Source organism: Tyto alba, unplaced genomic scaffold (genome assembly GCF_018691265.1).
Source record: "Tyto alba isolate M040663 unplaced genomic scaffold, T.alba_DEE_v4.0 Super-Scaffold_29, whole genome shotgun sequence".
Classification (NCBI taxonomy): Eukaryota; Metazoa; Chordata; class Aves; order Strigiformes; family Tytonidae; genus Tyto; species Tyto alba.
Genome location: NW_024881303.1, coordinates 4,113,050 through 4,257,228, shown reverse-complemented (window position 1 = coordinate 4,257,228; position 144,179 = coordinate 4,113,050). Strand labels below are relative to the sequence as shown.

Here is a 144,179-nt window from a genome sequence, read left to right as displayed (position 1 = left end):
ACAGATCCCTGCAGCAGCAGGAGAGGGGAAGCTGTGGGTCGAAAGGGGTTGAGCCCAGACTCTTTCCACAAGCCAGTCTTGGGCCGCCTCTGAGCCTCCCAGACCCGGCACAGCTCTGCAGATGGTCAAACAAATGCGAAACGCCCAGTGAGACACTGCCAGTGCGCTGCCGCGAGGAGCTGGGAGGGCTTTTTGTGAAACAGGAGTACGATGAGCAGACCTTTTACTGCCTATTGGAAACAGATTTTTTCTTGACACACAAGCGCAGAAGCCATTCCGCTGGAATGAGAGCCCTGACCAAGGCTGGGTGACAGAAAAGGGTTTCCAGCGAGTTGTGGAGAGGAAGGAAATCCGCCCGTGGGACAGATGATATTGTCCTTTGTTTTACTTTGTAGTGCTGATTGCTGAGTGCTTTTTGATTTCACAAGAATTTCTGGGTTTTGTAAACTTCCTTCAGAGATTTTTCTGGGATAAATGGAAACCGTGGTCAGGGTTCTCCTTTTCCAAAATGAGCCACTCAATATCTTCATTTAAATCAAAATTTTCCATGGATAGTAATGCATGTTTTTCAACTGGTGTCATAAACATGGTAGGCACTGCTTTGCCATTTAGATATATTTATATTCCAGCGGCAAGAACTCAGGTCAGAGCCCTCTTCTAATGGACCTTGTGCAGGAAAAGACAACCTTGATCTGAGGACTTCATAGTCAGAATAAAAAAGACAAAGGGAGAGAGAAAAGAGAAAAAATACTATAAATATGCTTTAACAGATGGGTCGATGAGGTGGCAGAAGATGAAGTGATTCGTTTGACGTCATGATCATAGGAAAGCTAAGCCAAAAAGAACTAAATCCATCCCTCTTGGAAGGCTCAGCACATATCTCTAACCACAGCCCATCCTTTCCCTCTGGTGCTACTGACTTTTGGTTGAGCCTTTGCTTCTCACTAGGGGATAGCACTTGGTACAGCACTATTTGCTGAGGATCAGCCACCTTATTGGGGCATTTCTTGGCTGATTCATTGAGTTAATCGTCTGGCACCTCATGGGCACAATGCATGATGCATCAGTCCCTCCCAGAGAGACCCAGAGCCCTGGTGAAGCTTTGCTGTATGGTGTTGGCCGTAGGCAAAGCTGATGTTGGAGATCTTAGGCTTTGCCACTGATTTGGTAAATAATACCAACAAAACCAGACCTGGATCACAGTGGCTTTCCCTGGCTGCCTGGCACCTGCAGCCATGACTGAAAGGATCCTGCAAGATGAGCAGAGCGCCCATGGCAGTGTCACCTCTACGGGGACAGCAGGAGAACAAGGAGTTTGTCCATCATCTGGTAACCGGGGAAGACGCCTGGGCTTCGTTCCATTCCACCTGGCATGCTGGTGGATCCCTGGAAGCACTCCTTTAACCATAATGGAAAGCATGCACAACACATGACCAGAATCTAGAGATTTACACCCACTTTCCTTCCTGGAACAACACAAATCACAGGGTGGCCAAGGCAGCTGACCCTGTTCTTTGTGCCCCTCCTGTGTTTCTTGCAGCTGATGGACAACTTTCACAAGCCAAATATGTGGTCTGGTGACGGGGACAAGTCACTTGCTGCTGACCCCGGGAGCAGTTGACTCTTTGGGGAGGGAAGGGCTGGGGGAGTGCGGTGGCGGCAGGTTGCCGAGCTCTGCTGGGGCTGGCGTGTGAAGCGGGCTGGGATTAGGGCTGGAACTCGCAGCATTTGGGCCATTGTGCAATGCTGGGCAGCTGGAGGGTTTCACTTTTCAGAGGGGAAGAGAAAATGTGAAAAACTAGAACCAGAAAACTCTTTTCTTCCCTCCTTTTTTTGGACCTATCCAGAGCTTTCCACAATGCTAGTGATTTAAACCAGGCCTGGAATATGAATGCAGCTCTAATATTTCTACCTTACTCAGTTACATTGATGAGTCAAGGAGCTGGCTGAGGCTGAAATGCAGCAACTTATATACACAGGCTACAGCTGAAATCTTCCCTTGCATAGACACCTTGTCAGCTAGGGCTGGATCCAGAAGGTTAATAATGTTCTGTCCTTTTGGCTAATTCTGAGAGCATGGGAAAGAGAATATGAATTTAATTTAAAATCTAGACATTCCTTCAGCTCTGGGACAGAGAAGACAAAGCTAATTTCACCGGCGGGTGGAGGGAGATGGAAGGGGGGGCACATCCTGAACTCTGCATCCAGGCTAAATCTGGTCTTGGAGCTGACTTCTAGGAGTATTCAGACCCATGGGTATAAGAGAGCAGTGCCATTTCTTGGGGAGGAACGAGGTTGCACCCCAGCACAGGGGCTGAGAGGGGGAGCAGATGCCTGGGGTGCAGGTCAATCACCTCGAGTGCAGGTATACCTCGTTGGCTGGGCTTGAAGGGAGTGGTGGGGAGAGCTGCTGTTGTCTCTTCACAGGGACCAGGGGATGGACGCAGTGTCAGGATCAGACCTAAGCATGGAGAGGAGGAGTCCCACAGCCAACCATCAGCCTGGTGCTGGGAGTGGGCACTTTGCTCTCTGCAATCCAGCCAGAAATCCTTAAAATGGCCTCTGGTCCCTTTTCATCCGTCATCCACATCTTCAGCCTTCTCACAGTCTCCCCCTCCTCCACCCCGTGCCAAATAAATCTCCTTAGAGTTTAAATAAATGCTGTAGTGTCCTGAAAGTCTTGCAGCCTTGGATAGGGAAAAAAAAAAAAAAAAAAAGGTATTAAACCTGAAAGAGAAATAGTAGATGTGCATCTTCTTCCCTTTGGTCTCTCTGAAGGCTATTAAGTGATGCAGGGTGACTGTGGACAGGTACATGCAAATAATAGGATCAAGGCAGCAGTACAAAGGTTTGTCTCCCAATCTTAATGCAGGTGTGGGAGACACAAACCAGGTGGCTAAAAGGCTCCTTTGTTTGAAGCTGTCAGGAGGAGAAGCTGATAATCTCATGCCTCATCCCTAAACTCTCTTTCAGCCGTGTCAAGGCATCTCCTCACATCAGGAAGTCTGCAATGACATGGCTATGTGCTAAGCTCAGTTAATGTGGTCCGAGGTTTAAACACTTCAGGTTGAAAGTGGATAATTGGTGGTAGTGGATTTTAAAAGCTCATGCAGGTGCCTTTGAAAAGAGGTCAGGAGTCAAGTGCATCTCTCCTATGAGAAATGGTGAGCCTTTCCTAAGGAGATCAAAATTCTTCCACAAAGAGCCCCAGGGCCTTGTAGGAACTGTTATTAATTTAGCTCTGTATGTTCCAAATAATGGAAAAATGATACCACATGTGTACACGCCTAGGAACCGGGGCACATTTGCTCTGAATAGATAGACTTTCACCTGGCACTCCTGGCTTGTTAATTAAGTAATCTGCTCTCAGCCCAAGCAGAAGCAGCACAGGAGCTGCCGTCAGCGGGGGTTCTCCAAGCTGGGGCACCCGAGGAAGAGGAGGCAGTGGGTGCCAAGCGAGGGTTGGGACTGCGTGACTTCAGCTCAAACGGCACCCTTGGGGGTGAGGGCAGACCCCCAGCAATCTCCCTGGGTGTGATGTCTCTCGCTCAGGCTTTCCAAGCAGCCAAGGGATTTGGCCACCCGGGGTGCATCCTTGCTCCCCTGGGGTGCTGCAGTCCCTGTGCGGACAGCCCAGCCCACGAGCTCGGTGTGCTCAGGGCCACGCTGCAGGCACTCCACATCGATACAGCCCACCGGCCGAGACCTCCCTGCCACGGTCACAGCCTTTTCGCAGCAAAGCAAACACTGCAGGTACCTGAGCAAAGCACCCCTTTAAAAGGCGACCGTTCTCCCGTGTCGCTGTGTTATTTTCTCAAATTGTGCTTAATTAAGGGGAAGCTGGAGGAAATTAATATCCAACTATTTTCTTACGGTGGATTTATTTTTTTTTTTTTTTTTTTTTTTTTGTGTCGGCCGCAAGACATAAACTTGCCCAAACACGCAGCACATGAAAGCGGCTTTTGCCCCCGCCGTATCGGGTTGCAAAGGCCCCGCGCTCGCACCGAGCTCTCCCCAGCGCAGCCCGGCACCTGCCTGGAGCTGCGGGGAATTTCACAGGGCTCGGCACAGAGCAAAGGCAGCTGGGTGGATCAGGGCCAGAAGAAGCTGGTTTTGTCCCGTGCTCACCATGTGTTTGAATTTGCAGTCTGAGCACCCGGGGTGACATGTGCCAATAAAGCTGAAAATAGCATCGTTATTACTCATATTTGCATTCAAAGTGCAATTTGGTCTGCTTTTGTAAGTGGTGGCTATTATTAGCTCCTAACACCACTGTCACGTATGCCTCTAGGTTTACCTATGCAAACATCTCCTTTGGTTTGAAGACCATATTATTTGCTGTTTTGATGTGTGCAGCCCAAATATGCACAGAGGCAAGGCATCACATGAGAACAAGCTTATTGCAATTATGAGAAAGAGCAAGGAATCTGATCCTTGAAAATGTTCCAATAACTTTGTTGATATTTTTTTCAATGGGATGATATAACATTTTTAGCAATAACACACTTACTGGTCCTGCTAGCTGGATGTTTAGTGAGCAGGTGCTCATTTTGCCCACAAAGATGATCAAAAAAAATAGCTGTTCCCGTCTACTGTCCTTAAATCTTTGTCTCCATTGGAGGCTGGGGACAATTTGGGAAAGATTCCCACTAGTGAAAAGATGTTATGTATTTGCTATTATTATTTGCTGTAAACTTATTTGTGTGACAGTAGCAAATCAGAGGCTCTGAACAGGCACAAAACAAAACATATGGTCCCTGCTCCAGAAGCTTCAAACTACCACAACACCCCATCCTCTAAACAGTGGCTCAGAGCTTATCCATTTAATTTCATTTTTATACAGCATAGTTTGAAACAGAAAATTGCTGGGAAGCAAAACCAAATGAAGCCTTCACCTTTGCAGCAAGGACCATGGGCATTATTGAAACCTTTCTTTTTGCTTTATTTTTTTACCTGAGAAGTGATGAAACCAATGCTTTCTTGCAGAAGGTTTCACTTTTGACAAAGTGATCTTTCCTGAAAGGACAAATATCTCATTCAAAGACATTTCCCAAGCTCTGGTTGTAAGGAACTTAAGAACAGCACTTTCCCTTTTTTTATTAATATTGTTTGTTGCAGCTTAATGGCTGCAGGGTCAGTTGACAGATAGGAGGTAACATTGTTCTTCTCCTCCAGCGAATGTAGTGTTTGGCATGACTTCAAAATAACCCTATTGTTTGTCATCTTCTCAAAATACACTATAAAACCCCTGTTAAAAGGAAAGATAACGTTTTCTAAGCATAAGTCAAGTGCTGGGTTGCCTTTTTTAAAGCTGCTTGATGAGAATTAATGGTGTTGGATCTCCTGTTTTAAACACATTTGGCCAGGTTTTCTGGAGGCACCTAATTTATCTTGAGGCTCTTTCATCTATTATCTAACTGTGAGCTTGTTCGTAGCTCATCAGCCATCCTCGTTTTGACAGGGGGCCTTGTGATGAGTAGCCAACAGCGTACAGTGTCGGGGCCATGCGTATCTCTGGCAGGAAGGTGATGGGAAAAGGCTAACCTTCTGCCACTCCTCCCAGAACTCACCAAAAGCAAAAATAGAGTCTTAGATTTATGCATCCCATGAAGCCCTTCGATGTAGTTCCTACATCCCTGCGTCAGAGCAGACAGACCCTCACCGGATCAGGTCCCTTTAATGGGCAAATGGTACCCTTGTCCCCTTGTGAGGGTTTGGTGTGGTGTTTGGGGAACTTCCTCCTGTCAAAGGGATGGTCTGTGATAGAGAATTTCTTTGGCCAAGACACAGACAGTGTCCATGGAGCCATCAGTAAAGAAGAGAAAGCAGCAGAAGTTTGGAAAAAAAAACAACCTTATCTAATAAAGGAGGGGGGAGGGGAGGGCGGGGAGGAGAGGAAATTAGGACCTTATGTAAAAGGTCTTGAAGTTAAGAGTAATTTTTCCACAGTTTGGACCCCAGCAAGAATTATCTGCTACATTACATGATTCAGCACCATCGCAGATGTGTAGATTTTGAGCATGAGCTCCAAAGCCATTCTGAAATCAGCCGAAGTTTTGCAAAATAAGGATGCTGCCTTCTTTTTTTCTGCTTTCAGCATCCATGTACGTGAGCGCTTGGAGTAGCAGCTATGAAGCTGCTGGAAAGTTTGTCACCATAACACTGGCTGTTTATACTTTGTGTGGATGAAAGAACAGCTTTCTTCAATTAGGCTTTGTACTTCAGCTGGCAGGCTGGTGCCGATTGTCTAAAACTCCCCCTCTCCGCGCAGCTTGTCTCGGGGAGCCGATGGACGCTGCGCCCGTCAGTGCGCCTGGCCGTGCTGCTGATCCATTCTGCTCACAGTGGGACAAAATGGGACACATCCAACCAGCAACAGCAACCACGTGGATCCAGGTGTATTGACTCCTCTGGTCTGGTGCAACTTTTAGAATCATCACAAAATGGTTCAGGTTGGAAGGGACCTTTGAAGGCCATCTAGTCCAACCCCCCTGCCATGGGCAGGGACATCTTCAACTAGACCAGGTTGCTCAGAGCCCCGTGTCCAACCTGGCCTGGAATGTTTCCAGGGGTGGGGGGCATCTACCACCTCTCTGGGCAACCTGCTCCAGTGTTTCACCATCCTCATCATAAAAAATTTCTTTCTTATATCTAGTCTGAATCTACCCTCTTTTAGTTTAAAACCACTACCCTTTGTCCTATCCTTTCTCGATGATTTTCCTCTTTAGTCCCTGCTCCATCCATGTGAAAGGAGTTGACATAGCAGGGAGAAGCCTGCTTGTTCCTAACAAAGAGTTCAAGCTCATTTTAAAGCCAGTGGTGTTGTAGGGACAGCAGACTCTTTCCATTGACTTCAGCAAGTTTTGAATAAGTTGCCTGGATACCTAGCTATGTAACACAGCACGTGTGACTGGCCGATAGATATCTATTTAATAAGAAACAGTGCATGGGAAGGGAGCTGCCCTGACACCAGTGTGGATTTATAAGACACTGATTGCACTTTGTCATGCAGTTTTGCAGACTGAGGAAATCGGGGTGGTTTATGGTTTACCGGAAGCGGATAGCAAAGCTATGGCAAAAAATCAAAAGGCAACACTCAGCAGCCTTTCACAGGGAAAGCTGGTATTAGGACCTAGAGAAATCTGTGATTTTGCCTTGGAATTCCTTTAGAGTGAAATGTGTTTCCTGGGTCGAGATGTGACGGAGAATAAATTATGCAGAGACTCCATGATGAATGAACGATGGCTTGTAACAATTTAAAAATAAATACAACTTCATGCCCAAGCAGGTACACATACCGTGCCAGTAGTTCTCTGTTGTCATCTCTCCTCTTCTGTTTGTATCTTTTACCATAATCGGCTTTACAGAAGAAGGGATTACAGGAGATGTGGTTACCTGTCCCACGTCCTGCCGCGTGTTCAGAGACCTGCAGAGATATGGTGCAACCTTGGGCACCCACACGGCTGATAATCCCCTGCTGAAGCCAGAGCTGGTTGTGCTCGGTGGTTGTTTGCCAAACAGACTCATCCATGGAGGATGGATGAATATCCTCAGGAAATGTCACCGCATGAGTGCTCTGGTCTTCCTGACCAGACTCCTACATGTCCCTGACCCATCCCTGCAGCGTGTGGTGTGTGGCACCGTGGAGCTGGCGTGGGGTGGCATCGTCTGTTGCACTCGCAGCCTCCAACATTAGGACTACAGTCCAGCCTAAAATACATCTTCACGGGGCATGGTGGGGACTGTGCCCAAACTCAGCCAGCTGCCCAGGGTGACATATCCTCACTGGGATGCATCATGACCTGCCAAGCCTGAGCTGAGTGCCCATGGGAAGACAGGTATGAGTAAAATCAAGGAGGAATAAGAGAAGAAGCCTCACATGGAGAAAATGTCTCCTTGCTCCTAATTAGAGAGGAAATGGCTGTTTTCTTTCAGGCACATTTTCTGTGCTGACCCCTTTAGCAGGACTCAACCCAGATCAGAGCACACATGAGAGGTCTGGGGTGGGTGAGTAGCGAATGGTGTTGGTGCATGGGGAGGCAGCAAAATCGTGACTCTGAAAGGAGCCCTTGGATGTTATTTGTAAATTGTTTCCCTGGGAATAAACACAAGCACCAATGCTGTGAGACCCCACTCAGGCTCAGGTAAAAGAACTGGTCTTCGTGCTCTGAATTCAGACTCTGATTTTTTTTTTTTTTTTCTTCAGGCTCTAAATATTTCTTAATAAGAATCATGGGAGAAACAATGGCCCATTCATAGGTACGTTCAGCTCTTCCTTGTCCTAGGTCCAAATGGGCATTGCTACTGAAAACTACACTAACCCAAGGCTTGGCAGACCCAGGTGCAACATCCTTCTCTCCTGGGGATTTCCAGTCTAACCTTGAGTCAGGTAATTGGGCAGCTAAATCCCTTTAAAAGTCTGGGCCTTTTCCTCAGTTCCCTCACTGTAATTCCTCCTCTCACAGGTGGGTTGTGAGATTAAACACATGAAAGACTCAGAGGCACCAAATGTCGCCGTGATGAGACCCATCTGACAGAGAGATCAGCTAACTGCCGCAAAGCGGAGGGCAGCCCTAGCTAGAAAATGCCTTAGATTTTTCTACCCGACAGCAGGATGGCCTTGTGGATAATTGATTTCCCACCTCACAAGGCCTGAAGTATATTTTTAGGGAATGCAAACATTTTTATTTTCACTACCTATTTTTCTTTCCTGTTCAGTAAATGGCTTTTCCTACACACAGGCTGGCCAGCTGCTCTGAAAATTCAAGAAAAAGACCTCATTAACTTTCCCAAAGCCTTAATTGTCCTGTTTATTTCAAGGCAGTAGGAAAGCCCATCTTTCAGTGGCTCCCTTACCCTGCTAACAACTCACCGTAATCCTTTTCATAATCCCCAGGAATGCCGATCACTCCGGCCGAGTTTGATTCTCCTTGCTGATGAATTGCAAGGTATTTTATATCCTCTTGTCACAAACCCCTTCTTCTGCCTTTACTCTTTCAGCAAGGAAAGCCACTTTTATGTTACCCATCAAGCCTTCCCCCACCATCAGGGACCTTTTTCTCTTAGGTACACAAAAGCAAATGTTCTGGAAGCTCTTTAAAATACCTGAGCAACTGGTAGTAAATGAGTAATTTCCTGTTGCTCTAACCTTTTTTTTTTTTTTTTTTTTTCATCTGAGTAGTTGTCTTAGCTCGGTATGTTAAGATAGTTGCATGGTCTTCTGTGTTTTGGGGGATAAACATGATCTCAACTCATTCCCGAGCTGATCAAATTGAATTTATAAACAACCTTTCACAGTAGGTGAAAATAGGTTTGGGGTTTTTTTCTTTCTTTCTTTCCACAAATCTTCCAGGCTGAAGTTTGGCGGATGGTGGCATGTGAGAGAACTACTGAATGTATGTTTGCATTGCAGTAACTGCAAATCTGTCCATTTCAATCTTTTTTGAGTTAGCACACTGGGCAAACTAGGTGGTTTTGAAATTACCTCATCCCAGGATCTCAGCAGAAAACAGCCCGCGTACAAAGCTGAGACTGGAATGCGAGCGGGACCTCATTCATAAACTTCCTTACCATTTCTTTACACTCAAAGGCAGGAATAAAAATGAGCCAAAACAAGCAGAAATGGTGTTCCAGAGTTAACCAAATGGGAAAATATATAGGTGCTCTTTTTTATTTTATTGTATTATTGAATCAGGATACTTTTAACCATCTGTAGCAGTCTTTCGGTAGTAATACATACATGCTCTCTCTTGGATTAGACTAGAAACTTCATTAAACCTTTTTCTTTACTTTACTTTGTGTTAAAGTAATTTTTGTGATAACACCTCAATTTTCTACCACCTGCCTTTTTTTTGCTGAAAATATAGAGCTTGAAATATTGTGTTATAAGCAGGGGGTGGTATGAAAAGACTATAGTTCAGAGAAGAGGCCTTAATACAATTACAGAAGGGTTTTAATTAAAGCTGTTAAATAGCAGAAGGGGGAAGAGCAATTAATTTTTTCACTTTTTCTGAACAGAAGTACCTAGAGTCTTCATCATCCTGAAATAGGGAGGCAAGTTATGTGCTAGCTGTGAACAGTAGGTATATGCACATGAGGTTATCCTGCTGTGCTGGACTGAGGGTGAAATCCAGCCTGCAAAATCTGGCTTGGAGTCTCCTGACCTCTCCACCTGGCTCCCTGATGGCATTGGTGAAGGTCACCAAACAAGGCACTGGGAAATCTGGGGTCCTCAGGCATTTCCCCAGTGGGATACAGTATTATCTGGGCACATTTAGAGCCTCAGCCAGATGTGAGCTCCACCATGCTAAGCAATGGTTTCACTGCTTTTAAGTCCCTCTTGTCAGCTCAGCAGTAAAAATGGGGCTGGATGATTATTGCAGTCACTGGAAGAATTTTCTGTGGTCTAATATAAGTGCAACCAAGGAGCTCTGGCATGTGCCTCCAGCAACTTGGATTTACAAGTGGTCTTACTTTTCAGTGCTGGACACTCCCAGGAGGAACTTAGTTTCCAAGAGAAGATGACAGTGGGTGTATTCAGTCCAACACAGCTGTAGGTATGGTACAAACACGCAATTAGAGACAGTTCCTGCCCTGGAGAGCTTGGAGTCTAAATAGACAAACAGATCATCTCCAGATGGTAGGGGCTTAGGTTGAGTTAGTGGGAGAGCAAGTGAGTGCGTGGCACTTCTGCTGCTGGATGCAGACAGATGGTCAAAAGGCAAGGGGAGAGATAAGTGCCTTAGTCGTTGCGCAAAAAGTGGGGGCTCAGATTTCCTGCAAACTGCCCACAGGGGTGGGGTGAATATGTGGCGATGGCTCTAGGGCTCGTTATTGCAAGTGATGGGAAGAGCTGGAGGAGGGAAGAGAGTGTAGAAGAAAGGAAATCCATTTATGGCAGCTTCCTCTGAAATGCAAGGGGGTTGCCAATGCGTGTCGATGCCTGGTGGTGAAGAATGGATGTGATTTAACTTTATTAAGCACTTGGGAATTTGCTGTAGAAAAGAGGATTTATGGAGAGGGCATGGAATTCAGCCAATCTGTAAATGAAGAGCACAATGGTAAAGAGCTTTTTCACCTTTCACCGTCACCAACAAGGAGAGTAGGACTCTTGCCTCAAAACCAGAGGATGGATGGAAGAGGGAGTACTGGGAGATCACACAGACATGTCCACAGAGCAGAAATCCACTGAGGGGAACTATAGGCAGTCATGTCTGGCTCAGAAAGTCCCTGATCTGCAAATATTTGGGAGCTGAATAGCTTCTTAGGGGAGGTTGCATGAACCTCATACTCTTCCCCAGGCCTGTTGAGGTTTTGGTCACTTCCAGAGACAGGATATTGGACGAGTGGGACCTATGGCCTGACCCGCTTGATGGCTCTTGCAGTCCTGCTCCCTCTCATTTGCTCTGCCTTGGGCATCTTAGCCACCATTTTGAGGGAATGCAACTGAAGTGAAGAGAAGAAACCACGGGTTGCCTGGGAAAACTTCTGAGTATTTATTTCAGACCACAAACACCGTAGGTGGCTCTAAGGTTTGGGAGGATGCAGATGAGAAGGATTTGTGGGAAAGTATTGAATTTCCAGTGGCCAGAACAATAAAGAATAATAAGCAAGAGGCACCTCTCCAAGTAGACGTAGGGCTTCACTCGAGTGGGACAACGAGTAAAGTATCTACCAGCAGTCAAATGCCACATGCCGCTGTGCTAATTGCAGGAGTTTACCACCAAACATGGAAAAGCTATAGTATTTAACTTGGCAAGAGGTGAGGTGATTTAACTGGTATAGCAGAGATGTGGTTGGGCAGTATAAATCAAGGGGCCACAAATTACACAGGAAGTTTGGGTCTAGCTTTCAGGGTTGAGGAAGGTGGGAAGATGAAGGAATTAAAACCTGATACCATTAAAATATTGCTTCAGGGTAGAGATGACTTCGCTGTAATGCTTCTTGGGTTTCAGATTCCATATAAAAGGGCAGGAGTACATGGCAAGTCACCCTTTTCCAACAGCTATCTGGTGACACAAAGAGCAAATTTGGAGCAGGCAAGATGCATACTGGAAAAAAAAGGGAGTAATCCTGGTTCTTTGAATGAAAATAAAATTATACTGAGGTCGGATGATTTGGATATGATGAACTCATCTAGCCCATCACTTGCTCTTTAGCTGGGCTAAATTTCTAACAGAAATTTTAATTGGATGAGGGTTATTATAAGCTGTAGATGGTGTGAGAGCCATCATCGTGGTGTGAGCACATTCACCTGACAAAGTAATTGGCTCAGCTCATGTGCCATGTCAAGGTACATGTAGAATCTTCTGTATGCATTTGGTCACTACCAGGAAAACTTTGGTCTATTAGAAATAGGATCTTTACCTATTTCTAGAACTGGACTCACTGTCTTCAGACTTCTGTAAGCTCATCATTCTAGGTAAAGAAGGAACTACTATGTTAAACTAAATATTTTGCAAAGCAGAGGTTGTAAATCCGGTAAGGTCAGCATGGAGGTGTAGAGCATCTCCTTTGAAAAGATATTCAGTTTCCTTTAAAGACTTTGCATAGCTGAAAATATTTCACTCTAGACAAATGGAAAAAATGCACACCTAGTTTCTGGTCAGAATTTGTCTAGCTGCATTTTCCAGCTAATGGATCTTCTTTCTTTTTTGTTTGTTGATTTGCTTATTTGTTTTTATTTTGGTATGTTTAGCTTCCCATCTAGTCAGTAAACCTATTCCGTCTACTCTAGATTGAATTTCCAACTGCCTTGTGATTTGATTAAATTGAGCTAATTCTCATCAGATGATTGAAACAATCTGATCCAACATCTTCAGATACCTTGGCAGTTGCAAACTGATCTCTACCTACTTGCAACCACCTAGGATCACTTCTGATAATTCAGATCATCTGTGATGCGTTTAGGGACTGATCCAAATTCTGCTAAGCCAGCATAAAGGTTCTCCTTGATCTAACAGGCTTTGGAACAGCCTCCAGTTTCTCCAAAACAGCAGGTCATATATCTGACTAAAGGTAAAATGTTTGGCTAAGTGCCTACAAAATGCATTATAATACAAGCTGGGGATAATCAGAAGACAAATTCTGTGTATGTGCAAAGTATTAGTGCCCTTAATGATAAAATGTTCATGCTTCACATAATTTTTGAATGAGGCTTGGAAACAGCAGGCCCGAGCTACTTTTCACATGGGAATACCTTGCGGGCAGTAAAGAGCAGATGGAAAAGATCAGCTTAAAGGGAATGAAGTGCTCTTCATGCTACAAACCCCTGTATCTGTGGATGTAAGCTACTGCCACTTTGTTATTAACTGTTTGCACCTGAACAGGTATCCTCACAACACAGGACGTACTTTTCCCATGGGGAAAGGCCATGCTGAGCAGAGCAGCTTGAGTTGTCGGCTGAACCCGTTCAGGGAGTGTCTCTGAGCAATCTGCTGGTGCTTCCTCAGGAGATGCTTTGTTCCATTTCGCCCCTGAAAACCATCACAATGTCAAGGACAGGAGTGTGGTGTGGCCTGTCTGCCTCTGCAGCAGGACGCAGTGAAGGCAACCTGGTACCTGGGTGATGTCTAAGGGAGATCATTCTCCCACCAACTTTGGCAAGATCACGGGCAGGCGCTTGGGCGCACGGGGAGGTGAATGGTTTTGGTCTCACCAGAGCCTGCCCAGCCATCCCACACCATGAGGACTCGTGCCTGGTGGTGCCACAACGCAGGCTGCACCTTCACAAGCTGCAGAACTGAAACCACAAAGTGATTCCATCGAGAGAGCATCAGGACAGAAGGAAATTCTGGTGGAATACAGAAAAAGTCTGTCTGCACCGCAGCACTGGGTTCATGTTTTTGGCAGGGCCTTTTGCATCAGCAGCAATGCCTAATCACTAAACAGATGGACTGAAAAAATCACTTTGTGATATAGATGGGCTGAGAAAAGAAGAGTATTTTTAAACCAAGGTATAGCATGTTCATTCATGGAGTTTTTCCAGAGGCCTGTCTTGTCTGGGGCCCAACTGGCTGAATGAGGCAAACAGGTCTGCATGTCCCCTGCAAAGCTTACCTGGCTGTCACAAAATGCACCCCAGCAGAAGGTAGCTGCCTTACCCATGGGGTAGCCTCATAGGGATGGGATGTTTTGAGAGTGAAAGTGGTTCTACACCAGGGGTTTTGCCCATTGTTGTTGGCTAGAGGTTTGTTTCTTTTTCACACTCCGAACCAGCACACACTGACCTGTTCAATGCAGTGTAAAACTAGAGTTTGCACTTGGTGGCACTGTAGGTTTCTATCCTGTCTGATTTTATGGCACATTCCAGCAGTCCCAGATAATTCAAGAATAAAAGAATTCATTACAAATCTGAGCATTTGCTACCATTACTGCTTCTGGTAGTGATGCCAGTTTGATAATTTTCAGTCCTGTACATTAAGTGCCCAAAATCATACTTGCTAAATTTGCCGTTCTTTCCCCTATTATCTCCTTGTTTCACTCTTTTATTTACTACGCTCCCAGCTATAATCAAGCTCTTCTTTGTGCAAAATGCAGAAAAAAAACCTCCAGATTTAGAGAAACCAAAGAAAGGCTATCTCTGCTCTACCAAAGAAAGGCAAGGTCCAGAAGGATGTGGTGACTCACCTTGGGTTGCTCCAGGGCTTGAGAACAAAACATCTCTGAAGTTCTGCATCCTTCTTCTACAAATCCATTTGTCTTGGACCAGTCCTGGATTGATCTCACCTCCCAGGAATACAGCATCCTTCTTAACAGCACAGTATGGATAAGCCACCAGGAACACACTGCTTGGGAGAACAAGGAGACCAGGGAGTTCTCAGCAAGGCTGGAACAGCCAGTGTTTCACAGAGATGTTATTCTCCCTTTTAGTCTATTTACTGATTTCTCAAAAAAAACCCAAGACTACTTTTTATCCTGGTCCTGCAACTTCTTACCCAACACTGCAGATTTTCAGCTTTGTGCTCTTTCTGATCATCCAGTCACCTCCACATGCTCCTGCAGGAACAGCCACGTGGGACTGTGTGCTTGTCCTTCACCAGCAGTGTCACATCTCTTAGTTGTGACTTGTAATCACAGTGCTCTGGAGGAAAATATGATAAAACACTTGAGGAATAACTAGTCTGACTGGTATTTTTTTGCCATTCCAACTCCCATTTAGTGTTGTGTAGGTGCCTAAATGCAGTATCATAGATGCTTCTTTTCAGCTGTGTAGTATGCAGGATCAGTTGATGTTTGACTTCATTAGATACATTTTTGATCCTTCTTTGAGCCCCACTGAGTACCTCTTACTGCATTGTGACAGTGAATATAGGAATTTAGACACACAAGACTGAAAAGTAGTGATGGGTTCCTTTGGATGTTATAGAAAATAAAAAATTGTGTTTGCTTTCCATTTCTTTACACGCCTACAGCCCCTGGCCCGATTCACAGACACCTGGGTGGCCTCCATGTGGGCACTGAGCTGAGATCTGGAGCAATAGCTGAGTTGCCTTGAGCACCCACTTTCATCAAAGCAGAGGTGCTAGAACCTGCCATGAGTGAAGATCCGAACTGCCCCTGGAGAAAGTACTCTTGTCTTGCAGTTCATCAGAGGCAGAGTTTAATTCAAATAATGTAGGCACCTCAGTTCAAGCAATTTTAGGCAGCTTTGGGCCAAAGTGCTTTTGTTTTTCAATGAGTGCAAGGAATCATGGAACTGAGACTTTCTGTGGTTTTATAATGGTCAGATTCCTAACATCTCTGCCCACCCAGGGAAGGTGTGATTTACATGTCAGTCTTCTACAAGGTGAAACATCCTTCCAGTAATGATGACTCCAATTGGTGGTGCAACCTAACCCTCCCACTTGTCTGGGAGCATAGAAGACCTATTAGTGGAGCCTTCACCCTCAAGATGTAATGCTAAATCATCTTCTATACAAGGAGATAGAGAATAGATACTGTTGACTTAAGAAGGGCATACATAAGATGCATTAGGTAGGCCAGCAATGCCTGAGCTCAGCCTGACCTTATTAGTAATCTAACCCACTGCTTGTGGACTCTGATCTCCACCTCACCTTCTGCTGTGGTATTTCACATGCAAAGCTTAGGAAAACCCAGTCTTGGAGAAGACACAAAAGAATACTCGAACCTTCAGGAGGTGATACTGTACCAGTACAGAGTGTGCCAAAGGCTAGTGAAGTCTGAAACACGGGAAAATTCTGTATGGCTGCCTGGGGACATGGAAGGAATGACACTGCAAAAGTCCAACATGAGAAGTGTGTGTATATTGATTCCCAATAAACAGTGCAGTTAATATGTGCTCAAATCAGCCAAGAGAGAAGATGGGCTGTGCCCCACTTGCAAAAGAAATGGAGATATATATATTATTTACAGATGTGTCTTATACTGCAGGTTCCCTAAGAAACATCCTCATTCCACCCAAGAAAAATCCCTTTTGTCTGAATTTCCTGAAATATCAAGTAGTCTGAAGTAATGGGACATGAATTTTAAACACGATAGCTATTACTATTGGTTCTGTTTGCTCAGAAAGACAATCTCACACATCAGCATCCAGAAGAACAGGGTATGCGTCAGTCAGTCATGGCGGGAAGAGCTAGGGCTTACCATTTAAGCATATGCTGAAAAGTATCTTCTTCCACCAGTGGCTCTTGTTGCAGCACTTCTTGTTTGCTGAAGATCTTTTGTATAGCAATACATTGACCCTCAGTGGCTGGCTGGCAGCTTTTCCTCTGTGACATCAAGCAAGCAAGTTTCTTATTTCTAGAAAAAGAGTACTAAAATTTGATGGAGCTGTTGTGAGATAGTTAATGTGTGTGAGGTATTCTCATTTTAGGATTGTGGGTCAAGGAAGCATCTTGACTTGGAAAGAGAAACATCCTTAGATTGTGAAGAATCGTAACTGTGAATGCACACAATAAGGCAAAGAGGTCAACTAAACCCACATGACAAACATTCAATAAATATTGGTGAATAGCAGGTACTTTTGCAGAAACGGAAACCAATTCAAAGGCGAGCAGACAGCTTAAATTCACAAGCCGAGATAAACCAAATATAGAAGTTGACCTGCCTTGATCATAACCCAAGGATGACTTTTATCAGTTGTATTTGAATAAATCCCTTTCACTATTTCTTACTTGTGTCAAGGGAAAAATATATTTTGCCTCTGAAAGAAGCAGCTTACGTTTTCTTCTAAGCTCACCAGTAAATCAAGAAGAGCCATCGACTTCAGCTTAATGGCTGCCAGCCTTCATTCCCTTTGCTAAGCTGAAAGGAGGTCTAACCTTTTGGGGGTCCTGTGCTTGTGCAAAGCAGCAGGACCAGTGCTGAACATGGGCCATGCAATGCAAGGGCACTTTGAGGAGGCAGGCTGGCAGTTACCGAGGTCCCAAAGTGGGTGGCATGCCCAGGATCCTCTCTCCTCGTGAAGGCTGAATGTGCATCATGGCACTGCGTGCATCCCACCACCATCGCTGCCTGTGCTCCCACTGACTCCAGCAGGGCAGCACCAGCACCCCCAAGCCAAGGACTAACCTTGCTCAGCAGCAGATTTCAAAATATCTTGATATAAAATCAGTCCCATGACAGACTGTGACACCCTTTTGGATGCTGGCATGGAGCTGGCAAGGGCCAGACCAGTTGCAGAGCTAGCTCCAGGCCAGAACACAAGTCCTCTCAATTCAAGGAGCCCAAAAGATCAGTCAAGACACAAAACCCAGACCCAAACCATCCTGTTACTTCTTGTCTTCCTCGGTGGAGACTTCCTCAGTGGAGTGCAGGGAAGGTGGAGAGGAAGGGAGTCACCTTTGCAGACGTAATGAATTTCTCCAGCAGAGCTGGTGGCTGCAAAGAGGTTTTCAGATAGTACTACCTGAAATAATCACCAATTAAATGCAGAAGAGGAAGAGCAACAGGACAACCCTGCCTTGTATTAGCATGAAGTCATAACCATGGTCACAATCATGTGCCCTGACCTCACGTAGGCGAGAGCCACAGCCATCCCACATTTGGAGGATGTGACCACTGACACTCATGCTCTACCCCTTAGGCAGGATTGCATCTTCCCAAGATTATCCCGAACTCCTGTTTTACCACCCCATGACTCTCATCCCCTGCTAGGTACATTCAGACTACAAAATGATCTTCTGCAGAGGGTGATTTTATATGAGCCAGCCACTAGTGACCCTTTTGCTCAAGCAAACTTTCGTTGCCTCTGTCTTAAGTTCACAGCTATAAATAGGGTCTTTCATAAGGTGGCTCCTGCAGAAGTTCTAGCACAAACAGTTTTTAACATTTTGAATGAGCGGGGTTTGATGGGAAGCCCGCTGCCCGCCTGGCTTGGCAAACTCCACAAACCTGTTTGGGTTTATACATACAGATATCCAACAGAATGAACTGTTAGCCTGGCTGAGACCATTTCAGCTTATTTCATAAGTGACTTAGACAGATGTTTAAAGGATTTATGTAAGGTTGGCTGAAGTCAAACACAGGTGTAAGAGATGAAAGGGGAATGGGAAAAATGCACTGTGATGATCATTTTTCCATTTCTGTATTTTTTTTCCCCTGGCTGTTGATTCTAGTGCCCTTTCCATGCAATGTCTGTGCTGTGAGTCACTGAGAAAAAAAAAAAAAAAAAACAAAAAAAAACAAAGCTATTTTTATTTACTACCAGTAAGGAATGAGGTTTTACACAAAGCTGTGCTGTAGCTGTGCTCTCTTCTCCTGTTTCAGCTATCCAGTTTATTTTTGCTCTATTTCAGCTGCCTTTTGCTCACAAGATGTGCTGAGCAGACATTGCCACTCTGAGGAAGGGGAGAAAATGAAAGATGTAGAAATTCACTGCCGCCCGCTCATTATTTGCCTTTCCCAGCACGTCGTACGTGAGTTTCATGCATTCCTGTGCCAGCCTGGCTTCTGGATATCTCCAGTGGTTATAGCATAAGCCTTCACATCTTGTCGTGTGGTTCTGGTGCTCAGACCAAGGTGGGTGAACCCAGAGCAGCCATGTTGCAGTCTTTTAGGAGCCTTCACGCATCCCTTGCAAACTTGTCCGGGGCACTGCACGTGAATCTTGTCCATGGAGAGAAAGTATCACCTTGCACCAGGTCTTCTGTCCCAACCCCAAACACTTGGCACCCACCGCCGGGAAGTTTTGGTGCAGAGGGATGGAAAGGAAAGAGCTTTTGGAGCCCTGGGGTAGAGCAAAGTGTTCCCCGGAGCACCCCCACGCCGCTGGAGCCTCTTCAAGCAGCGGTTGTAAGATAAACACAGCCCAGCCCACTGCTTTTCCAAACAACATGCCGTATCTCATCCTAGCCTGCTAATGGGCTCTCTGTTGACTCTAAAGTTGCCTTGGGATTAGGCCTTAAAATAGCACCCACAAATACCCTGTAAGCATCTGTGATCCCATCCGAAAAACAATTACTCCCTCCCGGCTTTCCTGGTGCATGAGTCAGTGCTCCTTGGCATGCTTCGGACACATCTTAGGCACAGTTCAGGTCTGTAGCCCTGAAGTGGTGATGGATATTTTGGTGTCGCTTCTGTCAAACTACACCAAGAAGGCAAAGGCAAACCCCGGGGGTACACCCTTCCCTGGGTGAGCCCTTGAAATGTGATAGTTGGGAGAGCTGAGAGGGTGTCTTTAGCCCTGGACGGCTGAGGGATGGTGTATGCCTTGTTGCAACCCACGTTCATGCATCTCCACTTTGCATTTTGCATTTTCACCTTTACAGGAAAACCCTTTCTGTAACGGTGCGAAGCACAAGGAGGGAGACGGAGAGGACATTGGCCCTGGAAATGCTTCCAGGAGAAGCGAAGGGGAAGAAAACATAGCTTGTGGGCAAATCCCCAGTAATCACTCTTCCTTGTTAATTATGGAGTCGTTACCTGCCCGAAACCCACAGGTAAAGGCAGAGCAACCCCATCGGCCGCAGCTGGATGGGCTGAGGCTCCGCAGCCCGCTGAAGGTCGGCAGCGGAGGCGGTGGCAGAGCCAGGAGCTGAGCTCACATCTCCCGGCTCCCCAGCCAGTCCCCGACCCACAGGGCCATTTTTTCCTCTCCGTTCTGCCTCATTAGCGCTAGTAAGCACTTCTGTCATCAGGGACACGCACACTCTGGTGGGGAGTGTAACATAAATGCCTATTAATAAATGATATAATACTTTCCAGTTTTCAAGGCTCTCTGTGGCGACCGCTCAGCAGCCCTGGCTGAGTCAGGCTCTTTTATTTACACCCTCAGCCCTGCCAAACCTGTTGTTTGCCATCGCCTGGGCTTGCCCTGAGACATACCCGGGTGCCGAAGGATTGCCTCAAGCTGGCCACGCACACAGCCCCGGCTGGGGACCAGTGAGCCGGTGATGCTGGTGGTGTGGTAGGCGTGGAAGGAGGAGGAACCGGTGGGGAAGGGTCCCTGGGCTGTGCTGTTTGGCGCTGGATGGGAGGAGAGGGGCAGCTTTGCAACAAATGTTTTGTATTATCCCTGAAAGCCTCTAGCCCCAGGCTGGGGATCCATCTGAAAGCACGGAGCTGGGGCGGGCACTCGCCTGGTGGGTATCAGAGTTATTGCTTCATTCTCCTCACAACAATGTCGCACAACGGGACGTGTTTTATGGGGACATTAATCCACACAGCAATGGCCTTAATGCATCTCACCACCCGAGGTGTGTATTAGCTGCCTCTATAACATATACCCCAGTGGGTTTTATTGCTATTGCAGCATAAATCCTGGGGTTTAGAGCCTTTTAAAACTCTCCTGTTAAGCTCTGCCCTTCCAGGTCCCAATCCAGAGGACAGTGGAAAAAAACCCAATCCCTCTCACCCTTACCCCATCTCTCATTTGACATGGGAGATAGCTGAGGCTTCGGAGATATTAGAGCTATTCTGTATTTCCCATTGGAAAGCAATGATAACAAAAGGAGTCAGTTACGTTCTTCCTTCTCCTCTATTCATGCTACAGCCATTCACTGCAATGTATTTATGTTGTCTGCCAGGACACCCAGCACTGCATCTAAGACCCCTCTGTCACCAAAACCTGAGTTTCTGTCACCTTTTGCAACCCTGAAAGTCATCTGGGAGCTGCTCCCCTCTGTCTCTCTAGAACTTGCTGAAACTGTTCCTAGCAGGAGAGGGTAAGCAGGGAGGGAAAGCGTGTTTTGCTCTTAGGAGGTATTTATACTGTCAAGCCAGAAAAAAAAAGACAAAACCCCCAAACCAAATGTTCTGGCTGTTGAAACAGTGATGAAAATCATCAGGGGCTCTCACCTGGCCTGTGTGGCATCTGTAGCATCACCAGGCTCAAGACCCTGCTGTAACACAGGGGTCCAAGCCACGACTGTGCTTTTGAGCTGCAACTGCGTAAGTCCACTTGAGAACTGCCTCCCCAGCCTGCTTCTAATCCTTTTGGTTTTCACCAAACTCCTCAGTCCACTGTGTGAGGACCAAATAGACCCCTGTGTTTGCCATAAAAGGGTCCCTGTATTTTTTTTCCCCCTGCCCAGTCGTCTCCTTTCAGGAAGGTGACACACTACAGCCACAGGAGAATACATTCCAGCTCCCTCGCACTCTTCTTGTGCTTGCCCCACACACCCAGGTCCATCCCCCCCTTGCTGAAGGAACAACCTAACACATTCCTCACACCAGAGACCTCCCTGCTGAACAGTAATTTCCTTGACGAGGACCAAATTGTATTAACTCATTAAGCCTGCACATCTTGACCCAGCTGCCACTCTTGAAAAGGTCCCCACTTAGCATTTGACAGGAATATCAGCAATTCAGACATTTAATGAAACCAAGGAAGGGTTTGTCACTCTAATCATGCTAATGGCTAGATGCCCTGTCCTTCTGCACCCCGGCCAATGCCACTGCACAGGGTGCTGCCCTCTCCCTACGGTGGAGCACAACAGTGGCACCAGCCACAGGCTGATTTGTAGATACGGATGAAAGACTCAGTGTTAAGAAGGTGGTTTTGGAGAATTTGACTCGTAGGATCCATTCTGCCCTGGACTCCACAGATGAGCGGGACAGCCTTTTGGGATCATGCCATAACATTAACACCTACAACAGTGGTAACAGAGATGATAACAATTTGCTTTGACTCATCTATAACACTGGCATTAGCTCTTTGCAATTCTTTGTCACACCAGAGGAAAGCTTTAAGAAACAAAAATGTTTACCCATTAAACAAATCACCTGGCAGCCCTGACAGCAGAGGCTTCTGCCTGGGACAGGCCTTAACTCTTATCCCAATATTTACCTTTAAGCTGGTGGCCACGTGGCTCAGAGAGGCCCACTGAAATTGTCAGAAATCCATAAACTTCAGGATGATCTGTTTTTCATGTTTATGAGAACACCATGGTCCCAGATTAAATCTCTCTTGGTCCACGGGGGGGATAAGATTTTCTTCCTAGGACTTCCCATCCTGGAAGGACTGGGACTCTATGACAACACTTGGGGTCATCAGTAGGCTGGCTTTTGGGGGAGATAGCTAGCAGCCCAGCTGGGGCGTTACATTTTGTATTACTATCCCAAATACTGGCAACCTCTGACAAAGTGGTGATAAGAGATCCCAAAGGATATTTTGGAGTAGGAGAAAGAGGCAAGACAAACTCAGCAGTTCCAGCTTGCATGGGTGACTAAGAAGAGCAGGAGAACTTCCACTGGCATTTTACTTGAGACATCTCCTACCTTAATACGAACACCTTTTCTCTGCATGAACACTTACTGGATTTGTAATAGTTCTTGAAGAGCTTTTGTGAGTAAGGAAACTGAATTCAACCAAATAACACCACTTAGCTGTCCCAATTGGTTTTAAGAATTGTTGTTTGAGGACCCCATCACCCAGAGAGAATGTGAAACACATCTGATGTCTGAAAACTATCATCGTAGTTTCCTCCAGATGCCAGTAAGCCTGGGTCTGTATTTAACTCTTATTTAACAGTACTCCCGTGGAGATGAGTAGCACAGATCTTTTCCCATCCATTCTTGAATGAGGTGTAATTGCCAGCGTCATGGAAAGATGTCCCACCAGCTTATGAGTACATGCTACAGAGGGAACGTCAGTACAGTAGTATTCAAGGAATGAGAACATTTCTCCCACTGCTGCCCCTTGGGATACAGAGGAGTCACCATACAAAATGCAATTCTTTTCTGGCTGGAAAAAAAATCCCGAACAACTGCAAGACAATAGATAGATGGGCCTCATTGTGTCTCCTTGTTTTCAGGAGACATGTGTGGTAGATATGTGAGGCTTTTCTTGCTCCACGCTGAACTGGTAATGTCACAGAGAGCTGATTTCTCCTCTGCTTTGTGCCCAAATATGAGTTTGGAGGCTGAAATCTCACTTTAGCCATGAACAAAAACAATTCATGAAGGCAAGCTTGCTGTACCGCTGGGTTAATGCCGATATGTGTGCTTATCTGTTTTGGTTATCGGAGTGACACACTTTATCTGTCATGGAAAACTCATTGACAAAGCAGGAAGGAAATAAAGCTGCAGTTGACCGATGAAGTGCTTTGTATGTCTCTACTTCCCACTGTTTCATTCTTGGTCATTGACCTTCCACAATGACTGGGAAGATGAAACTGTCCTGGCATTCAGATACAGCCTCACATGAGCCATTTCAGCTGGGTGCACATTTGCATCCCACTCTCAAATGGCCACATCATGCATGTTGCCCTTCAGTATTTTGCCAAGTTTTCTTAATACAGGCCAGAAAAACTGCAGAGAAAAATAGCTCCAAAAAGCCCAATCCTCCTCTTGTTTTCTCTTGTTTCTGATGTCAAAAAAACCTCCAAGAAGCAGGATAAAATGAGGAGAGAGTTGCTTCTGAAGACTGGTCCATCAGAAACTTTAGGTCTTGAGGTACAATAAAATCTGTTGCAGTACATTTAACAGGGAACAAGCTTGGGGAAGTTGACCACCAACACCAAAGGTGTAGGACAAAGAGACGTGCTTTGCAGAAACCTCTTCCAGCTGATCTCCTCATCATTACACCACCTACAGTGTCCACCTACAGTGAAGAAGACATCACAGTTCTATTGGTTGCCTTGGATAAATCCTTCTCCAGGCCTCAAACAGTGGAAAAATCAAGGCTGAATCTGAATTAAGGAAATTTCTAACCTTCTGCTGCAGGGGAAAGGTCCCATCTTCACTCTCACAGAGCAAATGGTGTCACAGCAGCGAACTCATCTGCTCATCCCACTAGGAAGTGGAGAATGGAAGATATGGTACCAGTGAGCATGCTCGGGTCTGGTAGTGGTGATGTGTAATGAGACACTAAAAAAAGCAGAACATAAGTCTTATTAAGAGAGAGAAGGCAAGTGGTTAAGTACAGAGATGTAAAGGCAGGCTTGAAGTCATGCTTGCTGTTGTGAAAGGCCAACCTATTAGCAGATTCCAAGACTTTCAGGGTTTTCCAGCATGGCCCAAACCCAAAGTCATCCCAACATGTCATCAAAGATCTTTGGTGCAGAAGTACCAAGAAGGGTGGAATTACCCTTGCTCCTTCATCGTCAGGTTTTTACCTCTCGCCAAAGCCTGGCTTGGTATCAGGTTGTGGAGACAAGACATGAGTTGCTTCAGGATTGCTTGTGACTGAAGCTCTAGCTCAAGCCATTGTGGTCAGAGTTGAGCATCGTTCAAAGCCCAGGTTTGGCTGGGTTGTGGTTCAAGAAAAAAAGTCACTGCTCCAAGAGGTTGTGTCTCCTGCGGGACGTGGCCGCTCGTGCAGTGCATGGCATTGCACGGGATGTAGGAGTGGATTTTTGGGGCACTTGTCTGTGAAGGAAGGACTGCATAGTTTTTGTTTAGTCTACTTATAAATGTCATACGTTATATATCCTTCAACATTTCCTCGTAAGACCACTTTGCTAATGGGTATCTGCACCAGGAAACTTTTGTGGCTAGACAGCCAAAATTTTACCTTCTTCACTTTCAGCCCTTCCTTATAACTGTAATTCCTCAGTATTTATGTCATTCCAATATTTGTTTCATTCTCCCCCTGTTGCTGCTAGCCAAGCCAGTGATATTTCATTTATTTTAATCTTTCTTCCAGAACTTCCATTTTTCCAAGCTGAATCTTGGTGCCTTTTTTTTCCCTCTGATGTTCACCTCATTTGCCAAGGAAAGGCTAAGACAATATTGCAATATATCCAAAGTGAAAATTATTTTATTAGTGTAGCCTAATGGGCTAAAAGAAGACCTTGTCTTAACCAGAGCTGATCATCTGCCTTGCCTTTTAACTTTGATAACAGTGACAATGAAAGTAACCTAAATCAGTAGCTTAAACTGCTGGCACTGTCTAGTTTCTAGAAAAAAAACCAAACAAACAAACAAACAAAAAAAAAACACCAAAAAAATCCCCAAAAATAATTAAATTGAGACATTTGGGGTTTTTGGTATTGCTGAAACTATTCATATATAAGCACCAGCAGTGTCATGTAACACAGACAAATTACTGTTTTGTGTGGAATAACTAGAAAGGGTTTTTTTCAGGAACACTTAGATCAGTTACATGTATTCTCTAATCATTACCATTTATAATTTTGTGTATAAGGAATTTAAACTTTGAGTTGTGTTGCCCTGTGTGGAGAGGAACACTTGGCTGAATAAATCTGAGAAACTGTTACATCAGACCTGCAGCAGGCAATTACTAAATATTGAGGAAAATTGCTTCATACATCAGTTGATACATCATGTTATAATTATTTTAATATTAAAGGGAAAAAAATCAGTTTGGATAGGTGTGCAGCCATGTTAATAAATTATTTTTGGGTGCTTCCTACTCCATTTGCCTTTTCTCAGGGGATAAGATTTCTTTTTGAATTTTGCTGAGATATTGGCCAGCAGACCTATACTTGCGAAGTATCTGGCGAAAGAGAAGTTAAGAGTCAAGTTATGGTTATGCTCTTTAGCTTGCATTTTAAAAAATGCACCAAGTTACTTACAGAATTTGAAGAAATAGAGTTTTCTATCCTCTTCATAAAATTGTGATTTTCTTTGTATAGCTAATTTTATTCACTGGAAGCTATGTTCTCCATAATATATATTCTTTTCTGTAAACAAAATATTCCAGCCTAATCTTAACATTGTTGGGGAAAAAAATCCACAGATAAAACAGCATAGTATAAGTGTCTTTTAAACCACACAAAAAAAATGTTTTTTAACGGTTCTTAAAAATACTTTTTATTTTTTCTGAGCAACACAACAGTACACGTTTTCATTTATTTTTTTCTGAGAAAGAGAGATCAATCAGGAAAGCTCATGTCTCATTTTTGAGAAATTGGCTCAGCTTGCTGGATAGACACTCCTCAGAGAACAGTACTGCCAAGAAAATACATCAATTACCTTTACATATTGATAACATTAATTAAATGCATTTATCCTTTCTTCTGTATATAAGATGTCATTATTCTAGGGCTCACACCTGGGTATAGTGTAACTACATCAAGACAAATGTACTTATTAAGGAGGAAGACCTAATATTTCCACAACAGGCAAAGGAGATGCCTTGCCAGAGAGGCTCTTGGTTTCTGGTGTCCTGGTGCAGCACAGCTGGGGTTGAGCTGTGACAAGGGACCACAGAATTTCTTCTGGTGGCAGCTCGGAGGGGGAGATGCGTGCACGGCTCCCGAGTGCTGGTTTCCGTGTCTGCCCAAAGCCGTGCGTGCGATTTTCCATCTCTTTCACCCTTGGGAATGGAGCCATTTATCCTTTCACTTCAGAAGGCTCAGCAGCCTTTCCATCCTGACGAAGGAGCCCTACGCAAACCCGCTGCCCGGACCTTGCAAACTTCCCCTGGCCCCTTACCCCGGACCAGAATTTCCCCCATCATCTTGCTCGCCAACCCAGCAGCCGCCTACCCTCCCCACAGCTCTGTTCCCTTTCATCTCCCGTTTCTCCTCCCTAACTCATGGGCTACCTTTGATTTTCAAATGCTCATATTCCAGTCCCTCCTTCTCTGGTGGAAACTTTAACAAATGCACCAACATCTGCTATAGTTAGTCATCACACTTAATGTACAGGATATTCCAGCTGGCTTCACTCTCCTTTTATTATGTATTGGAAAGAGGTTTCATCTGCGCTCCTCTGGCTTGGCCAGACACACGCCCAGACTCACCTCCGCGTGGTGTGGACGCAGCTGGGGTACCATGGGGTGCCCCTTGGCCACCCACCCGTGGCACCCCCCAGTCCAGCACCCTGCTACACCCCAGTTGTTCTCACGTTCATCCATACAGCCGCGGTGGGACACTCTTGGGCTGGAGGGTCCTTCTTTGAGGAGACGCGATGTCCCATGAAGGCAGACTGAGTTTGAGCAGCTGGTAGGTAGAAAGATGCCCACTGCCCAAGGATTTTCAGATGGCTGGAGAGATGATCCCTTGTCCTTGTTAACTACTGTGTAGCTGCAAATCGCCAGCCTGCATGGCAAGACCTCCTGGTTCGTGGTTGGGTGTGCCAGTGTGTGATGCCTGCAGGGTTTCCAGGCAAATCATTAAAAGCTCATGTTTTCAGGAAATCAGCCCCTTTCCAAATCTGAGGGCAGAGCAACACTCTCCATCCTTGACCCCAGGGAAGGTGCTCAGCTCCTTGGCAGAAGAAGGGAGTTGAAACGATAGGAACCCCAGCCCAAAGTCCTCATCTCATGGAAATCTTGAGCCAGAATAGCCTCAGACACCATCACGTGCTCTTCCTCCACAGCAGACTGGAAATGCAAAGGCTGCACCACTGCACGGTTTGGAACTGGGGTTGCCTGGAGCATTGGGTGGATGAGGCAGCTGGGAGGAGAGGGCAAAGCACTGAGCATAGTTCTGGGGGGGAAGGAGAGCCAGTCCCGAAGAATAAATAAATATCTTAAATTTAAAAAAGAAAAAAAAAAAAAAAAAAAAAAGAAAGAATTTATTAAAAATCTGATGTTCAGGTGCAAAAATATATGGTACCCTTTTTCTTCCAGCAAGCGTTTTTCAGTTTTCTTACAGCACCATGTTCTTCAGCTGATCGAGTGCACGTTAAGCATCGTCAGTCACTGAATGGTGCCAGAAAGCATGAATTTTATTCAGAAAGATGGGTTACAAAACAAAGTTGTCACAATCTTATTGCACAAAACAAAAGTTAAAATGTGGAAATTTAAATACTTCAAGGTGCACATATTGATGTGGGGGCCTGGTTAGAGAGCAAGCAACTGCAGAACATTTGAAGCACGTTAGTCACATCAGGTGTGCGGTGAAGAAAAACACAACAGAAACACACTGAGGCCATGAATACCCCGAAACAGGTCTTGTGGCTGACTTCACACATGATCTGTGTCCTCGGGAGTTTCCATTTAATTCCCTTTGCAAGGCAAGTGGTTTATTTGCTTTCCTAGATAAATACAGACCCACGTCATGCACTTGTTCCCCCGACAACACTTTACAAAGGAGCATTTTTCTCAAGTGTTTGATCGTCTTCAGAAAAGAAATAGCAGATGGTTAACACAGTTGTCGGTTTTCTCTAATTGTAGGTGAAACTCCCGGATCAGGAGGATTTCCAGCTGCTAATGTATTTTCCTCATTTTGGTGTGAAATCAGTAAATGTAGAGACTGTGCTTCTAAACTCTGAGACCTCTATGTGCTTCAGTTTGGGATCTTTTGGTAAATGTTATTCTGGGTAAAAAAAAAGCTGCTCTAGGACAGCTGTGTGTTTTTCAGTAGGTACGATGGCAAATATGTAAATCCCTGCTAAAAATCTTTTTCACTTATAGTTCGTTTCATTGCCCAAGAATTTCCCGTCTCCTTCAGAGACCAGCAAGTTTCATATGAAAAACCAAAGACTAAATGATCTAAGTGGCTAAGTGATCTAAACCCAGAGTGTTTAGTTACCAGATGCAGTGAAACCTGTTGCAAAACGAGCAGACAAGATGTGTTGTGGGGTCCGTGTGAGGGCTGGGCTCACGTCCTGGATCCGTGCTGGGCTTTGGGGTGCGATGGAGGGGGAGGCAGGAGGGGGTTTCTTGGCTGAGTTCAGGGTGAGCTGTGCAAAACGGACCTGGAGGAAAGCCGATTTCATCATTTCAGAAGACTGAGACTGCGGGATAACAAAAAGATGGAGCTTATCTATGTGATCGATGAGAAAGAATTCCAAGTGGAATCCATTTAAGGTTAAGTTTGGTACTTTCAGTGTGAAATATTGACAATAAGTGGAGGAGTCATTCCCTTTAAAGAGAGTGACATCATCACAAATGGAGCTATCGATGCGCTTCATAAATTTCCCTAAAGTTACCGCAGGTGACAGACAATGTCTTCTAGGAAATGGAGGATGTTCAAGGAAGCCATAAATAGCTCCTGCACTGCTATAACCACAAAGTTTGACACAACAAAACATAAAAGAATCCAGAGAAATTTGTTGGGAAATGGCTGATTTACCCATGAAGAATGCTAGATACTCTTTCCAAAGAATAGATCTTGAAAGTATTTGAGACACATAATGTCAGAGCAGATCTTCCAATACATTGCTGGAAATTCAAAAAAAGTGAGATTAATTTCCATGTGGCTAAAAGATATGGGAAAATAAAGAGAACTCCATCAGAGGGAAGAATCATCCTTTCCTGAACTCATCCGCTATTGTGAGCATTATCTGACACTTTAAATTCAGTAAACGTTCAACAATTATTCAATTGCTTTTTCAAAATTAAGGAAATTATTAATTCGGGTGCACTAATAATAGTGCCTCAGGTGTCTGGACATGTTTCACTTCAGACAGTTACTGCTTTATTTTAATGCTGGTATATGCAAGCAAATGCAAGGAGAGTTTTATTTTTATTTAATTGCATGCTCGAAAATAGGTTGCTGACTAAATGCCATGTAGCCAAAATGAATGTATTTTCAAAAAATAATCTCAATATGCTTAGTCTGAGTACAGTATCACTGCCTAAACTCTGGTATATGGTAGAGCAAATTCCAAATATATGAACATTTTCAATGGAGACTTCCTTTGAAAAATATGAAATAGATAAAATTCATTACAACTGTGATGTGAATCTGCCAAAACATACATTGATTTTAGCCTTGCTCGTCTCTAAAAAGAAACATTAAATTTTATATACAAGGAAGCCATGCTTATTTAAAAATAAAAAAGGCTGCAATACTTAGCACTATATCATAAAATTCTTCTTTTAGTAAAAACAACCCAGTGAGGCCTGAAATAGTGACAAACCCACACAGGTTCAGAGGGGCAGCAACAGACACGGGCTCAGTCTTTCGCTGGTGTAAATCAGTGTAGCATTGCTGATCTGCACCAGCTTCTTCCTCCTTCCTGCACTGCCATTGTTTGAATGGACACGCTGTAATTTAAGCCAGCATGTTACTGTAATTAAAAAAATACACAAATGACAGAATCTGACTCAAAACCCACCATCCTTCATGGTTTACATTTCCTACAGAGGGAGTTAACTGGTAAGATGTACATGTTTATTGGTTTCCTTCTTTGTGCTTTTACAAGTATTTTTCTCTTTGATGATCTAAACCATATGTTGAGGTACTTTGGAGGATTATTTTATCAGTTCCTCTGCAGTACGAGAGAAATACCAGGGCAGAGCCCATAGGTTTGCACACATACACGCCACTAAATCATCCCTTGTTCCTGAGCAGCCAAGCTGCCATGTTGATAAATAGTCCGTGTCACATTAATTTAATTCTGAATCACTCTGAGACATCGTTTTGTTACAAATATAAATTTTGTGGTGTAATGGAATGTGTTAAGCCTTTAACAAATGAACATTTAATGGCCGCTCATGAAAAAACATAAATAATCAGAAATAAAATTAGCAGGATTGGTAATGAGTGTATGAAGCAGCGTGGCGTGGCCCCGTTTTCCCGGGGCAGGGGACAGGTGGGAGCAGCATCCGCATTTTATCCTTCTCTTTGGTGGCTTCAGCTGGGATATAAATGCCTGAACCTGACCTACAAAGTATAAGCCCTTTTTGTAATAAACTGAAATTTTAAAAGTAATCTGTTGGACCGCTTTTAGTAATAACATTGAAAAACATCCGTCCTTCCCTCAATACCTCTCTATCTTCACTTTATTATTCTTATTTCCATGTTGCTTTTCATTTATTCCCTTCCACTACTAGCTGAATCCCATCAATGTCCCACGCTCAGAAAAAAACTCATTTTCTCATCACCAGCTCCTTACTAGCTCATGCCTCTGCTGTGTGTCAACATTTGCACCGTGCCGGGAACAGCCAGCATATATATATATATTTTTTTTTTCTCTTTTTTTTCACTGAGCCATCTATATCTATCTATATTTATTTTTTTAATTATTGAACTCCTACAGCCAGTACCTGTTAGAGGCAGCAGCTTTCCAGGCTTCTCCAGCCTCACTGGACTTATCCACGCACAATTTTTTGGGAAAGCCACAACCTCAGCTCACAGGAATGGGGATCCGTTAGTCCCTGGGTCAACTCGAGGGCAAGATGTTAAGCACAAAAGTGTTGCATGATTAGTGGCAGTCACTGGAAAGAAGTTTTAGTATCTGTGACTATAGGCAGTTTGTGGACTTCGGCCAAAATGCTCTCTTTAAATATCAGAAAGTATCCCTAAAATTGCAAGCCTGTGGAGACCACGGCACTCTGCAAACTGCCAAGAAAAACAACACGTAGTGCATAAATCTGAAACAATCACTTATTCCAGCTATGAAGGGACCAAACGACGAAACACTTACCTAAATGCTTTTTATTTGCATTAACATTTATTCAGAAATGATCTGAACGCCTTGGTCACTTTGCCTTTATGTATATGTAAGCTAAGGGCTCGTGCATGGCTCCTGTGTGGGAATTCCCATCTCTGGGGTGGTGGGGTTAATCAGACTCATCTTTTAGGGGGACATGAAAAAGGGGACATAGAAGGGGACATAAAACCATCTGGCGTGCCCCTCAGTTTCTCTCTGCTACTTCTCTTTCTTTTGCACCGGGGCTGGCAATTTGCATGTGGCTAAAGCGTTTCCCCGGCTTTAGCCTGAACATCTGAACGCAGAGGGGACCCCTCCTGGTTTTTAATTTATAATGGTTAAAATTCACGTCTGTGTTTTAGTTGGAAATCACCCGGGTCCTGCTTCCAGCCTCTGTGCGTATGATACCGTCCTCCTCTGCATCGACCTGGCCAGAGAGGTGGTCCTAGTCCTGGTAAATACCCCCCAGCTCCTGCTCTGTGTTTTCCTTACCTGAGGCATGGGATGGTGATATGTTCTCAAGACCCACTGTAAATCAGCGAATCTCTCTCCCTAGGATTTGCTCACGATTTGAAAATCTGACTTGAAACAATCGCCTTTCCCCTAGGGCACCATATGCAACTTCAATATATTAGTGGCGAAGGAAAATATGCTGTGCTTGGCGTTTACAATTCCCACTCTAATTTACCAGACAGGTGTTTCTGAGGAACAGCTCATCTGGCAAGAAGAAGGAGGGTCACTGGGTTGGGGCTTTTTTTTCTCCCTCTTATTTTCATTAAGGGGGCAGGCTTGCAAACAGCTGGTAGAAGGAATTGCTCAGGGGACCGTTGTCCCCCCACATTAACGGCTGCAGGGGAGAGGGTCAGGAGAAGATAGCCATGCTTGCTCAGAAAGGGTCCAGTCAAAGTTCCTGATGTTGTATGAAACAACTCCCTGACTATCAAAGGTGACTGGTGAGCCAGACTGCCAGGACCCTGGCTCTGGAGTACACCAGGATCTTGCCCTTCCCCTAAAAAATAGGCTTTTTCTGAGACTTTCTCCAAGATGAGTACCAACTTTACTGGTCCTGAAACTTGTGACTTGCATTCCTGCCAGCCAGCCAGCGATTTTTTCCTTAGAGAGAAAAAAAAAAAAAAAAAAAAAAAAAAAAAAGAAAAGAAAATAAAAGAAGAAAAAAAAAGCTAAACTAAATTAATCCTGTTCTGAGAACTAAATATGGTCAGGACATCTGTGACCTCCCTCGACTTCACCCTGGCTGAGCGGGGACAATAGCTGCCATGTGCCACCCTTTGTTGTTGAGCCTGGAAAAGATTTCTAATCCCAGAATAACGCACGCGTGCACCCATGCACGTAGGCACGCACAAACATACACGAGCGCTGCTAAACTTGCATTTCACATCCAGAAGGGAAGAGTTGGCAGCAGGGCTGCCCTCACAGTGTTGGAGGGATGAAAGAGCCCCCTCCTTGCTTCATAAAATCTGTGTGTACACAAGGGTTTTTCTTTCGTCTACAGATGTCCATTTCTAGTGTTACAAGGTGCAAATTCCGAGGTTCGGCAGACGCTGGAAGCTGTGTTCTCGTGTTGAAATGCCGGTATGTGGTCCGCGTGTCTCTGATCTCCAGAGTTTCCTAGCATGACATCTTTCATCATCATCATCAAGTCGGAGGACGTAGATACATGTGGCCACCAGATTCCCTTCCAGCGTGAAGACGGGCCGCATCCTTTAACTCCCCTCTTTCCCCTGTCATGGGCGATGCTTTAAAGTCGCTCTTGCCCGGCTTCACGGGATACCTGGCCTCGCAGCACTGAGCCAAAAAAGTCCTGTAAATAAGGGCACATGCCAAAAGGAGACAGTTGGGGCCCTCACTCCAGCCAGCAATACTCTAACCTCTCCCTGCCCCTCTTTGAAGGGGACTGGCGAGGGTCACCCCGTGAGCCCCCCGCTGCTCAGCTCATCTTGCCCAATGTCAGGAAACAGTGGCCTTTTGCTTTATTTTTTTGGAAGGAAGTGGTTAACTCTTCCTTCACCGCCCCACGATGGGATTCATTTGCAAGCGCACTCTTCAATCAAGAGCAAGCAGAGACCACAGAGATGGCTTGCGTGGGAGGGGAGCGGGGCTCGGCGGGAAGCCTGTGGAGAACAGCCATGACCGCCCGCAGCAGAGGACCCCCTACCCCGGGTACTCCCTGTTAAAGTCATCTCGGCCACCCCACCGCTCCTGCTCCCACAGGTGCAGGGTTCCCCGTGCAGGAGATCTCCCCTCAAGGGCTCTCACTTGCGTCCGGTGGATGTTTCTCATTCGCATCAAAGTGGAAGCTGCAGCAAGCGTGCGTCAAGCCAGCTTTGGCAAGTCTCATGGCCCTCCCTTTTTTTTTTTTTTTTTTTTTTTTTTTCCTTTTTTCCCTTCCTTTTTCTTGTTGCTGCTCAGCCCTGCAGAATGTAATTAGAAAATGAGCCATTTATAAAACAAATGTTTCCGGGAGAAACTCCCCTGAACACCCGTGTCATAAAATTATTGAACTCAGCGTCTGAGAGCGTTCAGGATCCAAAATTTCCTCGGGGCTCACCCCTATCCATTATTCCGTCGCTGCTTCAACTGGGCGGTGACATTTTACTGGCGGCACCCTGTTCCCCTCTGAAAGAAGTTGGCCTTCTGGCTGTTCTGCTAACAAACCAACACACTGCTCCCTTGGTGTCCTCCTCCATCTGTTAAAACCATGGTGGGGATGTAACGATCCTGGGTCTGCCCGGCTTATCTGTCACTCCCCTTGCCAGCACATCTGAAGGGGCAGAAAGAGGGTGACAGTCCCTCCCCACACACACACGCATACTGGTGGCATTTTCAGGGCTAAGCAAAGCAGCATAGTTTCCAGAGCAGGGATGTCCCCTCCTTCTAGAAACTCTCAAAGCTTTTGCTCAAGGTAAACACTTTGGTCTGGAACGTCCTGTATTTCACCCTCCGCTGGGACCGGTTTTGCCCAACAGCTCAGTTCCCACCAGAGCACCATATAACTCGCCAGACTTTCCAACACCCTCTACAAAGTGCTTTGAGATCCCTGCCAGCTCCCTCTCTGGTCTTCTGGCACAGTTCAGGAGACAGATATTAATCTTAACAGCTATATGCTGGCTGGGCCCTCGTTGCCTAAGAGATTCTCCCTGAATTTATTTATTTGGATTTATACAAAAGAGCATAAAAAGCAACACTCCTCCCAGACTCCAGGCTCACCAGCCATAAATTACAAAAACAACTACAATGAAACCACCCACAGTACCTCCCGCCCCTGACACGACTGTTTTCCTCCAACACCCAGCTCTGCAGCAGCAACGTCCAGCTTCTCTGCGTGCCCCGGCGTTCCCACATGGAGACATCGGCTGCAGGTGGCCCAAGATTGGTGCTTTGGGAAGCCTTGTCCTCGCTCCTTCTTCAGAACTGCTGGGGTAGCACTCCTGTGAGAAGGGGAAGAAGCAGTGGATGTGATTTCCAGCAGGCAGGATGATCCCCTAGCACTTTTAAAAGTCCACGTGGACAAATCTAGAGTAGCTCAGCTTGTGAATTCACAAGGGAGCGGGGTGTCTTTAGAGACCTCAAGAGGTCTTCTAATCCCTGCAGGTCTTCTCATCCACCTAGTCTGTGCTGGCACATAACTAAATAACTTGTTCTTGAAAGCCTCCGGCGATGGAGTTTCCACCACCTCCCACACAAGGAATCCCAGTTCTAGCTCTTGGAAAATGTTTCCTAAAGTCTGACCTCAGTCCCCCTTGCCCTTAGCCTAATCACTTTGTATACTAGCCCCAGCAGACACAGAGGACTGCTTCCTATCTCCTATCCAGTGGGGAAATTCAAAATATTTGAAGGCTGTTATCATGTTTTCCCTCAGTTTTCTCCTCTCTAGACTAAACAACCCCAATTTTTAAAGTGTCTCCTTGCAGGTCATGTTTTCTAGAGCTCTGTTCCTCTTTGTTCTTCTCCTCTGGACCCCCTCCAAGGAGTCCACATCTTTTCTCAAGTGTAGTGCCAAAAGCTGGATTCAATATCCAGCCGGGGTCTTCCTGGGGCTGTGCGGAGCAGATGGATAACTTTGCATGTCTTCCGTGTAGCGCTGCAAGTCTGATGTCTGTTTTGCTCACAAAAGGCAGAGCACTGCTGACTCTTCTTCAGCCTGTGATATACTATGCCCTCCTCAAATGCACCAGAGCCCCAGACAGGGTCTCTTCTTATCAGCAGGGTCCTCTCTGATTGACAGTTATTTGGCTTCGCTTTAGAGCCTTTTGCTGCTCATGCTGAGTTTTGGTGATTTTAGCAATGTAGAAGCAATCCCTTGAGGTTTGAGTGCCCCAGGGCCATGTTCCTGCTGAGGGAAGGAAGACAGCCTATAGCTCTTTAAACATATTGTCATGAATTCACACTCACACATTTTGCTTCAGAGCCCGGAAGGTTTTGTCACAAGAAGGAAGTATGTCCCCCAGGGCTTTTTTTCCTTCCCTGGTGTGGCTGTACCCTAATCCTAGAGAGATGCTATGGATATTATGCTGACTTGATTTTTGAGGTCGTGCTCATCCATACCACACCAACACATCTTAAGAGCCACCTTCTGCCCTGGGATGTGAAGACCCCTTGGATCCTGCCTTGTATTTCCTTGCAGGAGCATCCTTGTCTTAGACAGCAGTGAACGGTAGAAGAACAGAGAGAGAGGAAGCCGTGGGATGGCCACCAGTGGGTGGGCACCCTGATCTCCAGGCCCAGATGCCCAGGCATGTTCCCAGCACATGGCCAAGGTGGGACCAGGAGACAAGATGAGGTTCATGCCCTCGCTGTGCCAGACTGCACCACACCCAGGGGCTGAGCTGAAGGTGTGACAGAGTACGTCATCTGTCGGTGACTACGTGGTCTAGAAAATGATCTGATAGAAACGGGTGTTATAGGATCACTGGGCAACTCAGGCTGGAAGGAGAATCAGGAGGTGCTTAATCCAACCTCTGAGATCAGCCCAGGTTCTCAGAGCTTTAGGCAGTCAGCTTCAAAAGCTTCCAAGGATGGGGACTTCACAGCCTCTTTGAGCTACCTGCTCCAATGGTTGACTGTCCTCATAATGAAAAAGCTTTTTCTATATATCCAGAAATTATACTCATGGATCACGCTCAGTATATTCTCTGTGTGCAGTTGTCCCAATCCTAAAACCTAGACACAGACCTAAACCAATCCTAAGACCTTGGTTACAGCTTTACTGACCCTTCTTCTGACCCTTTTATCCGGAGCATAGTCACAGAGTGGGATTTAGCGACAGATGGGGATGCACAGGGTGCAGCAGGATCCAAGTCACCACGTTAGCAGGAGGATGAAGCAAAGAGAAGGCAGCAGGTGAATCTCAGGTGAAGCATGGGGCTGTCCCCTCAAACGCAGCCACATGCCTTTTGAGCTGAAACTACCTCGTTGGTAGGCGTTGGTGCACATTCTTGCACAATGGGGTCTGGTCCTGGAGGGGTTTCTTCAGATATTGCTGCAATTTCAAAAAATACGCAGTCTCAAACAGACATCCAGGCTGAAGTGGAGGCTGCAGGTGGAGTAACACCATTACAGAGATGTTGGACTCATCCCAAGCCCCAGGAGCTAGGGTCAGAAAAATCAGGATTAAATTGAAACGGGAAAGAAATCCAAACCAGTCCAGGGCATGTTCATTCAGGATTTTCTTTCTTTAACTCTGCCCTACAGTCAAGAAATAATGACGCAGTTATAATTCAAGCATGGTTATGTTTGTAGCCCTTGATTAGATTCAACTAATTAGATTCAGTAAAGATTTTTCTTTCTCTCTTCTGTTTTCTTTTATGCTCTTTAAAGTTATGGTGTCATTTTGGGTGGGTTAAGGCTGCCAAACAGTTAACAAACTAACTAGCGAATTCTCAGAAATATCATCTTATTCGGCCATGTGTTGTTCCCACTGCACCAGGGAGGTGTAGCAGGGGCAGAAGGAGCCTGTCAGCATTACCCAGTCCCCCACGACTGGATCTGGGCTTAATGATGGACCCAGGAAAACCATGGCTATGACAATGCAGGAGAGCTGGCGAATTGCTTGGGGTTGCTATGTGATGTTATGATCCAGTTTTTTGCACCAGAGTCCAAGGTGTGTAGGGCTGGAAATCCCAGTCCCGTTGGATCTAACAGTAGAAATCACCTGACTCTGGCCAGACTAAGGTTTCTCCCCCATGGAAATTAATAGAGAAAACGTTGTCCATAAGATAGGAAGAAAAGTGCTACTGTCACTAGAAAGCCTCTGAAGCAAGTGTGACTGCACTCTGTATTCAAGAGAAAAGCAAAGTTCAGAAGAAAATAAAAACACTTAAGTGTTTTGCCTTGGCTGATCAAAGACATCTGGGAGTGCAATGCATAGCTTTAGAAGAAAAACCAGCAAGTTGCTGCTGCACAAATAAAAAGCAACTGATGAAAAAAAAAAAAAAAAAAAAAAAAAGATTAATGCAGAGTAATTTTCTTGGAGATGGCCAGGAAACTACAGAAAACCAGAGAGCAGAGAAGGGAACCACCGTGAGGGGTCCGTACCTGTGACTGACTCCCACAAAGCCACGAATCTGACTGAAAACTGCACCAGCACAGAGCCTGGAGCAAAATTCTAACAAAAGTCAAGAGGCCTCACGGGAACTGGTGGGTTGCTTTATATACTGAACATCATAGCAATAGCTATCCGTGCTAGATCCGTAATTCAACACGGATGGTAGTCATCAATGTAAGATAAACTAATTATGGGAGGTAGCAACAAGTTGAAGCTTCATAAACTGAGCTTCTTGGTCTCACTGAAAGGTACAATGGCCACAGGGTTTCACCTGAGGACTCACAGGAAGAAATACTAGATTTGCTGAAAGGCCAGTTAAGGTTTTGGGGAATGGAGTTCACCAAGACCTCCGGAGGTAGGAGAGGGGCTGTAGGGATGCAGCCAGCAGGGAGCAGGAAGGGGAGAGAAACCAGCCTTGCCAAGGAAATTCCAGGAGCAGTGATGCCAAAAGCAGGACAGGCACCGGCTCTGGCTCCCTCAGCTACTGTTTTAAGATGGGAAAAGAGGGAAACGGAGGGAAGATGTCCTTAGAAGAAGTGAAGGGTTGGCACTGATGGGGCTGTGGACTCCCCAGGTTTTATGGCAGCAGGTGTAGCAATGAAGGTCTAGAAACTTGGCCCGATAATGTCTGAGGATACTTCTTAGATGGATGTGGGGCTGAAGTCTGTCCCACCTCTCAGAATTACACCTCTTGCAAATTGACTTGAATAGCTTTTTAACTTCCGCTAGCCACACTTGTGACATAATTTTGCAGTCATTCAATCCACCTTACAGGGTACCCTGACACCTGTAAGCAGCGTCCTGCCAGCCAGGGGGACCATGCTGTCACCTCTGTCAGGACAGGACAGCCACCTTTCCCACGCCTCTGACCTGAAACTGTGGTAGTCCTCACAGCCTCCCTTTCTAACCATTATGGAGAAATGGGCAAATCGAAGGTTCCCTTTTTTGCAGCAGAAGATGTTGGGTGGATGGGGCCCAGGGAGGACCTATTTCTGCCCACCAACTCCACAGGGAGCCTGAGAGCACCGAATCACCTGGGGGTACCTCAGGTGTGATGAGATGCAGCCAGATCTTCATGGATGCTGGTCCAGGAGCAGAGAAGAGGTGTGACACACAGGGCACCCAGATCTGTTGCAATACCACAGGTTTGGTGGCCCATATTGCCCTCTCCAGGGCTGCTCTTCTCCTACAGGTGAGAGGGACCCATGTTGAGTGGTAGGAGACAAGTTCGGTGCAGAAAAAGCCCAGAAGGGCCTCTCTTCCCAGGGATGGCCTTCTATGCTCTTGCTCCACCATGCCCCATATTGCCCTCTCCCCACAGATGTTACCTTGCTACTAAAATTACACTTTCTCAGCATAACCTGGCATATTTAAAATCAAGTCCAGCTCCCTGAAACTGTGACACTCACTCAAACCCCAATATTTTTTAAAAGCCCATTTTCTGTTCTTTATATTTTCTGAGTCTTGAAGGTGATCTCAGGTTTCACAACTTATTTGAGAAAACTTTTTAAACACTAAAATTCTCAATCACATGACTCCAAGAACTGGGACTTAAGAAATACCACAGAGCTTGCAATAAAATCCTGTGAGTTGGCAGCTCTGCCCATCTTTAGGCTTTGTTCAAAGCAATCAAATTCAGATCTGCTGTTCCTAAAAATACCAGAAAAATCAAAACACTCTGCAAATGCCCTGAGCCAATGCAGGAAAATGTTTCATCCCTCTGCAAAATATGGACAAGACAGCCCATGCTTCCTCTGGCCTGCACTCCTCCGCAGGAAAACATTCTCTGCCAAGGCAGCAGTCGGCACATCGGCATCAGCAAAACCTCCAGCAAGGACCTTGTGCCAACTTGTGCATCTTGCGCTGAGAAAATGGTCCTGAAAGGAATTTTGGCAGGGAGGTGAGTCCATCGTCCTGGGTCATGTCTGCCATGGGTAGAACTCCTTGTTCCCTCTGGATTGTTAGACATCTCATGATCAGATTAATTAAGCTGAAACTGATTTAGGTGTTGGCTGGAGGCCAGAATGCATGAACATATCCACACCTAGCCTTACTCCAAGCATGGCGTGTTGGGACAGGGGTTCTGTAGTCCCTAAACGACAGTGGGCAGGAAGAGATGAAGCTGGCATTGATTCACTGAGATGATTTTCCCAGAAAGAGCAGCGAGGGGGATCTCTCAGCCAGGACCAGCCGCAGGGGGACCCATGGGTGCTGGCTGGATAAGAGGGTAAACACAAGCAAGAGGCGTCACGCATTCTTCTGTGCATCCCTCACCTACAGCTGGGCTCGAGGAAGAGGTGGCCAGCTTGCCGCTGAAGGGAAGGGTGTGTTAGTGCAGCATCCCAGCTCCCATGTGAGCTGCCCCAGAGCCAAACTACCGTTTGATTAATCAATCGTTCGATCCAGCTCCCTGACTCCCTCCGTATGCAACGAGCATGAGCTGAACAGCACGCACTCACGGCCTTCAAGGGCTGGCTTAGGCAGCCCCTGATAGTGCTGTTTATACAGCTTCCCGATGGAAACAATGTGGATTTTATTAACCGATCCCATTAATGTTTCTCCATGTTGTCATTGCAGACTTCAAACGATGATTTATGTTGGCTCGTAGGTCTTTGTCCTCGCAGCCGCACCGCGAGCAGCATCCAAGGACAAAGTGTTCTGGGACGGGGCGGTGGGAGTCCTGCTGCTCCGGCTGTGCGGCCGCGCCGAGGTCTGCTCCTCCGGTGCCATGTGCCGGGGGAACAAAGGGGCCCGCCGGCCGGCCAAGGACAGCGACACGGGCCACACGGCCACCTGGGACCATCCTTCGTGCTGCAGCGCGGCGGCGGTCGCCCACACCGATGGCTTAAAGGGAGAGCTGCACCGCGCTGCGCTGCAAGGGCGCCCGCACAACCGCAGGCAATTTTTTTTTTTCACCCTCTTTGAAGTGGCACAGCTCCTTTCGCCCCAGAAAAATTGTACCTGCTTGTCACAGCCTGGTTCTTAGCCCTAAGGATTACATTTATGCTGCCAGGCTCCTTTTCCCTCTATTTTTCCCATTTTTCCACCTCATCATTTCCTGGCTGATTTTACCCCTAAAGGAAATTCGCCTCTTTGCTGCCCATTTTGTATTTATGCCAATTTTCACCTCAGGAGTGAAGCAAATAACCCACTCAGCAGAGAACACCCAGCTATGGGATTGAGGACTGTCCTTGTTGGTACCAACAAGCCACAGACAGTCATTCTTGGCCAAGGTAAGATGTAGAAATGCCTGATGTGACTGAGAAGTCAATATAGGTGGAACTAGGAGGGGTGGGGTATACACCCTGGGCAGTTCTCCATATATGTTTTGGTAGGTGTAAAAAAAGTCCATTCCCCTCAACATACTCCCCCACGTTGCTCTGCTGTGTGCCGGCTCTGATCTGGGTGCTGCGCTCAGGTTGTGGGAACGAGGCATTCCTGAGACACACCCTCCCATCCAAAAAATTCCAAGCTTTTTGCCATCAGGCACCAATTTTGCATGCGTGCATGAGGGCTTCGCTCTCAAAGATCACCCTGATCACCATCCAGATTATTTTGGTCACTCAGTCTTCCTGCTAGTGAGCAAAGAGCTCACAGCCCTCGTGCAAACTGCCTCAAAAGCATCGTTCAAGATGCTCTGGGTGGAGTGGTCACAAAAACACAACCAGCAACAGCGTGGCCAGGTGTAGCTGATGAAAAATCAGCCCAGGAGGTCTGTAGTGAAGCTGCTTTTCATGAGCCCGGGACAGCTGAGTGAATCTGTTCCTTACCTTCCTGTTTAAATACAACCACTGCCCTTGGCTGCAGTCTGGGAATATTTCACCCTGTGGGACTCTCTCAGGAAAGATCTTGCTCTTTGGAGAACCATAGCCACATTGGAGAGGATATTTTGAAGGGGTTCAAACCTCCTCTCTCACACACATGTAAGGTCACCATAACCACCATAAAACAGAGCTTTCAAGTTTTTGGAATATAGGCTGTGATTTCCCCACTGTTTTTGTCAGCACCTGAACACACCAAATGTTTCCGCGCCCAAAACTGTAATGTTGAGAACCACAGGGTGATGGTGTACAGAGGATTTGGGGGGAGCCTGTGCACAATAGCAAAAGTGCAGCTCAGTTTCTTGCATGTTTTTGCTTTAAAAATCAGCAGCAACAGAAAGCAAAGGGCAGAATTAGTCCAAATGAAAATGCCTCTAGTTGTCATCCACAGGTAAGTTTAAGATCCTGCAGCATCATTTCATTGCCCAGCTTTGGAAAGCTCACGACCTCGGGCTGTAGCCCTCCTTGTGCTTCTTATTTCTTCTTTGTCGGCCTGTTACTCTCCTCAAGCCTTCAGTTTACCAAGCACATCCTCTGGCCAGCCAGGACCTGACAGCCATAGCATTGAAACAAGCCCTGGACCAAACCCCAGGAGCCTGCAGCAACGGCCAGACCAGATCTCCAGGCACCAGCTTGCTGCAGTTGGAACATGACAGTCACCACGTGCACTAGGTCACCTTGCAGAGGACGGTCACAAGCACTCAGCTCCTCTCCTTGCCCTCCCTGCTGTCCCCTTCACCAGGGAATGTGTGTCTTCTTCTGGCTGCAAAGAAAGAGGATGAACACTTCTGCAGTAGTAACAATAAAACCAGAGTCTCGACTTTCCTTCCTCCTTGGGATGAAGACTGCTGTGTCTAGGACGCAGCCCCATTTAAAACGCCATCCAACCACCAGATTTCTTGCCACTCCAGGGGGAAATGGCAGTAGGAAAGCCCAAGTCTCAGACGCCCACCTGGACCTGCCTGAGCAGGGATGCACCAAGGGCTGTATCTGAACAGGCCACGGAGGTGCCTGCATGAGCTTTGCAGGTGAACTCTTCTTCTGGGCAAGGTGGCAGGAGGCGAGGGTTTTGCAGGCAAATGTTTCTCCTGAGTGCATCATACAGGCTGCCTATATTGCCACGGGCTAGTGAAAACCCTAAAAAAGTTAAATACAGCTGAAGGGAAGAATATATTGGGAAGGGAGTCATATGGCTGGCTGGAAAATGCAGGGCTTTGAAAGGGGATGGGGCGGGACAGGAAGAACATTCCTTTCTCACTACAAATGCCTCGAGCCGCTTGGGAAACATCCGACGAGGCCGCCCGCTCGCACCCTGGGGCCGGCAGCTCGGGTCCTGCAGATGCGGAGCCGCAGGCTCATCCGAGACCACCACCATAGAGGGAGAGGGATGAGGTGCCCGGAAAAAGGCAGCCTGAGCCCCAGATGCTCTGGCTGGAAATCTCCGCGTGTGCCGGGCGCAGGTGGCTGCACGCAGCAGGCTTCACCTCGCCTGCAGCCGCCGGGGCTGGCTCGGAGCTGCTCGGCTGCATGCGCGGAAAAGGAGGGAGAGGGGAGCACGTTGCTGCCAAGGATGTGTTTTGCAGCTCCATGTGGTGCTCACGCCCAGATGCCTTCCCTCCTTCCTGGGAAGATGGGGAAGAATGCGGTCGCTTTGTGCTTTCGCCTCAAATGGGGCTTTGCAGACCCTTCCCCACCTCGCTGTGGGGCACAGAGGATTAGGACTGACTCAGGGCAGGTCTCCTTTCCCCCACCTTGTTCTTCATCCCCCCGGCCCTGCCTTTTATCTACACCACTGTTCAAGAGGGTTGTCTATTCTTCGCCAAACTTTTGAATTATTGTCCAAAGCACAGTTTGGAGATAGGTGGAAGTGAAGAATTAAACTCTTCCTCTGCATCTCTATGCTGACAAAGCCATCACTCGGGACATCAAGGCCACCTCAAACAACCAGACAAGAATAACAACTTCTGAGCTAGCCCCAGTATCCCTCGGTTCCCACATAAGCAGCACAACTCCTTACATTGACTTTTGCAGACATCCAAGAGAGGGGACCCAGCCTTGCTCCCCCACTGCCGTATGCAATGCCACCAAAACTGGCGTCAGGATAAACCCCATCCTGCAGTGGGCTTTTTTTTTTTTTTTTTTTTTTTTCTTTACAAAGGGCTGGCTTTTCCTTTTGATAATTATCAACCACGCTGATGTGCTTTTGTTCCCTTTGAAGTCGTTTGTGTCTCCACACATGCTTGCTGCTGCTTTGAGACATGTTTTTGTCCCAAATTGCTGAGGACACCCATGAAGAGTCTCCTTCCTGGCACAAAACTCCTTTGGAAGGTCTCTGCTCCTTCCCACATAGGTACTAGTTTCCCTACAAGTGCCAACAGCGCTTGTCTCCTGCAGGTATTGAGTGAGATCTTCTTGTAGAGAAACCCGTAGCATTGGTCTTTCCCTCCTATCAGCTGGCTGATGGCATGGTGTTTGGCGTTATTAAATTTGATATCCTGGCTGTGTTTCGCTTTGCAAGACTGATGCAACGCAGAGGATGCAGCCAGCAAACTCATACGCAGCTGCGCTCGTTGCCACCCAGGTCCCCACACCACCCTGGTGACACCCAGCACCCAGCACGGGGCTGGCAGAGGGGCAGGGCACGGCGGGGGAGCACGAGGAGACCCCAAGGGGATCAAAGAGCCTGATTGAGGGGTTACTGTGATCAACACAACCCGGGACTGGGCAAGGTCCAGCATCCCCAGAGCTCAGCCTTTCCCACATCTGGAAAAATCCACTGCAGAATCTGCAATGGGGATGTAGGCAGAGCACATTTCACCCTTGGCAGGTAACATGTAGGGAGCAGAATTTCCCCCTTTATTTTCTCATCCTGACGAGAAAGAAATATTTGGAGCTGATGGGAGAGGCGTGATAGTTTAAATCAACAGTTTGCTGTAAGCACTGAAGAAGCCTGCTCTGCACGTTACCCAGTAAACAAACTGTGCTCTGAGAAAGAAAGGCCTGTTTATAAAAGCTCCTCTTGACATTCGCCTCCTCAAACATAGCAAAGCATGTGCTAGAAATAGATGCATGAATGATCGAGTCTGTTTTGAGTCTCCTCTCTTCAACAACCAAGGAAATCCCTATGTACAAACATTTAAACTGTAACATCTGGAGCGCAGTAATTTTATCTTGAAGATCCACATCAAACAAACCTGCAGCTCATCCCAAGAAGATATACAAATACTTCCCCAAGGAGACCCCAGTCTTATAACTTGGGTACCAGGAGAATTGTGATTTAAAAGAAAGATAATTCAGCATCTCTTTATCCACGCCTGACAAGTATGCCTTTGGAGGACATTAGCATGAAATTATCGCTCTTAATCAAACCCAAAGTAAAACAGATTTGTCCCAATTATTTGATGCAGGCCTTGAAACATCCAGTTTAAAATTTATAATTCAAGAAACCCTATGCATCATTTGCAGCTAGAACTTTACCCAAGAAATTTCACTTCGGTTACACTTTTTCTGTACAGCTGAATTGCTAAAATAAGCACCCAGCCATATATAGCACAGTATGTTGGCACTCACAGTGGTGGGGAATGACTGGATTCAATTTTCCATGGAAGATGACAATTAAAATTGCTTTCTTTGGTATATCCCATCCTTTCTGTTGTTTTTCTGTGCTCTCCAAGCACACAGTAAATTTAGGACACTGAGCTCCTTTTCCTTCAAAATCTCACTTCCAGTTTCCATCTTATTAAAGACATGACTTAACTTTAATGTGTGTAACATAAACGGTATCATAAAGAGGAAGAATTAAAACAGCATGGGAGAATTTGTAGTTTCAAGAGGGGGAAATGGCACGGCATATTTCCTTTTTGGTTGTTGTTGTTTATCCAGCGGATAAACCTTGGCGTTCCCTCTCCTACCGAATACTTCGCCTGCCTTGCAATAATTGGGAATTCCACGTTTTGCAAAGTTATTATATTATATCCACAAATAATCCATCTTGTCAAGTCCATCTCATACGTCGAAGATAAAGTTGGAGCTGAGTCACTGCAGACATCTGGAGAAGGTTCATTACTTGTAATTGCGAGCCCCTCTGTTAATGCACCCCATGAGAAAGAAGCTGACAGGCTGCATATTTCTGCAAACTGTTCCCAGAAAGAACCAATTTCCTGACTTCCATGTGGTGTCAATAATATAGGCATGAGATGGAGCAGTGCTTATGAAATATTAAATCTGCTTACAGGACCCAGCTATAAGCAAATTCAGACCACCTGGGAGATGGAGGTTTGCACCGGGTATGTAGAATTTGGCACTCACCTGGCATATGAGACCGATGGGCTCTAATCTATGCATTTTGGCTTATTTACCACAAAACTTCCTGACAGTAGTAGAGGGGGGGAGAAAAAGGCAGAGGGTGGAGGGGGTAAAACACATTTCTTCACGTTTAGGACTCAGACCTTTCAAATCACTGACATTATTAAATTTACTATCACAAGCAGCCAGAGATCTTATTATTCATCGGCAAAAAAAAAAAGGCTGATATTTCATGGCTTTTGAGTTAGATCATTTTGGTTCGTGCCAATGAAAACAAAGCATTAGTGTTTTGATGTTTTAATATAATGATTTAATTCTCTCATTGATATTAGAACCCAGAAACACAACAAACACGAAGACCCCTTCAAAATGCTTGAGTGGGAGCAAAGGCCCTTAAATCACTTCAGCACTCTGACCTCCCATTTCACAGCATATATTTTATGCTGGGGACTTTGCAAAGAGGGGGTCCTCACCATTGCAAACGTGCAGTTTGATAGCGCTAACCTGCATTTGGCGAGCTTGACTGTGTAAATTGAAAAACATCTGGGCTCTTTTTTTGCTGGCAAAAAGAGGGTTCCTTGACCTCAGAGCAGATCTGTCAATTTGAGCTCCAGCGCAGCTTTTTCACCAGTTAGCCCCCATTTTCCACTCTGTGCCCCAGGAGGCAACCCCGCACCCCTGGGCTGGGAGACGCAGAGCCGTGGGCATGGGGATAAAGCAATTTTGATGGCATTAGGCCACCACCTATGTTTTACTCCCCAGTGTTCAGGGCTGGGGATGAGGAGTGGTCTCCATCTTCCCCAGCTGGAAATAAAAGGCAGTTTTCCCCTGAGAATGATGAAAGGAAGAAGCAGGGGAGAAACAGGCTTTCAGTAGAGAAACAGCAAGATGCCAGCAAGCCTAATGGGGACGTTTTGCTCTGTGCTGCGTACAAAATAGAGCTGAAACATTGCATGGGACTTATTAGCTACACCTTCCAGGAGGAGAAGCTGTCCCGGGATGACAGGGACAGGCCCCAGGGGTGGTGGAAGATGGGAGATGCACATGGTCCTGCAGACCAAGAGCTGGCCACCACCACGCTGGGATACATGGGATGGAGATACAGGGTCAGGCCAGGCTGGCACCTTTACACCAGCCATGCCACATCCCCCCCGCTCTGGGAGGGGCAGGGGGGCGCACCCCCCGTTCCCGATGCTGAGCTGCTCCGCACCGCGCAGGCCAGGACCTGGAGATTCGGGCGCAAGTACGCCTTCCCATCTATTTATTTCATGTGTGCAGGAAGAGGCTATTTTTGGTTTACAGCCTCTTTGCTGCAGCCAGTGTCTGTCAGCGGGACATGACGTACGGCGCTGTGTGACGGCTCTGCTCCCCGCGCTCCCCCTCACACAGCAGGAATGCCTCTTGTTTTCTCTCCTCCGGACCGCGTCGGAGCTGAGAGCATCCAGCCGGGCTGGCTTGAGGCACAGGCAAATCAGGCAGCTGCCCGAATTAGCCCGGGCATCCCTGCCTGTGCCCATGTACTGCAAGACTGGTGGGCTCCTACCTCCGAGGGAGAGCTGGGGAGGTGTCTGCACCAGCAGCAACCAGAGCATCAAACTGAGATCTCCTCTCACTCCCCCCATCCTTGCCCTGACTCTCCTCCTGAGGAGCAATGAGCACAGGTTGAGAAGCTCTGAGCTGGATTTGTCCCCTGCCACACTGCTTAGACCTAAAGATCTGATGTTGCAAGGTGATTTTTGGGGGTTTTCTACCGTGTCTACGTCCTGCTTCCTCCATCCATAGGTCACTTCTGGATATAAAGCCTACAGACTCTCTGAGGACAGGTAACTGGCCATCACGTGCTTGTGGTGATCAAAGCTAAAATCTCTCCCGTGTCATGTAGGCTGAGCCTGGGATTTGACTGTATTTTTGGCCTGGTGCAGCTGGTGCAGACAGGAGGGTTGAGCTGGTCAAGGACTTTGCCCAGCCCCTGTCTCTGGCTGTGCTGAGTTCTGTGCAGAGGGACAGGCACCAGTGAAGGCCAGGCTTCAGTGGGGCCGTCTGGTCCCCTGGGCTCAAGGCTGTACTGGCAGTTGTGCAGTCACTGGGATGCTCTTCTTGCTTGCCTTATCCCTGGGTTTCTATGGAAACACTGCTGGCATCATCCTAGACCTGCAGAGAATGGGACCTGCTGGGGTTTATTCATCAAAGCCTCCACTTTTTCACATTCACCACACTGACCACTTCAGTCTGGATGGCTGAAAAGTTGCCAAAACCTGGACTTCTTTGCTTACTTGCCTTCGCCCTCTTTGCCACCACGTTTTCCCAGCAGGACATAAGCGATGCTCTCAGCCCTGCCTGCACACCCTTCGCTGCCTGCCTGCCCTGCAGGGCTGCCTCTGCCCAGCCCCTCTGCAGGCACCTCAAACCCATACACTTCTGCACGGGCAGCACCAAATCACACCCAAGCTGGTGAGGCCTCCTTCAAGGCAAAATTATTTCTGCTCAGGACCATGATCTGTGCCTGAAGCCTGGAACAGGTTCATCAAACTCATGGAAAAAGTCTTTCCCGGTCTGTATCAAGCTGAAGATGGTAACACAGGAGACAATTTTTGTCTCCTTTTATGTTTTAAAAATCAAAATGACATGTAAAAGCAAAGTTGCTTTTACCTGATGGGGAAAATCTGGCCATGGTACATGTCACCTTCTGTGGCTGTGCAGTGGCGGCCTCCCATCTGCTGCCGGACACTGAAGGACCTGAGCCTCTGACTCCCACATCTCCAAATCTCTGAAAGGAGATTCAACAACATTTACATCTAATTGCAGATGTCACACTCTGGCAATATCTAATGTTTCATGCAATGAGTGTCCTGCACTACCCAAAAAAAGAATTAAAAATGCTAATGAAATAAACAAGAAAGGTCTTTTGTGTTCCTCAAAATAATAAAATAATGGCTCTGGTTTAATGAAGGATGGAGCTCCTGCCAGCAGAGATTCACAGTCGGGGCCTGTTTTAAAGGATGTGCAGCCCAGCTGTTTCTACTATGAGGCCACTTTTCATGGCCATTGACGGTCGTTCACTTGTCCACACTTCCACGGACAACTGACTGTGTGCAGCCCGGTGAGCTGGCATGAGCTCAGATGGCCAAGCAAGCACCGTGGTTAGGTGGGGCCTGGCCAGCTTCCAGGACACCTGCGAGCCTCAGGAGCTTCACTTTACACCGTCTCTTCTCCCAGCAAATACCCAACACCACAGCATCCCTAGAGTCAGCAACCAGGGAGGTTTACCATGACCCATGGTGAAATTAGAACTCTCATGGAGGGATAAAGGGCTGTGTGGCCCCATGTCTCTGGTACTCCTGTAGTAATGGGGAAAGGGGCCAAGAAAGCAGCCCTGTCTCACAGAAGATCCAAAGGTTTGTGCCTGAGCTGCTCCCTGAATATCCAAAGAAGCTCAACCCAAGGTAGGACCTCTCCTCTGAAGACACACTGCTCCAAACACCGTGGCACCCCACTGATACCAGTATGTTCATGGTGCGGTCCAGTATCCCCTTCTTGCACTAACAGAGAAGGGCTGTATTTTGGCAGAGGGTTTGTGACACCTCCAGCTGCTCTTCCCGGCTGTCCATCTCAGCTCCAGCTCTGAGACCTCGAATCTCCTCACATTCTGGCCCAATCCTTCCTGGTGCTGAGCGTAGAAGAAGTGCAGGCAAAACCAGGGATGTGCAGCACCGAATCTCACCGGCCATTTATCGCCTCAGCGAGAAGAGCTTGGTAACAGGCTGTTATCTTTAGAAGAAAGCAGCAGCAGAAAGGAGACACCAGGGCTAGTTCACCCACCCCTGGTCACCTCCCTGGCTGGGGCCGTTATCAGTTATCAGTGTCTGCAGCTCTCCAGGTGCTCGGGGAACAGAGATACTCCTCACCACCTCCGGATCATCTTACCCACCCACCGAAAACCAGAGTCAGCTGGGTGCCGCTGCCCATCGGTACGTGCCAAGGCTTTTGCCAGCCAAGGTTTGAGCTGGGGTGTGAATGGCCTCCCTGAACCATGCTGATTTACCCCAAAACAGGCCTTCCCTCTGCCCACCCTCCCAGTGCAGGGAACATGTTGCATCACCCCCAGCCTTCCCTTCTGCTTCTTTCTGATGGATCGTGGTGACCTTTTCAACATATTTCCTGGAGCATTACAAAGTGTTATCTGAATGGGCCTCTTGCAAAAAAAACAGCATAGACCAAAGCAGTTTGGGTAACGATGGCCTTTTGGTCCCGTTTATCCTGCACCAAACTCCATAGATGGCAACTCTGAACATTTCCCAGACCTTCACAGTAGACCTTGGAACTGTCTCTCTGATTTATCGGTTGTTTCACGACACTTGCATTTCTCCTATATAATCCTAGTGTTTTGCTTACAAGCCATATTATAACTGGGAATCAATCTTCTTTATTTGAACATTTAGGACAGATTCACACATCATTTTACCATTAATTAGAATAGACTCAGCCTCGCAGACCTTTCAGGTTTCAAGCCTGGCTGTGGTGTTTCAGTTCTTTGCTGCTGCTTGTGTTCTGTGAAAAAAAATCACAGACTTCAGGGCTTTCTGTTGTGGCTTGAAGAAGAACACAGGTTGTTTCATCACTGGTTGTGAGACATGTGTTACCCGGCTCATTAATTCACAACAGTTCTTGTTTTCTCTGCCTTTTTCATGCTGATCTGATACATTTGTGAAGTCCGGGGTTGTACTGCAAGTGATTAATGCTGCAGTAAAGTCTAATAAACTGAGATTCCAACAAAAAGTGTGAAAAATGTAATCTCTAATGTTCTGAAAGCTCACATATGACAAAACCCATAAATCACCCCAGAAGTAGTCATTATGGTGAGTTACTAACTAGATTATACAGCTGCATTTGTCATAATTTCCCATTACGTAGAGAATAAACCTATCAGCCTGATTTATGGCAGAGGGCTTCACAATATGGGAACTGGGACCTGTGCTTTTCTGTGGCAAACGAAGAGAAATGTTGTGTCTACTCAAGTGCAGGATGGAAAAGGCAGGAGGGGGGATCTTCCCTTTTGCTCACTGTCATTTGAAGGCACCGATTCCAGGCCAACAAGCACACAGAGAGGAGTCAGGCTTACACCCATGGGATGGCAAGAGAGGGAATCCATCAACCCGTGCCAGCACCACCAGCAGCAGCAGAACACATGGAGGAAAGGAGAAGCTGGGAGGTCTTTTGGGGGGACCAAAGTTAGTCATGGGGAAAGCAGGTACTTGAGTCATGTCTGGGCATACGTTACCTCCAGACCCCTTATATACACCAAACAGCCATGCTTTGAGCACGGACCTAGGCAGACCCTTTCCACTTTTACGGAGGAGAGAAGGGGAAGGGCTGGCCTGGGGCAAAAATGACCAGCTTCAGTCTGTGGAAGAGAATTTGGCCAACTCAAAAAAATAGCCTCATGAACAAGGGTAGGCTGCACTCCTCCAGAGGGCCGGTGTTTTTCAGACCACTGCAGAGTAAGTTACATCCTCCTGCAGTGATGTCTGTGTGTCCAAGCTGTTCTGGATTGCAGGAGAGCATCTGCAGGAATTTGAGATAATTCCCAGCCCCTCCACAGAGGCAAACAGTGAGCTGAAGTAGCTGATTTACTAGCAAGCGCAGCTGATGGAGGCGACATCAATGAGGACACTTGGCAAATCTGTGCAAGCAGAGCCCGCCTGTCTGTGGTGGTACAGCCTGTAATTAGCTAACACTCATCTGCTATATGCAGCAAGGATAAATATTGACAAACTTTGCAAGGGTCTCCATTTATTCAGCAGCTGCTGAAAGCACCAGGTGGTTTGGTAGCCTGGTGCATCTGTCTGTCACCACAAGCTGCCACCCACCCCTGCGACAGCTCACAGCCAAGCGCGAGGAAGAGGTTGCCCATGTCCTCCTCTTCTAATTAAATATCACAGGGGCTGGTAACACAGACACGAGGCTCCGAGCAGCAGTGTGAACTTCTCCTTGCCTCGGTTTGCTGCTAGAGATCAGACACTGGAAGCTGCTAACACATACCCGAAAGGAACTGGAGTACTGAATTTTGCTGCTGGCTTCTGGCAGGATTTTGGGCAGGTCTCCTTGGACTTCTGTGTCTCAGCTCCTCACCTGTAAAATGGGTGCAGGAAAGACTGGTGTTTCTGACCCAACCAAATGAACCCACAGTCACTATGTTCAGCTGCTGAGATCTTCTCTCTGGAGCACCTCATAGCAATAGGGAACCTTTTTTTATTTTTTTGCAGATGGAGCAGCTACAGTCATCCAACCCATAAGCTCCCCATGACCCTTCTCCCAAAGGCCAAGGAGGCAGAGAGGGGAAGAAACACGAACAAGTACTTTTGCTTTTCTAGTTGTGGAGAATCAAAAGCAGTTTGTGGGTTGTGGGAGGAAGGAGCTGACAGGCCAGAGTAAGCCAGGAGCTCAGTGGCCAGAGGTTAGATGCCCAGAGCTCCTACAGTCTCCTGAGATTCTCCTACCATGGTCTCAACAGATTGTTTAAACATCCCAGGAAGGACCCAAACATGCAAGAAAAGAGGCTGTGTTTGTCCCTCGGGGGGTTTTACTTGTTGCCCTTTTGCAGCAGGCAAATACAATGCAAAAAACAGTGCCCATAAAGGTGGTGGGGATCTCCAGGTGCTGTAGCTCAACAGTCCCAACTCTCCCATGGGCCAGGTTACCAGATATTGGGTGAAGCAAAACAACATGACTTTTTGGTTATTTATGGAGAAGTCTAGCCCCTGTGTCACCTTCTGAGGGCAGAAGAAGCACGAAGGAGCTCAAAAACCAGTTGGACAAAGGGAGATGGAGGTGAGACCATGCTGCCACCCCTCTGAAAACTAGGAAAAGGTCTTTCAAGAACAATCCCTGGAGTGAGCACGTCGTTTGTGTTTGCTCTAGTGACAGCAAGTGCTAGCAACAGGTAAATGTAACCTGAGCAATGCGCCTTATCTCTGTGACACCTGGAAGGCGACTTGCTAGACGTTATCGCTGAGTTATACTTTGATCTACCAGGTGGGAGCAAAATGAAGGGATCCCACATGTTTCTCAGGAGACTTCTCCACTCCGAGTTCTCCTGGCCCACCTGAGCTCCCCTGCGACATCCAGCTCCGTCTCAGATTCCCACCCCAGCAAAACACCTGTGGAGCTGAAATCTACCTTGAAAAACAACAGAAAAAAAAAAAAAAAAAATCAAATAGAAGAAGAAACTTTCTTTTGTGGCAGCCAGGAGAGCTTGCTTTGGCCAGACAGCAGAGCCCTCTTCAGTCCAGCGGCGGGTAGTGAAGAGCTGGTTGAACCAATGTGACCTTGCAGGCACTGGCAATCTCCCAGTTGGGGCAAACTGGGGTTTATCTGGTGCTTGGGTATAGCGGGCAGCAGCACCTTCAGGACACAACTAATGCACCCAGTCACCAAAGCTCTTAGCATAGATAGAAGACAAGGATCTGTCAAAACCAGAAGGTGGGAAATGCATCATACAGTTACAGATTGCAATTCTAGAAGTGCTTTTTTTTCATGGAAAAATCTTGGGGTGGAAGAGACAAAAAAAGGGGAGAAAGGAAAGAAACCCACATTCTGAAGTTAATAAATTAAAAAAAAAAAAAAAGTGATTTAACAAAACATTTCATCATGTGACAAGGTAGTTTTTTCTTGCAAGCAGGTGCACCGCAGTTTTAGAAATATTAAATCTTAAGAGGTTTGCATTGCACAATAGATGGCAGCCAGAAAGCATGCTGATGTTTTTTGGCAGTGTTTCAGATGTCATGGTATTTTTTTTTTCTTTAAAGCTTCCATCAGCAGGAGGGAAAGCCGTGCCAAGGAAAAGGAATCAAATCTGGATGCAGCAAGACTCGCATTCAGACGGAGGCTCCCTGCCAGATGCTACAGGGCCAAATCGGAAACAACCACATTGAGTTCATTACAAAAACTGCATAATCAAAAGCCTGCATAAAGGCAAAAAAAAAAAAAATAATCTATTTAATACTTAGCTAAATTCTCAACTGTTGAAATAGATTTGAAGAAAAATTCATCATAATCCCCTCTTCCTGTTAAGAAATTCCTCCTTGTTCTCTGAGATGTCCATGAGGTGGCAGGAGTGCACTCTCCTCCGATGGCCGAAGGGACAGTGACACGGGTGCCATTCCGACACCCGGAACCTCACTCTGACTGTGGGCACTGCTGAGAAAACACTGATTTATCTTTCTATTTATTGCTGCTGGAAAGAGATGAGGAAGCAGCACCAAAGGGCGTTATCTTCAGAGAAGAAATCAACTGCTACCACTTTCCCAGAGAGGCTGGGAATGGCTCCGTTTGCTCCACTCTGCTTTCAGAAACCTCCTATTTTGGGTGACTATTTTGCCGCTGCAGACCGAGCCTGCATGTTTATCCCGTGCTTTGCACAGGAATTCGTGAAGAGACGCCGTAGAAACTGAAAGAGCGCAGTGAGAAAAGGACCCGGACATCCACCAGAAAGAAGTCTGCAGACTGGGATTTCTAAATCACAGCCCCAGCATTTATGGCTGGGGACGACTCTGGAAACAAACCCTCAGGGATGCCCTGATTTTCAGCTCTCTTGATGATCCCAAGGCCTCCACACAACTGGGGCACAGCCGCCAGCCCGACTCTGGATGAGCAGGACTCGGAGCAGCCCAGCTCCTGTGCGCTGGGCCAAGGGATGGGCTGGCAGTTGTGCAAGCTCTTCTTCCCTTAGCCAGGCTGCAGAAGCAACACCCCGATGAAAGACTGTTGCTAGTGGCTGAAAAGCACTTGGCTGCCCCAACAGCTTCAAGAGAGCACATTGCATGGAGGAGCTGCTCTTTGCATGCTCGAGGGTCTTAAAACCAAGAGGTCTTCCAAGTCTTTCACCCACCGGTCTGCCAAATCCATGCTCGACTCCCAGAGTCATACACAGCTGTGATAATTTTGCACTGGGGGAATGGATTCATGTGCTGTCTCTGTGAAGGATACCACTAGTTGTGCACCAGGTTCACTCTTGCTCAGGGACCCTCAGCTCAAGTCCTTCCAGGACAGAAAGGCAAAAAGAACTTCAGCAGCCTCAGACTGGGTCCTCTCTAGCAGCTGGTGTGACTGGGATGTTACAGCCAACACCTCTTCCCACTGATCTACTCCCTGCACCTGCACTGTGGGAGCAGAGCTGGGTGGGTTTTGCTGTGCTCAGAGCTCCCTCTGCATCTGTGAGTCCACACCTACGTGCACCACTGCCATCCAATACATGCCTGAGACACCACGTGTGTCTGCCTTGTACTGAGCAGCAGGGGATGGGCGCTTAGGAGACGCTGAGGGGGACCCAAAAGCATCAGAAGATCTGTATGTTTTAGCAGAGCAAAGGCTCACCCCTTCTTCACTGTCCCATCTCACAGCAAGCAGCAGAGCTGCATTCCCAGGGATAACACTGCAGCCTGCAGACAGCTGTGCTGCAGGGAGATACTGCCCTCTGCAATGACCAAGAGATGACATTGGTTAATTTTTCTCAATGTCTCCTTTGCTCTTCGCATAACCCAAACCTCCATTAACCTCCTGTCCGTCGAATTCTTTGCTTCTGTATCTTCCTTAACCTCCTCCTGGCTTTCAAGTTTTGCAGTTCCCCATCCCTAATGTGATCTAAAAGTCTGCTTTCCTGTTCTCTTTTTTCCCTCTTTCTTCTGCATGGTACATCAATCGATATCCTAGCTCCTGGTTGCAGAACCACTTTCATGTCGAGACACACAGACCCACTGCATCAGATTGCACAGGTGAATCATCTTGAGAAGCTGATGTTTGGCTGCATCCATGGACACTTAGCTTGCTGGTTATAGATAATGCTCAGAAAGCAGTGGGACAGGAGCAGTGTAAATCCATCAGCACATGAATTCTGCTACCTGGCTCCTGAGAGTCCACAGAGCCCCAGAGACAGCAAGGGGATGTCATCAGGATGCAACAGCTTTGAAGATGAGGGGACAATGGGGCAGGAATCGTCCCTTTCTCAGGAGGACTGTATCATTCACAAGGTTAGTGCCCCATTTACAAACAACATGCAAACCCACAAGACTTGGCACTCAAGAGAGCTCTAATCTTGAACCTTCAACCTCACTGCTTAAATAAATTATTAGAAAACCTCTGCCAAATGCATAAATCCCATCTTAATGCCCCCTGATGTCAGAGGGAAGGTGCCTGGTAACATTGCTGGTCTTTGGATCAGGCCTCAGAAGAGCAGCTGCAAGATATTAACCAGCAGACTCAGAAATTCATCTTTGCTTTAACTTGGTCTAAACCTTTGTAAATAACTCACGATAGGTCAGGGAAAAAAAAGAAGCTAACAGCTCATATCTGGCTGTGTTCCCCTGTCCTATAAAATAAGCTTACGCTCTTAAGAAATAGGAAAGCTGGCTAAATAAAGTCACTCAGAGCCGTGGTAGTTTCCATTCCACAAACCAACCCATTCAAGAAGCGCAGAAATCGCTGCGATGATTCTTCACCTTTTTCCGCGGCCGATAACAATTTCCTCCTTGTTCTGTTCAGCGTTCCCACTGCGACTGTTTCCTACCGCCTCCCGATTGCCAAGAAATCCCTCCCGCTGATGCGAGAAGCGTGACAGCTCCTAGGAACTATCTGCTGATGGCATGTAAAAGCAAGGTGGTACGGGGAGGAGGAGCAGGTATGTTTCCTTCTGGCAGGAGGTATCATGGGTGGTGTGGCCGGCTGGGGAGGCTACCAGGATTTAGGGGGGCAGATCTGTCCTAGCTTGGGGTGTGGGTGAATCATTTCACCTTCCTCTAGCTCCAGTTGTGTCAACCAGCAGCTCAGACTGCCACAATAACGCAAATAATAAACTGAATACCTTTTTCTTTTGTTTTTTAAGGTGGTTCTGAAGTGGCGGGCGCTGTTGCCTGGCCCAGCTGAGAAAATTGTTCAGGAAAGCAGCAGTCTGTGGCATGATTACCACCACCCCAACTGGGAAAACATCTCATCAGGGAAATACAGAGATGGAACAGAGTGAGGATGGGCAGTGATAGCTGCACATCATGTGAAGATCTCCCACAGGCAGAAATATGGAAATATTAGCATATTTTCCATTATGCAAAGGACAGGATTCCCGTGCGGCATTGGCATATGCTGAGCAGCTGTGAAAGGTGGGGATCGAGCATACCATGCTGTCACTTCTGGGGAAAGCAGCCAAATGCATTGACACTTTTCATGTATGCTGGCTCTAGATCAAATGGCTTTACAGCAGGACTTCCAAATTACTGCCTTGACCACCGCATGTGCTTCTTCTACGGTCTTAAAACCCATCTATGTAAATGCTTATTCCTTTCTTCTACCAGGATAATTAATTTCTGCCCTAAGGCTCCACTCTCCAGTTCACATTTCTCTGGCCTCCATGAGGACCTTAACACGGCTGAGAAATCTCACTGAGGGGTGTTTAACTCTGCTTGTGAACCCTCTCCCAGCCCTTGGTGAGGGCAGCACTTGTGGGAGCAGCTCCACACGACAGACCTTTGCAGAGCCCGAGCCGAACTGCACTGCCTTGCGGAGATGAAGGGCATCCTAGGGCTTGCTTAAACTGCTGCTGAAATGCGGTCTCTTCTGGAGTGAAACACAAGCATCGATTAACAACACACACAATCGGCCATTTGAAGAGGCGAGTGAAAGAGTACCGCTCCAGGAGAAATTGCAGACAGAAGCGGTTGTGGCATGAGGGGGGCAGAACGTCTGGCTACAGATCCCTCTGTTGAATTAGGTGTTGGAGCAGACTAGATCATAACGGCAGTGTTAAACCAGATGCACTGCTGTTTTCCTATCAACAGGGATTACATTGGTTAAACCATTTATTTGATACTGACGAATCGAGGAAGGCTCAGAGGAGCTGGGAAATGAAAGGGGTAATCAGATATTCCGGAGCTCGCCCGCTCTGAGCGCACATGCGAAATGTTCAAAGCCAAGGCGGCGCAGGTGCATATTCCCAAATGCAGGCTCTTGTCTTGTGCGATTTAAAACTGGGTTGGCAAATGACTCGGTTTTCCATGGGAGCTACTGTGTCGGCAAAAAAACTTCCCCAGACTCCAGCTGCCATCTCGTGGTCGTATGAGACATCTCCCTATTTTTTCCCTTCTGATCTTCCACGACTTGTGGCTCAAGCAGTACTTTTCCAGGTTTGGTAATGTCAAAACTTTCTGGGAAATGTTTTCCCCAGGAAAGCTCTGGTTGGAAGCATCATATTCCCAAATTGCAGTGGTTTTGACCTTTTCACCATGCATTAGAGAGGATATTTTATTTTCCACCAAGTGATATTTGAAAAAGGTGGACTCTAAGGGAGTGGGGAGGGGGGGGGGGGTGTTTAACATTGCTTGTCATCCTTGAAGGCTCCAGGGAATTTCAAGCAGTGTTCAGCAAGACATTCAGGTTTGGACTTTGCTGCTGACTTCTCCTGACTCCTGGGCAATACCCTCTGGCCCACAACCCCAGGCAGGGAGGCTTCAGAAGGCTGTAGGGGCTGCAAAGCCAGCGGGCCCAGCTACAGCACGCTGCAGCCCCTCCGAGTTGGAGACACTGTCTGTTGGCTCCTTCCTCTGAGCACTTGCTCCAGCCCCGCTCCCTGCAGCAGATCTCAGAGCCATCTGCAGCCCCAGGAAAACCAGCGAAGCTTTGAACAAAACCAGAGGTCCATCTGCACAGAACAGCTTGCGGTATGGAGAGTCCCAGGGTAACATCCTGGCTCCAGTGCAGCCAATGAGAGTTTGGCTGATTTTTATAGCAGGACTAAGATTTTGTCCCTGTTCTCTTTTCCAGGCTCATTCAATGTGATTCAGAGTGTCAGTGGGACTTACAGACGCTCATGGGGTTACTCTGTGCATAAGATACATTCCCAAAGCTGCTCTTTTCTAGCTATTAGCTGATGTGTATAACCACCGTGTTGTACCCTGCTCCCTTGTTCTCCTGCATGCCATAGGGGCCAGCAACCACTGGACTTAAAGGCTCGTTCAACTCAGTCTCTTCATGCTTAATGACATCTGTGTGGCCACCATGGTAAAGCCCTGGGTTCCTCAGACTCTGTGCACTGGTATGAGTACAGAGAATAAGTACATGGCACCTGTGCGTTGACATGAGATGTGGTTGGTACCACCTGAGAGAGACACATCAGTGGCATCACAGCTAAAGTTAGCTAAGAGAAAATGCTGCAGCCTTTGAAGCCAGACTTCTTTACTGCTGAAGGCTTTAGGCCAAGTCTGGACAGTGCTTTGTAAGAGACACTTGCACTGCACCACAAGTTATGAGCCAGACAGTGGCAGCTCCAATAAGATTTACTGGCCCGTGTTTTGCAATACATTAGTTAATCAGAAATCTTCAATCTAAAAAATAGCTGATGGCTCACCAAGACACTTCATTTAGCTGGTACTTTCTGGAGTCAGCTGCAAAGGGGACACGTCTTGTGCATGGTCCATCACTCCTGCAACAGGTCATGTATCCTGCTTCTCACCATCATCTCTTGGCTATCTGTGGTCTGTCAGCTGTAGATCTGTACCAGTCCAGTGGCAAAGCTGGTGTCCAATGTCAGGTGCCTGAGTCATCCTAGAGACAACAGGTTGTTCTAAATCACGTCTTCTCTGGGCAGCATTCTGTAGTACAGAACATGCCAAGTCGATCCAGAGTTATCAGACATGCTGGGTTTTCTACAGAGAAAATCAGCTTGAGCAGTAGTTCTCTCCCCAGTACTGACAAAACCTGGAGTCCAGCAAGAAGCTTGGGTACCATCAGATTAAACTGTCAAAATATTTATTTTTGAACTTAAAATCTAGACGTTAGCTCTATTAACTTTCTTCAGCGCAGAGGAAAGGAAGCCTGCTTGCAATACTACTTTATGGGTGTCTAGACAAGGGCTTGCCTTAGACGTCTACACTGAAATAAATGTGACACACCAGTAACTCGAGAAATAATCCAGCACGGGTGTTTGTGTCTCATTTTAGAGAATTAAGGCCAATGAGGAAGAGCTTGCCCACCGGTACGCTCTATACTCGGTGTCACTCACTGCATGTCTAGCTGGCAGGCAACATCCAGCAAGAATTTGTCCTTTTCAGCCATTGCTTCGTTAGGTACAATTAAATGGTGGTGCATGGCCAGTCAGGTAACACCTGACCAAGTGCCACTTAATTCCTGGAACAAAACTGATGTCTGATGCCAAGGGCTAAAGGCTGACACCAAATTTAAGTCCTAGACCCGCACTGCCTGACAATCAGTCCAGGCCTACAAAAAATCCTCAGAAGAGCACTTTTCTTTTGAGTGTCTCAAAAGCAAAGCAATGTTTGTGTCCCAGAAGGACCCTTGGACAGTGTTCCCAGCTGTGTTATGTAAGGTCCTCATATCAGAAGAGGCCACTTTCTTTTTATACACCTTTCTTATTGGGAGTAGATTTTGGATCAAATCTTCACATCATATGATAACAATAAAATTCAAAAGTTTTCCCTTTGGAAACTGGGGAACTGAGATCTGCAAACAGCAAAATTAATGGGACCTACAGGCTGAAATAGGGCAGTAAATGTGTAAGGAGAGAAGAGGTCACTTAAATTGTCTTCTAATGCTCCAGAGAGCTAAACTGTGTTACATGTCTTCAGAATTAGGTCAAATTTCATTGTCCAGCCCATGGGGGCTGGAGTAGGTGAGATAATGGAAAAAATCAACTCACATAGGGCCTACTGTGTGGGTCCACGTTGACTCCATGAGGAACCACCCCAAAAATATCTGGTTTCTGCTGCAGGGGCAGGGTGTCCCCAAGCGAGCACCCAAAGCAGACAGTCCCAGGCTGAGTGCTGTATGAGCACGGCTGCACACGACAGGACATGGGTGGGCACTGGAGGAAGATTAGCTGGGGATCTCTGCCAAAGATCATAAGCACCTCTGTGCCAGAGGTTTAGTCACATCCCGAGCATACCAGGTGCACCAAACATTTTGGGGTGAGTCCTGATTATTGCTTCTCGCAGGCTCCATCAGCCAGCTCACTGTTTGTGCAGGGATGATGCAAGGTTCCTGTAATCTCCTTTGCATCTCACACTGGCCAGCCAGTCCCTTCTTAGCTCAACCTGCTTCCAGATCAAATGAAAACATATTTCATGTACTTTGCTCAACTCAGAGATAAGAATCACCAGTAAAAGAGGATGTCAGCTGCCAGGTAAACAATATTTGTAGCAGCATTGTGCTGCAGGAACAATTAAAAAATCCCTCATGACAACACTGGTGAATTTGGCTTCAGGATGATACCTAAAGGCATGAACTTCAAAACACAAAAATATCAGCAAAAATATTTGGCAAGGCAGTTCTGCCCTTTGGTTCTTTTGTTCCGCCATCGGTCTTGGCCATGGGATTTCATCCTCCCCTGGCGATTCCTAGCCACTGCCACAACTCCAGCAATACCTGCGCCACCCTTCTGCGGTGCTGAGGTGCTGGCGAGCTGTGGGGACCTTCTCTTAAAATGTGGGTGCAACTCTCATCAGCACATTTGGCTTTGTGCATCTGGACTTTGAAGCTTAAGAAGTTGGCTCTCACAGGTGGAAGAGGGAAAATCTGCCCTTTTCCATTCTCTGTGTGGGTTTGGTGTGAAGGTTTAATCAAGTTCAGGCCTCTTGTGGTGCTTACAAAGCCAATGCCAAGTCTAGGCACAGGCTGGCTAAGTAGTTGCTGAGCGCCTCTGCATATTTCCCAGCAGAGTTGTGCAATGCATCTGATGTTTTTCCGCAACAATGATGGGGAACCTCTTCCTTTCTCAGGCTTTACTAACACATTAGCCAAGACTTTATTGAAAAACCATGGAGGAACAAGCCATGTGAGCAGGGATGTATGAATGAAATTCCAGTCTGTAAATACTCGGGCTGCAGACTCCCCACCCCATCTCACAAGCTTTCCTGCACCACGATCCCGATGTCAGCTCGTGCTGGCAAATGGTAAGATGGGGCCACAGTGAGCTTACTACACCAGGTTCTGGTATGCAAACCCTCTCCTTTCCAAAGGGATTTTACAGCAGGCTCGGTCTTGCCAGGTGCCACACACTCCCGGTTCCCATGAATTTCAGAGGAAGCGCTTGGCAGGGTGCAGGACTTGGCTCATACCACATGGAGGAATGTCTCAGCATCTGTGGCACTTGGATTAGCAGGCTTCACGCCGCCAAGCAGAGCCGAAGCCGACTCTGCACATCTTTGATTAGATCAGCCTCAATCTGATTAACATCGCCTAATAAGAAAATGTCTATCTATGGTCACTGACCTTCAAGAAATTCCATGTGATTCAATTTTTGCACTGAAAGTAAGCTATATGCTGTTTGCCGAGCAAGGATTCAGGCTCAGTTCCAATTCCTCAGGACTACTTTGTATTTCTCATTATTATATGCTGCAGATGATGTCCTCAGGACACTGATTATCTTAGGAAGAAAGCATCCCACAAAAAGAAGGGTTCTAATTGCTTATATATTTCTTTTCTTTCATTTAAACAGTCAGATTCCTGCAGAGACCAAAGGTACATATGAAAATCACGGATTTTGTGTGTGAGACTCAGATAAGTGACAATTTGTTGTAATTAGGCCTATTACTAAAATTTCTATATGATTTCTAAAGGCACTCACTGCATTATTTCCTGGTGGTGTTTCACAGAAGCTACACAACATGAAAAAATCAGCCTTTTACCAACAGTGATGAAGGGCTGTCTTTTCATGAGCAGTTCTCTCCACCGGTGGGCAAATCTTGGAAATAAAAATACGGAGATGCGATGGGAAAAAAAGCAGTGTCTCATCAATGCAGGATAAGTCTGAAAAGATTTCTTTTAATGGTGCTTGCAAGGAGCCACAGGGGAGAGGAAATTTAAATTTCTAATCCCTCCATCATGTCCTTTTGGACAACATTGGATGCACAGTCACTGCAGATGGGTTCCAAATGCTTGGGATGGTCTTGCTGCAGAAAAATTAGTAAACTCCAGGGGGAAAAAAAAAAAAAAAAAAAAAAAAAAAAAAAGAAAAAGACTCCGAAGCCAGTTATTTAAACACTTGGCAGCTTTTTATCAATCAGCATTTATCTAACACAGAAATGCGGCCAGCTTAGCTGTACTTACACATGTCTGAACTTGCCTTTTGCAGAGCATGGACACAGTTGTGCCTTCCCTGAGCTGGTTGCAAGGTCTGTGCATTAATCTCCTTTCTCTCAGCATTAATGTTCTCCTCCTGCCAAGAAGGCAGAAGGATGGTCCAGAAGCAGGGCTGCAGGAGACATAAGCCCTTTCACTCAGCCCTTTCTTTTAATGCTGTTTTCATCATGGAGACTTTTTCCCCACTCCTTCTTTAAGAGGGGCCCTAAAGACAGATGTAAGAGAGGGAACAGCTGTTATTTTTGCAAAGTTTGCACTGCCAGGAGGCCTGGAGAGCAGCTAGATACCTTCTGATCTGGATTCATGTCCAGACTCTGCAAGAGCCCCATGTGCCCTCCCACAAACCATTCAATCATTCAGTGCTTCACTCTGCCAACATGCTAAAACACTTCCTTTTTCTTGATTTTTCAGTTTCTCCTTAAAGCTTGCACATTTTGGGGAGCAAATATGGTTGCACCTTTTTGTTTGGCACCACACCCAGCACACTAATGCTCTGCCTTGGTTAAGGCCCTTACATCGTTCATAATCATATTTATTAAGAGCTATTAAAGCCTCCTGGACATCCTAGATACGTTCCAACGTGACCAGGCGTTTCCGGATTGCCAGATATGTCATCACTAAAAGTGGGCAAAGCGTGATCCAAAATAAATGAACATCATCATGCGCAAAACAAATTGTGATACAAAAGCCATTTTGGATTTTAAAGAACAATTAATCAAGCAGCACTTCACCTGCTAGGCTGAAATCAACCCAGAACGAAGCCTGAATTTCCAAAATGTGTTGCCTGGAGTCATTTTTCTACATACACTAAGGTAGTCTCTGATGTGTTGCTGTGGGTTTAAGGAAGGAGCAGGCTGTATGGAGATGCTTTTCATGATCTGTGCTGCTCTGCGGCATAAAGAGGTTTGTTTTTGTGGTGGCTGTATTTGCTCTTTGCATTGCCCTGTCCTGCTGTCTCTTGGCTCTGAGAACCAATTTGGTGCCTGCCAGCTCCCGGGGGAGCCCTCCCCCCTCCTGGGCTCCCTCACCTCATCTCACAGGAGCGGAGGTGGCAAGAAGGCTGGGTGTGGGGCAACCCTTCCTCCACCAGTTTCGTGCCTCCAGGGCATGGGATAGAGGATGGCTGCAAAGGACCTGCTCTGATTTTTGCAGCTTGGCTGGAGAAAAACCCACAGTAAGACCAGGTGATGGAGGGAGAAAAGACCCCATGTCATCTTTAGGGTAGAGAGGGCAGCTAGATTAAACTCTGCTTTAAGCAAGCTCATTTGTCTCAGGTATTAAAAGCTGAGTAAAATAAAAAAAAAAAAAAAAAAAAAAAAAAAACAAAAACAAGAAGGGCTGGTCCTGAAGCACATAGAAGCTCCTGAAAAGGCTCCTGCTGCCTTGAACTGAATCAAACCCTTAGAGAAATTCACTAATGAATTCACATCAAGTCAAAGAGTCCTTCCACTCGAGCAATATCAACTGATTTATAACAGGCACCAGCATACAGAGGTGAAAACAAGATGTTTCTCCTGGCAGCTCTCAGCAAAGCATTTTCAAGCTGACCTGATGGAGTGAAACCACAAACGGGGCAAGCTTCTTGTCAGAGGAAGGGAGCACTACCAAAAACACGAGCAGCAGCCTACACCAGTGGGAGCTGAGCTGTGTGTGGGGAGCGTTTTGTTCATGCTGAGTGCAGACACAGACATGGGCATTGTTCGCCAGCACGTCCATGAGCCAAAGCATCCACAAGCCACATAAAGAGAAAAAGCTGGATGGGAGAGAAAGGGAGGCAGCACAGCCCTAAGAGAAAGTCATAAGGCAGAGGGTTGTTTTTCCTAAGCGTAACGTTGTTGTTAATTTAGATGGAATAAAATGAGCTTGAGCAGACCACAAAAAGTAGGAGAATCTACTTGGCAAAGGCCTTTTGCACCAGTGATTGCCATTGAGTTACTGATAAAGGAGGAGGGAAAGCATGTTTGTGGTACCTGCATTTGCTTGTGTAGCTGTACCCAAAACTGTGGCCATGACTCCACTGCTGGGACAACATGGCTCAGAGGTTTTTGCAATCATTGGCCTAAAAATACATGTAAAGGTGATCGGACTCTCATCAAATCATGGATGCTTAATGATCAGAGCCACAAGGGAAAATAGTGACCCAATATTTTGATCCAGGTGAAGTGATCGTGTGAGACTTAAATTCTACAAAAATCTGACTGTCAAGGATAGCCTGTGTTATAGGCATTTACTCTGCCATGTAATCCATAGGGGAGGCTAATGTCCTTGCTTCTGTTCTTGGTTCCACAAAGGGACAGAGGCTCCGCAAAAAAAGATCCCTGGCTTTCCCCGGGCAGCACAAGCATTAGGCTCTTGCTTTCCTTTTACAAAAAGAGATGATGAATGCAAGGTAAAGTAGAGAGAAAAGACGAATAAAAATAGAAATCACTGCTTGATTTCAACTGTCATTTGTGATTCGGCTGCTGGGGAAACAGACACCTTCCCCATCTTATCAGCAGCCCTGAAGCCTGACACATTTTTGCTAGCTTTGGCCTCTTTCCTTGGATACTGCTTTTCCAACATCAGAAATAGTTACAACAGTTGTAAAATGTGGATTCTTGGATGGCTTTGCTAGGTCTTAGGAAAGGAAAGAAGGAAAGCAGATGCAGTTGAGGGAGAAGGAAAAGTACCAAGAGTGGAAGTTGTGCCTCTCATTTTGAGCAATGTTAAGCACACAGTAAAAGGCAGCAAAAAGACCAGTTTTGCTGGGCTACACTCACTGGTGTCTGTCTCAGATACACGGCAATGAAAGGTCCAATACTGGCACCTGATACTTGCTAGGGGCCCAAGACTTCATGGTTGTGGAAGCCATGATGATAAAGCTTCCTCACTGCCATCCAGATACCTCTCTCCAGAAATGTTCTTCTCTCCATTTTCTTAAGGACCTGAACAGAAAGTGATGGGACAAATAGACCTTCTGCTCAGAGTTTCATCTTCCTGAAGAGGTCTAATTGCAGCATATCCACTTTGGCTGATTGTGCTTTACGATCCCAAGTCATGATCCGCAATGCTGGCCACCCACTCAGGCCAGGAGGGGAAAAAATACAGAATGTGGTTCTGATTTTACTCCCCCCTGCCATTGGAAACTGCTGACTTAAAATGACTGTTAAAAAGAAAACGAGGCATGGGACATTAGTGTCTGAATACGGATGTTCACATCATTAAACCTGTCATTACTCATGCTGCTCAACAAGCCAATTTCAGTGCTGACGCCAGCTTTGGATATGTGAGTCTATTACCAGAATCTCCCTTACGAAGTACAAATCCTATGTAATAGCCAAGTGATAAAGTCCTGTAGGAAAAACAAACACTCAGATCAGGGCGTGAAATCAGATGCAGCGAGAGTGGCACAAAACATCCCCCACCCACTTAAAATGTCATACCTGTACTGAGACAATTTGAGAGGGCAGGCATCTGTTTTCTAGTGCAAGTACCTGTTTGAAAAAACAGGGCAAGGATCATTAAAGACACCACTGTTTTGCAGACCACTACACCTTGCTTTACAAACATGGTGTACGTGACTTTAAGCTTCTAACCACTCATGTAGTTCACCTGGGGTGAGAGGGCTGCAGTGACCTGGGACTTAAATAGCCCATAAGCCTTTCCCTAGGAAGGCTGTGGAAAGTCAGAATACTCTGGAAAGGGATATGATTCAGCCTACTGAAGAAGGGAAAATATTCTGAAAGATTTCAGTTACTTCATTTACGCCAGCCCAGGGACAGATCCACAGGTCAGAAGAAGGAGGAATCCAGTCCCCTGAGCAGCTACACCACGTCCCCACCCACGCCACCCAGGCAGGGCATGCTGGAAATGCTCTTATATATCACTATGCATTATATACATGGGAAATTTAGGGATGGTAGGTTGGTGTAAAAGAACACAAATTACTGGGAAGCAAAAGGTGTATTTCACAGTTAGATGGCCATCTATCTCTGCAAAGAAACAGGGAGAAAATTTCTTCATGTGGCCTTTTCAATAACCTGAGTCCTTGGAAGATTTCTACCACAGTCAGATTTCCTACTGCAGTCAGATTTTCTACCACAGGAAGATTTTCCACATCATACACTTGTTCTTTTTTTTTTTTTTTTTTTTTTTTTTGATCCTCCTGTAGCATGAATACAGACTGTCACATTTCAGTCAATGTGAGACAGCAGCAATCTTGGATAAAGTGAAGGCTAAATAAGTTTAACTGGAAAGATCTCACTCTCCGAGGCCCCTCTCCTGACTTTCCTTGCCAGGCCCTTTGCAACTTGCTATAACAGTATTTCCACCATAAATAGAAAGGAGATCTCCTGCCTGCACCACTGGCCCGGCCTGTAGGAACAGTTGGCCTTCAGTTCCTCTTAGGCTTGCAAAACTACAGTGCAATCCATCTGCCAGACATGACATAAAAGAGGAGACCTTTTAACGGTACATTAGAGGAGAAGTGAATAAATCTGGCAACAGAGACAGAACAAAGTACCTGGAATATTCAGCAAAGAGCAAAACCGGAGTATCCTGAGGCGTGTATGAATTGAAGGCTTTTGATGAAAGTGCTTCCATGTGTGAATAAAATGTGGTATATTTATAGCCAGAATCTGGTCCTAGCTGTCACCTGACGGACAGACAGCTCCAGCCAGAGGACAGCGCGGTGTCTTTGACCACATGATGTCACAGCAGCTTTCTGCAACCCTCCTGCACAGGCAGCCACAGCCAGCAAAGATCCCGTTTTACCTACTAAAACACAAGTCATAAGGACATTCTCTCAGGGCAATATGACGGCGTCAGATGATCCGAGGTCACTCACCTACAACCAGGTGTCATTTTACCAAGACATAGTGTTTGCATCTCTGCAGATACTTGCAGGCTTAAAGGTCCTCTCAATCAGACCCCTACTTCAGTAAGATATTTAACACAGTACCTGACTTCTCATGAGTATTTTCATTACTGCTCTCATGCTTGAAGTTAAGTATGACCCTTACTACTTCCATCAAGGATGCAATGACAAGCATTGCTACTATGCTTTTCTAGAACAGCATGTACTGCAAAGACTAGGCAATATATTTCGTTTCTCTTATGATTCATCATGTGTAACAGTTATTTCAAGTTTGAGCCAGGAATACATCCAGTGGCTTGTGATCAATTGACAATAATAAATGCTTGGGAGGTGAAAGGACGAACCACAGAGAGCGGGTGAATTTTTAAGCCTGCTGAAATCAATGGCAATACTCACACTGGTCTCAGTAAAGCCAGGATTTCACACACGATCACACTGACAGTGACCTCAAAGTCACTCCCAGTGCCAAGTGGTCCCAAGGTTCTGCAACTCTGGCAATGCTTTTGGGTGTTATTATGAGGCAAAACATTTGTGTGTAACCCTCCAGGCCTTGTGACTCTGGTACAGAGGGCCTTAAAATTTCTTCATGCCCCATCTGACCCTACTCCCAAGATCCTTAGCTGTGAACTCTAGCACAGCCCCACACCCCTACAAAACCCTCCTCACCCTGGCCCTGTGTACATCAACCCTCTCCCAAGTGAATCGGGGAGTATTTTTGTTTTGTTCCCTTATAATCCCTATTTGCAGGAGTTTTTGACAACTTGTAACCACCTCTTGTTCTTGGCTTTTCAGCCACTCATCAGACAGGGGGTTTTTTGTGCAGGACAAAGGTTTTTTTGCTTTTCCTTGTGGTGCTTCCAGCTTGTGCTGTGTGTATCGTATTCTTTCAGTCAGCCAACCACAACGTGTGTGGGCGAGACAGTGGCCTCCTACTCTTTCCTTCAGCATCTACAGAAAGGAACCAGGTTTCCATTTTCCCAAAGGCCTGTGACGGTTTCCTCTGGAAGGTCTCTGTGCTTCATCTCTTGGTTTAGCAGTTGGCATAGTACGCACACAGAGCCCTTGTTTTCAACCTTAATCTGGTCAAGTCCACTATCAACACTTACCGGAATGTTATACAACACCTCTCGCCCCGCCACTCTCGCCCCACAAAAAAATTATCTGTGTCAACTTTATTGTTCTTGGATCTACAAAACTCATTTGCCTCCCATGTGCCCACACTCATAGTATCTCATCAGGAAGAAAAAATTAAAACTAGACAAATCAAACAACCATGGGAATAAATATGTTTACTCTCAAATTATATTTTAATGGTTTTCGCTAAATGAAAGACCTGGATAAAGTGGTATTTCAGGCACCTTATGCATCCTGCTTCAACTAGGGGGAAAAAGCACCAGAAGAACTACTTTTTCTACATTATTTTCATCCATGTGCTCACCATCACTAGCAAGGAAAAAAAAAAATCAGTGATAACAATCCTTCTAGTATTGGGAACTGTCCAGTCCCAGAGCCAAGGGACATGTGACAAAACTCTCTTGGAAGACTATTCTGGAAGGAAGGGAAATATCTTGGAAATGAGATAGCATCATTTATGGGACAGTGTGTACACAGAGCAGCTGTCAACATCCTTGGAGATGGGTTATGTCAGTGCTCTGTGAGAAGTACCTGGGCTCGAAGGACTCTCTCTCATGCAGGACATGCATCTGGATTGCAGTCACATTTATGGGAGAGGCTTTTATCCACCTCTACGAGCGCACGCCTGTACACACACATGCACAGAACATTATTTTAGTAAGTGAGCCTACCTTGTGGCTAACGTTTTTTAACACTCCTCAGAAGAACACTGGAGGGGTCTTGCCTAGAAGATTGAGTGCAGCCCCTCCATTTGATGCTTTTATATCTTTCATATCTTTTCCCCTTTCTTTACCATGGGGACAAGTGCAGGGCTGGGAATTTTTTTAGGGAAAGAGCAAGCAATAATTCATGTTGAACACCTCTATGATGTCAATGTCAGTTTGTATGACAGGCTCACCATCAGAAACTCTTCCCTTAGTCCCATCAGCCTCACTTTGTCTTGTTGAACAAGTAATCCCTTTCTCATTCACTCTCACACAAAGGGCAAAATCCATATCACTGGAGATCCAGAAGGTGATACAGAGGAACCAGGAGATGTGGTGGCTGAGCCCACACCAGCAGCATGGCTCCAGTTCAGCCTTTTCTTTGCAAGCGCTGCCAGCAATCTGCCTGTGAGTGGCTCTTTGAGAATCTCACAGACACGTAGGTGAACACTTAACACCAGGACTTTGCCAGATCAAAGTCTGAAAGGGTAAATATTTCTATCAGGGATCACTACTTTGCTTTCTTCCTTTGTTTGCCCTGCAACAATGGGAAAAAAAAAAAAAAAAAAAAAAGTGGAAAAAAAGCCTGTAAAATTTAACAATGCTACATTGAGAGAGACAGTATCTGATATCACAGAAATGACCCTCTCCTTGCCCTTTATTTCTTGTCTTTTAGAGCTAGGACGATATTCTTCTGCTGCTTGCAGCAGGGGTAGAGAAATGCGGAGCTGTGGCTTTGGAAGAGCATTTCAGATCTAGTGAAAGCAACTTCTTTCATCATAAGGGCTGAACCAAAAGTGCTAATTCTCAAGAAAAACTGAAACATAAACAGAGAAGCCTCCCATGTCTGACAGTAGAGTAAAACACTTGAAAATGGGATTTTTAACGCAGTTGACCAACATCCCTTCTAAAAGATCCAGAGTGTTAATGTTCTCTGGGCAGAAAACGTCATGTTGTAAGCAAAGATTTTTTGGAACACTGCTTAATTTGATGAACAATATTTTAGTGGAGTCCAATTACTAATACTCTCAGCATATCCAAATATATTTGGATATCTGTGAAACTGAAAAAGAAGTGTTTGATAAATATTTCCTGCCTGTATTCGGGACAAAGTTGAATGCCATTTCCACATTATATAATGATGATGAAATGCTTCCTATTCGAGCAACTTAAAAAAAGAACATCAAACAGTAGAACTAACATTTTAAAAGCAGCGCATCTAGAGGGCTTTCATGTCGGCATTTTAAGAACTGGTTCCTCAGATGACTGTTCTCACACAAGTTGGGAATGTGAGAGTTTAGAAACAGACCAGGAGAGCATTTCTAAGAAGAAAAACAGTAGTGTGTCAATATTTGAAAAGTGTGACTGAAGTAAGCCCACGTAATTTTGGGCTGGCTAGTCCAACATCACTCCTGACCTAGGTATAATGGGGTGGTTTGTACCGATTAATAAGGAGGTGGAGAGTGGGGATGTAATGAAACAGCAGCCAGTAGTTTTCATGGGAAACGGTTCCTGTCAAAGAACAAATTTAATCTTGTTATTTTATAGAGTCATGGGTACAGTCAATAGCAGTAACTGTGTTGACTCAGTGCTGCACAATATCCAGATTTGAGGGGGGAAAAAAAAAAAAACAAACAAAACAACAAACGAAACCAAAGCAAAACAAATCAATATGAGTGCATAATAAATGGTTTAAAAATAGGTAATGGAAAGATCTTAAAATGGCTTTGTTATAAAGGATTCATCAATGAATAAAGACTGTTTCTAATGGACTCTTACAAGCACTTGCACTTGTGCTATTCATTGTATTTTATTTAGGATCTGCAAGAAAATACAAGATGATTGCATCATTTGTGAACTGTGAGAGAGAGTTTCAGAAGTGGCTACACTATTTAAAAATGCACTAATGGGAGTAGCTTGTCTTGCAAACAAAGATTTCTGGGGTGGCAATAACTAGGAAAACTTGATAAAATTAGTTAAAGGAAGTCTTATGACAGGCACGTGCAAACTCCTACACTTAGGAACAAATATCCAGCACAGTGCAGGGTCATCTAGGCATAATGTCTAAATGCGGAATCGTCTTTTGGTTAGTCCATACCCTGGAAATCAGCGGAGTGTACTGTAGAAAACTGTTCTTCAGGGATGTCTGTAGTGATCTAAACCCAGCACAATGCTGTGGCCACTGGAGCTAACAGCAACCTTGAGCAAATGAACAGAATAAAAAGGAGGCATCGCTGGGTTTCATTTTTGGTGAAGTTGCTGCAGAAATTCAGAGTCCATTTCTTGTGTGTACATATTTTTTTAAGTAATGTGAAAAACTGGAGAATATTTAGAGATGATTTGCTGTGCATTATACTCTCAATTACACACACACTCTCTACCTTCATGGTACCTCTTTTTTCTCTTGGACAAAAGGAGGTCCTTGGGAGCTCCTCATGGTACCTCCCTACCTCTTATCCAGGAAATTCCCAACTGTATTAACTCAGCAACAAGGAAACATGTATACATATATGGCTACGGAAGTCTTCTGTGAAAATCTCAAGATAGAAGGATTACAGCATCCACTGCTCTTAGTCTGCACAGAAATTCACAGTGCTACATAAATGATATTTCAAAATAAAGGTAACTTTGCTTTAAAACTTCCATATAGACACTTTCTTCCACATTTATTCCACTGTAAGGAAATATTCCTCCTCTGATGGTGAATGAAGTTTATACATTTGGTCTTATTTTTCAGTTCATGTAACTCTATGGTGATGGAACTTGAGTCCTGTGTCATGCCAGAAACTTTCAAGATACTCCACACCTGTGAGCTCAGAGCTTCCAAAGGTAAAAAAGGGGAAATACTCCTTTTTTTTTTTAGCTCAGATGAGAGAGGTCTGGTGTCCAAAATAGTTCACTCATACCAGCCCACTCCAGCAAAGGCTTTCCTCAAAAAATCAAAGTGAAAACCATTGGGACTCTTTCAGGAGGGGGTCCAGCATCTGGAGTTCCCTTTACTTTGCCTTTAATAAACCAGTTTTCAGGCCATGTGTCTCTGTAGATCTCCAAGATGGCTGTAATGAAGAACAGTCACATTTCAACCTTCCATGCTGTGGTTCAGCTTGATAGTGATGAACCACTAGTGCTCGGTCTTTCTGCCTATTGTCTACAGAGAGACTGTGCACAAGAATGTAGCATCTGCATATGGAGAGCAGACATACACCTCCAGAAATGTACATCAAGAAATAAATCAAATCATTTGAAAGAATATATAAAAAAGGTAAAGAACATTTAAAGTGTCCCTTGTTGATTTAGACGATCTTTCCTTGATCTCAGACAAGGAGCAAAAGGAGGGAGAATTTGAGTGGGATGACATGAAGAAGGGTGAAACACTTGTTGAATGAGAAAAGATGGTGAAATTCTCCCTGGTGAAATTCTCCCTGGCTTTGATGGAAATCATAGGATCATAGGATGGTTGGGGTTGGATGGGACCCCAAAGCCCCCCCAGTCCCACCCCCTGCCCCGGGCAGGGCCCCCTTCCCCCAGCCCAGGGGGCTCCCAGCCCCGTCCAACCTGGCCTTGAACCCTTCCAGGGAGGGGGCAGCCACAGCTGCTCTGGGCACCCTGGGCCAGCGCCTCACCCCCCGCACAGGGAACAATTTCTGCCTTAGATCTCACCTAAATCTGCCCTCGGTCAGTTTAAACCCATCACCGCTCATCCCATCCCCACCCCCTGACCCAGGGTCCCTCCCCCCCTCTCCTGTCCCCCCTTTAAGCCCTGGGAGGCCGCTCGAAGGGCTCGCCAGAGCCTTCTCTTCTCCAGGCTGAACCCCCCCAACTCTCTCAGCCCGGCCTCCCAGGGGAGCTGCTCCAGCCCCCCGAGCATCTTTGTGGTCTCCTCTGGACTTTATGAGGATAAAAAAGTAATAATTCTACAATCTATGTCTTTAAAGCAATCTACAAGGTAAGTAACATTCCCTTTTTCTTCTCCACTGTGGAAAAAAAATCTGGGACAGGCTTCATGGAGAGATTACCTTGTGGAGTTCATTAGTAATGCAAAAGATAAGTTAAACAAACAGATCATGTCCCTGTTGCTAGAGCAATGTGGTCAAACAAACTAGCACAGCCTCCTCCCCTGACTTCTTGCTTGCACCTTGTTTATCTCCTCTCCTTTTTCCTCTCTTTCTCCATTTGAAAAGGCAGAACAAGCATGCACAAAGCTCCTGCAGTGGGGGATTTATGAATGCTTCTCAGAGCTTTTAGGATTGAAAAGTGTTGCTGATGTGTTTGAGGATCCGTGTGCAGTCTTTCAACATGATTTTAATGACTCAGGGAAACAACACACCAGCAGTGAACATTTTTAAAAGCTTGACCTACCCTTCCAGCCTGAATTTAATCTGGCCTCTCTCTGTGTTTTAACACACTCCATTAACAGGATTCCCCGGCTGAAAGCGGACGTAGGAGGTAGGGAACAAACCTATTTTTGGACATATAACACTGTGCAATACACAGAAGTCCCCTTGTCACTGGAGACTGTAGGATGAAGACAAGCAGAACGTGTAGGAGACAGGGGAATCAGGGAACGTATGTGCTGCACCCTGGGGTTTTTTTCCACAGCTGACAGCAGGGCTGGAGAGGGGGTTTGCAGTAAATCAGGAAGGAGAATGGCAGACACAGACATTTAGGGATGAGGGCACACAAATGTGTATGACACCTAGCCAGCTACTTTCCCTCTTGCATTCTGACTGTACACACCCCCCCACACTAGCTACTTCCTTTAGGTGGGATAAAGCCCAGCCATGCACCGCAGACCAGCACCGCAGTCTGGTGTTTGGGGTAATTCATAGTCAGAGGTGACATCCAGTCATCTCCTCTTCCCCAGAAAATGTGTGTGTGTGGCGGGGTGTGTATGACAGTTGGGGGTACAATCAGCACACAGCCACATCCCCCCTGTCAGTCTGCAGGGTGTATACAGCTAGAGGTTGCAGACCAGCACCCTGACCCTGGCTGTGGTGTGTATGTGAGTAAGGCCGCGGGGACGTTGTACACATAGATGTGACAAACGCATAGGTATCAGCTCCTTTGAGGTGTAACTGAGATAGGAGTATCACTCGCATACCCTCTCACCGCCTCCTTTCTCCTGGCCATGTTGCAAAAAAGGGGGGGGGGGTGCCTCATAAACAGGTCACCCCACCCCAGTAAGCCAGGGTGTGTTTCTGGGAGTCTCTCTCTTTCCCACACACACAACAACCCTCACCCCATGAGAAAGGATGGGGGGGAAACTGGCACCACAGAGGTGATCCATCACTGCCCCTCACTCGGCTGTAGGGTGTGTGTTGGGATGGGGAGTTGTCTTGCACAGATGTAAAACCTGGGCACCCTCATCCTTTTTCCTGCTACTGGCTGCCAGGTGTTTTATCACACAGATATGCATCTCAACACCTCCTCCTGTTGATTACCAGGTGTGTATCGGAGATAGAGGCGGGTGTTTCTTCCTCACACACACAAACAAGCACAGGTGAACCCCAACCCCTCCAATTTTGGGGGGCATATCTAGTGTTTGGAGGAGTGGGGCCTCTCTCGCACAAGGGTGACTCCAGGTTGTTGCTCCCCCGTTAGTTTTCAGTGTGTTTGGAGTATGCCTGTCTCACACACACCCCTACACAACCGAGAAACATCTGACTGAAGGGAAAAGTGGTATCACACCAACAAGCAGAGGTCAAGCCTGACCACCTCTCCCTGCCAGGCTGTCAGGGTGTTGAGCCGGGGGAGGACATCTCATGCGCAGTGTCACCTTGTGCATGATTGTCAGGCGTTAGCCTGTAGGTTTTCCTTGGTGTGGGGGGGTAGGGTTACACACAAACGGGAGGGATCCCTGTTGCACTCTGGTAGTCGCAGCAGTTGGATATGAACAGGTACACATACATACACACAGACCAACACCAACACTCCCATCAGGCAGCAGGATGAGTGTTGGGGGTGCCAGGTACCCCCCACAAGGCAGGAGGATGTGTGCTGGAGGTGTCTCACACACGGACATCAATCCCCCGTGGGGCTGCAGGCTGCAGTTTGTGTCTTGGGAGTGTTGGCCACACTCACAGAGGGTTGTTTTAGGAGCACCTGCCATAAGCGCCCCAAGCCATGGTTGTTTTGGGGGTGCCCATCACTCGCACGCTGGGCTGCAAGGTGTATTTCAGGGTGTCTTGTACACCTGCGAGGCCATGGGTTGTGCTTTAGGGTATCATCTCACACACGCTGAGCCTCAGGCTGCGCCTTAGGGCACCGGTCTGCGTGTTGGGGTGCCTCACCCACACAGAGGGCCACAGGCCACGTTGGCGGGCATCGCTCCTGTCCACGAGGCAGCAGGCTGGATTTTAGGGGTCTCAGGCACACAGGTTGTAGTTTGAGTAGCCTGCCACACACAGAGCGAGGGACTCTGTTTGAGGGCGTCTCACACAAGAAAGGGCTGTCGGCTGTGTTTGAGGGTGTCTCACTATACAGACAAGTCTACAGGCTGTGGCCGAGGGTGCCTCGCACACAGAGCTGGGGCTGTGGGCTGTGTCTGAGGGCGCCTCACACACGGACTGGGCTGCAGGCTGTGCCTCAGGGTGTCTCACACACATACACGCAGAGGTCTGCAGGCTGTCTGTGGGTGTCACACACACACACAGGGAGCTGCAGGCTGTGTCACACACACACGGGTCTGCAGGCTGTGTCTGAGGGTGTCACACACACACACTCGCGGCTGCAGGCTGTGTCACACACACACTCGGGGCTGCAGGCTGTGTTGGAGGGTGTCACACACACACATGGGGAGCTGCAGTCTGTGTCACACACACACCCGGGGCTGCAGGCTGTGTCTGAGAGTGTCACACACACTCAGGGCTGCAGGCTGTGTCTGAGGGTGTCACACACACCCCCGGGGCTGCAGGCCGTGTCTGAGGGTGTCACACACACACACGGGGAGCTGCAGGCTGTGTCACACACACTCAGGGCTGCAGGCTGTGTCTGAGGGTGTCACACACACCCCCGGGGCTGCAGGCCGTGTCTGAGGGTGTCACACACGCACACAGGGGACTGCAGGCCGTGTCTGAGGGGCCCTTACCCCCCCCACACTACCCCCACACCCCCCGGGGCCGCCGCCCGCGCCTCAGGCCGCCCGCTCCGCTCCCGCCTCCGCCGCGAGCCCGCAGGCCGCGTGCCAGCGCCCCGCCTCCTCCCCCCCCCCCCCCCGCTTCCCTCTCCGCGGGCCGCGTCGCGGTGCGCGTGACGATGCGGCGCCGCCCCCGCCCGGACGGAGCCGGCGGCTGCGGCAGCCGCGGGCCGGGCGCGAGCAGGGGCGTCGCGGGGGCGGGCGGGCTGAGGCGGCACCGCCGGGCCGGGCCGGGCCGGGCCGGGCCGCGCTGCGGCATGGATTACCCCCAGCCCGGCTCGCCGCAGGGCGCCTGGGACCTGCCGGGGGAAGCCGGAGGCTACGGTTGCTACGAGCGGCCGTCCCGCGGCCAGGAGGAGGAGGAGGAGGAGGAGGAGGAGGAGGAGGACGAAGAGGAGGAAGCGGCGGCGAGCCGCGGCGTGCAGCATCCCCTCGCCCGCCCGCCCCGCCGCCCTCAGCCGCGGCTCCGCGCCGCGCTCTCCACCTCCTCCTCCGAAGGGGAAGCGGAGGCAGCGGCCGCCCCGCCGCGGGAGCCCAGCCTCAGCGACGAGGCCGGCGGCGGCGGCGGCGGCGATTTCGACTCGGCCGAATCCGGCGCTTCGCTGCGCTACTCCACGGGCACCGGCGGCGAAGGCAGCGAGGGAGCGGGGCCGGAGAGCAGCGAGAGCGGCGGCAGCGGCTTCTCGCTGGCGGCGGCCACGCTGCCCGAGAGGAGGCGGCCGGGCGGCGGCCGGCCCCGCTATGAGGTGGTGCGGGAGCTGGGCGCCGAGGAGGTGCGCTGGTTCTACCGGGAGGACCGGAAAACCTGGAAGCCCTTCATCGGTTACGACTCGCTGCGGATCGAGTTGGCCTACCGCGCCCTCGGACCCGGCGGCCCCGCCGAGCCCCGGGAGGGCGAGGCGGCGGCGGTGGAGCCGGTGTGTGTGCGGAGCGGGCTCTACGAGGTGGATGTGGCCAGCGCCGAGAGCTACCCCGTCTACTGGAACCGTGAGTGACTCCCGCGGGGATCCCGGTGTCCCCGCACCGAGACCGTGGGGTGGGGGGACCCCGGGGGGGGGGGGGTGGCTGGGCTGTCTCTGGCCTCCCGCTCTCCCCAGCAAAAGGGATGCTGGGCATCTCCTGGGTTTCACCCGCCGTGGGGATACCGGGTAGCCCGCCCTGCCCCTCCAGTGCACCCCCATAGGTAAGCGGGGGGTCTGTGCGCTCCCCGTCGCACCAACCCGGCCAAAGGGACAGGGCACCACTTGCTGTCGGTGGGTACTTGGGGAAAAGGGGTACAGGACAAAGCATTCGCCAGGGAGAGAGGACCCTGCGTGCCCATCTCTCACACACACCCGAGTGAGGAGGGACTGGGAATTTCCCCTCCGAGTTTCAGGGATACAAGGGGGATGGATGGATTGGGGACACAGCACTGGGCATCCCTACTTCATAAGGGAAGCGTCATGGGCATCCCTCAGCATACGCTTAGGAGAGGGGGCACTGGATTTTCTCCCTACCAATGATGAGAGGCACTGGGTACCCCTCGCCCCCCGTGCACGGTCTTGGGGGGAGGGTGTACTGGGCACCTCTTGATCCGCTTCCAGCTGCAAAGGGAACTGGGCATCTTTCCTTCTCTTGCCCTGCTGTGCACATGCACCTGAAGGAGGTGGGGACCTGGGCATTCACACCTGACATACAGAGACATGGGAAGGGGAGGTCTGAACATCATCTCGTTTCTTGACGTGTGCAGAAGAAAGTGGGAGGGAAGGTGACTGAGAACCTTCTTGCTTATGCTTCCCTTTTCCTAAACAAAGGGTGAGTGAGGGTGGATATTTGCCTTCAACACTCTCCCCCTTCTCTCAAAGATTCACACCCTTCTTTCAGAAGGAGCAGGGTGGAAAGAGTAATGCTTTGTCCACTGCCTCCCTGCTTCACTAATCCCTCTTCTGATCCCTCATCTTTAGTGAGGAATGGTGGAAGAGAGGGCTGATACCTGGCTTCCCCTCTGCTATGTTGTCCTCTCCGCTAGAAAAATGATATTGTGCTTCATCTTCCCTTCCTGGTCCACTGGGAGGAGGCATGAAATGGGTCTTCTCCTCCTTTCTGTTGGAGGGGGTGCAACAGTCGCCTTGGATGCACGCACAGTTCTTACTTCTTACCCTTCCAATAGAGGGGAATTTGCTTCACCCCCTCAACTTAACTGCTCACTCTCCATCCCTGAGGACTTGCTTTCCATCTGCATTCCTTCAAGGATAAGGGAAATGTTACGGAGTAGAGTGAGAAGTGCAGAGCAGCCAAACGATAGCCACAGTCCTGGCATGGACTTTGAGAAGAGGCAGGCAGGTTTCTCTTGTCTCCTCTGTGCATTTTTGAGACTCGGGTGGGAGTCACAGAGGAACAGCAGAACTGTTTCAGATATGAAAACTGGGGCTTTTGGTTGTTTCCCTTCTTTATTAGCAGCTTTATGGGAGGGAGGTCCGTAAATGACAATACCAGGTGGTACAATTCACTTGTGGTGTGACAATTTGTCTTTCAAATCATTGCCCCAGCAGACAGACGCTGAGCTCGAGGAGTGAGCAGAGGCCTCGGTCCACACGTGTTTTGAGTTAGAGGAGCCTGGGCACAGCAACTTGAGCAGAAAGCGGAGGTGGTTTTCCCTGTCACCACCCTGAAGCCCCTGCTGTTGGTACTTGGTGTGTCTGCCACATGGTGACTGGAAAGAGATGATGCAGCTCATCCAAGGGATGAAGAGAGTGCTGCCATCCCTCTTGTAACTGCCACAGGGAGAGAGGGGAACAAATGAGCAGTGCTGTCAGGTGAGGCAGGATTGCTCCCAGTAATGGGAGCAAGAAGCTGTACTCATCAGCAGCTTAAAGGTTTAATTTCTTGACCCTGTGCCTTGTCCATTTTGGAAGCTGATTCATTCTTGTTAAGCCCCAGGAGCAGATGTTTCAAATGGCAGCATACGCTGTGCAGAGGCAGTTTCTGGTGCTTGGAAGGAGAGATTCCCAGAGGTTAGCACCAAAAGCAGTGATAGGCAGGGGAGGAATAAACTCATGGTCCTGAGAAGGCTAACGACAGGGATGTGTTTTAGTCTTCAGAAAGCTGATTAAGGAGAGTGCTCAAGTCTTTTCTTATTAGCAAGTCCACTCCTTCATAAGACTAAGATAAACTTCTGGTGTTTCAAGGCTCTGTCAGTGTCTTCTGGTCTAACTCCTCCTTCACTTGCACATTTCCTTGCCTCGACTCCCGTGTACCTGAGTGCTCTTGCCTTTCTCCCATTTTTTTCCTCCAAGCTGCTGCATCCAGACCTGAGAAAACAGCAAGATCAGATCCCAAGGGTTCAGTCTCATCTGTGCTTCTGAAGGCCTTGGTGTAGCTGTTATTCCCAAATTATTCCCATTTGAAAGTGTGCATATAATTTTGGATCCAAAGGGTAGCTACTATGTTAGTTCACCATAGTGTGGGAGGGAGCTGGTGGTGGCAAACCAGATCTCACATGAGCAAAGCCCATGCGTAAGGGTGGAGAATTTTGCTCTCTGATCCCATGAGCATGAAGTTTAATGAGTACAACTGACTTAAATATTCAGAGGTACAGGTTAAAGAGTACAGAAACTGCTATCTGGTTTTGCTGATTCACGTTTTGAGTTCAGAGCAAAAGTCAAAAGCTTTTATCTTTGTTGTTCTTGCCTGTTTTATTCTTTTTCATGTATGTGCCATACTTCAGGGAAGGCTGCTATCTCACAGCTACAATACTGAATGTGCTGACAGTTCTTCAGCTATTGTGGCATCTTAATGACAGGGAAATGTTGATTATAGCTTGGCATGTGCTGAAATATTTTTTCACTCCACATCTTCAGACATCTTAAGCTCATCACAGGATTCGTTTGTAGCATCAGAAATATCAGACTGAGTTACAATTTGAGCAGATTAATTACTGCGAATTTTATCCTTACCTTGTGACCTCTGGGATTTATTTAATTAGTATCATAGAACTAGGAAGGACAGCATGATGTCTTTCAAGAGGATGAAAATTATTAGTGTAGGCTTCCAGATAAGTGAGTAATTTGGAGTTGGGCTGCTTCCTGTCTTCTATGGGCATAACAACAAGTAATATTTTATACGTGGGTCTTCTGTTCGAACCTTCTTAGGTTATACAGCTCTCTTCTGCTCTCCCAGTTGAAGAGGGCTGTTTTACAACCATTTTCTATACATATACTCAGTCTAGTTTTCAAAGTCCTGGATGAGAGCCTGTGGACCTGTGGGTGACTTTCTTCTGTTCCTTGACTTGTGAGTTTGTCCCATGTGACTATTGCTCTATCCAGTATTTACTTTTCCCTTGCTTTTTTATGGTTACATTGTCAAGTTGCCTGTATCTAGTTCTTGCAGGCAGTGTATTCTTGTAACACTTTCACTCTCCACGTAGTCATCTTCATCCCAGCATGTTCTCCAGTTTCAATTCTGACTGTGTGTTGGGGACACTCATCACCTTGGCTGACATCTGTCTTGCAAAGGTAGTTTTTAAAATTAAAGTAGGACTTTCATCAAATTTAGTGGCATGTGGAGAGAAGCAACAACAAAAACATTTTTTTTCTACAGCCATTTGTGCAGTATTGTCATTTAGGGAAGGATAAAATGCTCTACTCCCACACACAGATTTGGTAAGGGGTTTTTTTCCTTTTGTTTTTAACATGTATGATTTTGTACCTAGTAGTTCCAGTAGTCTAAGTAAAACACCTCTTGTATTTTTTTAAAAATGTTCACTAGGACCATCTCTGAGTGAAGATATAGGAATAATTTCTGCTGTACTGATAAAACAGATACTTTACTGACCTTAGCCTGAAAATACCTGAGAGTACAGGGTGGATCACTGGGTCTTAATTTTAAAATTTGTATGCCTAGGCTGGAATTGGGCAGCTTTTAAAAACTATTTCAGCTGCCTTTATGCTTGGACTTAGAGATACCCAAGACCCTATATTTTCTGTTGTAAGCTCTCTGTGAGCTGCTTTGTAAACTGAAAGAAGAGGCAGTCATTAGCACCTTGTGAAAAGCCTTTGCAAGTTGAACTTCTGCAAAATGAGACATGAATGCCAGGGCAGTGTTATCTGCTCTCTGAACTAGGAGTCAGACAAGATTACTGAGAAGTCTTGGAGTTTCGTAGTTGATACTTGGCACCATATGATTACAAAAGGCTAATGTTGTGTTGGGTTTTGTTTTTTGTTGGTTTGGTTGTTTTTTTTTTTTTTTAATCATGTCCTTGTTTTGATGTGGGAGGTAGACGTTAGCAGTAAAATATGAAGCCTTCTGTACCTCAGCCACTGGTGGTTCTTTGGGCTGCACTGTCAAGACTAAAAATCAACATTTCGGAGCTGTAAGGTGCTTCTCTGCTGTCTGCTTTGTGCAGGAGTGTCAGGTGCTTGTATCTTCCCTAGAGCTGGCAGCATAAATTTCTATGTTGACACTTTACTGACTGGCAGCCCTAAACCCATCTTGAGGCCCCACTAGACCTCTTGCCTGGCTGCTTTAATCAACATCTGGTATTTCTTCTGCGGCGGCATCTTTTAGTTTATGGGGTTTGTTTTGTATTTTGACACAAATAGTATTGAAATAGATTCATGAGGCAAGAGGAAAATTAAGGGTTTGGAATCAAGAGTTTATCAGTATGTTTGTGTCTTGCATTTGTTCTAGTCTGTTCTTAGCAGCAGCACACATTTTTAGTTGCTTTACAGCACACTTAGAACTTTGCTTTTGGTGTGTTGGACAGTCTTTGAACTTGGTTGATAGAATTTCCTTTACATAAAGGACCTTTTGATCAAAGGCTGGATTCCTGAATTCTATTTTATTGCTTTTCTCTCCAGGTATGTTATTCTTTTGCAAATAAAATACTGATAGTTTACATGGCAAGGTAGAAAAAGTGTTGTCTTTGCTACTCAAAATCTTGCCTGGGTTTTACTTTATTGCTTCTGTTCTTACCAGACCATCCTTCCAAAAGTGTCTTGTAGCTTAGTTTTGGCCATCTCCTTCCTGACCAGAAGGCTTAACACACATAGATGAAACAATTTTTAGATTTGCGGTGCTCTGTATATTAAATCACAAATTACATTTGTTTGTACTGTTTCTATTTCTGGTCTCTGGTACCTTTCCTTCATTCAGTAGGGAGAACTTGTGACATTTAGGATGCTTTTACTAGAACAGGTGGGAGATGTGAGCACTTTGCTTGGATGTGTCTTTGAGGGCAAGTTTCTTCTGTGTCTTCAGCTTTTATGTTTGTGATTAATAAACATTTAAGCAAAATGAATCTGTTATCTTACTCCTGTAAATGATACCAGATCACAGACTTGGTCTGGCGAATGATGTCAGATACAGCAGAGTAGCTAAGGATGGACTCAGCTTAGAAAGCAAGTTGTGCTTGTCCTTCCATGTGGTCCAGAACTTCTCCTGCTGGATGTGGTCAACAGGGAAGAAGTCAGAGATGCAGGCAATACTTGGGTTACAAGTTGTGGGTGATGTCTTTTCTACTATAACTGGCAAAGCAGAAAATGTTTGTGAGATGAGAAGGATTGGGAGTTCTGTTGTGACTTAATTCAGGCATGAATACTGATTCATCTGTGGTGATATCAAAGAAATAAGATGGGATTTAATTTGGAGTTGACAGAGCTAGATTAAAGGTAGATGGCAGGTGAATTTCTGCATGTATGCGTGCGAGGGGGAGATGCTGTCTAGGGGAAAAAATGGTACTGAAGGCAAAGAGAGACCTTGGGCAGAGCTGCTTTTTGCTTAGGAAGGAGCATGAGAAGAATCTGGAAGAGCCAGCACTGTGTAAGTTAGTAAGCAGAAGGACTAGGTGACAAAAAAATTTTCAAAAGTGCAAGAAATTAAAATAAGAAGCATGAGCAGTTCTGTCAGTGGTATCTGTAAGGTTGAAAAAAGTGAAGATGAAGTAGTTTGAGTGTTGACCAGAGTGCTGGTCACTAGTGTGGTATGATCTGTTTGAGTGGGCAGCAAGTAGCTGAAGCCACACTAGAATGTGTGTGGTGTAGAGCTGGAGAGGGGAAACTCCAGAGGCTGTAAGTGTTGTAAATAGCACAGTTAGTGAGTACTGGGATGGAGGAAGTATGAGGTGCAAGTGGGGTCCTAGGCAGTGATATTTAAGACGAAAGAAACTAAAATCATGCTGGTTTTCTGCGGGGAAAACCCTATAGGCTAGAAAAAATTGAAGGAAAAAGTACAATCTGGGGGTGAAAGTGTAGGGAAATCTAGAGTTCAAGTGGAGTATACAGAAAAAGGAAATGAGGTTTGGAGAGTGCAGGAAAAAAAATCCCTGCGAAGAAGGGAGGAGGAGTTGAGAGCAAAGGTTACTGTACCCTTGAATATCTTCATCTTGTCTATTAGTGGTAGGCCTGAGGTATGCACAGGAAAAATCTTGCTCTTCTTTTTTTTAAGAGTTATTCATTCCTGTATAGGAACCTCCTTGTGAAAACTGTATGTACGTGGTCATTGCTGCTCAGTGCTGGTGAGAGCTCGCTAACAAAGACCGAGTGATGAGCGCCTGCCAGGGGAGCACATACACTGAGCTGAGGGTGTGATTGTGCAGAGATCCCGTGACTTTCAATGGGATTTGGGTACAGGCTTACCTTTTAGGAGGTACTCACATGGTTGTCATGTGTCACAGTCATTCTTTTGTGGGTCAGTTTAGCTTTCACCTAATGCGGTTTCAAAAAAATGCAAGTTGCTCTGCGTGAGGAAAGAGCTGGTAAGGGACAAGCTCCTACAGCTTATTGACTCCAGCAGCAAATGCTGGTGGTGGAAGTGCTTCACTTCAGAGTATTAGAATTGAAATTTGGTAAACTATTTTAATTGATTAGAATTCAATAAAACTCTAAACTTAAAACTGTAGCCCTATTTCATGTTTCAACAGTCCAAGGTTTTTTGATGAGTGCTTCCTGCTCATGGTTGACACAGCTAGTAGGGGGAGCTTTAGGATTTTTGTTTGGACCATTGGGTTCAGGTCTGTGTAAAGAGCAATGGCAGAGATGTTAATTAAATTACCTTAAACCTTAAAAACCCTTCTTGAAAAACATGATACGCACTATATTTTGGGGCGATATATAGCAATCGAGATGAGAGGTGACTTTGGGGGCATTCATCTCTTTTTGAGGGGTTCCTTCAGTGTTTTGACATCCGAACCAGCCCCAAAGATCAGTCTTTTGTTGTTGTTTTGGATTGCTCAGTTCACATTGTAAACTGATTAAAAATGGTTCAGGGGAAAACAGTTACAAGCTGTTGCTTGATTATTTCAGGTGGTCTTGTTAAAATGGGAGCAATTTCACATTTGCAGGGGAGCAAAGCGCCTGTTCCTCCCTTGCTGCATCTAACACTGAAGCAAACGCAGAGGCTCGCGTGTGTAGCTGCTCTATGGATCAGAGTCTGGAAAGAAAATCCCATCTACGCCAGTCGGATAGCTCTTAATGTGCTTAGCCTCTGTAAAACTCAAAAGTAACGTCAACCTGTAATTTTGAAATTGCTTCAATCAATCAATTTAGAATTATTAGATGGACCAGCAAAAATAATATCCTTTACTGCTCAGTGAATTAAAACTTTTTTCATCTTGGACACTGGATAAAAAATGAGTCTGGCTCTGTGAATTCATGGAGCTCTGCTAAGTTTTCTGAGGCCTGGATTTCACCCTTGAACTCCTCTTCAGGTTACATTGTTACTTTTGAAAGAGCAGAACAGATTGCATGTATTGGTAGTTAAACAAAGGAAGGTCACCCGGGCTGTGATTAAATGAGTGGTTCCATTTATTTAGATGTCAGTAACCTGCTCTGTTCTGAAATGGTATGTTAGGGAATAGCTAGAAAGCTGTAGAATGTTAAGCTGTTAAAAAAGTCAAAAAGCCTGTTATGTTACCTAGCAAACAGGAAGTGATGAAATTTTAGTTTTGGCCTATTTTGTTATAACAGCTGTTTGTTCACCCAGCACGCGTGATCCTGTCACTGGCAATAAAACGTAGGAATCTTCAACCTCATGATCAGCTTGTGTAACCATCTATTCTCATAATAAAGCTTCCTGTCCGTGTGAGTTTTTCTTTTTTTTTTTTTTAATTTTTACTTTATGAGACTACAAACCCAGCTGTGAAGCAAACTAAGAGGAGCAGATCTTGTCCTGCAGACTACACTCTCTGCATTTGCATTTGCAAAAATAGAATCTGCAAATCATTATTGCTCTGGAGGCAGTAGTGGCCATGGCTGCTGGGTGGGTAGGAGGCACGCTGATGCAGAGGTCAAGTAATACCCATCCTTATTTGTAAGTGTTTGCACTAGTGAAAAGTGTTACAGGCTGTGCAGTAGTTAATATACCCAAAATGTAATTTATGCCTGATATGAGTGGATAGCAAATTTTACAAAGTCACCAATAGTACTCTTGAGATTATTCTGGAATACATTTATTTCAGTGGCTGATGTCAACATTTAGGTTCTTGTGTGTGCTACAATTGCTGGGAGTGCTGTGCTGCAAGACATATGCAGTACTTCTAGCAGGTCTTTGCAGAGAGGGGAGGGGGAAAAAAAACCCAACCAAACAAACAAACAAAAAACCCCAACTAAAATCCACCCTACCATTTTCCTTCAGGTGTTTCTTTCCCCTATGGTAAATGTGTGGCCACTTCTCTTCATTATTTAAATGCCTTTCAGCTTGAGATGTCATGTATGATAGCCTCAGTTACCTTCAGCTTCTGCGGATGTTATCCTCATGCACTGCACATTGTTTGCAGTGGTCAAGGAACAGAAGTTACCACTCTGAAAAATCAGGAATCTGAAATTACGATACTGCAAACATCTCGAGCTGACTGCATTTGATGAGTTTGTGTTTCTTGCCCAACCTGTTGGCTTTGGGCTTGGAAAGCAGTGAAATTAGGATTGTGAATTTCAGCAAAATTCAAGCTTTAATTTAATGTTCTGAGCCTTTAAATATTATATTAACCTTTTCGAACTCATTTGTGGGTAAATTGTTATAGCTGTCTTGAGACTGATGAGTGAATAGTTCCAGAAGTGCCTTAATTTTGCCATCAAGCTGCCTGAACAGGACCTCAGCTTTGAAACAATGAAACAGAAGTTTACTGAAGCTTGCTGTCTTACAATTTTATTCAGTCTGGTTATCTTCCAGGTTGCATGCTAGTTGGTGTTGGTATTTCTGAAACAGACCTCCTTCTGGCTGCTTGTTTAAGCTCTCTTTGTTAACCTTTAGTTATTAGCTCTGTATCATCTTAGTTTTGCAACAGTTTCTTGGTTCTGAATCAACTAAGGTGAAAGAGGGCTATGTGAGCCACAGTTTGAGCTGTACAATATTTAAATTTAGATATACACTGTTGAGACCAATGTGGTGGCAGGAAACTAATGGTAGCATTGATACAGTAGTGCAAGAAGGAAAGAAGGCAAATTCTACTCAGTTATTACTTTTCATACTGTGCTCTGATGGATTACATAGCTTTTTCATGCAATTTATATCGGGTGTGATCACATGGTTTAAAGATCTTCCCAAAAAAGGAGTAGCTCAGGCAGACAGATATAAATTACTGCACGTGTGTATTATATGTTGCATTAGGTTTTATTTTAACATAATTTTTATTCTTTGGAAGATTTAGGGGATTATCATAATGCAAATCGCTCATTATTGTCCTTTCACATCATTAATTACAGTACTTGTATTCTTCTTTGGATTTTCAGGGAAAAAGCCATTTCTGTGTAAAAATAAATCCTTTGTTGCAGTCTAGATTGCTTAAACTGTTTTCCTCTAAAAGTAGTAAAATATGTATGACTAATTAAAATAAAGTGCCTTTCATCAGATCGTAATCCCTGCCATTCAGATTTATTTAGAAATTCTTGTATAAATAAACCATGCAAGTGTATAACCGGCCAAATATATTGGTATCTTTCAGTTTGAATCACTGCCAACTGCAGATTATATGGCATAAGCCTTAAGGCAGTAAAGAAATCAAGGCAAATCCTTTCCTAGGGATCAGGATTGTAGGGACAAAGATAAATAACACTTCGTGTTATAGATACAGAATTCTGTATTGGCAAAAAAAAAAAAAAAAAAAGTTAAATTACAACATGATGTAAATATCGGTGTCTTTAATTCTCCCATAAAACAAAAATAACTGAAAGAATGTAGTTTAAGCTTTCTAAAATAATCTGAATATCCAAGACATGAATGATTTTTTTGAAGGTGGTTAGGATTGAGTGAAATTGGATGCTAAAATAGCAATTTTGGTTCATTGCTTTTTAATGATGATTACTGTAATAGCTTTCATCAAGGTCTCTGGCTGAATCACAGAGAAATCTTTAAATAACAGCACCTGTCCAAGATTAAACAGAGGAATTGTGTTTCTGAAGGTGTGCCTTTACTCCTCCCTCCAGTCAACAGATTATACTGAAAAATCTCCTCTTGTATTGCAGTCGCCTCATTTTGCGACGCAGTCCAGAGAATTCAGTGTAATTACCATTAATATCCCTCTTTCTCTGTAACTGAAATGCCACTTGCTTTTGGAGCTGGTGACTTTTAGTATCAGTAGGTAGTCATCATCGTGATTGGAGCTGGACTTTGACCTGGACTGAAATCCAACATTACACACTTCTGATATTCTAGCCATCGCTGTTCACTTTTGAAAACACAGACGTTAATGGGATGTTGCTCTTTCTCACTTTACCAAGCCTCCTCTCTAATGAGAAGATGAAATGGTTCTTTGTGGGCTGTGATCACGAATTTGTTTCAGTTCTAAAAGATGGTGTTCAGTTTTCTTAACACCAAGCCGTGCTTCTGATGGGAGGAAATGTCATTTACTTACTTCCTCTACCAGGCGGTTTTCTCTTGAGGTTTCCCAGTAGCACAGGGATCAAACCTGCCACCCAGCTGGCGATGGCAAATAAGACAAGCTTTGCAGTTCAGGGTGCTGTAGCTGCATGCACAGTGTGCAACAGTTTAAAGGAAGGGATGAAAAAAATAAAAAGGAACTTCTGGGCCCCCCTTAAATCCCACTGAGCTTTGGAAAACAGATTTGCCTCACTCAGGTTTTAAAGCCTTAGTCTGAAAACAAAGCTCCATAATAATCTGATTTGGATCTGAAAGTGATTTATTTTTCCATATAAATGCACTTTCCAGAGCCAGATATATTAGTTTATTTCCAAACTAAACTGTCCTGTAAAGATTTTTGCAATAAAATTTTTCTTATTTCAAACATGCCAATTTTTCCTGGCTGAGCCTTTGCAGAAGAGGCATTGCCCATCTTATGTTTCAGAGTTCCTGTTGAATGCTACAGTCTATTCTTGTAAAAAAACACTATGGGAAAATTTCTCTCAGGCAAAGAGAGCCTGAAAATGTTTATTTTAATGGATTATGTTTAGAATTTTAGAAATCTGTAGGTGGAAATTCCCATGTGAGAAACTCAAAATGCTTCAAAACTGGAAAAGAGGTGTCTTGTATCAATTCAGTGTGGAGTACAAAATAGTATTCATTATGATTATTATTGAAAAAAAAAGAAAAAAAAAAAAAAAAAAAAAACACAAAAAACCCCAAAACAATTAATGGAGCCTCGTCAGAATGCTTTGTCAAGAATTAAGGAATTGCTTACAGATTTTCCCAGTAAAGATTAACATCTGACGTAGACATGTCATTGCTTCAGCAACAATGAGGTCCTTTATCTACACTCACATATTATGTGCTTTTCTTTTTTTCCTACAGACAGTGCTTTGTTTGTAAGGGCAGCCTAACTGGATCTGCGTGTATTAGCTTTACTGAAAAATGCAGATATCAGACAGGTGTAAAATGTCGGGGAATTCAGCAAAGGCTAAGACATGTGCATGATGAGAGGCTACTGTACGTGGTGACAAGTAACATTGCTGTGGTTAACTTTAATTTCAATAAAACTAAATACTTCTTTCACTGATGTTTCACATCTTCATTGATGGGATGTAGTCTCCGAAATGAGCTTAAATTTTCATAGACAATTTTCTATGTCATTTGTAGTGACTGTTAACTTCTGCAGTTAGTATGAAAGCCACTTTTGGTGTATACTAGTGCCCACGGGTGCAACTAGCACCAGTGGCAGATCTGTAGGAGAGGCAGTGCAGAGACTTCTGAGCCACCATCGAGCTTGGTGGGATGTGCCCCGGCCCGGTGTGATGCTCTGTGAAGGAGATTCTCTCCTGACCTGAGCTAGTGGCTGGGCTAAAACCTCTGCCCATGCCTGGGTCACCTCGCCCAGCTGCGTTTGTACTGGTCTGGTGACAGATCAGATAGATCCCTTCCTTTGCTCAGTAATTCTGAAATCTCCATGCTCTCTTATTTCTTGTTTGCTTTTTTACCTTACTTTCATTTACTGTTTCTTTGCATCTTTTGCATCTATTTCCAAGCTGTCCTTATCAGCTTTTTTCCCATCTTCCAGGTAGGAACAGATCTTTGAGTTGGTTTTCCCCCATCTCCTCTTTTGAGCCTCTTTTGTAGCTGGGTTCTTAGCTGCTTTGGAGAGCTAAACTTGTGCAGTTAGTATACACACACACACGCACGAGACGTTTGCATTTGGCCACGTCTCTCTGTACATATGCAGTATACCTCAGCACATAGTAGTGTGCACTGGGGGTCTGTATCTATAGCAGACCTGTATCTGTGCTGGTCCTGTGAGCCTGGAGGTCAAGGTCTTACAGGCTTGTGGAGTGCAGGCACGCACAGCATTTCTCCTTGATTTTTCCAGTTGTAGGAGGAGGAATTTTGAGCTGAGCTGCAATAGGTATTATTGTCTTAGCTTGCTTGCAGAGATGGGTATAAAGGAGAATTCTCACTCCCCACAGCCCCAGTAGTTAGTGAGGGCATCCAGCACAATTTGATGAAGAGTAAGCATCAGAATACATTTTTCACAGACTTCTCTTTTGTCACATGGACAGCAAATGCTGGGGACCCAGCTTCCTCATTTGGAGTGCCAAAACTGAAACTAGAATGACAGTGACCAAAACCAGCCCTTAGTGAAAGACTGATTTTTTTAATTAAAAAGCCCCTTTTGTCTTTAAGATCACCCTTTATGCTATTTGTTGTGTAATTTTAGCTACTGTAAGTGCAATTCCCAAAGGAAACAAGGCTCTGTGCAGTTAGGATAAGCATGAGTAGTTTTGTATCTCCTCCTCATTCTGCATCCTCTTGATAACTTTGAAAGCAGTAGTTGTTATCAGTCAAATTTTATAGAGGAGCATTGGTCTCACAAAGTTCCTAATTTTTTGAAAATTTGAGGCAGCTGGGTAGAGAGGAGTATATCCCATTAAAGCTAAACTATTGTTTGAACTTAACCCTTAATAAATTTTACAGAATCTGCATCTTTCTGTCTATCTCACATCCTCCCACAGATTCTGACCATTTGGCCTCGTTAGCTCAGGTGTTTGCAGTTTAACACTACTTTCACTACTCATTTCAGCCCCATGGGAAAAGGTGATGGTGTTTCTCAAGGCATTTGTGGTTACCTTGCTAGGGGTCCCAGCACTGGGAGTGTAACTTTTTCATCAAAACACCAAACAGTCTTCCCTTTCCCTCTTAGCTGCTGTCAGTTTGTGATTTATTGCATTAAAAAAAAAAAAAAATAATAAATCTCTTGTTTGATTTTAGAAACAGAAAAGATCCCTGTAATGCGTGGACAGTGGTTTATTGATGGTACGTGGCAACCTCTGGAAGAGGAGGAAAGTAACTTAATAGAACAGGAGCATCTCAACCGCTTCAGAGGCCAGCAGCTGCAGGAGAGCTTTGATATGGAAGTATCAAAACCTGTTGATGGGAAGGAAGGTAAGACTGTTTAGATCACTGTTCTTATAGTATGTTCTCTGAACAGTTGGAGTGTAGTTTTCTTAGGTAAGAACATGATCTGTAATGGTTTTCCATGCTACACAGTGAGGAACATTGTTATAGGCATCAGTTTGCTAACCTATTTTTCAGTGCATTTTGATGTTGTAGGATTTCCTGCTGCGGCACATTCGATGAGCGCTGTAAAAATTACATTAATGGACAAACTTCTTGTTCCCATTTTGCTTCATGTTTCATATCTTTTAATTGTGTTGATAAATCTCACTTCAAACTGAAATCTCTTGATGGGACAAGAAGAGCCAGTGCCCAAATGCAAAATGGCTATTAGCTCTCTGGCCAGCATGCCTAATTCTGCCCTAAAGGCAGTATCGGTTTTACAGATTGCATTTCATTTTCCATTCTTGTTCAGTCTGTGAATTTATTAGAGTAGTTTTCAGCTATAGTAAATCTTGGGCATTCATTCTGTTATGGAAGTTCTTATATTTTAATGACCAGGCTGAGGACATTCAGTTAGTGTTCCTGGGAATCTCAGTCAAATGCATTTAACATTTTTAAGAATAACCTTCTGAAATTACTGATCTAATATTTAATGTACGTGGTTGTCGTGGTTTAACCCCAGTTGGTAATTAAGCACCACACACTGAGCAGCTGGTTGCTCACTGCCCCCTCACCCAGCAGGATGGGAGAGAGAATCGTAAAAAAAAAATAAAACTTGTGGGTTGAGATAAAGAAGGTTTAATAGGACAGAAAAGGAAGAAAATAGTAATGTGGTAATAATAAAATGATCAGAATATACAAAACAATACAAAACAAGTGATGCAAACTTGTTGGCTGACACTTGGTGAATAACCTTCCAACCGAGAGCTGCAAGTACAGAGGCCTCACAGTGTATTTTAATAGGGCTTTGGTTGTGTTATTCTTTATAAAGCAACTTCATTTTTAAACTTTTTAAACTACAACTTTATACAAAGAAGTTACAGAGTGTAGGAGTGGCTGGGTTGGCCACGAGCATGGAGGAGTTCTTATGTGTAAACTACATAACCACACAAGTAAAAGCTTGTTAATAAATTGGGAGCAAGGTAGTATTTAGGGTACTTCTGTAATTACTGTAAACCAGGATATCATTTGTTCTCTTAGGGAGATTTTTCAACCGTACAGAGAGTAGTTAAGTTTCTAACTCCCCACAAAGTTAGTGAGGACTCCATGAATATTTTTTTTCTATTTGTACCACTTTAAAGGATCTTTTCCTCTGGCCAAGCCTGCAGTACAATCTTCTGCTTTAACAGCTCTGTCAGGTAGGTGCATAAAATGGTGTGATCCCTGAGCTACAGCACTATCCCAGTACAACTGCCCTTTTGAAAGGCACTTTCACCTGTATTTCGGTATGGTTGTACTGGTTTATTGTTCCAGTATACTGGTGCAAAGCTCAGTTTAGTACAGGTGCACCCCCACTGTGAGTGTGGTGCTGTTTGTGGTAGGGTAGTATGCTTTTACATGGAAAGCACATCTTTATGGCTGCTGAGTGCTTCCAGCCTTTGGTACCTTAACTCCTGATGGAAGGAAGGAAGGAGGAAGGATGGCTTTGGCTGTACTTGGATTCTTCTTATCGAGTAAGGGAGAGAGTTCGTTTTATTTTGTTTTGTTGTTTGTTTTTTTGTTTTCAGAAAATGTCAGGTCCGTGGAGCAGAAATTTTCAGATTTGAGGTAGGAGAGATTGGGGAGAGTGATGAGAAAGGTATAATCCCTGATAGTTATGAAAACATAAAAATCAGAAAAAGAAACTCCAAATTCAGACAGCAGTGCCTTTTCTATAACTAAAGTTTAAAAACCACAAAGCAAAACAACAAAAAACCCCAAGCTATGCATGCAGTCACTTCAAAATGTCAAGTCACCAATAACTTTCAATAGATTTCTTTTTTTTTTTTGTAGTAATAGGAGAGTTGCAGGAAAATTATAGCTAACAGTAAGTGTGAAGAGTGGTTTTGTCATTATAATATGCCTCTTAATGAATCTCTGATCAGCTGGCATTCATGGTTGCCATCTGCACGTGGCACTGGGAGAAGCTTTATAACTTGCATTATCGCTGGTGAAGTAAACATAATTAGTTGGAGACATGCTGAATTCAGTTTATATATTCCTTAAATGCTACAGTTTGTTGTAATTGCATCCTGTATGAAACATTTTGGTCCCATCAGGGTTTACAGGTAGCTGTTATTTAAGACTAGTGAAAGTTATAATAGACCTGTAAAAGTCATTGAGAGGCGAAGTGTCTAGTCGCAGTGCTATGATAAAGCATTGTAAATGATGAAAAACTAGTCATCTCATCTAATTCCTCAGCAAAATTAAGACAATCTGCTGTAACAGTCTCTTAGTACGTAGACGTAATTACTTTCTTATATGAACATGCCAGTTTGCCTCATGAGTAATGAAAAACAAGCTTGTTAACAAGCATCTTGTTAAAATGCAGTAGACAAACCTGTCGGCTCTTGATTTGACCCCAGCCACGCTCTGAGCGGCGGCAGGAGGCTGGAAAGTTACGAGCAGGTTCCACTTTGCTGCTCCTGTTCTGGGTAATTTTTTTCCTCTTCTGTCTCCTAACTCAGGGCAACATAGGATATCCTGGAACTTAGTATTCAAGACTCAGTTGACAATTTCTTTCCAATTTAATCATCTTTATTTATTAATTTTATTGTCCTTTGAAATCTTTTTGTGAAGAGAACTAGATGTTTAGCACCATCAGCACTTGAGCAGCCCGCCCAGTCCGTTGCTGGTAATAGAATCATCCCATTTCAGCACAGGGCAAGTGGAGTCATGCATACAGGCGAGTTTGTCTTTGAAAAAACTGCCAGTGAGTATTACAGACATGACCTGTGAAGGCTAATTGCTCAGTATGCAGTGCCTCTCTTCTTTCCTCATATGTTTAGTTTTGGGACACACGTTGTGAGGGTGCCCTTACAATGAAAAAAATTATTTCCCACTCCAATGTTTTGATTTATTAATGCTGCTCCTGGATTGCAGCATATTAACAAGGAAATAACTAAGCTTCATCCAGGGCTTTAGGTGGAGATAGGATGTTGATGAATAAATGCCCCATTATTAAACTTGTAATCCACGCAAACCTCCTTCTGAAAATGCAGAATGTTTCAGAATAGGAGTCTCCAACCTGTGGCCTACAAGTAACATAACACCTATGCTACCTTCCAGTGTTGTTTGGGACCATAGGAAGCTGTAAGTGCTGAAGGTAACAGAAAGCATCTGATGGTGTTTAGGTGAACAATTTCTTAAGTTCTGTTTTCCAAGGGGCAGCCTGGAGACCACTGCTTCAGCGGGAGATCCCTCTGCTGAGCAAACTGTAGTGGCATTTTGATTTTCATCCTTACAGAGTATTTAATTTCATGCCTTGCAAAATGAGCCGTATTTATGGTGCCTGATGTCGCTGACTCCTCTTGGTGTCTGATCCCCTTGAGGGGTCTGCTGGGCTGTTAGCCTCTGCAGTGTCATGACTTTCTCTGGTAAAGTATTTGTTATGGCAGAACGCAGAAACGCGGCACTTTATTTCTTAGAACTGTCCAAGCAGATTAATGTGTCCCTTAGATTTGCCATATCCAGTTGACCTGGATTTGCCTCCAAGGTTATGCTCTGTAGGAGTTCACAGACGCGGCTCCCAGGTACCAGAACTCTATCTCCTGCTTGTAGAAATGAGTCAAATTTCTGAGATTTCTGGATCAATACTTGGTCCTGAATGTGTCATCTGCAACACATGTAGAAGGCCAGCCACCCTGACCGGCGATCTCTGAAGTGTAGCGTCCACAGGAGCTGTTGGCACGTGGCAGCCGCCTCCCCAGACCAGGTGATATGTCTGCATGTTGGGAGGGATGCTGCAGGCATGAGCCTCTCTCTTCATCGACTCTGCAGGGAGCTCTGCCTCCCACGGTGCCTAAAACCAGGCCAGAGAAATGCTGCTGAAGTCCTGGTGCAAGCAAGTGCTGCAGGGGCATCGCCCCTCTCCTCCATCGCATGACCACACTCTGTTTCACATCTCATCAGCCTGGAGTCTGCTTTGATCCTGCCCAAATTCCATATACATATTTCAGCTTAAATAGTTCATTTCAATGTTGATAGATATAGGAAAGAACATTGCTATTCTACCTTTTAAGACAGAGTAATTGATACGGCTAAAGGAGGAAATCACACTTAGCATGAGGAATTAGGGGTTTGGCTGCATTTTGACTGTTTTGTTGTGAAACTGAATGTCTGCAGCCTGCGTTTGAGCTAATGCAAATCACCAGTTTGCACAAATGCAAATCTGCATATTGGCAGATTCAGGAAGGCATCTTCTGGCTTGTCATTACATAAAGTAATTTCACATAATTTTTCTGAGCAAAATGAGAGTCATTACGTTGTCATTTTATAGTTGTATTGAGGAGTAGAGCTTGGCGTTTGCTACTCAAGTCTGTGCCAAAACCAGTCAACTCTGACACCTTAAATCCCTAAATGAGATGCTGCACTGCTGTAGCAGTATATGTGGGCTTCCAGGTCTGATTTGTTGTTCAGCCACTATGTTGATAGGTAGACAATATTGAGAGTTATTTGGGCCCTCAAATTCATTTGTCCAGTACTTGGGTTTTTTTCATCCAGGTAACACTAGGCTTTTTTGTATATTGCCTTTGCTTGTCCTTCTTAAGAACAATTAATTCTTCAGATTTAACAAATATTAATTAATATCAACACAAGATGTAAGGAGTTGTTTTGATCTAAATTCTTAGGTTCAAAATTTTAAATATTTGATACAAACTTCAACCCTTAAAATGTGGTAATATCTGCGGTGTTTATTTGTTCACACCGAGAATGGGTTGTATCTCTGGGCCTTTGTGCAGAAATACTGACTGTTCTCGTATTGCATATACCCAGTAATTACACTTAAATATGTTACTACTGTAAAATAATTCTATAAATATTTCTGAGAAAAACCTGTTCTATGAAGCCATAGTTCAACTGAAACCATTTTGAAGGGAATACAAAAAGGGTATCATAATACCATTTTAGCAGTCAATAAGCTTAAAACTTACAGAATAACATAGAAACTGCTTTTTATGTATACTTAGGCAGACAGTGAGTTCAGAACCTATCTGGTCCATCAAAGGAGCAGTCTTCAGGAGATTTCAGTAACATCAAGGCCATTGTAAGATAAAACAAGACCATGAACTTGAATTATAGACGGTTCTTAAGGGTTCCCAGACTAGATATTTTGCTAACAGTATTTAACCGTAGTGAAGGCAGTGGTGTTCAGACCAAAAGCTTCTTGATGGAGGGTCAAAGTTGCTACTTCGGTGTTGGTTTTTCTCTTTTGCTCTGTGGCCAGAGCCCCCATATCCCTTGCTGTGAGTTCCTCGAGCACAGAGGAGCTGTTAGCAGGCAGGTGCCCACCGCTTCAGCTGCAGGGATGCAGTCAAGGATGGATGAGCAGCTTTTGTCACACAGTCCAACTTTCAGCTGGAGGTTCCATCTGTGGGACCCAGAGGTGTCTGGTACGCGGTGAAACTTCCCCCTCTTGCCTCCCGTACGGCGGCAATGGTGCCAAACAGCAGAGCAGGAACCGCAAGTGCTCAGTGTGCTCTGGGGAGGAAGCAGCAGGAGATACTTCCCACTGCTCTAGGCTAGCGTGAGGGCTAGTTCTGATTCTTCCATTCAAGACCACAGAGCAGTATTTCAAAGGGTACATCAAAAGTGGTCCCCCATATAAATAATCTCCTCTAACAGCTTTAACGTTTGCTATCTCTGCCATAAGAATCCTTGGTTAGCTGTTACTATTATAAATACAGTTTGAGTACCTATCATCTGTTGCTGCATCATCTTTTTCAGGTATATCCATTTAATTAGGATGAAGTGAAGCTGAAAGCTTCAATATATGTGATAGTAAGATAGGAATAGGCATAGTTCGCTATATTTGCACAGAGAGATGCTCAAACTTCAGCTGGAAATCTCCTGAGCAACCAGATTCAAACTTGAAATTGGATCCAACTTAAAAGTTCATCCTGCTCTGTGTAGAAGGTAGGAGCAGACAAACCCCATCAGTCCCTTTGACAGAAATTATTCTGTGACCAAGTCTATGGTTCTGTGATAGATGATAACAAATGTAGAAAAAATGCTGTGAGTTAGAATCAGAATTAATTTTTTTAATGCATTGATTTTGAAACTGTCTAAGTTTATTGTTTTTTCTTACAGATTTTCAGCGTGAGTTAGATGCCACAAAATTATAAAAGTTGCACTTGGAATAGTCTATTTGTTTTGTTTTAGATTTCAAATGAAAAAAATTCTCTGTTCATTTATATTAACAATGAATTTTTGTCACAGCTGGCTAAGTTAACCTTTAGATGGGAAAGCTGTATTCATAGAATGAGAAGCATACAGATCAGAAGGGATCTCTGGAAATGATCTAGTCCAACCTTCCCCCTCAAAGCTGTGGAGTCAACAAGAGCAGGTTGCTTAGGATACTTCCTGTAGGGTTTTGAATATCTCCAACAACAGAGACTCCACATCTTCTCTGGGCAGTCTGTTCCAGTCTTTTACCATCCTCACTGTGAAAAACATTTCTTCTTATATGTTTCTTGAATTTCCTGTGTACATTCTTGAGTGTTGTATTTCCACAGCCGGTAAAATATTCCACAGACTAAATTATTCCAATGAGTCCCAAGTGCAGTAGCTATGAACCTCATTTTCCTCTCCTCTAGAAAACTGATGTGCAACAGCACTATACATCACTTGCATCTGTATTAAGGCGACTGCTGACCGAGCTGTTAGCTGAGGGTGTGAAGGTACATGATCCTGGACCAGTGTAACATGGCAGTGGAAGCCACACAAGCGTGGAGTATCACGCACTTGTTCTGGTATAAGTGACTGGATCACAGACTATTATCTACTCATGTTTGTAAGGGAAAATGTTATTCAGTTGCATTTTTCCCCACTTTCTGACAGACTAACTGATTTCAGGTAATCATAGCTTAGTGACTGTGGATTCAGAAGCTAGGCTGGAGGGTCTTGATTTCTCATTGAATTTAAACACACTCTCTTGAGTATATCGGGTTTTTGAGGCTAAAATATTTTTAAATTAAGACTCTTTTTATGAATGAGGTCCCACAGAGCAATAACGCAGAAGACGTAGATTTGTAGGACTTTACTTTCAGCCTTGCTCAGGAACCCCCAAAGGAGTGTAAAAGGTGTCCATCATAACCGAGTTAACGGTGAATACAAGCCTCCTGTTGTGCAAGTGCCAAGAGCAGCTTCTTCCTGCTCACATAATTTCGCCTGCTCCTCCTTAGCAGCAGCTTTCACTTACCTTAAAGTACTTCTTCCATAATCACACACGACCAATGCATAAGTCCCTGAAAAAGAATCTTTTGGATTGCTGTGCAATATTTCAATATTCCCACAAGGAGTGAAATAAGGTGAATGAAAATCTAACAAAAGTTATGGACTCGCCTTGCCATCGAGAGGAAGCTCAATGGCAAAGCACGCGTTTCACCACAGAAGGCAACTTCTTGAGGACTTAACAGAACAGGATAACAGTAGGATATTTTGTCTAATTTAACTTCTAATGATCCTCTTACACTCTCTGGGGAAATAATAGAGCTGTGCTTAAAATTGAGGGTTTTTTTCCAAATGTTTAGTGGGTACTTAAGAAGGGTTACTGTGTTCTATTCTATGCAAATAGAGCATTTATGCTTTTGTCTGTGTAAATGCAAAGGCACTCGGTGAGCCTGGTTGCATGGTGTTCCAGCTGTCTTTTACTAATGCCTTTAGCTTTGTTGTGATGTCATTACTGTTTATGAAGAGTAAAAATATTGAATTTGACTAATATGACCTGACACTTTTGCTAGAAAACCAGTTTTTTAAGTGTATATACTTTTTAAGAAAATATGCCAGCTTCTTTTTTTTTTTTTAATAAAAATGGTAATAATAATGAAAAAAAAAATACACCCCTTATAAAAATTTTACTTTGAAGCTCAGTGTTTTTACTTTTAGTTCTCTACTACCTCCCTCCCTTCTCCCTCCCTTCTTTGTTCAAATGGAGAGGATATAAGGAGAAATCAGATGCTGCATGTCTTAAGCGAAAGCGTTCCCAAGGTACAGTAATTGTAGATTTCTTTTTTGTAGTAGTCCTGGCTTAGGAAGCTTTAAAGTCTAGTTTGCTTATATCAGTTAAATGCATTAGAATTACATGCCTCAATTTCTTGAGCTGTATTCATGCCATTTCCTTCAAAACGAAAGGAAAAAGCATCATAAATCTTAGAAGAAAAGTAGATGCTAACAGTGTCATGCAGTAATCCTTATTATAATTGTTTGCAACTGTGATGGAAACTGTAAATGTTTGTTTTTTACAGGCTTTATATGTGGTTTGGCTTTTTCAGTAGACCAAAACCAACTTTTTTAGAATCACAGAAGGCCTGGTACAGATAAATTATGTCAGAGAAGGAACGGAGGGTTTATACTAGATAATGTTTTGTTCGCCACTTTTTTTTTGGATAATTCATGCATCTTTAATTTTATGTTGTAAATTAATTTTACTGCAGCTTTTGTATGACTACTGGAATGAAATGAGACTTTGGACATATGATATAAAAAGGGGAAGCTGCACAGAATACGTGATAAAGGCTGCTGTGTTGCAGAAAACATTGAACTTTGCAGCAGCTGATGTTGTGCAGATTTGTTTCAGAAAGTGCGAGTAGATCTTACAGGAGCCATTAATGATTGCAGAAGTCTCAAAAGTACTTGTCACTGGTCTTTCTCTGTCACTGTTAAAGCCAGTAGTGATTAAACTTTTACTGACTTCAGTGACTGTGGAACTAGACTTCTGAAAGCTATACCCTCGATTAAAAATGTAAATGTACATGGTAGGTTTAGAGTTATTCTTGTCATACCATATATTCTTTTAGCTCCTGGGGATATTGTAAAGTATGAGAATTTACTTCTATATGCATAAATGCTTGCCTTTTGACTTCCTTTAATTATATTTTTCTATAATTGGGTCCAAATGAAAATGCCTGAAATCAAAATGTTTACTAGTAAACTTTCCTGCTTCTTCTCACACATGGAACTCAAGTCTGTTAAAGGTAGATAAGTCTAACTACTTTCTTGAGCAGTAAGAAAGGACTTCTGCCTTTTACTTTGTGATTGTCATTTTTTTTTTTCCTCAAAATTATGTTCATTTGTGGTAATGAGTGTACTTGAATTAAAAAATTAGAAGTAGGTGCTTATATATCAAATAGTGACTTTGATGAATTGAGAGATGAAGTGCAATATAAAAATGACAGCAGTGTGAAACAGCCCTTTTTAATTAAGAGCTATAGCATTTTTAATGGCTTCACATTTGTTTTTCAAAGAAATAAGAAAAGGTTTTCAAATCCACAGCTGTACCTCAGGTTTACATACCAGAACTTCAGACTTGTTTAAGAAGGAACAATAGTGGCCAAATTATGCTCTCAGCTACTGGTATGATGTGGCAGGCTTTTGTGCAGAAACTACTGCTTACTGATTGCAAGAAAGATTAATTTAAAAATCCTTGAAAAAAAATGAGGCAGAAAGGGTTTTCAGACAGCATGTATCCCTTCTCTGGTCTTTAGCCCTGACCGGAATGACAGTGCCTTTGTGGGGGAGATGGTGGTAACATCAGTTTTTAGCAGTTCAAAGATGCTTTCCTCTGGGTTGATTTTTGACTTAAGCATAGTCAAACTCCAGTAGAAGAGATTCACCCCATGCTTTGGTCTTGTCAGGTAGATGAAAGCATCACATAAAAAGCCAGGTGCTTACCTTAAAAGGAATTTAATTTTAAACTGTTGGACCCCTGAAATGGGGGCCAAGTTCAAGTGCCTTCCTGTCTGCACTTGATGCTGGAGGTGTTCAGCTCCTCCAGCACTTGAGCTGGGAGGATGTGTGCACATCCCCAGCTTCCCTGTGAGTTTTGTGGTATAAGCATAAAAAATACTTCAGGCTTTCTGCTCCTCAGTTATTCTCTAGTTATTTTGACTCAAGATGAGTTTCTGCAGTCTAATTCAGATTAGGTTCTTCAGGGCTTTAGGAATATGTATTCTGTATTTTATATTTACTTCTTCATTTTTCATATTTAAACTTTTTAGAGGGATTTTTCCCTCTGTGTTCATCTATCTTGGAGAAACCGGAGGTTTATGTAATAGTAACCGTTGATTTTCTCAGCTGAAAGAAGTCCTTTCTTGATCCTTCTCACTTCTGCTATACTTCTCTCCTTGGTTTTGCACAGCTTGCTCACTACTATCTAGTGTCAGACTGTCTTTCATCTGCAGTGGGCTTGTGCCTTCCATGTACTCATACTCTATGTGTCTGTCATGGTTGGTATTCCTGAAATATGTTTAATTTCTAGTTTCTGCCTACAAAGAAAACCAAAACTTGGTCTCATTACCATGGGCTTGGCCTTCTATGCTAAAATAGAAAACTAAGCAGTGAGCAGAATATCTATAGTTGTCTGCAACAACCTGGAGTCTGCAACACTGGAAAAGATGCGCCTACAGAGACGCCTACTAAGAAAGCTGTACATGTTGTCAGTGTCAGAGAAGTGGCTCATATGAAAACAGAGCTGCAAGAAGTTGAGTCCAGAGGGAGATTCCTGTCCCGTGGTTTCACAAGAGACCCTTCATCATCTGTGCCTGACGTTCAGAGGTGCCATAGCTGCAGTCAGATCTCGGTGAATCTCCGCAACATCCTGGCCTGGTGCCCAGGAGAGAATCTGCAGACCTAGAAGGCATGCTTCTGAAGGACCCAGAAGGCAGAGGAATGAACACGAAGAGCATTCTCCGGTGCTGTACTCACTGCCTAATCTAAATTCTGTGATTTGGCTTCCTCAGTCACACTACAATATGCCTTGGTGACTTCCTGACACCCTGTGGCATTTCTTGGTAGGAAGAGCTCCAGAGTTGTCATTTTGACCACCTCTGCAGCATGCAAGAGGTTTATAGGACAGTCACCATTTGTTCTGCAAAGAGAATGTAAATCATGTTGTCTCATTATCTTCAGGAAAACATAACTTTCTCTTCTTCATGTTCAGTTTCAAAACAGCAGTGGCAACCCTTGCTATCCCATACCTGGAAAGCAGAGTTTGCATATTTTGGTTTTGTTTTTTTTTTAGGACGCTTATTTTCAGACAGCTATCAAATCTCCAAAGACACTTTTGTTGCTCCCTGCCTCACTATTAACACACCCTGGGACTGTCAGCAGCAGAAGCTCCTTTGGGTTGACCTCTTGAGAGTCTTGAGAATCTCTTCACAGCCTTTGGTGCCATGTTGGCCCTCATGAAGAGGTACCTTATTACAGGTTGGGGTTTTTTTTTACCTAAAGAGTATCTCCTGTGCATAGTGACAGAGAACCACTGTCTCTGCCTAGCTATGCATGCACACATCGTTTGTGGATCCTTAATCCCTGTGACTGATCTTAGCTAGACAGCTCTTTTCTCGGTTGGGTTTCTGCCATGCAAATCTGCAAGGGTGTATCATTTTTCTCTTCCCAGACATTGTCATCACTGGGACAGATACTTATATAAGGATAGAGAAAGCAAAACAATAGTCATCAAGTGGAATGTCACTCCTATTTTGAAGGGATATTCTTGAATACCAAGAGGGTCTGGAGGTCAGGGTGATGGATTTTCTGTTATTAGGGGATTTCTGTTCCACAATGAACATCACATCGAAGTTCAGAGGATGAACAGACATTCCAGTGTTTAAATAAATCAAAAAAGGGGAGATGAACTCTCACCCTACCTCAGTAAGAGGGTGGGTTGGTCTGTGGAATGGGTGCATTGATCTTCAGGCTGACTTTTCAAACACTGCACCCCATGGGATTTCAAAAACAGAGTGCCAAGGTGGCACACCCAGCTTAGTTTGTTTTGACGCAGGTGACTCTTGTTAACTTCTAAAGGAATGTGTCTACTCCTGGTTGGTAAGATAGACACCCTGGAAGTGTTATCCAAACTTCTGCAAAATATTGCACTGGAGTGGATGGTGCCTTTGAAATGTCCTGCAGCCATTGTTTTTCAGTGATTCAATCTCTCTACTGCTGGTTTGGACTTTGCTCTGGCGTGTGCACATGGACAGGCACTCAAAAGCAAAGCAGTGAATGTGTTGGTAAACAAGATTTACTAAGAGATGCAAAATAAAATGTAAATATATCAATTAAAAAATGCAAAATTTATCATCTTACTGACAAATTTAGTAGATTCTCTGAAAAGCAATGCTTTTCATGTTTTGCATCCTGCCACTTCCCTAAAAACTCCTGATATTTTGTGGTTGAAGGAAAACTGAGAAGCAAGAACAAACACTTTTTTTTTTAATTTGTGGTTCTGGGTAGAAAGGAAGGGTGACTAGTCCAAGTGCTGTAAAAATTATATCTGAGCTTGAATGCAATGCGCATGTTAACAGCACATCTCAGAAGTAAGTTCTACTCTGTTGTCAAGAGACAAGGAAGTACAGTCCTACTGAAGGTTACTGGTAGTTTCATATAGTGCTTGTGTTAAGAGTAAACCAAATTTTTGAGGTTCCCTTTTGAAGGCCATACTAAATATGCAGGGAAATAGTGTTGGATATTTCATTTGCAGTTCCTCAGTGTTTTCATGTCTTGTAGTTGATTTTGATGTGTCCTTCAACATAGTGTTTTTGAAGACCACCATCAAAATTAGGAATTTTTTACTCCTGTGTGAATTATTATCACTTGGGGTAGGGAAAACCTACATCTTTCTGTATATTCTTTCAAATAGAGAGGCTGGGCTTGATTCCAGAAAGAGTTTGAGGATCGCTGTTCTAGCAAACTGCTATTCTACCAGTGGTAATAAGTGACTCAGCCACGGGCTTCTCTGTCTCTTCCTCTGCATGCTTTGGACATTGTGCGCAACGCTCTCCAAAGGCATCAAGCCTCCAGCCATCCTCGGTCAGCTTCCCCGGGAGCATACTCTGAGAGGGATTTGACAGAATAGAGGTGGAACAGCTCTTAAAAACCTGCTAGACAATGCATAAAAAGTCTACATTGGTCATAGAATTGAGGATGGAGAAGATGGCAGAGACATCTGCAAGGAGGTCCATTGCCTTTGCTACTGGACTACATGCCTGTCTCAGGACATCACAGTCTCTGTTGCGTTATCTCCAAGTCTGAATGAGAAAGTTTTGCTGGGAATTTCCTTTCCTTCTCCAGTTCTAAATTGATATTTCTGGACATGGACTCATCTCTGCACTTGCAAGGATGTTTATGAAAACATGTTCATTAAATTTTCACTAGATTGCTTCTTGCTCTGGCCAGTCATTACCCTAAGATGACATGGCTGCTCCTCAAAATCAAGCTTATTTTCTTTCCTCTTCTTGCTCTGTCAGTGTAAAATAGCAATATAGTTCTAGTTATTTTCTGTGAATCAGTTGTTTACTATAACAGAAGGGGTAATCCTTTTCTAATCCCCTTATTTCTTACAGGCTTCATTTAGTTTTCCATCAGACTACATCAGGTCTACCTGCCTTGGCAAAGAAACAAAAGTACTACAGGAGAAAGGTCACAACATCTAGCTTAACGTGGCTGGTTTGTGCTCTAGCAGAGTTAAAATATGAAATTGTGATGGCTCAGAGTTTCTCAGAATATTTTTAGAAGAGTATAAAAAATTCATTCGAGTGGCATCAAGTAGGGAACAGGTTAGAGTTCCACTTGTTATGGAAAAAACCCCAAAGCCAAAACAACCCTTCTGAGTTTTTGCATGACTTTGGACTTTTTAGCAAGACTGATGACCCTTTTAACACTTTTTTTGTCACAGGGATATTGCTGCTGTCAGTTCTCCAAATGCTATGTATCCCATGTTAGATGAGACCTAAGCAGCAGATTCCAGACTCAGGAGAAATCTGAATTACTAGTAATACAGCTGTGGTACTGCTTTGCTCAAGCAAACTCTAAGCCTTAGATGAGAGATTCTGACTTGCATTATAACAGGCCTGCTGTGCTTAATCCTGACAATCAGGCAGTGTGTCATGAGGTTGGTCCCAGCGCTCAATCAGTTCCAAATCTGGAAAACACAATAACTGCACAAAAAACACTAGAGCTCTTAGTGGCTTTTGAAAGAGCTAGATTCTGTTCTGTGCCAGAAATTACTCATTCAGAGGCTTTCTCACTGAACTGCATTTCCAGCTCCTAGATATTTCTGAAAGGAAAGAAATGTAATGGAGATTTCTAGTAATGGAGCCTTGAAAGCCTCTGTGTTACTGCAGAGTACAGCCCAAACCAATGATCTCGCTGTACAGACACAGGAGAGAGAAGATAGTGAAATTGCTCTTTTTCTAGTGCTGAGAGTGCATGGGTCAGCCACCTGGTCATCACACCAATCTGCAGTATTTCAGCATGCATTGCCCTGCCACCCCCTGTTTTTTGTTTTCAGCGAAGGGGATATTTTGGAAACCTACCATCCCAAAATGAGGGTGAGGGAGAATGATGCAAAATGTCCTCAAAGGTGGTCGCCAAACTGCTGCTTGTCATGGTCAGATTAATCCTAAATGTAAGAACTTTTCAAGGTAAGAAGTAACACAGAGTTAGGTATAAGGGAGCTCTAGATTTTAACCTGTATTCAAATTACTCTCCCCTCTCTCTGTTTGATGAGGCTTTTTTTTTCCTCTTACCCATCTAAACTAAATGTTGTTCCTTTTTGCTGCAGCTATTCATAGTCTAAAGTTGAGTCGCAACCATGTGGATTGGCACAGTGTGGATGAAGTGTATCTTTACAGTGATGCAACAACATCTAAAATTGCAAGAACTGTTACACAAAAGTTGGGGTTTTCCAAAGGTAATATTTCTCAGTGTTTGTAAAGAATATTGTAAATACTAGTATTTTAAGTTTGTTACTTCAATGCTAGAGGGAGATTTCTAGTTTGAAGTTTTAATATGTGACTTAGCCCACTTTGGCCATTGCAGTTTTTTTATAGAAGAATATATTAAGGTCCTTAGGTGGTTGTACATAATCATAACTCGATGTGAATAGGCTATGACTTCTTTTTATTATATATTTTATTGTTATTTTGAATGCAGCAGTTAGCATTACATAATAAGTATATGAAAATACTGCAGTGGCAGAGTCTAGCAGCTGCAATATAAGAATTACGGTTCCCTTTGCAACCTTAACTTCACCACTGTGCACTTACATACTGTGATGCATTCCTTAAATACATGATCATGCCTTCGTCTCTCACCACCTCTTGCCTTTTTTCTGTTCATTAAACAGACATATGAACTGAGAGGAGGGGTAAAGCATTGAGGCAGTAATTGTTTCCAGTAGGAATCCAGACTCATGTAAGATCAAAGCTACCAGTCATAAAGCCAGAGAGGCTGAGATGGTTGAGAGAGGATGGTCTCTCTGAAGCAAAAGACAGGTTATTGCCAACCTAGAAAATTGGAACTTGTCCTCTCTGGTGCTCCTATGCACTGCTGGACATCTACAAAAATAAGAACATACACATCTGTTTTGTGCCTTGGTCTTTGAAGAGACAAGATCAGGTAATAGGTTTGGCTTTGATCTTCATGCCTCTGTCCTGTAATTAATGCCCTCTTACCCCACAGGGTTCTTGGGTGGATACCTATTAAATGTTTGCCAAAAATTAATATAATTCAATGCTTCAGTCCCAGAAGAAATTAAGTATTCTGTATCCAGAACATGACTTGAATAGTGTGTAATAAATAATAAGGAAGATCTATCCTCAACCGTTTTGAGGGGAGAAATATCAAATAGAAGCCCACTTGGTAAACAAAACCTGTCCTGTGTAAAAACTACCCTTAGCATTTCTGTGGTGTTTTCCTCCTCTTTAAAAACAAAACAAGTTATTTGTTTCAATTTTTGTGGCGGGGAGTGCTGCTGCCTTCCTCTACGTGGCCATGCAAAGGGGTTGGTGGACTCGCATGTGGCCAGTGCTCGTGCAGGGCTGGGTCCTCTCTATGGGCCTGTCACTAGAGGGGGATGGAGACACACCGTGCCGGTGGGTTTCTCAAGCCATCTGTGGGGCACGGAGACAAAACCCAGATTCGCCTGGGTAATTGACTTTTGGTTTGGCCACTGGATTGGAGAATGGATGGGGAAATTTGAGGTTAGATCAGCTTGAAATAAACCATAGGTTTTCCCTGTCAAAATGAAAAATTGTAAAGCTTTTCAACCAGCTCTCTTAACTGGGTCAGAGAAAGAGCAACAACGCTTACTAGTTTTGTGGCCACATAATTTCCATAATCCTTCCTTGCTGTGGGAATAAGGTGGAGAGAGAAGGAAGTTTAATGATTGAGACACACAGAAGAAGGATATTGTGTTGTAAAAGTGGATGGACAATTATACAACTGTTTTCTAAAAAATTGCTTTTCAAAACATTTCTGAAATTAGTTATCTTTACAGTGGAAATGGCTTAGTAATACATTGATTGATACAATTAATATCACCGAGTTGCTCAAATCTTTCAGGAGTTTAAAATTGCAGGTATTTAAAAATACATGCTATTCCTTTCTGTATAATCTTATTTTCAAAGTATTTTAATGTAGTGGTGTGAGAAAAGTCAAGCTTCTGTCAACATATGAGACCACTGCACTTCATAGAATGTAACTGATTGAGGATAATGTTTTTTCTACAGCTTCAAGTAGTGGGACAAGGCTACATAGAGGCTACGTAGAAGAAGCTACGTTAGAAGACAAGCCACCACAGACTAGTCACATTGTGTTTGTTGTGCATGGTATTGGGCAGAAAATGGACCAAGGAAGGATCATCAAAAATACAGCTATGTGAGTGCTTCATAATATTTGTAGTACCAACTCTAGCCTGAATGTAAGGCGGATGTCATAAATGACAGCAGACTCTTTGTTTTAAGCTGTATCTTTTCCTATTTCTTTCTCCTCCTCCTCTCCCCCTAAGTCATTAGTCTTTATATTGTGGGTATGCTACTTTCTATGTCAATTTGGATGTATGGACTTAGTGAAAGAAGCCGCAAGCCAGAAGAGAAATAAGAGCAAAGATATATTCTCTTTTCACAGCCAACACTTGCAACTTGCAGGGGACTGGCCTGTGCATTTCTAGCACCTGTGATCAGTGACATTGCTGAGCAGGGAGAGATTTTTCATTTGGTCAAAGTCAAGGGGCATCTCCCTTGTTCCTGCCAGTTGTCAGAAGAGAGGGCAAGTGAAATGCATACTGGTAGGAGAGGGGAAATGGTGAGCTAGCGGGAATGTTGGCGTTCCTAACAGGACAGAGTTATTTCATACAGTTGGAAGCTGTTGCTGTGAGTCTGCTCATCAAACACTACGCATAGGTGCCTGATAAAAAGTAAAACACGACTGAAAGCTCATCAGATCTTTTCATTGAATGTCTTTTGTGAAGACTTGTTTGCAAATTATGTTTGATGTGACATCTGAGCTAACTAAGAAGGCCAATTAGAGTGCTGGTGAATAAGAAGAGAAACTCCTGAGCTATTGAGAATGCTGTACCTGAAAAGACTTTTGAATATTAGAAAAAATTGTAAAGTCCTGATGACAGGATTGTGGCAGACAAGGTGGTGTTAAGGAATGCTTCATTAGCTGAAAGAGGCTAAAGAAGCATTAACTGCAGATCTGTATTGCACAGATGGTTTAGTACGTGTGTCCCCAAAAGTTCCACATTCCATCAAAGTTGACAGAAATAGTGACATACCCAGTGCCTCCTGTGAAAGTGTGAGTAGAGGTGGGATTGCTGATTTCGTGGTAAGAGCTTTGTGAACCTCCCTTTTAAATCCAGAATGGCAATGTAGGTCAGTGCTTATGTGCTGTCGCTGTGGTGTGCACCACCCAGTCAGCAAGCTCTTGTGTTCGTTCAGCTCGTTGTTCCACTCTAAGTGTCCTCTGGTGTGGTAGAGCAGACCTCTTGATGTCACTGATGTGTCACTTATCTCAAAGCAGCAACCTGCTATTCCCTACTGCCCTTGTTCTGGCACTTCCCTGCTCTTTTATCCATGTTGTTTAAGAGTAAGCAGTCAAAACCAAAGAGAAAAAGATCCACAGCCCTTGATAAAAAGCTGAAGTCAGGCACCATAATAAATATAAAAACTTAAATTTTTGTAGGATGCAATTACACTGGAAATACACATATCCTAAATATAAGTTGCTGGTTTAGTAGCAACGAGAAATAAAACTTCCACCTTGGAATCACTAAGGTTTTCTGCTTTTTCATTCCTCCTACCACATTTTCCATTGAACGTACGTACAGAGGTCGTATGAGTGGATTAACTTCAGCTCAGGGCACAGTCCATAGGCATTAGTTCCATAATAAGTCCTGCTTTAATTGGCAGATCATTATGTGAAATCTTTTGTCTAAAAGGGAAACAAGACTTTTTGTGCTTCAGTAAATCTTGCTCATATCCTCAGGAAGTATCAGACAGTATTGCATTGCCTTTTAAAATGCTAATTATCAGCATAAATTGTGTATTCTGTACAAAATCTGCAAATGAAAGCATCATTTTAGATTGAAGTGGGTTTTGTTTTGGTTTGGTTTTTTATAGCTTAAAACATATCAGTGAGGAGCATCCCATATGTTCTAGGAAGAGATTTTTAGAAGAAATGTCTGCCAGACCAGCACAATGGCAGCTCTTACAAGCCATACTAGCACTTTCTTTTAGCACCTTCACCCATGATATATGTGTGTATTTATTTTTTTATTTTGGGGGTTTTTTACATTCTTTTGCATTAGGGACACAGGGTGTTGTGTTGCCTTTTGAAAAGTGATAAGATGGATAAAGAGAAATATTTTTTTGACCATTCACACTTTAAAGTAGAAGTTAAAGAGAAAAGACTTTGTGGGTTTTTTTTTTTTCCTTTTAAATGTACATTCTTTAGTAGCAAACCTGTAGTTGCAGCCATGCTAAATCTGCAACTTAAGCCATAGGTCTGCCCATCAGTGTCACTAATCCTTTCTTCTCTCATCAATATCTGGGTACCACCAGCAGATGAAGAAAGCACTATCAGCCCTCAGAGCTCATCGTTGTCTTGGGCTGCGTGCAGCTTCGAAGGATTTGGCTGTCACTTGTGATACCCATGTACTGGTGTGGGAACCTTGGGGTAGGTGGTGTGTGTGTCCCTTAAAAATAAAGAGTTGCTTTTGGTTTGGGCCCCAGGACATCTGGCAGGACACACTCCTCTGTGGAGTGCCACGAGTCCTCTCTGTGGACTCTGACACAGATGGGGAGAGAACAGAGATGGGGCAGGTTGGGTGAGGCAAACTGCATGACATCTTGCATTTTTTTTGTTATGGTGCTTGGAGGGACTCTGGGATCTGCAGAGGAGAATACTTCTTCAGGTGCTTTCCCTTTCTACCATCCACAAAAAAATCTCTTGTGCATTTTGTCTTTGCCATGTACGTTTACTGTTGCTGCTTTTTGGGTTCGTTCTACCCTGGGATAAAATTTTTGAATTTATTTCAACTTGTGTGAGAGCAACTCTTCAGTTCATTGCACAAAAACATAGCCTCACTTGAACAAGTGGTCCTAAAAGAAACAAAAAGGAAGAAAAAGTGCAAAAATACAGCTTATAACCCAGACATGGAATACTCTGTCTGTAACCCGGGCTGGTGAGAGACCCTACCAGAGCTCATTTGATATGCTTTGTCCTCAGATTACTGCTTCGAGAAGAAATTGGTACAGCTCATGTAATACATCTGCATCATTAGGCAGATCCTGTTGGTTACAGAGGTGAAAACAGAACTCCTCTTCCAGGGTAATTTTAAATTATATGCACTAATTTCATTAAGGACTGGAGTTCAATCTAATCATTAGTGTGATTAGACACTATGGTCGCAGGGTGTCCTGTAAGTAGGTAAATGGAAAAGATGCGTTTTATCGATGGTTGAATGAACAGGTCTTTGGTAGATGTGACATGATTTTGTTTCTTCGCAGTGTAGTTAAACACATTTATTATCTAAATGTAGCACAGCAGCTGGTACAACAAGCTGCTCCTGTCAGTGCTGATATTAACTGCAGAACTTGTCTGGGAAGAGACAGTACCTCCTCCAGGCCTGAGCAGTGATTCAGCTGACCTAACGTGAACGGAATAATGTTCTGTGAGCCGCTTCAGGAGCATAGGGATGATTATTAAGGAAGAAGATAGTATATTCTGTATTCTGTGCCATACAAGCTAAGATATTATGGCATAATGAATTTAATTGGAGGGGTTTTTATTTGCCATCAGGTACAGTATTCTGGCATTACTAGGTTTCTGATAAGGTACGCAGTTAACTTTAAAAAAAATAATTTGGGGATATCATTTTATTTTACTGTACCCAATTTCATCTTGTTATTTGGAATATTTTTTCACCAAAGCTGAATCTCTGATTTTGTTGAACTTGTGCTTCTAGACTGGGGGGAGGTGGTGGTTGTCCTTACACATACTAAGTAGAATTTAGGAATGTTGCTATCCATGTTTCCAAACTCCTTTAAAAATAAAAAAATCCTGCTGTTTTACCTGACTTAGCCTAAAGGTCTGACCTTTACCTTACCCTCTAAATTTCATCAGCACCCATGCTTGAAAATTGAATGAAGTAACTGTTCTGTGTATTTCCATAATAGCTGTAATGTGTCACTTCTTGGCTTGTCTTACCCTAGAGCTGGTATCTGTCTGCCTTTGTCTGAATCTCCTGTTTTGATTCAAAAATTATATTTGCCTGTGCTGCTGCTCGCAGCACTAAAATTGCTGTCTGCACAAGCAACATCATCTTCATGTTCCATAATCACCAATTACGTTTTTATTGCAAGTCCTATTCTAAAGCATTTTAATTGTGGATTATCATTATAATAATTACTTCAGAACAGCTATCTTGGTAGATTTCCAGTGGTATACAAACCCTTACAGAGTGCAGAGCCTCCCGAAGGCCTTTCAGCATATTAAATACGTGCTGCTGGAATCTTAAATCAAGATTTCCTGTAAAATTTTTCCTCTAATTTGGTAGTTTTGCTTATTTTCCATTTAAATGCTTGCATTGCATTACATACGTATTACATGCTTGATTTTCATTCTTCAGTGATGGTAATAATTGCATGTTCATGTAAAATTAAGTATTCAAATGGTAAAAATTGTCTTACAGGTTTCAACTTGAGCTTGTCTCACAAGCTAATTGAGAAGTTCAGCCCAAGAGGTAAAAGGTGATAGTTAGGACATTATATACTTTAATAGGATCTTGCTTTTTGTACATTTATTAATTACCAAACACGTGACTGCATATTGGATGGAAGCTGTAACAGCCTGTTCAGGACTTAGATGTATCCCTAGATCTGTTCTTGTTCCCATATTCCCCCCAGCCCTCATTTCTGCCCGGTGCTGCCCTTTCCCTGCTCACACCAGCGCAACGGGCTGTGTGGTCCCATTGTAAACTGGATCACTGCAGTTGATTCGAAAAACTGGAACCCCAGCCTGGAAGATGGGAGCGAGCAGCAAGGAGGCAGGGGATGACAGCGGGGACAGGGAATGCCCGATCTGCTTTATGCCAAAGCCAGCACCTCCCTGAAGGGCACGCTTGCCCGCCGTTTGGCAAGCAGTGCTGGGAGGGAGGCACTCTCACTTGGAGCACCTGGATCTTCGCAGGCTTGTCTCGGAGATCCCCTAATCAACTCACCCAGCAGCTCGAGTGCCTTTGATCATGCAGAGTCCCATTATCCTTTGAAAAGGATGAAGTATGAATCACGATCATGCTTGTTTTGTTTGCATCCTAGAATTTCCATCTGTCTTCTAAAGTACAGTGAGTCTGCCTGTGTCCTAGAGCAACAGTCTAAATGTGTCTGGTCTGAGAGCAGATGAATCCCTGAAGAACGGTGACAGAAGATGACTTCTGTCTTGCGGTTGCTCTTTGAAATCTGCCTTGAGTAACACTTGAGTTTGCATTTCTATGATGCAGCTACACTTTTGAAAGCAGCCTCCCTTTCATTTCCTCTGGCTTGAGCAGATCTCACTTTTATTACTCATGCCTGCTACTCTCACTTTGACTTACCAAATTTAGTACAAGCCGGCCCTGAGTTTCCTCAATAACTCATGATATTATTTCCTAAAAAGAGGCAATGAGTGCTCTGCTCCATTTGAGGGAACTTCAAGGTGGAGAAAGCAGAGTGGTGAAATAATTTACTGGTTGTGTGACCAAAATCCAGGGATGAATCTACATGGCTTTGCAGGCAGTAGCAAAAGGTTTGTTTTTTTTTTTTCATGGGGAGATCCATTACCCTATCTCTTAAATCAAGAGTTCAGAGTAAGACGTTGGCTGGTGTAATGCTTTTAAAATTAAAATTCATTCCCTGTTTCTTGGCTATGGATCATCTGATTGAAGAGAGTGTGCAAAGATGACTTGGGAATAAAATGAGTAACATCTTAAAGTCTGCAGGCATTTTTCTCTGTTACCAGCTATCAAGGTCATTTTAGAAATTTGTGAAGTAGCTGAAGCTAAGTTGCTTGTAGCTCTCCAGTTTTTAATGTAATATTTGATTTCTCCACAAGAGTAAAATTAGTAGCATAAGATTAAAAAAACTCCACAGCAATAATAATAAATACGTTAACGTCTCTGAAATATACTTGCTTCAGCAAGGATGTATACCTGTGAAAATATGGGTTTATTATTTTAATCATAGAAAGGCAGCCAAGCACATTTTATTTATGGTGAGTCTCAAAGTATCTATTTTCAGGCCATTACTTCTTGCATGGAAAATAGCAATATGTCAAAATGTTTTCTAAGCTATGCGTTGCATCTGCACCTGAGTGATTTTTCTTTTTTTAGAAAAATCATAAATTTTAGTTGTTACCATGTGTTTCAATGTATAGATTTAAGTAATTGTTGCTCTGGGGTCAATATTTCAACATCCATTCACAACGGAAAGGAGAAGAATTCTCTTCCCGTTGAGATGAGGATTTATTACTTCAGTTGGTGTTAATTTAGCAAATGAATAGAGGGACTTACAGTCTAATAAAATAGCTCAGAATATTTATTTAAAAAAAAAAAAAAAATAAAAGAAATAAACCCCACCACACCTTTATAGCAGAGCAGATAAGCATGTATGTAGCAGGTATATATGCTGGGGTTTTGCATGTGAACATCACCACATTGCTTGGCAATTACACCACAATTTTCTTTAGTATTTATAATATCAAACTATTGATCAAAATCAGTAGGAGGCATTTCATAGCGCCATTTGCTGTAGATGAGATGTGTTGCACTGGGAATTGTTCTGCTGGTGTGTTTTAGTGCCTCCACGATTCTTGTGATCAAGGAGATTGGTGTGACATCGCGGCTGTCAAATAATGAGAGAGAGAACAATTGCACCTCTGACAGTATTTGGGTAGTAACACTGAACTGGATTGCCTCAAAGTTTAGTGGATGGCCAAAAAATTAAATGTTTTCCTAACTACATAGATTGTAACCTGCAAAACTCCAGTCAGTAGTACTAACCAGCTTTGTAAGGTTAGTGTGCAATGCAGTGTGTCGTAGTAGAGGAGCACACCTGAAACACTGAGAAATGCAATTGCTGCATACTTGATTTGACATCACTGGGGGGGCAGTTAAAAACCCGTTGAAACAGAGCTTTTGTGCACTTCTACCAGAATGTATTTGGCAAGGCATAAGGACAACGCACACAGAGTTGGGTTTAGGTTTTCTAATGTACCTGAGTGCTTTTGTATGTTTCTCCATAATCATTCCAGCAGAAGTTGGGGACTATTCTGCCTGGACTGTGTCTGGACCAAACTCAACTGACGTGGGGGGAACCCTCCAGATCCAAGTAAAATTAGGTTTTGCATTGCACAAAATTTTGGTTAAGGGCACAAAGCTGGCACAGCTTTTAGGAGGGGAGACCTGAGGCTTTTCCGAAAAGCTTTGGCAGAATTGCTAGGCTGCACTCTTTTTTTCCAATCTCATATATTTGGCTTTAGAAAAGAGTCTTCTAGTTAGAAAAATCCTCTGTGTCAGTTTGCCTGTGAATAGCTTTAGTAAGACCTGGACCCTTTTGAACAGGAAGAAACCCTGTAGCTGTCGTATTTGAAGATGGGGATGTCAATAGCTCTAATAGTTATTTCTTCATAATGTTCTTCATACGGAAGTGTAAATAGTTTGGATGTGTTTTCCTGCAGTATTAGGACCAGCTTATTTACCAGTTCCTTCAGTTAAAGCAATTATTGCTATGTGCAATTCTGTGCTTTATTCATACAACATTTCTATGCTTCTCTGCTTTTAAGCCTAGAAGCTTTAGATTGCTGCTTGGCTGGTTTCCTGCTAAACTTACTGTTTCTGAATTCATCTTAGCTGACCATCATCCTCCTTCACGCAGAGAAAGTTAATCTGATTGTCAATACCAAAGAAGTGTTAGCATTTCCAAAGAATATTCATTTAGATTTTAGGTCCGTACATTTCCTTGTGCTAGTAATTCGGTGGCAACCTTGTGGAGGAGATTTGGGCAGCTCCTGACTTGATCTTGCAGCTACCTGCTGTGTATTGCTGACTTTGTTTTAAAGGGGGATGAAACTCAAGACAGGAGCTGGGCAAAGTTGTCTGTATGGGATCTCTGTATAATGCTGATGCCATGTTGGTGTAGGAAGGGCTCATCAAACGGAGCAGCTTAAGCGATTACTGTCTCAGGTGTTGGTAGTGATTTAGGCTAAACTGTCTCATTTCTATTGAAGGAGAACAGAGGAGCATTAATATATTCAAGGAAAGTGTCTCAACTAGGGGATTAAGTTTACTAAACTGCATTTGGACTGTTAGAAGTACAGATGGGAGATTAATGTCATCGTGCCTTTGGTTGTAGCAATCATTAAAAGGGGTTTGCTTTGAAAATAGGGGGAGAAAAAAAAAAACATGCTGAAACTCTGGGCTTTGCCTCAGAAATAACCCCCCCCCCTGATGCTTGGAACTGGGAACCAGCTCATGGAAACCCAGCACTGCTGCCCCTCGGTCAGATTTAGTTTGTTGTGCTCATCTTCAAAATACTGATGCTGTTGGGAGCTAAGGTTCCTGTAAAGGAAAGGAAAATATAACGCTTTCTCTATTTGGTTGCTGAATTTTTTTTGACAGAATGAATGGATATTTTACTAACTTGTATAATTTCATGGTGGTTTTCACTTTTTGGTGATCAGTCTTTCACACAGCACTAGTAAAATAGTGTTTTTAAAAGAATATAACATAGCATTATTCCCCTTCTCCTCTGAACAACAAAGAGGGTCAGATATACTTTGTGTCTGAGGTACTTTAAAGTTTCTCACATCCCTTCAGAGAAGTTCATGTTTAGATATGCTTTAAAAAGGAAAAGTCTTTTAAAAGGACAGTTAACCTGTCCATCTGCTACTGCAAGTTAAAATGCTAATAAATGATCCTATTTCTCATGCTGAGAGCTCTCAAGCCTTTCAATTTAATATGTGAAATTAAAATAGAATTCTGACTTTTCAAATAGTATTTTTAATAGTTTTCTTTGTATTTAAAAGCACTGAATTATCTTCCTTACATACTGGTCTAAACTGTTGATTTAAGTGGATTTAGGATTTCAAGGCAGTGGTAGAATTTTTAATTTCCAGTTATATTATACTCCAAACCCACCAGAGTTAACAGATACCTTTCAACTGAATTTAGGTGGTTTATGTTAAGCCCATAGTGTAATACATTTAAAGTCTTTTAGACTCTTTTGACCATGTAATGCACAGAATTTTTCATTATCTGAGTTTACGTACTTTATAACAAAAGCATGAGGTTGAGGTAGTTACCTATGTTAATAAGCATGCATTGCATACTTGAAAAGTAGTAATGCAAGAAATGTGTTGTTGCTGGATGCATTGGCTTTATCTGATGAGAGCATCAACAATAATCTTTACAGGAACATGCTCTTTTTTTCTTTTTTTATAGGATGCGAGATACTGCAAGAAAAATAGAAGAAAAATATTTTTCTAATCTTGCAACACATGTTGAATTTCTTCCGGTTGAATGGAGGTCAAAACTTACCCTCGATGGAGGTACATTACTTGGTTCTTTTGCTGTTCCAGTAGCTACAGTCTGCAAAATTGTCCCCAGAAGTTTCATGCAGTGCTTTCTACACATGCCTTGTTTGGATTCTATGGTTCTCCTGCATGTAACTCAAGTCTCTTTTTTTTTTTTTTTTCTTAGACACTGTGGACTCCATTACTCCAGATAAAGTACGAGGTTTAAGAGATATGCTGAACAGCAGCGCGATGGATATCATGTATTATACAAGTCCTCTTTACAGAGATGAAGTAAGTGTGGTTTTATGCAAGTTTTACTAGAGCAGGGCATAGAGGCTGAAACAAACTGGACTTAAGAATGTAAGCAAAGTTTCCTTCTGAGAGACCCTGCATGAAGAATACTAACGCTCTGTAAGTATGTAGTGGTCATCCATAGTAATCAAAATACAGAGTTTTAAGAGTGAGAGGAGTAGAGAAACAGCAAGAAGTACAATCAGTGTAATTATTTAGAGCAGAAACGGCTGTCTAAAATGGGTCTGTATCAGCAGCTTAGAAATGGGAAGGTTTTTTACTAATTTTCATGCATCTGCATGTTCAGAGCAATGGGCCTCCATAGAGCTGAGATTCTTGATACCTCTTGCAAAATCTGTGGATCTTTGTCATTTCAGTTTTGTCAGTTCTGCAGTCAGATGGGATGGCAGCACGTGCAAACATGTCCAAACCAGTTTTAATGCATTTGTGTACACTTGCCTTGCAGAAAAAAGCAAGATGACCCTCAGTTGCCTGTTTGTTAGGGGACTGTTTGTATACTGGACACTCCCATCTTACCTGGCCACATCTGTGTAGGCACATATATGCTTTAGTCTGTGTAGCTGTAGAGTGACCCCATTAATCAGAGGGGAAAAGCCTTGAATAAATCATAAAGTGGCCTGCAAAGCATGTACAGTACATCACCCCAGCAGCATCCTTTGTGTGTCACACTTCTGGAAACCCCTATGGGGATGTTTTAGGATTAGTTTCTATATAAACTGAAGTTTTTTTCTCTATTGCCTATATTATGTGTGGAGTAATGGTAATCTTTTTGCAGCCTTGGTGCTCTGTGCATGGTTAGACTGGGGCGGGGTGGGAGGAGAGAGACCTTCAAAGCTTACATGGGAATGTGATGCTACCTTTCATTAAAATTAGCTATGTTTATCCTTTAGACTGGCAACATAATTTTAAAACATACTACCTAAGAATACTACTTTTTGTGTTAGCAGCAACAGTGGTGAGGTTGCTGTGAGCCTTCTAAGCTTCCAACACTAGCAATAGGTGTAGCAAAAGTTGTACCTCTCTTGTTGCTCAGTCATGCCAAGTTCATTGTTCAGGGCTCCTGGGTTCTCTGCTGCGTATCAGGTTTCTCTGTCTATTGAACTGAGGCCAGCATGAACTTTTGTGACAAGCGATAAAAACTCCTCTGGCAGCTTTAAAACAGATTATTTTTAAACTGCATTAGAGGCTTGGCGTGTCTGTGGGCATCCTATGGGAAATAGATTAGTGAGTAAAGGTCAGGTATGCTGGCCAACAATGCATGAAAAATTTAATTCATTGATCAGTAGAACTGTAGTTTTGCAGGTATATCACCATCCCTCAACTACAAGAACTGACAAATAAAATGAGTGTGTTGTGGCTGTGCTTAGATCTGATTACAAAAGACTACGTTTTCTCACTGAGTCAAGGGAATCTTCTTGAGGTGCTTGCAACAAGTTGATCATTACCTTACCGTATTCAGACTGCATGGATAAACCTTACAACTTTCTCAAAAGCAAAGTTGTACAATTTGAATTGTCCAAAAATCAAAATGCTACTACAAATTAAATTTTAAAACCTTGAAGAACAGGTTTCTGAAATGTGTCTTTGGTGTTGCAGCCAAAATGTTTGTGATGCAGATTTTCTTATTGTTCATTCAACTACAGGGTTCGTGTTCTGCCAGTGAGTTGTCAGGGATGTGACTTCTTGTTTGATTCTGCTCATTTGGTTAGAAGGTGTGTAAAGCTCATAGTCATTAAATAGTTTTTGCATATTTTTTACCGTTTATTTTGCCTTTACCTACAGAAAGGAGACTTGGTTTGGATTGGGGTTTAGGTTTTTTTGGGTCACTCTTCCTCATTCCAATTTATTTTCTGTGACCTAACTTTGCAGAGTTTAAACACAATAGTATCTAGTTGAGCATTCTTCTGGAAAAACAGTTGGGTATTTGCCCATGTTCAGTGTGGAGCTGTTTTGTGGCACTTTGCCCTGAGTGCTCATTCCAGCTCAGAAATGAGCCTTGTCTTCAAGTATTCACATGGTCACACTTTGCTCAGAATTAGTATTCCTGCTTGCCACTTCATCAATCCGACCTGATTCTTTGTGTACTTTGGGCACTCCTAATGCTTTCCTTTCCATCCAGAAATCATAGAAGTATCTCAAAAGGAGCTAATTAAACTTTGCTGTGCTCCTGTGAAATAAATTGAGCAGCGCAGTGAGTTCAGCCTAGAGAAGAGTAAAGCCGGTATTCACCTGACAACACTCAACTGTACTTTGATACGAATTTTCTTTCTACTTCCAAAGATTTTCCCCATATCTGAAAGTAACATAACTGCTTCTTTAAAGCTTTTGACCACTCTTTAAACAACTTGTTAAGGTATTTGCAAGTGGGTAGCACTATCTTCTTTCAGGGAGAAGAAGCCTTGTCATATCAGCTTTCGCATGAGATAGCAGAGAGCTGTTTCAGATGCAGCTGAATTGCTCTGCTAAGCGTTACGGGAGCGTGGTGGATGACCCCCTCTCTGATTTCAAGTATTGTTTCTTCTGCGGCGTGGTAGGAGAATATCCAAAAGGTGCCTCTGACTTCTGACGTGTAACGTGATACCAGACAGGTATTAATAATTCAGTACAGCCCTATGAACATCTCAGTCTGGTCTCGGAGTTCACTCTGGAGGATGTCTGCAGCCAACAGATTCAACTGTGGTGTTTGTGTGTGGCTACAAGTGAATTGTGCTGTGCAGGTCCTCACCTATACAGTGGTCCACAGTGAGTAATACAGAATCACTCTTTAAACATTACACAGATAATAAGGAAAAGCAGTAAGTTGATATTTTGATGCACACATGTCTATTTCTAAAAGAACAATCATTTCACATTTTAATTCTGACCCTTCTAGTGCTATTTATGGTAATGTAATCTTGGGTTTTAATGTCTTCAGTGGGTGACTTCGTTTCACATCTGTGTCACTGTAGCTTCATATTTCTTTAATAATAAATGGATGAAACAGAGATTAAAAAGACTGATGCACAGTAAATTTAGTGTTGTCACCTTCATTATATTGTTAAGTGCTTATTTTGCTGATCTTCACTGTACTTACTTGCAGGCTAATTGTAGTTCTGTAAATTATTGATATCTGTCTTGGCAGAAAATGCCTTTAGCACAGGCTAAATATTATTTACATTCGTCATCCCAAGATCTCTAAAGATTTAGTGCAAATACTGCAGTAGCCCCAGAAGATTAGTAGATGTTTATGGATTACCTCCGCCACAGGGAAGAGCGGAGGGTATTGAACATTTCTCACTAGCTAAGGAGAGGAAACGAAGAATCCAGGGTCTGGGAGGTGGGCTTGGCATTGGAGGTGTGTTACAGGCTTTAGGAGGCCAGGGGGAATGCAGTGTCATGCAGCCAAGCTAGCATTGCTCCCTTGGGCAGACTTCACTGTCCACCTTGTAACGGCTTGATGGTTTGCTGTTGTACACGTATTAAAAAGGAGAATTAATGACTACACTCTAGAAATTCAGGACAAGTAATAACTTTTACTAGAGCGTTCTTCCCTCTTTGATACGAGGTTTTGCCATAGAAATGTCCTTCTCCTATGCACTCCTTTCAGCAGTAAAAGGCAATTGTTTTATGTGTGTTTGAAAACAAGAGGGATGCAAAGCAGGAAATGTTTAGCTGAGACTATTTCAACACTGGTTTTGCTTATTCTGTTGAACCTTACAGTCAAGGAGCTGCTTGGCAGCACTTTCATATCTTGCTTAATTCATTTGATTGTACTTGAATATATTCTCAACTTTATGAAGTGATTGGTTACTGGTTTTGCCTGAACCTAAACTTAGTCTTGAACAAAGTGACTTGGTTAGAAATGGGTTAGACTCTGGTTTTCAGTGGAGGCAGGCATTGAGAGAGAGACTTGGGTCTGGGCAGATCCTTTTTCTGTAACATCACTAAGACATGTGGCCATTCCTGTCTGTTCACGCAGCTTGTTCTGGCCTCTCATCTGTTGTTGTGACACTCTTCTGGCATACATCAGTGATGCCGTCAGGAAGTGTGACAACTGTTGTATTCGGGAGGGTCAACAGTCTCACCATCTCTGCCTTGTGTGCTGGCACGTTCTCCTGGTTCACATGAAGCAAACGCTCCTTGTCTTTGCTTTCATGGTCCTTTACAATTAATCCTTGAGCTACAAATCTTTTGTTGTCTTTTAAGGACCTTCTTCTACCTCCAGCTGGCTCACACACCTTCTTATTGCCTGGTTGCTGAATTTCAAACGAGTCTGTACTTTCTCCTAGAGTCCTCTTGACATTTGGAGGGAGCTGCTTGCATAACTCAGTTCTTCAGATCTCCTTAAAATTCCTTTCCCACGAAGCCTACAAAAACAGTCATGCTATTCAAGCTGGAGGGGTGCAGAGGTCAAGTTTCCTGCACTCCCTTTTCATATGTAGCTAACCTTATTTTTTTTCTCTTGGGCTTCAAGCTGTTCATTTTGGTAGATTGTGCAGTGGCTGAGGGTCCTGTGGAGATGGCAAAGAAAAAGGACCTCTGAAAGTTACAGCAAGGGGGTGGTCAGAACTGAGAGCAGTCTCAGAAGAGGACAATCAGCATAGCCCAAGAGGAGAGCAAGTGTTTTTGTTGGCTTTGACAGATCAAAGATGTTGGGATTGAAGCGCTATATCAAAGTTTTGGCAGCAAGTGGGTCATTGAAGGTTTGAGCAAGAGCAGCACAAGCTCTGCGTTACTTCGGTGCTCAGGGTGCCAGCAGGGGTTTGGTACTCCTTGTTTTCTTGAATAAGACTCATTTCCTGGATATTGAGGGGAAAATGTAATTTTCTACCCTGGAACTTTTGGCATGCACTGAAAAACCCCTTCAACCCCAGCGATCTGCCCGCTAGAATGTGCAGGGGGGTGAAGTTCTTCCTCCTGCCTGGATCTCCTTAGTGTGGTTCCAGGGGGTGTTTGTCCACCATACACACAGCCGACTTCCTTCTGCTTTGCAAGCAACAGGCATGCTTGTTTATGCTGGTGTCTTGCAAGGCTTCTTTTGCGTCAGAGGAGGAATGAACAGCTGTTTTGGATGCTGGTACCAGGGATTTAGAGGTTTGGTTTTTTCCAGCTCGGCACAGGATGCTGTTACTGTTCTGCGCAAAAGGGCTTCAGCCAAGGCAGACGGCAGCTCTGGATGTTTCACTGCTTACACGGTTACTTGCTCCCCATCATGATCCAGCAGTTCAGGCTTACCCAATACCCAAGAGGTGATTAGAGACATGATCCTTCTGCCTTTATTACCAGCCTTGCCACAGCTCCTTCTTCTGCCTGAGATGAGAGTGGCGTGTCTCCTCTGCCTCAGACTCCCGTCTCATCTTTATAAAAACACATGCCCTTGCCACCAGGATTCCTGACTGGGTGGAATGGGCTGTTATTTTTTTCACTTCTTGGAAGCCATATATGCCGGGCAGGCACGTAACTGGAAAGCAGTGGAAATTTTTGGCCTGATCAAGTCCAGCAACCCGTTCCTTGTTTGACGGTCTGGTTTTTGGCTTCCCCTCGAATTGCACAGCTGTCATGCTGGCTCTCTGTGAATGTGCAGAAAGAGCATTCCTCACTCTGCCTTTAATTTGGTTTGTGAAGGGCATAGAGCATTTAACCTCAGTTTGTCAGAATATAAGCTGATGACTTCTGAGCAACTTGATCCTGCAGGCTTGAGTTTCCTGCATGGAAGATTTATTGGCAAAACTTCAGCTGATAAAGGGAGCTTCAGGCAACTAGTAATCAATCTCCTTCTCGTGAAGTAAAAATGAAACACGTTCCCAGAAGAACTTCACAGAGAAACAGCAGTGTACCACATCTGCTCAGTTGTCCAGTGGCATTTTTTTTCCATTCACCCTGTTTTGCTGAGATCTTTGACTGCTGGAAATCAAGTCTCTCCCTTGCCTTTTAGGACCAGACTAGAACGTGTAGAAAGCACATCCATCTCTTGGGTGCTTCTCTGTCAAACTCTATCAAAGGCTGTGTCTCAAGTGCCTGTGCTTCTGTCGGTATTGAGCAGGTCTGAAAATGTAATGGTATGTAAGGGCTCTCTCCCCAGCCTGAGAATTGTCGAGTGCTTCATGTGCCTGATTATGAGTTGCCATAAAATTAGTCTTGGAAATTTGACTGCATTAAAAGCTTCAGGCATTGCAAAGTCCTGCTTTATTTGTATTTCATTTTCTCTGGGCACCTATGAGTATTTGCAGTAGTGCATCTTTGAGGCTTGTAGGATTTTAATCCTGCATTGAAACAATTGATCTGCTAAAGGTGCTTAGGAAATTTTTCCCTAAAAATCAGAACAGGGAGAAAAGATTTTTCTGAGGAAGAAAATAGGAACACTGGAAGACTTTTCTGTACCTTTCTTTCAGATATTGAAGTGTCCTCAGGCTGATGCTAAACTAATGCTGTGGTAGAAAGGTCAGCTGGGAGGAAGGGATTTTGATATGGCTATTTTTTGAAGAAATAGGAAGTGTTCCCTTTGTTACAGTGGTTTGATCTGTTCAGTAACAGACATGTAAGCATGCTGCATTTCACTGGTTCTCCTGGAAGAGCTGAGGGTAACAGAGCAGAGCGAAGCAGCCAGCACATTAGCAGTCAGAGTAGCAAGCAGGGTTTGTGGGAGCAGCTGCACAGGAGAAAAAAAAAAAATCAACTCAGTTGATTGCTGCCACATTTACTCCTTTGTGAAATATTTGAGCTTGTTTAGTCTGCGGGAGAAGCCTTAGGTGATGATAATACGGGTTGGACAGCAACTCAAGGAAACTCTAGCCTTTTTTGGGGGAAAGCCCCACGGAAAGCCCTGCTGGAGGTGGCTGCCAAAGAACAGCACTGCTGAAGGGGCTGGAGAAATGATGCTTTGTGAATGTTCAGTCCCACTGGTCCCCAAAATAAGCTGGGAACTGGGAGGGAGCAGACGAGAGATGAGATGGAAAAGAGAGGGAGGGAAGGGTCTGGTCATGTTCTATTCTACTGTTCCAGGATTTTTTTTTTTTTTTTCTGGATGATTCCTGCTTTCCTGTTTTCAGACAGAAACAGCAGGTGCTTCCTAAGCACATAATAGATCCCATAGAGCGGCAGGCAGCGAGGCTTGGGGTTGGCAGAAGCACCAGGGACACCAGCAGGGAAAGGGCTCCCTTAATCGGGAAGTCGTTGGATGTAGGTACAGTGAGAGCACAAGCTGTCAGTGAGCTCTGGGTGAGGAAAACGACAAACTGTGGTTAAAAAATAAATTAAAAAATAAATAAAGCAGCTCTTAAAGTAGGTTTTATTTATAATGATGTCATTTAGGAGTGATAAAATTTGGTAGGTAGTTATATTTGTCATGTTTAATTCCAATATCAAAAGTCACTGATTTTACCAAATGTAAAGACAATTGGTGTTTATAGCAGGTATTTTTATATGGAGAGTTAGCATATATATCAAACTGTAAGTACAAGAGAGATTTGAAACCACTTCATGTTACACTTGCTGGACTAAAGCCCTTTTCAAACCAAGATTTTCTTCTACAAGTTAGAATGTTGTATGCTTTTTAAGACTAAGAAAGCAAATCAGGATTCAATATTATCTTAACTTCATATACTGTTTAACCAAATAATTTTTTAGCTGGGACTTAAAATGAAAATGCTTTTTCTTTTCCTTTCTTTTTTTTTGTTTTCTCCTTACTGTATACTAAAAGGTTCTGCTTCTAATCTTAGTACTTATACAGAACTGTTGGCAAGATACAAACATCCATAAGCGCTCCCTGTAGGTGGAGTGCTTCTGGTTTTGTCATAGCAGGAAACCAGACCATTCGCAATGCCTGAAAATCTGGAGGCTTTACTATAGCAGACCTTCTACTCTACAATTAAGTTAGGTAACCAGTGATTGGGAGTTTGGAAACAATCTCGATCAGATGATTTAGTTTCTGGTCTGCAAACTTCCAAATACACAGCTATTTGGAAATCCGTGCACAGTTTCTTAGGTGCTCTCCATGCTTTTGCCTAACTTTTTGGTATCAGCATGTTTTTAAAGAGCAACACAGTTAAAACCAGGGTTGGACTTGGTGTCCAACCAGGACTTCCCAAAAATATTCTGTTTTATGCCCCCAGACTGCAGGAGAACAAGACCTTTGTAATGAAATGCCATAAGATTACTTACCCACTCTGTGCCTATGGGCTGTGGGGGAGACTGACATAATATCATTCTTCCTGGAAGACACCTGCTTTTCCAGGGAAATAGGCTGTGCAGAAGTAGGGTACAGGAGAGTAGGGTACAGGGCTGTTGAGCAAGTTGGGCAGGACACTGGCAGTGATAACTTTTATGCAACAAGAGACTAAGGGAATCAGTTGAGTAGTTGTGCATCTTACTCTTCCCACCACAGAAAAAAATCTGGGGACAGTGAGGTAAATTAATACAGCTTATTTAAGATTTCTCAAAACAAGATGGCATTACTCATCTCCCTGCTGTACTGACAGGGATGCTGGAAGCTGTGATGAGTCCAGCACTAGTTTGCTTGGCATTTTTTACACTGCCAACTCTGAAACCTGAAGCCAGCACTCCATCCAGGAGTGTCTTACCATATGGCTGGGGGTCCTGGGCTCCCTGCTGCGGTCCCTGATGGCAGGACGATGTATGTTGGCTCCCTTGGAGGGTACCACAACAGCCAGCCACGCAAACTGCTGGATATCAGCATTCCCTCATTTCACTGAGCTCCTGGCAGGCATCCCAAAACACTTTGATTTCGACACATCTCTGCTATTTTATCCTGGGTTTTAATCAAAACCTTTTCAAATGGAGAAAACGCTAGCCAGCCAAAGCTAGTCCTGATTTCTATTTTCAGCTCCAACTCTTGCTAAAACCTCTGCCTCTTTGTTCATGTGTGAAAGTAGTGCCCAAAGACTGTATAGAGCCAAATGCAAGAATAGGCAGCATCACAGTCAAAAATACTTGAAAATGGGTATTATTATATTTATTTCTCCAAGCTGTTGCAAGGCTTTGTTAATCATTTCACAGTCCTTTAGGCATAGGGTTTGATGTGTGGATTCTCACTCAGTAAAATGTGTATCAAACACTGACAGTCCTAGTACCACTCATATTTATATTCAGTAATGATTCAGGCTCTTGAAAAATCATGTTCAAATTATATGTTCTGTAGCTTTAATTTCCTGTTGTTAACAAGGGAATGATTTGCAGTTTCTTGTTTGTCCTCCTCTGTGCCATAGCCTGGAAGCATTGCTCAGTTACCATGCTGAGTTTCATAAGCAAAGCTGCCTTTTTTATATTGTCTAGTTCTTAAATATCATGACTTTCAACATTTCTCTCTAAAAAATACTTTCTGTGAATCCGAACATTTTTATGCATGAGGCTTTTTTTTCTTTAGCAGCATCATTTCAGTCTAATTCCTTTGGAAGAAATTACAATGGGTGCAGTATGGTAGGAGGGGAAGTGGGACAGAAAGCTGCATCTCCTTGTAGCCAAGCAGTGGGCAGAATAATCAAAGACTTGATGAGTTCAAATATGCTTTACAAAGATCCAAAAGCAATTTGAGGATATTTACCCAGAACCCATTTAGTCTGTCACTGTAGTATCTGAGCATATCCATTTTAGTGCATTTATCTTCCCGGTTCACTGCAATGAGGTAGGAATGCTGTTTCTCACTTTGATAAATGAAAAAGAGAGAGCATGACTTGTCTAGCGTTATGTGCCAACCCTGTGGCAGAGAAGTGAGCTGATTCTGGATCATGTGTGGCTCAGGCTCCTACCAGCCTCCTTAGGTTAAAAGAGGAGCAGAACCTCTGATGCAGGAGGAACATTCAGTGCTGTGGAAAGGGAGAGAAACAAGCACTGGGGGAAATCCAGCTGTATTAATAGTTGCTGTTGTGCTGATGGACTGCTAGTGAAAATCAAGTGCCCTTGCTGTTGTGCACCTCAGAGGATGACGTTAAGTGCTTTAAGTACAGCTGTCATTTAAGGGTTTATTTCCATTTAATGCCTTGGGCTGTGTAGTGTAGCCATTCTAGGGTCACCCCGTGTCCTGTGGGGTGGTTGCTGCTGGGCCTGGAGGAGAGGAGAGATGAACCACTGGAGTCAGTGACAGTCAACCAAGCTGTTGTTGCTGACCATAAGATTTTGCTCATCTTTCCAGCTTAAGTGAACAGACCATCATGCTCGTCCTAAATGCATGCTCGAGAAGCTGGTCAGTGCAGTACGCGAACAGGAGTAATGAGATGTTGATACTAAACTTTTTTTCCTTACCCTCTTGAAACAGCTGGTGAAAGGGCTGCAGCAGGAGCTGAACCGGCTATACACGCTCTTCTGCTCCCGGAATCCAGAGTTTGAGGAGAAAGGAGGGAAGGTCTCGATTGTGTCCCACTCGCTGGGCTGCGTCATCACCTACGACATCATGACTGGCTGGAACCCAGTCAGGCTTTACGAACAGCTGCTGCAGAAGGAAGAGGAGGAGCTTGAAGACCGTTGGATGAGCTATGAGGAGCAACGTTTACTTGAAGAACTTTTCATAACTAAACAACGGTAATGAATCCACTTGTTATTAAAGGAGACCACCACATCACTAGATGATGCCTTTTGAGTGTTTCCAGAACCCACCGTGGCTGTTATCTTTTGTGGCTGATGTTCTTCTACTGGTGCTGAATGGCAGTGGGATATGCTGAACAGGGGACTGAGCAGGCACAGGGAGCTGGCACTGCTAATAGGAGCTCTAAATCCACATCCTACAGGCTGTACCAGAACCAAGCAGCTAGCTACTGATCACTGACCAGGTGCACTGGGAGCAGATCATAGCCAGATAGAAAGGAGGTCAGGCCAGTAGCCCTCCAGAAGCTTGAGGAGAAACACAACAAAGTAGCTTGCAGGTGGACAGTGAGCTGTAACACTGAGCAGAACGTGAGCAGTGAAATTCCTGAGTTTCTAGAGGAAAATTAGAAGTTTTATCCTAGGCTCAGCTTGGAAATTGGGCTCCACCAGCTGGATAAAGATGTTGTAATTGCTGTGATTGGTCTTACGGGGTTGCTACTCTGCTGTGGATCGTTTACTAGCTCCTTCCTGCTGCCACCTAGAAATGTTCATGCTGTTTGGAGTGCAAAGCAGCACTGCCCACTGTAACAAACAGGATCTTGGTTTCAGCACCTTGCAAGTGTTGGTAGGGATTCTCAGTGTTAGAGGACCTTGCAGATCATTGTGATGTCTCCACGGTGTTCAGGTGACTTCCCTGTCTTAACCTGGATATTGAAGTGCTATGAAACACCAATAGATACAGAATCTAATAGTACTAGCTTTCCAGTGAGAAGTGAGGATAAATCATGATCACAGTTCTTTTGGTTCCTTCTTCAAACCTATCTTAGTATTGGCAGTGCTTTGGAAGCATTAATGTAGCATCAGAGCTCCTGCAGTGCCTGAAATCAGTATGTGTGTAATTAGGGATTGGTACAGGACATCTCTATCAGCTGCAAGACTGAATAAAGTGTAATCTTTCTGAGAGAAGGGAAGTAAGAAACCTAATGAAGTTGCCCAGTGGTAAGATGACCCTTCAGGCATCTCACTAGCATATGATCAGGGAAAAATTGCCATTTTCACACTCACACTCCAGCTCCTTGAGCATCCTCTGAAGTGCCTCAGGTTGCATCCACTCTAACCCAAGTGTCATTTGACACTGGTGCTTCTGTATAGATAGAGTAGCTCCTCATTTTGTGAGCCATCTTAGTGCAATTGAGTCTGAAATGACAGAAAATACATTACTGACATCCTGTAACTTGTGGATTTCTAGTGTTGTGAGGTTGGCAGACACACAGTGGATTTCTGGAAATGCTTATGCCTGAGTAGTGTGTGTCATAGCAAGCGTAAATATTCTACATTGTGGAATAACATACAGCATGTGAGGTTGTGTATTGGAAACAACAGTTTGCAAGAGTCAAGAATTCTGCATACCTTCCTTTTTTAAGACTGAATCACGTTCGTTAAAGCATACAAACTTACTTGAGTTTTAGCTCCCGACTTGCTTCTTTCCAATCAGGATTGCGGAGACTAAGCTTAACATATTTGTTTACGTAATGCTTTTGTGGAACTTGAGGAGATGGTGTTTTCCTGCTCTGAAGAGGGCATAACTTTCTGGTGTTGGGCTTGGGGACAGTTTTACCAGTCCATACGAGTGCTTTATATTGTAGCAGCTTTTTAAATTCAGGCTAACTAGAAGAACAGGTGAACAACCATTTTTAATGATAGTTGAAAGGGTGGCACACTGTCCTCCAGATACTCCACCACAATGCAGACCTCTGTAATGCTTGGGCCTTAGAGTTTCCTGTGGCTTTGGCAGGTTGTTTTTTTTTTTTATTTTTTTTTCAAACAAAACGAAACAAACCAGGTGACTTGCTGCAAAAACAACAAGGAAACATGAGGTGAGTCACCTACTCCTGAAGAAGGAGGGTGAGCAGATGCTTGGGGTGGTAAACAAGGAAACTGTCGTGTCTTGATTGATTCTTTCTGTGGTCAGAGAAACAGGAACTCATGTACTTTGATTCTTAATTAATTGAACTGCCTCCAAGAAATACTGATGCCATCACTCTCTTTTCCCAACAGACAAAACTGTTGGACCCCACAGAAATGCCTGTTTGGATCAGAAAGGTTAAGGCTACATTTTTTTATTGGATCTCAGAAAGATCTCTGTTTTCTAGGTTGAGAGAGATAGAAGAGAGGTTACAAGAGTTAAAGACATGCACCATATCAAAACCACCTGTCTTAAAATTTAAGGTATGTATGTTTGAGAGGTTTTTACTGAATGTTCTACTTGCTGTAAAAATACACCTGCAATATCAGTTATTCTACTTACTTTTCTTCTATGTCCCTAGACATGATGTTGGTAGAATAATTTTAATGTATTGTTTGAAGTGTGTGTACGTGTGTGTAAAAATGTTACTGTACTAATATGTTACTATTTATTACAAATATATGTATTTATATGTAAACCTGTATATATATTACACCCACGTGTACAACTATGTGGGAAGGTAAAAGCTGTTTGGCAAATTACATTAATTATGTCTCTTAAACAATTTCACTTCTACTTTATTGACTAATCCATTTTCCCTGGGGACTACTTCTAACATGTCACATCTCTGAGCAAATCTGATTGAATTTCCTCCAGCAGTTGATTTTATAGAATCACGGAATGGTTTGCGTTGGAAGAGACCCTAAAGATCATCTAATCCAAACCCCCCTGCCCCAGGCAGGGCCCCCTTCCCCCAGCCCAGGGGGCTCCCAGCCCCGTCCAACCTGGCCTTGAACCCTTCCAGGGAGGGGGCAGCCACAGCTGCTCTGGACAACCTGTTTCCTTCCAAATTATTCTGGTCTGACAGTTAGCACAAGTTACTTTTAGTGTCATGAAATAGATTGCTTGCTAATCAGCTGTACAAATTGCTAGAATTTATCACTGGGAAAAGGCATTTTCTAGCTGCTTGATGAGATGTGCAACACTTTCTAGTTGCTCAACTATATCCTGCAATATTAAACCATAAAAATGTGACATGATAGATGAGAACAAAATAGATTATTGTTTCTTAACTTGCCATTTATCTTTCCTTCTGAGTTCAGAGGGACTTCTAGAAGCCAAGGTCAACCTTGAGCCATAAAAAAGAGGAAACTAACCATAATTCAATTTGTCATAGCTGCCTCCTTTTCATCACTGCTTAAAAGCATGTATCGTGCTATTATCTCTACCATCAAGGAAGCTGGAATCAGACTGATACTCCTCCAGCTCTGTGAAAGATTATTCTTCGTTCAGTCATGTTTAAGCTGAGTATTTCTTGAACACATGCTTTTTAGAGGGAGGAGGAAAGAAAGAGGGAATAAAAGAGGTCTATATCAATACAAATTACTACTGTGTAATTTTCCACTGCAGTACATCCTTTTTCTTACCCTTACTGAAAGGAAGGTGTTTGTTTCTGTGAAGCTTTATACTAGTGATTCCCATTGCTCGAGTACTGTGCCCGAGACAGAGCTCCAGGGGAAGAGAGAGGCTTTCCATAAACACGATGACAAAGTGCTTCTGCCAAGGGAGGATTTCAACAGGATGTCATTGAAAGGTCATTGCTGATCGCCAGGCCAGGCCAGCTTACTGAGGGTGACTAGCTTGTTGAAAGAGAACTGCTTTGTAGGTACCAACTGTCAGCACCTTGGCTCTTCATGGCAGACCAGAGCCCTGGCTTGATCATGAGTTGCTACTAACTACAAGTGGTTGATCCACAAATTACTTTGGTCTGTGAAGCACAGGAGACTTTGGCCACTGATCTCCTTAGGCTGTATTACATGACAAAACAGGCACATACAGCTGTAATGAAAAAAGCTAGCCACTCTCAATGTGTTGCCTCTTTTATGGACTGAAACAAATAAAGCTTCCCAGGATGAAAGTCATTAGTCCTACATTATTGGAGTTAAGCTTGCTTGATGTTGAAGAAGCACAAAAGTAGCTTTTGGCAAGACAAGTGTAAGACTAAATACACCATCTAACTTAGCTGGTATTTAAGATTAGAGGAAACGATCTGTGTTTAACTGACCTTTTGAAAAAAAAAAAACAAACAACCTTGAAGATATAGAGTATCTTGTACTCTAATAACATACTGGACAAGCCACCAGAATGAGAACTTGAGGGTGAGGTATCTTTATGGGTCTTTCTCCTCTACTTCTCCTCACATGGCACAACTGAATAAACTGCTAAATCATTAGGACCTGCGTGGGTTAAAAGCAAAGCCAACTCCCCATTGTAAATGTAAAGCTTAGAAGCATAGCCTTCTCCCCACCAGCTGTGTAAGAGGAATCAGAGTTAAAGGCTAAAGGAGCATGAAAACATGGGGAATGGTGCGATACCTACCTCTTTATGCCTCTGGTGCCTGCAAATAACTATATTGTAGGATGATTTTTCAATCACAGTAGGAAACAGGAGGGCAGGATGTACCTCAGTTGCTCCCTAGTACTGAGGTGAAAATTAATTTAAACCTGGACTTGTCAATGTGCTTCAGGATTCCTTAGCACTTCTCATTCACCCAGGGTTACAGAAACTCTTCTGGAAGAAGCTCCAGCTTGTACTTGACCTTGTGGTTTCTATGTAGCATCATCTGACAGTGATGTCAATGTTGATAACAGCTGTCACAAACTATTTATAAGATACTAGTGATTTACCACAGGTATGAGAACTGAGAGCTTAATGGGATGCTGACGTGCAGCTGTACCTGGGAGGAGAAAACCTTTAAACTGAATGCAGAAATGTGCTGTAGTAGTTCAACACACAACTGCCCAGTTAAATTCCCCATGTAATACTGGTATGTCTCTGCTGCCTTTGTCTGCTAAGGCTGCAGAACGTTCCTGGGTGCAGGGATGGGTAGAGGCTGCTGCAGAAGTCTGTATTTCCTCACTCTGGGAGGATGTTTGGGATCCTCCAGGCTGAAAAGCAGCACAGAAACATAAACTGTAATCACCTTCTGTGTCTTCTGTTTTAACATCACCACTAAGCAACATTCATTCGTCCCCCCACACTCGCCTATGCACAAAAGAGCTGCACTGCCTCACTTCTGTTGGCTCATTCAGCTTTTTCTTTTCTTTTTTTTTTTAAATTCTGAAAATACTGCACTGCTAAGTAGAATGGATGACTATTTGGCTCAGCTTTTGCTTAAAATACAAATAAATTCATTAAGTCTTCTGTTTATGAATCATAACCAGAAGAAAAGTGCTATCCTGAAAGGTCACGTTCTTAAACATGTCTTCTCTGTTGTTAAACATTCACAGGCATATATGTGAAGTGCCCTACGCCTGTTTCTAGGAGAAACACCAAAATGAATAAATGTTTTCTAGAAAGATTTTAGTTCTCTATTCCCAGTAGGTTTCATTGCATGGTAGTCTTCTTTTCAGCCACTTCGCAGCAGTGCCGTGAGTCTAATGGCTGCAATTTAAAGGACTTTATTTTTGGAAGACTTACTTTTGATTTTTAGCGTTCACTGCTTTGGTATTGGTCTGGTGCCACCCATTAAGGTACCCACCAGTTGGTACTTTGTAAGCACTTCCAGAGCTGGAACACAGTGTTGAAAGGCTTCTGCGTGTAAGAAAATACACAGCAAAGAACAGCCCTCCAAGAAAAAAAACTTCTGTCTGTGAACACTGTTAATCTTGTGTTTATCAATAGAGATGATGGAACAAAAGCCATGCACCATGTAACCACTGAAACTGTCTGCCTTTTGAGATTTTTGCCTGGTCTGTGCTTGCCTAAGGTGAATTCATGAAAACGTCTTCTAAGCACCTGCTAGCAAGTGTAAGCTGGCAGCCACTTTCTGATTTCTTTCTGAAGCGGAAAGACCATAATTATTTACTCCAGGTGCTCAATACAGCAATATGAGAAGGACAGGGTTAAAGGTTACTTACTCAGTTTAAAGGATTGCACTGTGAATATCTGTTTCTATTGTATTTGAAGATGTGAAAGCTTTTTGTCCAAACTGCAAAAATGTAAGGGTCTGTGTAAAGCTTGATTATAAGAAGGGAAAGCAGTGTTGCGCTAGCCTAGAGTGACAGTAGAGATGACAAAGCAGTGCTTTGCAGCATATGACATTAAATAGTTCTGCTGAAGACCTAGATTTTTTTTTTTTTTTCCTATTGAATTGGGACTTGCACATTCATTTGGAAGGAAGAGGTGGGGTACCAGTGCCAAGTCAGAGGAGGAGGAATGTTTTGTGCAGTGCTGGAATCTGATAGATGAAACAGACCCATTATTTCTACGCCCTCGCTCCATGCACTGACATATAGCGAAGGCACATGGGAATCCAAGCATCCTCCACATGCACTTAGCAAGAGCACAGTGATTTCGGTTGCTGGTTGAGTAGCAGCACACTAGGAGTTGCTCAGTTTTAGTGACCTGCAAACTGGGCACTGCTATTGGGAAAGTTGCAACAAAGGTCTGATAAGGGTAAAATTAATTTTTCATATAAGAAAATACTCTAAAGGTTAAAAAGTAACTTTGACTTAGGAAGAATTTTTGACTACAGGGTTTTACATCTGATGTTTCTAGGAGACAGTGTCTGGGGATTGGCAATGGGATACGAAGCCATTCACCTCTAGGTCACTGTTGAATCCCAGCCCAGGTTGGTAGTGACCAGAAGTCATTACCCCTGATGCATGTTCAGGGACCTTTGTCAGATGGGTTAGCACTTGCAGTTCAGGTTTACTCAATTGCCTCTCGGTGTTAGAGGCAGTCCTTTTAGTAGAGCAAGGTCACAGTAGCTTGGGATGATGTGGGAGTAGCCCACAGAGTCGCTCGGTGTGCTGTACCTGTTCCTGGGTAGGGGTTCCTCATGTGTGACGTGGTGGTGCTTCAGACAAGCACCATTCTGATCATTTAACATTAGGGGCTTTTAAGAGGTTGTACGTAACACCAGCCTGTATGTGTGTGACTACCGTAAGTCTCTGATACTCAGTGTAGCTTGCATTTCTATTTCCTCAGTGGGTGTGTGTAGCAAAACAAATCATTAAATACTTGGTTAGGGTAAGATTAAGGAGGTGTGGTAAGCTTTGGGAAGTTTCATGAGAAATCAGACTTAGGTCTTGTGAAACTCATCACATTTCCGTAGTGTCTTCTAAATTCTTCTTGCTCCAGCCTTTCCAGTGTTGGTGGATCTCTTTCAGTCCAAATATCCGCCTTGTTTTTCAGCTTTCTAGCTATGTAACACCAAAACATCTAACTCTCTTCTCACAGCTAAGGGAAATGGGAAACTTAACATACATACTATACCATGAAGGTTATAGTGGTCTTCCTCATTTTGATTTACTAATACTATATGAGTCCCTTGGTTGAAACTGAGAAATCAATTGAAAGAGAGAAGTCAAATCCAAGCCATGTTGGAAAGCATTATTTCCATCCTTATTAATGTGGATGAAATCTCTCCTTAGGTTGAGAATTTCTTCTGTATGGGATCTCCATTAGCAGTGTTTTTGGCATTGCGTGGCATCCGTCCAGGAAACAGCGGTAGTCAAGACCATATTCTGCCCAGAACAATTTGTAACCGCTTACTAAATATTTTTCATCCAACAGATCCAGTGGTGAGTTTTAATTGCAGTTGCAAGCTTTTACCTTGACTATTTTTAAGCATCAGCTGTGTGATGATGTTAACTTCAAAGCATGTGAATCAACGCAAGTATGTTCCAGCACAGGACTATTTGTTAATGAATATTGTACAATGTCTTGTTTTTTGTAACTGTAGAATAACAGTGCCTACAAGTAATTGCCTTAAATACCATATACTTTGCGTCTCTTTTCATATTAATAAGCATAAGATTCAAGATTACTCTGCTTTTTCTTTTTTTTGCAGAGACATAAGAAGTAAGCCTTCTCAGTCAAGTTCCAACTTGTGTTTAACTTACTGACTTCCATTAAACATCATCTGCCCAAAGATACTACTGCTCTTAAAGGCTTCACAAGCAGTTTACAAGATACTGTAGAAAAACAAAACCATTGTTTGGTTTTTTTGTTTTTCCCCGAGGGGTCGAGAGTGACAGATTGTTAGAGGGTGGGATAGTACTTGGGAGGGCAATATCGGTATAGCTCCACTCTGTTTGTCTGACCAAGGGCCTTTGATCTGTATCGCCTTGGCAACTTCTTTGATGCAAGCTTGATTTGGGATTTCACGCTTACTGTAGAATAGTAATTTGGGGATACGTTTGTGTTTAAACTCTACCTGAATCTGAGTATACTCAGACTTCAGTCCAAACATGCTGGTTCTGCTTGTCTTAAGTTCTTGTTCAGCTCCAGCTACTCCAAAACCAGAATTTCCCTGAGACATTTAGGGTGATTGGTCAGGCTGCAATCTGTGGTCCCACTCTGCAAATAGTAACTTTACTTAGTCTTAAGATAAAGAAGTGCAGAATGCTTTTCTATATCTAAATAAACAAAGAAAAATAGAGAATCAATAGAAATTTTTTTTTTTTTTTAAATAAGCACATCAATTCATGGTATGCACAGGGATCAATGAAGAGTCATCAAACAAAATGTTTACATATCCAGTTCCTCCCTCTCTGTTGTGTTGTGCAGTATAAGCTTAACTGTATATAGAGTTTGCTCAGTCAATGCATAATAACAAATACCTGTTAGCAGTAACTTGTGCGTTTGTAACAACATGTAGTAGAAGTGTCACAGAGAAATGTGCAAAAATGAATGCACAAGCAACAGGGCAGCTAATACGTTTTCCAGGCTGTGAAAATAAAAGTGAACCAGAACATAACTCCACAATTCTGTCACTTTCTAGGCTTCACTCGCTACACATATTTTGGATTTGAGGTTGGAGAGGACACTGTATGGGAAGGGAATGTGATTTTTCAGTCTTGACACTCAGGGCTTTCTTTTCTGAATTACTTCTGCAGGCCTATAGATTAGAACCTTTAATTCTGAAGCACTACAGCAACATTTCGCCTGTCCAGATCCACTGGTACAACACTGCAAACCCTCTACCTTATGAGCACATGAAGCCAAGTTTTCTCAACCCGACAAAAGAACCTACCTCAGTCACGGATAGCGAAAGTGTTTCAACTGTACCAAGCCCAACTACTTCACCAGTCATGGTTCGACGCCACTACGGGGAGTCTATCACAAACATTGGCAAAGCGAGTATATTAGGTAATTGTGCTTTATGTCCTTTGTTTTATATATAGGACCCTTTTGTAGAGCTTCACTGCTCAGTGGGGTGGTGTTTGAGGTGCAACTGTAAGCAAACTATTCCCGGCTGTTTCAGCTTGTTCTGTGTAGGTGTGTGGCTTGTTTTAATCCCAGCTGAAGTTTACTTTGACAAAAAGACAGTTTACATACACTAGAGTCAAGGCTTGCGGGGAGAGGATGTGGGTTAGGGAGTTTAGGCTATTGCTGCCTTATTGTTGTCTGCCTTATTGAGGTAACATCCTGGTGATTTAATAGTTTCCACTCTACTTCATGGGGGAAAAAAAAAAAAAAAAAGCTTGTTCTATGTCTACATTTTGTGGTATTGGCAAATAGGAGAAAAATCACTCTATGTAAGCTATTACAGTTGCATTTAACTCATGATTTTACAATAGGAAATTCAGGCTGTTTTAATATAAAGTCTGTCCTCTTCTGGCTTTCTGATTCAAAATAAGCCCTGGTTTAAGTGAGCTTAAATTCACTTTCCCTGGAGCTTATATTTGAGCACGCACTTGCAGTTTTTGTTGACTCAAGGCTTTTCTTTAGCTCTCTATGTGGGATTTGGAAGAAGGCTAGTGCCAAGAATCTTCCCAATCAAATAAGTGAAGTATATGAAAGCAGTTTAAAGTCCTTAAGTAGAAAGAATGTGGTATTTCAAAGCAGGGTTGCTTTTTCTGTTACTATAGTAGCTTTAATGTCCTGTCCATAAGGTGGCAGCAAAGTCAGGAGAAAACACCACATATCTGTTCTTAACTTCTACAACCCTCTTCCTGAGCAACCAAAATTGTCCTTTTATAGGATGATAGAGCATTTCTAAATGTCTGTAAGGGTGATGCCAACATAAGGACCCTTAACGAGAGGAATATTGTAAATGTTCTGATGGGATTTTTATGTGCAGAAGGTACTAGCATTGCTACAAAGCACTTTTGTCTTAGAGTTTTTATGGAAGAGGAATTACAACATATCTGTAAAAGTACCAGATTTCTTGCTGCAGAAGTGTTCTCATGTATTTTTGTTCCCCTAACTACAGTTTCCAAATTATAGCCTTTGCTTCTACACTAGATTAGTCTCACGATAAACAGTGTATACTTAAACCAGATAAGCTGTTCCCGCCCTAGAAAAGCATGAATAGTGTGTTCCTTCATCTGTCACTTAACTCTAATTGATGGGTGCTACAGTGATTTTAATTTGCAGTTTGATTTAGCTGCCCTTGTGCTTAGTTTTGGGGGGGTTGTTTTTGTTTTTGTTTTTTCTCTGTGCTGAATGCAGGAGCTGCAAGTATTGGGAAGGGCCTTGGCGGGATGCTTTTTTCAAGATTTGGTCGATCGAGTACAACCACCCCACAGACACTTGAGACGGGGAAGGAGGGAGCCGAGGGGGACGACAAGAAGGCCACAACTGTTGGGACGCCGCCTTTATCGCACAGCAGCTCAGGCTTTCTTGAACCCATAGGTTAGTGACGAGTCCACCTTACAAACCCCGTGGAAACAAGACCTTTGGTGGGCTGCATCTGCGTGTTGTGGGAGGCTGGAAATACCATAACATATGCCACTATTTAATTTTGTTGGTGTGCTCTAAAGCGATAAATATTGAATCCATTCCTGCTTTTTGAATCTCTTAAGACTGTCCAAGGACTGACTCGTCGTTCTTCCTTTAATCTATTATTTTCCTCTTAAAGGAGGCTTATCTGTATACATGTTTGCACTTATATGTACACCATGTGCACACATATATGCATGTATGAGTTTTGGCTAATGAGATCTGCATATTGGTAGTTCCTAGAGTCCCTCTAGGAAAAGCAATAAAATTGCTGCAGAGAATCCCACTCACCATTTATCATAAAATGGATTTATTTAGATTTCTCCATACCTTTGCAATTCTGAAGCAATCTGGATTTAAAGGCATGCGTGACTGGAAACAGAAGCTGCCCTTGTCCTGATCTGAACCCCCCAGAACAGAAAGTGAAATTTTAGCAGCTGGGTGTTTTTTTGGAAAAGTATAGGTACTGCTTTTATAGAAATTCATACTTGATATTATTTCTAAACTGCTCATTGGCACTGTTGCAAGGCAGGGGGGGTTTTTGCAATCTAAGTAGTCACAAGTATGTTATATCCTGTGATAGCATTCACATGATACACTGCTCTCCGTTCATCGCTGCTAATTTCAACAGATAATCTGTCGAAGTCAGTATCTGAGGACAGAGACTTTGTTTTAAACGTGAGGAAAAGAGAATGGCATGACAGTGACTGTTGTGGAGCGGCCGATGAGATCCTTTCCGGGGGAGGGAGGGGGGGGGTTGGCACGTCCAGGGCCTTCTGCACGATTCCCGCGTCCCTCTTTGCTGAAAGCCCGTCCCTGCTCCATAGAAGGAGAACGTGGAGCAGAGGCCGGCGAGGCTGCGAGCTGAATGATGCAATCCAGGGCCAAAGTATTTGCTTCTGAGAGGGCGGCCGCTCGGCTTGTGGTGGGGGGTTGGCTGCCACCCAAGCTCCTGTAACGGCCTCTCGTCAGAGGGAGACAGAGTCATTCGGGGCGTCCTTCCTGCAGAGCGACTGGGGGGGGGTGGGTGTTTTGGGTTTTGGGTTTTGTTTTTTTTTTTTTTATTATTTTATTTTTTTAATATACACGTCTTACTGGAAAGGGCTGCAGTTGCCTCCTGGTGTTCGAAGGCTCTGCCTCCCCCTCCTCGCTGCGTTTGCGAAGCGGGGCAATGCTCCTGTGGAAAGAGGGGGGGGCACGTCGTTCCCCGAGTGCTGCTGCGCCGTGACAGCGGGGGCAGCGCCTCTGCGATGCTCCCTTTATTTGCTCTTCGAGCCAAGAATTAAAATTCCTTGAAACTGGCTTTGATAAATGGCTGCATTTTTTACTCAATATGGGGTTTTGGCTTTTGTAGCTGAGCAGGCTTTTAGTTTCGTCCTTTTTATTCTGTTGCTCCTTGTAGAGATTTTTCTAACCACTAAAGTGCCTTAACAATAGGTTAGCCATTGGCCCAGTTAAACATGCAGTGAAAATTGCTTTGAATGTGGTATTAATCAAAGCAGCCATTGAAATGAAAGGATAACTGCTGAAATATAGTTGGAGTAATCTGGAAATTAAAAGGGCTAGTGCTGCGTAGGGATGACTGGTTTTCAGAAAGGGCTTGTAATATTGGGTGTAGTCTCCACTAAAGATGCAAGAAGTCCATTTGTTTCAGAAAGTTCTGAGCATCCACCTTCTGAAAGTCAGTGTTTTCTAATGGGGCTTCAGCATTTGCTGCATGCTTCTGTGTAGTTATTATAAGGAGTATAAATAAATTTATTTATGTAGTTACTATAAGGAAAACAGCTGCTTAAAAAAGTGCCAGCTTTATCCAAGCTTTAGGTTTAGTTTCTTTTTTTTCCTGAACTAAGCACCACTCCTAGGTCAGATTTGTGCTAAATACATGTGCATCAAATGTATGTACGTAATATTAAAAATCACAGTTGATTTAGATGAGTGTACTGTTAAATGTAAGCACAGAGAAACTATGTGTGTTTTATATACAAGTAGAATCAAAGCACAAAGCTGATGGAAAAACACACCCGTGTTTTTTCCTCTGCTGCCGGATAACACTAACAGTGTTTTTTGTTTCTTGTTCAATTTCTAGTGGAACTGGAGCACAGGATTGATTTCGAGCTCAGGGAAGGTCTCGTGGAAAGCAGATACTGGTCCGCAGTCACATCACACACTGCCTATTGGTCATCTCTGGATATTGCTCTTTTCCTTCTAACCTTCATGTACAAACACGACCAAGAAGATACTGACAAATCCAATTTAGACACTATTTGAATTTTTGACTGGGGATGGGGCGGGATGGGACAGGAAATTTTAAAACAAATGGCACAAAACGGATGTTTTACTGTTAAACTGCAGTATATATGGCATGGAGGTTTCAGGTTTAAGTGCATGTTTGGATTTTTTCGTATTTCTAAAGAGCAAAAATGATTTATATTGAGAAGCACTTTATAGTTTTAAACGTTTTGCAGTGCTTAATTAGACCTGAAATGATTCCAAATTCTTGTTAACCTTGACTGTATAAAAAGCCAATGCAATGTGTAGCATCCCGTAAGCACGGTTGTGCAGTGTGCTTGGGTGACATACTTGTTAATGACCATAATTGCTGTTTAGTTCATTAAAGTATAAACGATTAGTTGATTAAAAACCACTAAATTAATTTCCATTAACAAAAATATATGTTAGATACAAACCTAAAACTGCCATGTTCTGATGTTTTGTGTATCAGTAAATAACAAACGGTGGTGTCATTTTTCTAGGACTTTATTCAGCTCCACATCCTATTATCACAGTACCACTGAAAGACCATTCTGAATGCTGGCTTCTGAGGGCGTATTATACGTGACACATTTAGAAACTAATGCTGAAAAAAGCATGAAGCAAATATTTGAAATACTGTAATTATAATTTATTATTATCTCTAATTGTTTCATTTTATTCCAGTGTATAAAACATTACTTTTTTACTGGTTTCTTTTGACATAATTTAAGAACCACATTTATTTTCTACAGTGTTAAGACTTTTTCTCAGAAATACATATCTTTGTACTACTATTCAAATGAATATATGGACACTGTGGCACACTTTAAGTATTTTTTCATTAAAAATAAATATTTGTGGTTTCACACAAATGACATCAGTCACATTCTTCTCAAAGGTAAGTAACTGCCTTTGCTCTTTAGGTCCCAAGAGTTTCTCAGGCACGTGAAGGTTCTGACCTCACATTAGACTTGGTTTGCAGGGGATCCAGCTGTCTTTTGCTAACCATTGTTAAATGTATAGATGTGTACGTGTGTTTGTACAAAATTATATGTATTTTTATGCGCAAGCATCCTATCAAGAGGAAAGAGAACAGCATAAAATGAACTTGGTGAGGCCTGAGAATATCAGAGCTTAGATTAGGTTTGTATCTGAAACTAATTCATGAAGAAGTTAAAAGTGTTGTGATGAAGGGAAATAATCTCCAAATGAAACACTGAAAGGTCATTGCTGAGATTTTAAAACAATGTGGAAAGCTCTGGAGTAGAAATGTCAGATATCTGGCCCCTGAGCTGCCTCTGCCTGAGGTATTCGTGATCTATACAGCATTTTTAGAAGCTGCAGAACCTAAACTTTTGTTTAAAAAACACAAAAATCAGGCTGTGGTGTTGGTGAATACTAATGTTCTCAGTGTAAACAGATGTGGCAACACCAGCCCACACCAGCAGACAGGCTCAGCCAGTGGCTCGGAGATGTGGAAACCACCCAGACGTCCCTTTCTGAAATTCAGGGGGGCGAGGGTGGCTCTTCTCCCAGATACTATTGCTTGGGCTGTTGCCTGTTTCCCTGGTCTGCGGTGCAGTGGGGAAGGAATTGGGAGCTAGGCTGCTATGTTGGGGTTAGGAATTTAGGAATAATTATGAAAAGGGGGAAAAAAAATGGCAAAGAAAAGGGAAAGGGAGGAGTGGAGGGGAATGGGAAGGGAGGATGACAACAGAAACAGCACTGCTATAAGTGCACTGAATCAATATCCAACAAAGATGTTCAGATGGTGTAAAGGACCTTGCTTTAGTGTGGATCTCTGAAAAAAATTCCTTCTCGCCTCAGTGAATTGTAACTCTCATGCCTGACATGTTTACCTTGGTTGATGAACAATCATAAAAAATTAAAATAACCCTCTAAGAGCAGGAAGCTTGACACCTCTGCTCCAGAAAACAGACTTTTGTTTACATTACTGGCTTTCCACATAAGTTGTTTAATCAGCTCTTCCTAATTAGGAGAACTGAAACATAAAAGGCAAATCTCCTTTTATATTTAGAAGGTGCGAAACACTTAGAAATGTGCACGGCTTGTGTTTCAGTACTTTGAGTTGGATCATGTCACTGCTGCGTTACTCCCTTACACTACTGGATCTACACTAGATCTCTAAGCGCTGTAAACAAAAGGGGGTTAATTCCTGCAATTCTTGTGGTCTGTGTAAACTCTGCTGTTGTCCAGAACATGTTTCAGATTTATGGGATAGCTGTTCCTTTTGCATCGGAACAT

The 144,179-nt window shown here is 44.1% G+C and overlaps 1 protein-coding gene across 2 annotated transcripts; it reads left to right on the top strand.

Moving 5' to 3' along the window:
- The first annotated feature begins 77,525 nt into the window (after positions 1-77,525).
- Positions 77,526-142,780, top strand: DDHD1 (DDHD domain containing 1). Of its 2 annotated transcripts, XM_042799255.1 has the most exons (13): positions 77,526-78,337; positions 91,976-92,149; positions 100,190-100,291; positions 106,866-106,994; positions 108,814-108,961; positions 118,062-118,168; positions 118,320-118,426; positions 128,697-128,959; positions 131,116-131,191; positions 136,367-136,516; positions 137,834-138,086; positions 139,392-139,574; positions 141,748-142,780. In XM_042799255.1, exons 1-13 carry the CDS (start codon positions 77,608-77,610, stop codon positions 141,927-141,929), a joined length of 2,604 nt encoding a protein of 867 aa, XP_042655189.1. In that variant the 5' UTR covers positions 77,526-77,607; the 3' UTR covers positions 141,930-142,780. The 2 variants fall into 2 exon arrangements, with proteins under 2 accessions (XP_042655189.1, XP_042655190.1); XM_042799256.1 differs by lacking the exon at positions 100,190-100,291.
- Positions 142,781-144,179: the final 1,399 nt, after the last annotated feature.

What these genes read in the sequence shown, in the direction of transcription:
- DDHD1 (XM_042799255.1), top strand. Translation starts at nt 77,608, where the DNA reads ATGGATTACCCCCAGCCCGGCTCGCCGCAGGGCGCCTGGGACCTGCCG. An exon ending in AAAACTTACCCTCGATGGAG is followed by an intron (nt 118,169 to 118,319) that starts GTACATTACTTG and finishes TTTTTTTCTTAG; the next exon opens with ACACTGTGGACTCCATTACT. An exon ending in GTCCTCTTTACAGAGATGAA is followed by an intron (nt 118,427 to 128,696) that starts GTAAGTGTGGTT and finishes CTCTTGAAACAG; the next exon opens with CTGGTGAAAGGGCTGCAGCA.